This window comes from Phascolarctos cinereus, unplaced genomic scaffold (genome assembly GCF_003287225.1).
Source record: "Phascolarctos cinereus isolate Bilbo 61053 unplaced genomic scaffold, phaCin_HiC Scaffold_2;HRSCAF=192, whole genome shotgun sequence".
NCBI lineage: Eukaryota > Metazoa > Chordata > Mammalia > Diprotodontia > Phascolarctidae > Phascolarctos > Phascolarctos cinereus.
Window position 1 is genome coordinate 222,267,685 of NW_027555625.1, and position 121,896 is coordinate 222,389,580.

General features: G+C 41.8%; 1 protein-coding gene across 1 annotated transcript; it reads left to right on the forward strand.

Annotated features, from left to right (window-relative positions):
• The first annotated feature begins 37,636 nt into the window (after window positions 1–37,636).
• On the forward strand, window positions 37,637–98,709 carry KIF3C (kinesin family member 3C). Its single transcript, XM_020983925.2, has 8 exons — window positions 37,637–40,110; window positions 71,323–71,424; window positions 73,611–73,733; window positions 75,044–75,162; window positions 75,794–75,910; window positions 94,371–94,479; window positions 95,725–95,897; window positions 96,104–98,709. Exons 1-8 carry the CDS (start codon window positions 38,599–38,601, stop codon window positions 96,195–96,197), a joined length of 2,349 nt encoding a protein of 782 aa, XP_020839584.1. The 5' UTR covers window positions 37,637–38,598; the 3' UTR covers window positions 96,198–98,709.
• Window positions 98,710–121,896: the final 23,187 nt, after the last annotated feature.

Below are 121,896 nucleotides of genomic sequence, written 5' to 3' on the forward strand. Positions count from 1 at the left end.
AACTAAAATTAGATGGGTTTCCTATTGATTAAAATACATATTAAAAAGTAAAAATACAAGTCAGATGGGTAGAAAATAATGATCTTGCCTCCTTTGGTTCCCTTTCGTTCTTATTCTCCATTTCCTTGACAAGCCGGAGAAGGGAATTGGGAATTTCTAACCCTAAATCAGTTAGGTATATGGAACAAACACCTCTGATCTCAGCCCCAGACAGACCCTGAAGAATGAAGGGCTTAACCCTAGCATGGAGCATTCTTCCTGACTTCTGTTTGCTGGGTGTGGTCTGGCTATGAGACAGCCAGACAGCTAAAGAACTGTCAATTTTCCTTTAGCAGGGAGAGGCTTCTAGTCACTATACCCTAGCAACTCAGATGCTTGGAAGGACACCCTAAAGAAGGGAAATGCAGAAGTTGGTAGCAGGAAGAACTGCCCAGCAGAGACAATGAGACAAGTGGACTTATTACCTAGTAGGTGAACAGCAGAAACATGACAGGACACACAGACGCAGACCTAGCAGAGAACGACATCCATTAAAGATCTGGCCCAGAGCAACTTGGCAGGTCCAGAAGACATTGGCAGAGGGCAGCTAGGTGGCGAAGTGGATAGAACACTGGCCCTGGAGTCAGGAGGACCTGAGTTCAAATCTGGCCTCAGATACTTAATACTCACTAGCTGTGTGACCCTGGGTAAGTTACTTAACCCCGATTGCCTTGCCAAAAAACACAAAAAACCAAAAAAAACCCAAACAAACAAAAAAGCCTCCCCAAAAAACAGAAGACATTGGCAGCCATAAAACATCAAAGATATTAGTCACTCCTCCCCATGTATTCACTGGCTATACACATTACATTTACCTTTGGCTTTCCATACATGTGCCCTGGCCACATGTACTCCCTATGTATTTGCTCCTCCATATATGTTCTCTGGCTATACATGGTCCCTGTATATGTGACCTTCTAGGCATGTACCCTGGCTACACATTTTCCTTACAGGCTTATTCCTCATATGTCCCAAGTATTCCCAATGATGCTGTGTATATTTGTGGGACAGAATGATCTAGACTTATGGGGAGAAATATCCTACTGCTCCTTTGCTAACTATACTATTTCATTAATGCCTTTTCTCTGAAATAATATCATCCGCTGGCTAACTAGGTAAAAAAAAAACAGTTGCATCAGTGGGAGCTTATGAACTATGATATTGGATAAATATGGGCCTATAATGGCACTTTAAACCTAGGGCAGCTATTCCTGGGGTTCCCATGTGTGTGAGAGGAATGGCCCAAGGACCACATAACAAAGAAGGACATTTAAGCAAAGCCAGTAAATACAGTAGCCATGTCCGACATCATACACTACATTCTACATCCACAGTACCTCCTAAAATGAGAGGACAGAGGTGTGTTTCATCATCAGTTCTCTGGGGCTGAAATTGGTCATTGCAACCAATCAGTGTTCAGCTGCCTTTTTAATGTTGTTTTTGTTTACATGACTTCGCTATCAGGTTTATTTCTCCTTTGGCTCTATTCTCTTTACTCTGCTTCAGTTCCTATGGTCTTCCCAAGTTTCTGTGAACTCTTCATATTTATTTGTTATGATGTCTTTTCTCTTTTCTCCATACAGGTGAGAACATTTTCCATTTTACTTAATATTGCTTCTAAAATTCTTTTCCCTGTATAATTTAAATCCTCATGCTCTGTTTTCTGAGGAGAGAACCAAGCTTTTTTCTCATTCTCTGTGTGTTCTCTCTACTTGCTCTTTTCTTCTTCATTAAATATTAAGAAGTCTTCCACTGAGTTGCTCCTCCAGCACCTCCTCATGATATGAAGGTAACCCTGTATTCTGAAAGGCTATGTCAGTAGAATACAGGTTCTAACAGGTCCTGTCAAACTGGAATGACTTCAAGAACAATACCAATGATAAACTATGCCTGTCATCCAAGAATCAGCCCAGTTAACTTTGGAAAGACCAATTGACAGGTTCAGTGCAAAGTAATGAATGTTTTGTCCACAGCAATTCTTGAAGGCTGTCTCCTAGGGCACAGGGGTCATGTTCTGCTTTGGTATACAGAACACCCTCATGAAATACCTGATTATTAGAGTAGAGTATTAGGCTTCTCCTCTCCTCTTCTCTCCTCTCCTGTCCTCTCCGCAGTGGAACATAGAATGATTATAGATTACTGCCTTCGTGTGCCAAGTAATTCAATTCCGGGCCCTTCCTTTCCTCTCTTTTCTTGTACTTAAAAGATCCAGGAAATTGCAAGGGAGAAAACCCCAAGCCCTTTCAAAATATGGGTTATAGTTAGGTTGTTTTCAAATATACTTTACCCATTCTTTTGAGGAATTTAAATAGTAAAGCCTTTGTTGACTTTCAACCATTTTTTCTCCTCTTTTCAATCCCTTCAAGGGGTGTAAGGTGTTTGCATTGCGGTATTACCATTGCTCACTTTGGATGTGTGAAGGTGGGAAAATCATTTCAAACCTTTAAGTGCCACAGACAAGTCTATTCTAGGACAGTAAGTCATACAACAGCTGCCAATCTGCACTGGTAGAGGGAATTTTCCCCTTGGGAGTTCCTTTTACCAATGAAGTCACAGTTTCTAGGGCAAAAAGGACATTCTTACTACCACTTGGGAGCTGACATGGGCTGTACAGGGGCTTGTTAAGGTGACACGAGATGATGCCTATTCCCCTGCTTGTTAACAACAGGAGATGTCTGTTGTATGTATGTGCAACTCTCTAAGACTGTAAGTTTCAGAGAGGGCGCTGATATGTATTGGTAAATGAGTTCCTTGTACCAGTGAAATCCCAGGTCCAGGTCCTACCTCAATCCTTATCTCTATGCACACCTGTCTATGTGTATGCATATACATATACTTACATTAAGAGAAATGTACATATATCATCTATGAAAATACAATTTCTATACTCAAATATTCTAATGATCTGTGATCTCATCAATTCGGTTCCTTCCAATGACACAGATTGCCATCCATCCATGCCTGCCTATTCTCTGCAACTTGACTACAGCCTGTGTCCTCCCCAAAGTTCATTCAAGATGAGAGAGGTCTTCCCTAATTTCTCCTCCATTATAGGCTACTGGTAGAACACCGTGGGGGCAGCTAGGTTGTGCAGTGGATAAAGTGCCAGCCCTGGAGTTAGGAAGACCTGAATTCAAATCTGGCCTGAGACACTTACTAGCTGTGTGATCCTGGGCAACTCACTTAACCCTATTTGCCTCAGTTCCTCATCCATCAAATGAGCTAGAGAAGGAAATGGCAAACCACTCTAGTATCTTGGCCAAGAAAACCCCAAATGGGGTCAGGGAGAGTTGGATGTGACTAATTGTCTAAACTACAATAACGAGAAGGGCATGGCAGTTTGCTCTTGCCAAATGACCAGCCAATCTTCTCTTTCTTTCATACGATTCTTTGATGACATTTTTTATTCTTGTTCTTCTTTAAAGTTCCTCCTTGATCCTATGTTGTAGTTTGTTCACGTCCGACATTTATCACTCCGTTTCTCTCTGTAAAGTTTTTAGTTCTTCAGAGGAAATGGTGTTACATACTATACGACCGTACAGTAAAAAATGGTAAAATGTTGATATTGAAGAGATAGACTTTGCTTTTATGAGAAGCTTTGGGTCAATAAAAGAGCTTTGCAGTTTTCTGAAAACAATCCATCCCATTCTCCTCCTATTCATTCTGGGCACAACTCACTGTTTATCTGCACTGTCTGTCCTGGATATACATACTGTTGGATAAGTTCTAATCAGTAGTTTTTAACCTGGTGTTCTTTGGGATCTATAAATAGATCTCAGGAGGTTCATGAAATTAGATTGAAAAACATTGCATCTTTGTTTCAACGTAATTAGTGTTCTTTGCAATCCTATTTTATTATATTTTATCTTATACATTTAAAAACATTATTCTGAGAAGGAGCCCATAGTTTTCAACAGACTCCCTAAGTTCTCCATGACACAAACTAGGTTAAGAACTCCTGCTCTATAGGATGTTCAACCAAATGAATGTTGAAATCTGGTCAGCAGACGTATTTCATCTACTTGGTCTTTTCTGTGTGGATGAATATGCCAAACTCCTTTGAATAATTATGTTTCTCTTCTAGGAGACACTACAGTATTATCGGGTTTGATGTAAGCAGCACAATGTCATCCTCAAAAAAAAAAAAAAAGAGCATTTGGAGGACCTCACCACCCCCAGGGAATTTCTCTTCTGCTTTAACTCTGCACCGGATCTCCCAAATCAGAGTAGAGAATACATTGACAAACATAGATCTTTCTCTTTTGTGTTCTGGTTGATATTTATTGTCATAGGGTAATTGAAAAGGATTATTTCTATTGTGATATCTCCCAAGAAGTCTTGATGTATGAATTGGAGGCACCTTGCTATAAAAGCACTTGGAAAGTGGTGTTTTGTCCTTCCTTCAGACGTGCTTTATTTTAAAAACCTCTTCAAAATCAACAAGCAACAAACACAATGAGATCTTACAATTTTCATGCCTTTAGTTGATTTTGAAATAGTAGATACATAGTTCATTGTTGAATATCACAGAAACACAGAATGTGAGCCAGAAGAGACCTCAGTAGGCATCTAGCTCAACCTATATACCAAAGGAATTCCCATGAAGACACATCTGACAGGGGCAGCTAGGTGGTGAAGTAGAAAGAGCATCTGCCCTGGGGTTTAGGCGGACCTGAGTTCAAATCTAACCTCAGACACTTACTACCTATGTGCCCCTGGGCAAGTCACTTAACCCCAATTACCTCCAAAAACCAAAAAAAAGAAAACATACCTCACAAGGGGTTGTTCAGCCTCCTTGAAGACCTCCCAGGAGAGGGAATTCACCACCTCTCAAGCAACTCCATTTTTGGACTGCTGTAATCATTGGGAAGTTTTTCCTGACACAGAGGCCTAAATTAGCCTTTGAACTTCTCCTCGCTCTTCCTTCTAGTTTTGTCCTCTGGAGCCAGACAGAATGAGTATAATCCCTCCTTCACACGGGAGGCTGTTCTATCCCCCTAAGTCTTATCCTCTCCAAGCTAACCATACCCAGCTCCTACCGAACCTTCTATCATAAGCTCAAGGTCCCTTACAATCCTGGCTGCCCTCAGCTTATCAACGTCCTTCTATCAGATGAAGTCTGATAAGGACAGAGCACAGCAGGACCCCACCACCACCACCACCACCATCACACACACACACACACTCTGGAAGCTTACACCTTTTATTGCAGCCCAAGATCAAATTAGCTCTTTTTGGCTTTCTCATCACACTGCTGAATTATTGCAGCTTGCAGTTCACTAAAGCATGCATATCTTTTTCAGAACAAATGCTATCTATCCACGTGTCTCCCATCTTATACTTTTGAAGGTTTGGGTTTTTTGGTCCCCAAATGCAAGACTTTACATTTATTCTTATTGAAGTGCATCTCCTTGTGAAGTGAGCAGAACCAAGAGGACTTTGTACACAATAACAGCCGCATTATGCAATGACTAAGATTGTTAAACTGAACCCTTCTCAGCATTACAAGGATCTAAGACATCCCCAGAGGCCTCAGGATGGAAAATGCTGTCCACATCCAAAGAAAGAACTATGAAAGTCGAATCACTATCACTTATTTTTACCTTCTGTTGAGTTTTGTTTCATCTTTCTGATGGTTCCTCCTATTGGTTTTAATTTTTAATTATAACTTCATTAATGTGAAAATATGTTTAATGGGTATGTAAATGTAAAGCCTATATCAGATTGTGTGCAGTCTTGGGGAGGGTGGGGGAGAGGAAGGGGGAGAAAATTTTTCAACTCAAAAGCATATGGAAGTGATTGTTGATAAATCAAAATAAATTAATAAAAAAATAAAATAATAAAGTGCTCTGCAAACTTTAAAGCCATATAGAAATAACAGCTTATTATTATTGTTATTGTTATTTGTTTGCAAGGGAAGGTTCTATTGGGGAAGTCAATAGGAAATGACATTAAAAAAAGAATATTGCATCAATAAAACATTTAAAAAATGAAATTGAAAAAAAAAAAAAGAAATGCATCTCATTATATTCAGCCCTGTACTCTAGCATCTCAATATCCTTTCTTGTATCCTCTGTTAACCACTGTGTTGCTCTCTCTCCCAGCTTCATGTCATCTGCAAACTGGATGTCTTTATTCAAGTCACTGATAAAAAATGTTAAAGAACACAGGGCATGGAGCAGCTAGATGGCGCAGTGGCTTAAGCACTGGCTGTGGAGTCAGGAGGACCAGAGTTCAAATCTGGTCTCAGACACTTACTAGTTGTGTGACCTTGGGCAAGTCACTTAACCCCAATTGCTTGAAAGAAAGAAAATTAAAAAATAAACAACACAGGGCCAAGCACTGATCTCTAGAGCACCCCACTGGAGACCTGCCATTGTCATCAAACTATTAACAACTATTTTTTGAGTCTAGTCTTCCAACCAGTTCTGAATCCATCTGATTGTGTTATCTCCTACTCCTTATCTCTCTATCTTCTCCACAAAAAATAACCGGAGATACTTTTTCAAAAGTTTTGCTAAAATTTAGGTAAGCTATATGTCCAGCATTCCCCTCATCTATTAGTTTAATAATCTTGTCAAAACAGGAAATGAAATTAGTCTGGTTGTCTTTTTTTTGTTGAAGCTATGTAACCTCTGTTTCCTTTTTTCAGATGGTCACTCACCATTTCTTTAATGATCCTCTCCAGAATTTCTCCAGGAATTGGAATCAAGCCCACTGGACTAGAGTTCACAGACTCTATTCTCTTCTCTTTTTTTGAAAATTGGGACATTTGACCTTCTCCAATATTGCAGTACCTCCATAATCTTTAGGATATCACTGACAGTGGCTCAGTAATCATGTCTTCCAGTTCTTTCAAGACCCAAGGACAGTTCATCTCAAGCCAGGTGACTCTATCCCTTTGAAATTTGCTTTTTTCAAAATCTTGAGTACCGTCAGACTATAACCAGATTTCCTCTCCTCTGTTATAAAGTCTATGGCAGCTAGGTGGTACAGCGGATAGAGTACCAGGCCTGGAGTCAGGAAGACTCATCTTCCTAAGTCCAAATTTGGACTCAGATACTTACTAGCTGTGTGATCCTGGGCAAGTTACCTAATGCTGTTTACCTCAATTTCCTGACCTGTAAAATTAGCTGGAGAAGTAAATGGCAAACCACTCCAGTATCTTTGCCAAGAAAACCCCAAATGGGGTCACAGAGAGTCAGACACAACTGAAATGACTGAATAGCAATAACAACATTATAAACTCTAAGATGGTGTGGCCAGTTCACCCCCCACCCTATGGTTGTCATCACTTCCACCCCAGCAACTATTCCCTATTAGTAAAATTTATATCTACAATAGGATTTCCCCTCATTGGTTACTCCATCTTTTGAAGGATGAACTTGTAACTAAGACAAGTTAAGAAGTCCTTAGCTGGCTCACCTCCTGATAGAGAGGTGATGAACTACTCAGAGTACAGACTGAGACATGGTTTTTTTGGACATGGCCCATGTGGGAATTTGTTTTGCTTGACTATACATATTGGTAATAGAGGTGTTTTGTTTTGCTTCATTTTGTTTCGCTTCTGGGGGTGGGAAGTGGAAGGAGGAAAGATGGGAGGTTGGGAAGGCAAATCTTTATTTAAAAATAAGACAAAATTTAATTTAGAAAAGGTTATCAACTACTTTGCTTTTGTTACGGAAAGCTCTCTAGTAGGTGTCTGGATAATCAAATTCTTCCATTATTACTATATATAATATAGTGCCTCTGTGTCAGACTTGTGGTCTGTTTCATAAACTCCTCATCTCCTTCCTCTTTCTGTCCAGCTGGTATATAATATACTCAAATGACAAAAATTACTTCTCCATCACATTTTCCCTCTTTAGTTCCTGGATTTCTTCATACAAGTATACTTTCTTTAATGATGCACTTAGCTGATGGAAGGGAAAGGAAATAAGCATTTATATAATACCTACTGCATACCAGGCACTGTGCTAAGCACTTTGTAAACATCACATTTGATCCTCACAACAATCTTAAAAGGTAGGTGCTATTATTATCCCCATTTTACAGTTGATGATAGAGCACTGGGCCTGGAGTGAGAAAGATCTGAGTTCAAATCTAGCTTCAGATACGTATTAGCTATATGAGCCTGAGCAAGTCACTTCACCCCTATTTGCCTCAGTTTTCTCATCTCTAAAAATGGAGATAATAGCACCTTCCTCTCAGGGGTGTTGCAAAGGTCAAATGAGATAATATTTGTAAAGTTATTTACAAACTTAAAGCACTATTTAAATGCCAGCTATTATTACTGCTAATTAAATTATAATTATTATTATACACACTACTCCCCCAACCCATATTTTGCCATCCTGTTTCTTTTGAATAAGGTATACCTATCTAGGGCCATAGTGTAGTCATTGACTTCATTCCACCAAATCTCAGGGACTCCTATGAGGTCCCATTTGTCCCCTAGCTTTACGATCTCTAACTTCTTATTTGTGAACTTTGAGTATTATTGTACAGACATTTGAGACTGGATTTTACTAACAGCTCCTTTCTTGGATTTTTTTGTATCCTGTAAATATCTGAGTGTCTCCATTGTTATTCTTCTTCCTCCCTTCCTCGGCTATTCTTTATACTATCTGGCTTTGGAAATATGCATAGGCAAAAGAGGAAAGAGGAAAAGGACCCATCTGCACAAAAATATTTATAGCAGCATTTTTTTTTGTTATGGTAAAGAAAGAGAAATAAAATGAGCATACATTAATTGGGAAATGGCACCTTCAGTAATGCAGTGGATAGAGGACTAGACTTGAAGTCAGAAAGACATGAGCTCAAATGCTGCCTCAGACACATACCAGCTCTGTGACCTTGGACAAGTCATTTAACCAATGTCTGCCTCAGTTTCCTCAACTGTAAAATGAGAATCATAAAGCACCTACTTCGAAGGGTTGTTGTGAGGATGAATTGAATTAATGTCTGTAACGCACTTTGTGACCTTAGCGCTATGTAATTGTTAGCTATTGTTACTATTGATGTCTGGACAAATTATGGTATAGGAATAGATGGAATGGTACACAGTAAGAAATGACAAAAGGAATTAATTTAGAAAAATTTAAAAGAAGAATTAGCAGCAGAGCCCAGTACTCTTTACCCTCAGTCCAATGATACTTTCAGCATGCCATGGTGAAAACTCTTTACCACCAGAGTCACTTCCCGCTGCAGTAACATACATCCAGAGTTAGTTTGGGTTCATGGGTCATAGAGCTAGACTTGGAAAGGACCTTATCAGTCACTTAATTCAACAATATCATTTTATAGATAAAGAAACTAAAGTCTAGAGGTGGAAGTGGTTTTCTCCATGTTCATGCACTTTCCAAACCAGGATTGGAATTCAGGTCTGCTGTCAATAACAATTTTTCCACTGAACCGTGCTGCTCTCTCTCAAGGATAACATTGTTTTACAGGATTATTATCTGCCACTGTTTCCAAAGAACCCAAAGTGTGGTTACAATCCATGACATTGTAAGCTGCTTGAGGGCAAAGACTGTCTTTTGCCTCATTTTGTATCCCTAGCACTTAGCACAGTGCCTGGCACACAATAGATGTTTAATAAATGTTTATTAAATGAATGAATGGTTGCCTTAAGACAGTTACCTATAATATGCCATTTCAGCTCATCCCTATCATTTCCTCAGCTTGTTAGACTGGATGATCTTCCAGATGCCTGCTTAATACCTCAGGTTTTGGCTCAAGATAAATGTTTTACCGGCTAAAAACCAGGTCACTGTACAATTCTCTCTGTAGGCACCAGAGCAAGAAGCCTGGTCGACATTAGGATAAAAACAAAGGGCTAAGCCAAGGTGTGTCTAGCCCATCCAAACAGCTGGTAAGTACCCTGTGGTAGTATTACTCATAAAGCTGATGAATAGCTTTAGCCAGACTTGCCTTCCTTTTCTTTTTTGCTCCAGAAGAAAAATAAAGAGAGAGAGAGAGAAAGAGAGAGAGAGAGAAAGAGAGAGAAAGAGAGAGAGAGAGAGAGAGAGAGAGAGAGAGAGAGAGAGAGAGAGAGAGAGAGAGAGAGAGAGAAGGAAGAAGGAAGGAAGGAAGGAAGGAAGGAAGGAAGGAAGGAAGGAAGGAAGGAAGGAAGGAAGGAAGGAAGGAAGGAAGGAAGGAAGGAAGGAAGGAGAGGTCTGGGACCTTCCCTAGTCAGAGCTACTGGATACTGTTTGCCTTTTATGTTTCAGATAACTGGAGCTCTGTTTGAAAGCTCTGTTCTGGTTGAGTTTCCAAGCCAGGCAGAATATGGATTCCTGGGCAGTCTGTGCCCTGCTGTGACTGGCTACATCCTGCTGAACTTGGAGCTCTAGGGCTTCTTCTAGGGGTGCCGACCATGAGAACAGGGTGAGAATTCAGCAAAGGAGGCTTCAATCCAATTCAATTCAATTAAACTTTTATTAATTATCTACCATGGGCAAAGCACATAGGGAAAGGCAGTGTGGAAGAGTGGATAGAAAGTCAGCCTTGGAGTCAGGAAGACTTGGGTTCTGTTCTCTAAAACTATAAACTGTAGAAGAATAACCACTGACCTGAATTCCCTATCTCTCTGAAATCACAGGTCTGGGCCCAAACCAACCAACCAAAACTATGCAGAGCACTGTGCTGGATGTAAGATAGCAGAAGTCATGCAACCTACAAGACGAAGAACTAGATGGTTTTTCTGGTCCTCAATATTTTTCAAAACTCTCCAAAATAATAATCATGCAAAAAGAGATCAAGTCATTATAGTGGTCTCCACTAGCTAAGTTACGAAGAACCCTAACAAGGTAACAACCTAATTAATCAGGCTAATCCATGGTTCCTAATATGGTCACTCAATTCCTCTCCACCTCTAATAGCCCCCCATGCTTTGGCAAATCAGCACAATGGGACCCACAGGCTTATACCCTAGAATCTACTCAGCAATTCCCTTTTTGATTCCTCCGTCTTAGCCAGAACACCAACTGCCCTCACCCCTCCCTTCTGCGGCAATGGGGCAACAGAACTCAATTCTGTTGAGCAATATTGCAAAACAAAGGAAATTGAATCCACAGCAATGAAAATGCAGCACCATGTGAATCCCCAAGGAAGCATGGAAATACATGCTTCAGGATGGTTCACAAGAGAAATGAGAATCTTAAGAGAAGTTAGAAAGTTAGAAAGAAACAAATACTGCTAGACAAAATTTGTCATCTTCGCAGCAAAAATAATTAGCAGTCTAGAAAAACTTGAATTCACAGCAGTGAGTCTCCACAGAAGAGAGAACAACAGACTAGGAATTTGACAAATGCTACAAATCAAGACTAGATGTATTGTTTTATTGATTGTCTAGACTTAAAAAGGTGTTAATGATGTATATTATACTCAAAAGTATGTCTTATGTACATTTTTTTCCAGAGAGGCAATTGTTAAACATTGATTTGCATACCCCCACCTAATAGTAAATTAATTTTTTTTGGTGGGACTAAACTGCAGAATGTGAGTGTGCATTAAAAAAAAAAGGAGAGGGGTGGAAGATCTATGTGTGATATACTCTAATCAAGTCAATGATAAATAATGAAGGGAAACTAACTTCTGTGGTCTCTCAAGAAGAGAAGCTATAAGAAAATGGGCAAGGTAGCAAAAGGAGGGTCTGAGATGGAAAGAGAGGAAATCTTAATTTAGGGGTAGGAGGGTGTCCCAAAGAAGAGTACTTACTAGGGAGAAGGGGAAGAGAGATTCTGTAGCAGGATGTGGGGATATTAAGTGTTTATAATCTACAGGGATTTGTTGCTTACAGAGACCTCTACCCAATAGGTTGTTGTGCCTCCATGGACAGAATCTTGCCCAGAGAGATCTGGGGGCACCTGACATCCAGAAGGACTAGAGGACATGGACCTAGAGAGCAAATCTCATGACAAGTGAGGGGAGAAAATGATCAAAGCGATAGCAGGCTGTATTAGTGGATTGTACTATCAGGGACACGGGAAAACTCTGACCCTGGGGCAATAGTTGTATTCATTTGGGGCAGCTAGATGGTGCAGTGGATAGAGCACCGGCCCTGAAGTCAGGAGGACCTGAGTTCAAATCTGGCCTCAGGCCAAACACTTGACACTTACTAGCTGTGTGACCCTGGGCAAGTCACTTAACTCCAATTGCCTAAAAAAAACAACAACCAAAAACTTCTATCCTTTTTGTCTCCTGCAGGAATTGCTACTTATAAGAGAGAAGGCTCATAAGCTATGGTTTTAAGTGGATATAGATCCACAGAGAGGGGGTCAGTAAGTAGTTCATTTTGTCTGGGGCATCTCATACCACAGGAGAGAAGTAAAAGAGATAGACCCAGGAAAGGAAAGGGAATGCTAGATTGTGGGAAGTCTTCAATGCTAGGGCCAGGATTTTGGAGGACACAATAGGGCACCATTACAGAGTTGGGTCATGAATAGACCTATGCATAGGGGAGATTCATCTGGCCTTCTCATGTGCCCAACGGAGCCGTGTCTATCTCCTGTGTTATGAAGTTACTCACTTTAGCCTTGTGTGCCTGCTTCCCAAACCCATCATAAGAAGAGACTCAGCCTCCTGGGAACATACGGGGCAGGAGTGTGAGTCAGAGCTGGCAGCTTGTCCTCACTGCACGGCTGGTTGGCACACAGAATTAGACTAGGCCAGGAGGCAGCTCAACAGAGGGAGAGCTGCTTGCCTTGAGCGATGCCAGCCCAGCCCTGCTCCCTCCTCCTTTGGCTCTGGTCCTCAGAGCTGTAACTAGCTCAGGGAAAATAACAACAACTAATATTTATGTAGCACCTCCTCTGTGCCAAAGCACTGTGCTGAACACTCTACAGGGATTGTCTCATTTGGTCCTCACGACAACCCTGGGAGGTAGGTGCTATTATTATCCCCATTTTACAGATGAGGTAACTGAGGAAGGCTGAGCTTCCAGGGCCGTGTAGCTAGTAAGTCTTTGAGGTTGGATATGAACTCAGGTCTTCCTAAATCCAGGAAATAACTTTGTCCCAGGGTGCTGACATCCAAATGGGGAATGGGCAAAGAACTGTGCTTCCTTCTCAGGAAGGGGCCCCCTGTAGCAACCACTCGACCCAAACTTTGCCTTGAGGTTCTTGGGCACTTATTTCTGTGCAGCATGACCCCCAGTAGGCTACCAGAGCTAGAACTCCATCACGACTGAGCCAGTTGCTGGCCTCTTTCTCCCTCTTGTCTCAGCTTTTTCTCTTAATGATACTTTGACTTTATATAGCTCTTAAATTTTTTCAAAGTGCTTCTGCACACAGTATCTCATTTGATTTTGAAGCAACCAGAACAATTATTATTATCTCTATTTTGCAGATGACAAAACTGAGGCTCTGAAAGGTTAAGTGATCTACCTAAGGCCACATAGCTTCAGGATAGAAAGAGTCTTTCCACTATATCCTTGCCTTCCCTTTCAATTCAATTCTACAGCAATTTAATTCAATCAGTATTTATTAAGTTCCTACTCTATATGCAAGGTATTGTTGTTCAGTCATTTTACAGTGGTGTCTGACTCTTCATGACCCTATTTGGGGTTTCTTCGAAGAGATATTGGGAGTGGTTTGCCATTTCTTTCTCTAGCTCATTTTACAGATGAGGAAACTGAGGCAGAGTTAAGTGACTTGCCCAGGGTCACACAGTTAGTAAATGTCTGAGGCCAGATTTGAACTCAAGAAGATGTCTTCCTGACTCCAGGTCCAGAGCTCTGCCTAGCTAGGAAAGGCACTGGGGAAACAAAGGCAGAATTAAAACAGTCCCTGCCCTGGAGTAGCTTAAATTCTATTTGGTAAACAACAATGGTCTTCAGATAAGTAAATAAAAAACACCCAAAATAATTTCACGGGCAGAGATTGGGGTAGGGGAATGGAGCATAAAGTGGAGTGGGGTTAGAAAAGGCTTCTAGTTGGACCTTGAGCTTGAACTTGAACTAGATCTTGAAGAATTAGGCTCCAAGAGGTGAAAGTGAGAAGGAAGAGCATTCTAGACAATCCATGCCTCTCTTTGCCCGCCTTCCTCCATACTTTTCCTTATCAGTGTGTCAGTCCCCCACCCTCTTTGTACTGTAAATTCCTGGTAGTAAAGTCTGAGTTTTCTTTCTGGATTATTGACTAACTGGATGAGCTGTTCTGCCTTGCAGCCGGTCTTCAAAGAAGCTGGCTTGGCTTGCTTTGTGGACTACTGTGGTTAATAAGCAAGCTTTTATTGAGATCCAAATATGAGCAAGAGAACCGGATAGATGTTGTAATTAACAGCTGTACACGCATACAGTGCTTTGTAATTTACCACAGCTAGGGGAGGGGGGGGAGAGTACAAGTATTATCATCTCCATCTTACAGATGATGAAACTGAGGTTCAGAAAAGTGAGGTGATTTAGGGTCATAGGATTTAGAGCTGGTGGGAAACTTAGAAATCATCTATTCAAACCCTCTCATTTTGCACATGAGGAAACAGACGTGGAGCAGTTAACAAATTTATCTAAGGTCACACAATCAGTGGCAAACTGGGATTAAAACTCAGGTCTTCCTATTCCAAATCTAGTCTTCTTTCCACTAAACAATGGGTGCCAGGTTCACATTGCTTAAAAGGTCAGAGTTGGGGCTTATGCTGAGGTTTTCTGAGTTTACATTGAGTGCTCATGTATAAGGTATCCCAAAAGTCTTAGGGCATAAATTTTAACAGTTTACTGCCCTAAGACTTTTGAGACACTGTGTATATCCTACTCCTCCTCCCACATAGTGCCCTATGTGAGGTATAACCAACTGTGACAGTATTCTTAACATGTGAACACAATATATACTGTTTCATGAAACTAGTAACTTTTTTTTTGAGTACCTAACATATGGCCTACACTGTGGGTTAGCACAAATACATTTAAGATGCAATCTCTGCTTGTAAGAAGCTCGAAGGGTCAGGTAGGTGGCAAAGTGAATAGAGCCCTGGGCCTGGAATCAGAAAGATTCATTTTTATGAGTTCAAATCTAGCCTCAGAAACTTACTAGCTGTGTGACCCTGGGCAAGTCACCAAACCCCCTTTGCTTCAGTTTCAGTAAAATGAGCTGAAGAAGGCAATGGCTTCAGTATCTTTGCCAAGAAAACCCCAAATGGGGTCACGAAGAGTCAAATGTGACTGAAACGACTGAACAACAATGGAGATGCAGGCCTCAATGACCCTGGAATATGATTCAAAAAACAGAAATAAGTATTAGCTAGCTGGGGCTACTGTGTATTCCAAAGAGCTTGGTGGTTGGGGTGAAGAATCTAATTCTAAAGGAAAAGAATGCCCATTTCAACCAATCAAGGCTTAAAGAAAAAGAATTCTTATGGAAGGAAAAGTGTAAGAAACACTCTTTTTCTTTCATTCCTGGGTATGTTGGGCTTTTGTCTTTTTCTTTTTTGTCCAGAGGGAGCTCCAGATGAGGACTCCCTATTTGGCATCTCAGAGTGTTTCCTGGGACATGAAGAAGCAAGACAACCTGGTTAGCCATACAGCTATGACATAACAAATGGCGGGACTTGAATCCAGGTCAGCCTGACTCTGAAGCTAGCTCTCTATCTATAATGCCACACTCTTTCTAACAGAGGTATAGCCATAAGAGGTGAGAGAGACTGATATAGAGACAGGGAGACAGAGACACAGAGACAGAGATAGAGATGGAGAGACAAAGAGAAACAAAGAGACAGAGAGGCAGAGAGACAGAGACAGAGAGATCCACAGCCCACTCATTCTCCAATAAAAAGTGATAGCTTTTCCATTTCAGGATTTCAGTTGAAGCCAGAAGCTGGAAGTAGAGAGGACACATCCACAGTTATGTGCCTCCTGTAGCCATACCTGATAATAGTAAACAATGTCGATGAGGCAGGCAGAGTAATGCTAAGCAGCAGCCACAAAAAGCCAGCAAAGATTAAAGGCACCAGCAATTTGAGTCTCATAGAAAATACAGGTGGCAGCTAAGTGCTACAGCGGATAAGAGTGCCAGGTCTGAAGTCAGGAAGACTCATCTTCCTGAGTTCAAATCTGGTCTTAGATACTTACTAGCTGCGTGACCTTGGGCAAGTCACTTAACCCTGTTTGCCTCAGTTTCCTCATCTATAAAATGATCTTGAGAAGGAAATACAAACCATTCCAGTATCTCTACCAAGAAAACCCCAAACGGGGTCACAAAAAGTTGTACACAACTAAAAAATGACTAAAAAAAAATCATACAACATTAGAGACTGAAAGGGAGAAGGGCTAAAGGAGCAGCGCGATGGCATCACCAGGAGGCAGCAATAGCCCTCCAATTTCAGAGACGTAAGGTGCTCTTCCACCTCATTGTCCTAGACGTGTTTCCCCTGCCTGGGTGCCCCTCAACAAATGCTCCATATTCTTCCCCACTGATAATGTGTGTGTGTGTCTATGGGAAAGTGGGCCCCATTTTTTGAAGGGGGAGAAGGGAAATGTTTTATCACTACTTTTCTTACTATGCAATGTCATTAAATGATTTTGCTTTGAATTGTTTCATCTGGCTGCCTCGTAAAGGTGAAAAACATTGGTTGGGTCTCATCATAAAAGTTATAGTTTTGAGCAGCTGTAAGCCTGCAGAGTAATGTAAGACTGGAGTAGCCTTGTTTGGGGGATCCATGTATGAGCTGGGCAATGTCCCCAGGGACTGCACTTATCTAGATACATGCTGTATTCATCTAGTAGAATATAAGTTCCTGGAGGTCCAGGATGATTTTATTTTTTGTCTTTGTATCCTGTGCACAGTAGATACTTCATAAATGTTCGTTGAACTGAATTAAATTGTCTAGTTAACAGGAATAAGATACAGGCACAGGAAAAGCTAAAAAGCATTTTAAGACAATAGTGCATCAATATCACAAAGGGACCCACAATAAATTGTCAAAACAATGTTAATAGGCAATGGATTATGTTAGAAGAAGCAGTGAGCATTGGGGGTTGGATTGATCTAGGAATCAATGAACAAGCATTTATTAAGTCCTTTCTCTGTCGGGCACTGTGTTAAGACCCAGGGAAGGGGTAGAATGGACATAAGGATTTGGATGGGCAGGAGGAAGGCAGGAGAGCATTTCAAATGAAAGATGGTGTAAGCAAACACCTGGAGGCAGGAAAGTAAAAGGAATGTCCAGGGCATAGTGAATCACCTTGTCTAGAACAGAGAATAGGGTAGTGAAAGATATAACTATGCTGGACTTAGAGAAGACCACTAAATTTGTCAACTGGGAGGGTCCCAGTGACTTTTGAAAGTATTATTTCAGAAGAGCAGTTGGGAAAGAAACCGCATTGAACAAGGTTAAGGAGAAAGCGGGTGGTGAGAATGTGGGAGGAATAAGGGAAGCAGTTTGGTACAGTCGAAAGATTGTTGGATTTGGAGTCCATAGGACGTGGGCTGAAATCCCAGCTCTGACACCTGATACTCGTGTGACCTTAAGTAAGTCACTTAACCTCTCAGGGCCTCAGTTTCCTCATCTGTAAAATAAGGGGATTGGACTAGATGACCTCTAAGGTCCTTTCTATCTTTGAATTTATGATCAATGACCCTATGGTGGTATGAGGTATGTACAACATATCAGGGTCATGAAACTGTAACCACTGAATTGAAGAATGGAACACAAGTTCATGGAACAATTACAGGTGTGGATGTCAGTATGGATACACATCTTAGAGCCGTGAAAATGACCCTGAAGAACAGAGAGCCAGGGCAGCTAGGTGGTGCAGTGGATAGAGCACTGGCCCTGAAGTCAGGAGGACCTGAGTTTAAATCTGGCCTCAGACCAAACACTTGACACTTACTAGCTGTGTGACCCTGGGCAAGTCACTTAACTCCAATCGCCTAAAAAAAAGAAAAAAGAAAAAGAAAGAGCAAAGAGCCCATACAATTGGAAACACTGAGTATCCGAGGAAATAACATTCAGTACTGCATCCTCCCAGACAGCTTATCTCTGGATGCTCTACTTATGGATGTTGAAGCAGAGGTGAAATCTGAGAAAAGGGAAGCTGTCCCAGGAAGAGGCTGAGGTCGGGGTGGAGGACAAGGACGGCTGTGGCAGAGGAAGAGAGGGTCCCAGAGCATAACTTCTTCCAGAATATTGTTGTGCAATTCCACAAAAGTCAGAACATTTTTGTACAGGTTTTGTTTATGATGTCAGTTTTTAATAAACCCAAATGTGGGGGGGAGGGGTGGAATTCTGTGAAAAAGTTGAAGGAAAATAGTAAATAAAAAAGTAAAATGTAAATAAAAAATAGCAAATAAAATAGTCAATAAAATAGGTGGAGGGGGTAGGAAACAGGAAAGTGATGGTTAACCCAAACATATCAAAGATAAAGTGGTAAGAAGCCAGTGGAGAATGCTGGCTCGAAGATGTTAAAGAGAGAAAGGGTAATTAAAGAAGCCAGAGGAGGCAAGAGGGGTCAAAGGGTTTAGCTTTGAGAGAAGAGACACATCTTCTGTATCAGGAGGGAAGAAGAAAGGAAAGAAAGAAAGAAAGAAAGAAAGAAAGAAAGAAAGAAAGAAAGAAAGAAAGAAAGAAAGAAAGAAAGAAAGAAAGAAAGAAAGAAAGAAAGAAAGAAAGAAAGAAAGAAAGAGAAAGAGAGGAAGAGAGAGAGAAAGAGAGAGAGAGAGAGAAAGAGAGAAAGAAAGAGAGAGAGAGAAAGAAAGAGAGAAAGAGAGAAAGGAAGAAAAGAGAGAAGAGAGAAGAGAGAAAGAGAGAAAGAAAGAAAGGAAGAAGGAAGGAAGGAAGGAAGGAAGAAGGAAGGAAGGAAGGAAGGAAGGAAGGAAGGAAGGAAGGAAGGAAGAAGGAAGGAAGGAAATACTTATTAAGTACCTATTCTTTACAAAGCATGATCTCTGAGGACATAAAAAGTAGAACACAGTATCCCTCAAAGAACCCGAACCCAACTTTGCAGACTAATTTTACAATGCTCCCCCAATGCATACTATGTGAGCCTGTCTGCTTTTCACTGTACACAACATTCCATCTTCCATATTTGTGCCTTTGCCTAGACTCCATCCCATGCTTGGCATGCTCTCCCTCCTCATCTCCATCCCTGAGAATCCCTACCTCTCCTCAGTCTTGACTCAGGTGACACTTCAAGACTAGTTGTTAGTGTTCTCATCACTAAAAAAATATGTACTTTGTATGTGTTTTGCGTTTATTTAATCTCTGAATATGGTTTACTTCCCCAGTAGCAATGTAAGCTCTTTGAGGGCACGAACCACTTTGTGTTTTGGTGTTTGTACCTAGCATAGTCCCTGTCACATAGCAAGCACTTGGTAAATGCTTGTTGAAGTAAATAATACTGATTTTTAAAATATATGCTCTACATAAGGCATCTGTGGTACAGGAGTTATAGAACTGCCTTCACAGTCAGGAAGACTTGGATTCAAATTCCAACGATGATACATACTAGTTGTGTGATCCTGGGACTTACACTTGTCAGTGCCCCCAGGCAGCTCTCAAAGACTATAAACTGCAGAGAAGGTTTTGGTAGAGGTCCGGGTCTGGAGTCAGGAAGACTCATCTTCCCAAGTTCAAACCGTGGGCAAGTCGCTTGACCTTGTTTGCCTCAGTTCCTCAACTGTAAAATGAGCTGAAGAAGGAAATGGCAAATCATTCCAGTATCTTTGCCAAAAAAAACCCCAAATAGGGTCACGAAGAGTCAGACTCAACTGAAGAGTCAGACACAATTGAACAACAACTGAACTTATCAGCACTGAAAGAGGAAGTTCCTGACTAGGAGCTCCATGGACTGATGAAATTACAAATCCGCTCTCTATATAGCTATCTCTATATCTGTGCCTATGCCTGTGTCTACATGCATACATGAAACAGAAAGAGGTGCTGGTAAATGTTTAACAACTGGATCTCTGGGGGAAAACGTACACATGATATACTTTTAAGTTTACCCTGCATTGTTAACATTTTCTCCATCACTTTCTTAACTCTAAATTATCAACAAAAAGGTAGATTAAGCCCTGGTTTGTAATATTTGCCTATTTCCCAGGTATAAATGCTCCTACTGAAAGTTTAGCAGATAGCTCCTGTACAAGCAGGCTCCAGCACAATACAATGTATGGAAATACATATATGCGTGTGCATATCATTTCACTTGATCCTCACAACAACTCTATAAAGTATGTGTGTATGTTTATAAATATATGGACCCACACACATGTACATAATATGTACATGTACATAACACACACACATATGGATGTGTGTATAGAGGTAGTCATATACACATTTTTCTTTTTACTTGCTGCCTCAAATCCTCTTGTACCTGAAATGTATAGCTTTGTTAAAGGCATTGCAAAACTAAGAGAAGGGGCGAAAACGGAAATTTTTGCTGGCCACAATCCAGGAGACACTGAATTAGACAATTTTCTAGCCCTGTTAGTTTGCCTTAGTGATTCTAGGATAGGGTTATATCTCCCTCTCCTGACAAAAACTGGTATTGCAACATGAACAAATTTCATTCAGCTGATTTCTCTGCATCTGAAAATGGTGTAGGAACTCCTGGTTCGATCTATCAGCAGTCTGACATCCCTTCTTCCTCGGGCTTGCACTAACAAAGAAAGCTGATTTAGGAACCCTCTGTGCAAACCAGGCTTTTACAGTTAAAGAATTAAAGGCAAAGTCCTGCAAAGGGGCATTTTAATCAATCAAAAAGTTTTTAGTGCATTTAAACACTGGGCCAGGCACTGTGAGGGGTACAGGGGATCTACAGATAAAAAACAAAGCAGTTTCTGTCCTAGAGAAGCTCATATTCTTTATAAAGTTGGAGGCAACATGTGTGTATATCCAGACCTATCATCAGCAGGGTTGCTCTTCCCTTTTGCCCTCCCCACCCAGATCCTTTCTCCCTAACCCTAGGCCATATCAGAACTCATGGGCTGCTTGACTGCCACAAGTTTGGTTGAGACAGGAATCACCAGCTCTATTCATTCAGGCAAAATGTAGGCCCACCAGGTACTCTCTGCCCTGCATCTATGATCTGAAGACTACCATTTGACTTATTGATGCAGCCAAAGGACAGCTGGGCCCAGAAGTGTGCTGGGAAATATTTAACAACTAGCTCCCCCAAAAAAATGTACCCATGAAATACCTTTAAGTTTAATTGGCATTTAAAAATTTTTTCTCCATCACTTTCTTAGGTCTAGACATCAACAAAACGATAAATCAAACTCCGATTTGTAACATTTGATGATCTTCCAGTTGCAGATTTAACAATCTCGGGAGGCAATACAAGCTGGCTCCAGAACATCCCTGTCTGGGCCTTACCATCCACCCTACCGCTGAACCACTGGGACTTCTGTTTCTTCCATCCATCCTGTTACTAAAACTTCTTTTATATATTATCTTCTCCACCTTAAGATCAGAAATTACCCAAATTTTTCTACTTGTATCCTCGGTAGGGATTTCTTTGGGGGGGGGGTAAGGTTTAGTGAGGCACTAGTAGCTGTGGGGATCAGGAAAATCTTAATGTAAAAAGAGACAATGGGAGCTAAATTTGGAAAAAAATCTGAGAATTCTAAGAATTTGCCGTGAAGAGGGAATGTGTTCTAAGTAAGTAGGCAGTACAGTAGGTAGTAGACGGTCTTGGAACTAGAAAAACCTGAGATCAAATCCTACTTAAAATACTTAGTAGCTGGGTGACCCTGAGCAACTCACAGTCTCTCTGAGCTTTCATTTCTCCATCTGTAAAATGGGGATAATAATAACATCCATCTTACAAGTTTAACACTGCCCACCCTGGCCTCCCATTTCCTAAAGGCTAGGGATGTTATATTTCACCCTCCCCCAAGCTTCTCTGATGCCCTTAAGAGCGATTGGGGGATGTCTAGATTCTCTGATGCTGGCTCCAGCCTCAACCGATGATGCTCCCTCAGGTGTAGAGGGCGGTCCACTGAACTCCAGTTCCGTTTAATCATTAACAGTCAATTAGCTTTCACAAAACAAGATTTACTTCAAAAGGTATAACAACAAATATACAAACTTCCTTCCCCAACATGTGGGAGGTATAATCTTCTACTTCATACCACCTCAGTGTCTGGGGAGGTAAAGGGAATTGGGTTCATAGATTAGCTCAGTTCCTATACAGCAGAATCCTAAATTCCGAGTCCAAACCCCCCATAAGCTCAAGTCCCAGGCTTCCTGGACTCTAGAGGCTTCTCTGCCAGGCTGGCTGGCTGTAACATCCCAAGGTCATCATGGCTCAAACTCTTGGGTCTGGTGAGGTTCACTGAAATCAGGGAATCACCTGAAACTGAAAAGGCAAACAAAACAGAACAGAAACAGAAACACTCCAGGCCCATTTCTCAGGGCTCGGGTAAAAGGAGAAGGGTAAGGTATCGCCCCTTCCAGATTCCATTCATAGGGCCTGAGCTGTGGGTGAACCTTTAGACTCAACAGAAAAGAGAGCACAGGAAAGAGACTGTCCCAATCCCAGTTTTTAAAGACATAGCCTGCTCTTCACCCAATCAAAGGAAACAACTCTCATCTACATGGCAGGAGAATACAACATGTAGGAGAATTGCCTCCATGTTAGGTGATCTGGGCTTATTAAAAGCCTCATTCCACAGGTTTGTTGTGAAGATCCAAGGAAAAAACATGAGTAATGCACTATACACATCTAAAAGCACTATATAAATATTAACTACCAACATCATTCTAAGCATGGGGAATAGCCAGTGCAAAGCCATAGAGACTAGGAATAGCACATCCTTTGTGAGAAACATTAAGAAGACCAGTTTGGCTGGACCAAAGCACGTGTGAAGGAGAGTACTGTATGAGAAGGCTGGAAAGGCAGGTTGAAGCCAGGTGTTGAAGGGTTTTAAATGCCAAACAGAGGAGTTAGTGTAACAGGACCCAATGGCCCAATTGGACTACAGTGCCTTCTCTCCCTATGGGGCTGAAGCTCTGGGCTTCTGTAGATCAGGTTCAGTGCTAGAGGAGCCTGTTCTGTAAAGGGAGGGGTCAGGCTCTTTTCTCATTCTCTGACTCTAAATCAGGGCATATAGGGTGGGCTGGGAGGACCAGCACTTCTGGTGTGAGCCCTTTGCAGGGCTGCTCATCCACCTCATCACGTCCCCCACCACCCAACTCTCACCTGTGCTCGAAGCTGTCGCATGAACAGCAGCCACACCCCAGTAACACTGTCTCAGCAGACAGGCTAATTCAGGGTGAGGGTAACCCACAAGCCTCCAACCATCACTGAGTTAGGGGGGTGTCTACTGGAAGCATGCAATGACTCGCCCCTGTGAAACGGGGGGATGAGAATGATTTATTCCAACGGCCACGAGGGCTGCTGAAGCAGGTGCTGTGGAGTGCCTAGAGCCTGGTCAGACGCGGAAGACAGTAAGGTCATCCACTGCATTGTGGGCCATCACCAGGCATCCTGACTTTTATCTTGCCACCTGTCTTTAATGATTCTGGAAGAGAGAGGCTGCCTTTGTTCAACTCTGCCTCACTTAGATCTAATTCACAAGTAAGTCAAGACATCGTCCTCATGATTTCATTGGTCCTCTGAAAAAAATGAAGGAAGAACAAAAACAGCAATGACTCTGAGTCCCCACCCCAGACCTTGGGGTAAATTGGGTAAATTGCTTAAATCCAAGAACAGACTTATATCTAGGATCTCCCTAAAATGGATGATTAAGATATATCAAGTAGAATGGCACTCAGCGCAAAAGTAGATCAGGCATAGAGCACCTATTTATTTCTTTGCCCACAAAAGAAATACTTAAAACACAAAAGACTCCTAAGTGTGCTTTGAGAAAGTCTTAAAAGTGACAGAGCAACTATTAAGAGGCAACTGGTGGCAGAGCCAGGCCAGGAGTCAGGAAGATCTTGAGTTAAAATCCTCAAACGTTAACTAGCTGTGTGATCCTGGGCAAGTCACTCAACCTCTGCCTCAGTTTCCTCAACTATAAAATGGGGATAATAATAGCACCTCCCTCACAGAGTTGTCGTGAGGATGAAATGAGATAATATTTGCATCAGCACCTGGCACATAGCATGTACTACATAAAATGCTTTTCTCTTCCTCCCTGATAATTCCCATGACACTCTCCTAGGTGGTCGGTACTTAAAAGGTTAAACCACAAAATACTGTGAGACTGCTAAATAGCCACCTCCTCTTCACCTCAGCTTCGTGCTGAACAAACAATTCCCTCAAAGTCCATGGCTTCTGGGGAGCCTGGACGCTCAGGTCTCATCCAAAGCAGCTGCAGAGGACACCTTGCGAAGTGTAGTCAGCACCAACTGAGGGAACGAGGAGCTTCCAACTTGCTGAACTTCCAAGGCGGAAACTTCCATCTCAGGACTGCTCTTCAATCACCTAGCTCAGGGAAGAAGACTCCCAGCACTCAAGGTGCCAAAGTGCCAGCTTAGGCTCGCCCGAGCAGTTGCTGTTATTCAGTTGTTTCGGTCGAGTCTGCCCCTTCCTGCCCCCATTTGAGGTTTTCTTGACAAAGATACTGGAGGGGTTTGCCATTTCCTTCTCCAGCTCATTTTACAGATGAGAAGACTGAGGCAAACAGGGTTAAGCGACTTGCCCAGGGATTTGAACTCAGGTCTTTCTGATATCCAGGCCCAGTTTTCTATGCACTGCACCACTTCTTTGCCCTAAGCAGTACATATGCTAAAAGAATAAATTTCCAGTCTATCCCATCACAGGAAGTCAAGGAGAGTTATTTCTTTTTTATTGCTATTGTTTTTGTATTTATTTAATGTTTTATTTTCCCCAATTGCACATAAAAACAATTTTTAACATTTGATTTTTTAAATTTTGAGTTCTAAATTCCTTCCCTTCCTTCTTCCCTACCTTCCTCATTGAGAAGACAAGCAATTGGATATAGATTATAGATGTATAGTCATGCAAAACACTTCCATATTAGTCATGTGAAAGAAAAAGGATTTTTTTAAATGAAGTTTAGAAAAACGTATGGGAAAAAAAGGGGCAGCTAGGTGATGCAGTGGATAGCACACTGGCCCTGGAGTCAGGAGAACCTGAGTTCAAATCCAACCTCAGACACATAACACTTACTACCTGTGTGACCCTGGGCAAGTCACTTAACCCCATTGCTTAGCACCCCCCCCAAAAAAAAAGTATGAGAGAGCTATTTCAAAGAAGAAAAAACTTGAAGATACCTTTCCCTTTGAAGTCTCCCGATTAGGTGTCTCTTCCTGCCCCAGTGGCCAGTCCTTTTTGATGCCCCAATCTATCATGAGAGGGGCAGGCACGGGCAATTTTGCATGCTCTTTAGCAAGGACCCAACACCCTCGTCCCATCCTCCACCTGGCAGGAGCACATTCTCCAATGAGACCTCTACTTCAGGAGGAGGTGGCCTTTAAAAGGAACTTTGCTTTCCTTCTCATTTCTAGGAAAAAGAGGCCTTTAGTCTAAGCTGCTTTGATTCCCACCTGACTCAAACCCAAGTGGAAGGACTCAGGTTTATTCCCCCTGCCTCCTCTGTGCATATGCTTACCTAGTGCTGGCTATTCTGTGCATGTATCCCTGACTTTTCATACTTTTTCTTTCTTTGAAAGAAATATGGAGGTTTACTCTCCAAAGAGGGGCAGTGGCCATCTGCTACTGATCCTTGGTGAGGGTAGAAGGCAGCAGCTTTTTAGAGGCTGGGTCTGGACGCCAGTTAGGGAAGATAGGCAGGTTCAAACCTCAGTTTACAGTTTAGTCATACTTCCCAGTATAGATAGCATAGAGTAACCAAGTGAATATTAAAGCCAGAAGATGTGGGTTTAAGCCAGGGGTGTGCTGGTAAATTTTTAACAACCAGTTCTCAAAACCAAAAAGTACTCATAACACATTTTTTGAGTTTAATCTGTAGTATTAACATTATCACTACTTAAGTCTAGAAAATCAAGAAAGCAATAAATAAAGCCCTGCTTGGTATTTGCTGATTTTGAGGTATAAATGTTCACATTGAAAATTTAACAATCACCCTGCACCCCTGTCCCCACCCATTGAGAAAGCAAGAAATGTGATATCAATTATATAATTGAAATCAGGCAAAACATATTTCCTTATTAGCCATGTCACAAAAAAGCGAGAGAAATAAAAAAAAGCAAAAAAATTACGCTTCCATTTGCTCTCAGGCTCCACCCGTTTTTTTACTCTGGAGGTGAATAGTATTTTTCACCATAAGTCCTATTTTTTTTTCCAAATAGTTTGTGTAATATTGGCATTATTTGTTCACTGGATGTTTGGTAGAATTCAACAATAACAAAAAATTTAACAATTGGCTCTTGCCAGCTTGTATGAAGTATTAAATCCTAAGAAGGCTATTTAGTAACAGATAACTTTGAGCAAGTTACTTAATCTTGAGAGTCACAGTTCCCTCATCTATAAAATGGGGATAATAATGCCTACAGTACTTACTTTGTGAGGTTATTATGAGAATCAAATGAGTGATGCATGCGAAGCTCTCAAAAAGTCTTAAGTGCTCTTCCAGTATAAGCTATTTTTACAAATTAATGATTTGTACTTACATAGCAGGTTTAAAGTTTACACCTATACTTTCTGTATACACAGTACTTTCTGGATAATTCAGTAAAGTATTAAAAAAAGTGCTTATCTCTAGAAATGCTGACATAGCAAATGTGCATCTAGTCTATATAAGTCTTATATAAGGCTTGCTAGAGATATGTCTGTACAGTATTACAGGATGAACAAAATTCTGAACATACCAACTGCCTGTAATAGAGGGACATAATAATAACCGACATTTATATAGTACTTCTCATACATCATTTTCTGCCTGGCGCAATAGTAAATGCTTAATAAGTGCTTTTTCATTCATTCCTCACAACAACCCCATGCAGTAGGTACTACAGGTACTACTTCCATTTTACATATGAGGAAACTGAGACTCAGTGAGGTTAATTGACTTGCCCAGGATCACACAGCTAGTAAGTGTCAGAACCAGGATTTGGGCCCAGTTCCTGACTCTAAAACCAGAACTATCCATGAGTCAATCAGTGAGCAAACATTTAAGTACTTATTGTGTGTCTGGCATTTTGCTAATAGCAAAGGTTACAAAGAAAGGCAAAAGTATCATCCTGGACCTCAAGGAACTCACATTCCAATGGGGAGATGACAGCATCATCATCATAATATCAACATTTATATGGTGCTTACAGTATATCAAGCGCTTTATAATGATCACATTTTATCCTCACAACTATCCTGGGAAACAGGTGCTATTATTATTTCCATTTTGCAGATGAGGAAACTGAGGCAAATAGAGTTTAAGTAACTTGACCAGGGTCACACAGCTAGTGTGTCTGAGGTTGAATTTGAGCTCAAATCTTCCTAACTCCTGGCCCAGTGTACTGCAACATAATTAATTCATGTGACCTGAGTTCAACTCCTAGGTCTACTACTCTTTCCGCTTGTGACCTTGGAAGTCATCTCATCTATGTAGTCCTCAGCTTTCTCATATGCAAAATGATGGAGTTGGACTAGATGACCTCTAAAGTTGCTTCCAGCTCTAGACCTTTGATCCTGAGCTAGGGTCTGATATACACCTGTATGTCAAGAGATAAAGGACTTCCCCAAACTGCCTTCCCAGCAAAGCTATTTTTACTTCAGTTCCAAGGCCAAATGAGAAAGTCATGCTTTCTGCTTCTATCAGATATATTTCCTGGGGAAAAATATTGACTGACCTTGGTTTCCTGTTGAAAAATACAAGACACATTATTGCTTGCTAAGAATGCAAATTAAAGCAGAAGATACAAGTATTTTTTTTTCCTTAGTGACTTGAATTGAAAGCAGAAGTGTTAATAAGCCTTAATTAGTGAATGTGCTCATTTTTCTTCTAGGCTGGATTTCTGGGTTCTCTCTTTAACCTCTACTAAAACCAAACTCCAATGCTTTTTTGTGCTCTACAGGTGACTGTGCCTTTTTTATTTATTTTAATTAATTAATTAATTAATGTCCTAAAATGTTTATAGCAGCTCTCTTTGTGGTAGCAAACAACTGCAAATTGCAGGGATGCCCATCAAGTGAGGAATGGCTGAACAAGTTGTGGTATATGACTGTGATGGAATACTAGTGTGCTATAAGAAATGATGAGCTCAACAGTCTTCGGAAAACATGGAAAGACCATGCCTTCTTTTAAAAAAAATGAATATACATTTTCTTTTTTGTTATTGACTTATCAATCATTAACAAATAACCATTTTAATATACAAAGAACCAAAGGGAAGACTACACATGTGCCCATGAACTTTGGTTATGCGTGGTTCTTAAAAATGTATACTTACTTTAATATAGTAGTAACCAAATTGCCCTGTTTGCCTCACCTTCTGAATTTCTTTTGGTTTTCTCCTGTACATTTTTTTTCATTTTTTTCCCTGTATATCTTAAAATGTGTTATTAGTGAGCTTTTCATTCTTTCCCCCCTAATCATTAACTCATCCCTCTCCCCTACCCTAAATGGCTGTTTTTAATACATAAGAATAGTAAAGCAAAACAAATCAGAGGTCATTTCTGAGAATGTATGTCTCCTTCTGGAGCTCTAGGTCATCACCTCTCTGCCAAGAGGCTGAAGACATGCTTCATCATCAGTCTTATAAATTTATGATTTGGTTGTGCATTTTTTAAAAAGCTAAACCAAGGACACAAAGTCCTGGATGCAATCACTAAGCTAGAAGCACTTTGAGTATAGGCTCCATGTCAGACTGTGTTTCTGTCACCTGATGACCAGCCTTGGTGAGTGCAGGGAGACTCACAGACCAAGCGCTAGGCACCAGCTTTGGGGACTGTAATAACTCATGAAGAGTATGAATGGTTGGGATCTCCTTTGGTTACTGGAGTACCTGAATAGATGAAATCTCGGATCATTTGAAGAAGTAAAGAGGTATCTTTTTGGTTTGTTTTTTTTTCTTTTTTTAGGCAATTGGGATTAAGTGACTTGCCCAGGGTCACACAGCTAGTAAGTGTCAAGTGTTTGGTCTGAGGCTGGATTTGAACTCAGATCCTCCTGACTTCAGGGCCAGTGCTCTATCCACTGCACCACCTAGCTGCCCCAGTAAAGAGGGATCTTAAAGTGATATATAAACGCAGGCTATTATTATTGTTATAATGTTAGATAATGCTATTATCTAAAGATTAGCTCATCACAGGTACTTTATAGTGAACCTAGGGGAAGCCCAACTTCCCAGGGCCACTTTGGTCCCTCTGCAAAACAGACCTGAATCAACTTGGTCTATTCTGGGGATTCTTTGACTCGGTCAAGTAACAGTGGAGCTATTGGACCAGTACTGAAGTGGCACAGTAGACAGAGTGCTGGGCCTGGAGTCAGGAAGGCCCAAGTTCAAATTTGACTTTAGATACTTTAGACACTTAACCCTATTTGCCTCAGTTTCCTCAACTGTAAAATGAGCTGCAGAAGGAAATAGCAAACCACTCCAGCATCCTTACCAAGAAAACCCCGAATGGGGTCAGGAAGAGTCAGACATAACTAAACAAAAAGAAAAAAAAAAAGACCAGTAGGAATCATCATACCTAGCAGGGAGTTCAGATAATTTGTTAAAGAGTGTGACCTCTCACAGCAGAGAAAAGCTATGGATTCAAGAGAATTCACCCTGGCTGTCAGGAATAGAGCTGTGAAGAAAAGCAGGCCGAGGGAGTCCAGCTGAACAATCTGATGAGCAGAGATGATGCATGTAGGAGAAAATAAACACGAGGACACCAGGAGAACATAAAGAGCTACAGGATCATAAAATTAGAGCTGGAAGGGATTGTAGAGGCAACTCACTCATTGTATTAATGAAGAAACAGGCTGAGAAGTTAACATGACTCTCTCACATTCACACAGTTAACATCTGAGGTAGAAGTTTAATTCAGGTTTTCTTGAGTTTATGGAAGGGATATTTAGTTATTCTTGTTCCTATGAACTTCTCAGTAAATGCATTTGAAAAGTGCTGCCCCCCCTTTTTTGTGAATATTCTTTTATTAAAAGGGATAGAAAAGGACATTGCTGTGAGAAACCGAGAAAATCAGCTTGAGGCAAAATATAGGTGGGTTTTGGGGTTTTTTTTGACCTGTTGGGTTTTCTTTTTCATTTAAAATAATTTGAGTTCCAAATTCTTTCCTTCCCTCTACCCTCTCCTTCACTCATTGAGAAGGCAAGTAATATGATACCCATTATACATGTGCAGTCACACAAAATATATTTCTATATTAGCTATGTTGCAAAAAAAAATTTTTTAAGTGAAAAAATGCTTCAATCTGCACTCAGAGCTCATTGCTGTTCTCTTAGATAGCATTTTCATCATGAGTCCTCTGGAACAGTTGTAGATCATTGTATTGATAAAAGTAGCTAAGTCTTTCACAGTTGATTATCATTCCAATACTGCTGTTACTGTATAAAATGTTCCCTAGTTCTGCTCACTTCATTTTGTATCAGCTTATTAGGACTATTGTATAATCACTATTTATGTTATCTCTGACAGAAATGTGGATTTAGACTTTCTCAACCTAAATTAGAGATGGGTTACTACACTTAAGGAGGCCCTGATCTGAAGTATCAGAAGCCACTTGAGAAGCTAGCTGAACTCAAGCCAGTGAGAGAAGTTATTTACAAAAGACACCACAGAGAAGCCAAAGGAGCTCAGAAATCAGGAGAAGAGAAGCTGAGAGGCTACAGAAAGCAAAGGAGCTGGGATATTGATAGGAGCTGAGCACAGCTAATACCAGCTGAAGACAGGAAGGCTTTACAGGTGACGCAGGGAGCTGATCTGATTGGAGAAAAGCTTTGCTGCTAGCAGCTGACTGGCCAAAAGAAAAAGAGCAACATACCATACTGAGTGAAAATATGGCTGAGGAAAGGCTGACTTGCTCATTAGCATCATCTATAGCTTGAGAATAGGGAAACCCCTCAAATATTTGCCTATATTGACCTTGAGTGCCCTCTATGTCTTCAGAGACAAAAACCTTTCAAAGGCAATAGAAGAATAAAGGAAACTGCTTTTCACTGAAAGAATGTCACAGTCTCTTAGCATCTAGTCAAGGAAGAACATTTGGGGAGCTCTGAAGACCTCAGGCTTAAGGCTACTGTTAACCCTGCTTTAGTGGCCCAAGAGTAGCAAACAAAGGAGCTTTGTCTATCAGGAGAGCAAAGAGGTTCAGAAGAGAAACAGGTGAAGTATGGTTCAGCTTGGCTCCTCAAGAGATCATAGGCATGTAGACCTTCATTCCAACATCATGAGATTCCCTGAATACATGGGCTTCCCCAGTCATGTGCCACATTGCTAGGTTTCTGTAAGTTTGTACCTACTCTCCTCCCACCCACCCAAGGACATTGTGAATTGGTAGGACAATGTGACCTAGGTTTATGGATGGATTGTTATGTTTTGATAATTGTTGCTTTTGCCTTCTTATGAGTAAATGTTATGTTACAGCTATGAGTGCTTTTGGCTTTTCAGGTAGTAAATAATTCATGACTAAGTGTTAATAGGGAGTATCAGGGTACACTGACTAAAGGAGCTGAGATGCCATTACTAAACTAGGGCGCAAGAATCAAAGGCTTGGCTGCTTATTTTACTATAGGGATTCTTTTCTTGCCCCTGGGTACTTTTCTGTTATGGGTGCTTTGGAAAGGATTTATCCTTTTTGCAGCATTTTATGCCTCGTAGAACATTGCTTCACTCAAGAATATTCTTTCTTATGGGACCAATGAAGCAGCTGAAACGTATATTTAAGCCCACTTGACTGGTCTCCACACTGGGAAGCTGTTGCATCTCATATTCACTCTGTGCTCTGCCTTCTGGTGGCACAACAAGGGACTTGCCCTCATTTTCTGCATTTTGCAGTCTTTGGCCTTGATGTGGTACATGAAACCTTCCCTTTATATCACTTGCAAGGGATGCTGTGAAGAAATGTTTTGCTTGTGTGCCTGGCATAATAGGCAAAAAGGCACCTTTGAAAAGCCTAGGCAAGTACAAAAGACTGATTTTTGGTGATTTTATAAATGTTTTCCTAATTCTGTCTTACAAACTTATGCCTTTCTAGCTTGCAGCAAGGTGTTGCTTGCATTTTAAAAACTGATGGTTGTTTTAGTAAGCAACGATAAATATTCGCAAACCAAAGTGTTCATCCTACCATGTCAGTTTGTGTGTTCTGCTTAATAATGATATTAATAAAGGAGTGTAAATAGCAATTGTTTCTGTTCTGACCAGAAACTCTGAGAGTCTTCCCCTCCCATGTTGATTTTTTCATGAAGGCAAATTAGGCTTTCTTTTGCCTCAATTCTTACCTAGCCTTTCATTACTGAATAGGCGTTGCCTCAGACAAACTGAGACCTGGGAAAGACCACTGCATCCAGGGCCATCGTTAGTTATCTTGACCTATGTCTTGTCACTGGACTCTGATGACTCTGGAGGAGAGAGTGAAGCTGAAGATTCTGCACAGCCCTGCCTCACTTAAATCCAATTGACTTGCAAGTCAAGATATCACCCTGCTGATGTCACTGGCCCTCTTTGAGAACAAAGGATGAACAATAATAACAGCTAACATTTATATAGCACTTACTATGTGCTAGGCACTAATAAGCCCTTTATAATTATTATCTAATTTGATTCATGCAAATAGAATAGTAGTTGATGTTATTAACCCTATTTAACAGATGAGGAAACTAAGACAAATAAAATTTATGTGATTTGCCCAGGATTATACAACTAGTTAGCTCTAAGGCTGGATTTGAACTCAGGTCTTCCTGAGGACCTGAGTATGGCATTCTTTCCTCTGTACCACCTAGCTACTAAGGTTTTAAAGAGCAGAATGTTACTAATGCATGTTTGGTGGATATTTTTCAGGATTGTTCATGAATAAAAACCAAACTCTGCAGCTCTATAATTTCCCAAAATGGTACCAAACAACCCTAGAAGTAATCTCGGAGGGGATTTCTTACTTAGGTGTCCTAGTGTACACCTAGGATTTTGGATCTTCCTAGAAGGTCTAGGTCACTGTAAACGCTCTAATACTCAAGGCAGTGGAGAATATCACCACTATTTAAAATGTAGGGCAGCTAGGTAGTACAATGGATAGAGCATTGGCTCTGTAGGCAGGAGGACCTGAGTTCAAATCTGGCATCAGACACTTGACACTAGCTGTGTGACCCTTGGCAAGTCACTTAACCCCATTGCCCAGCCAAAAAATAAAATAAAATATAGTACAGATTTATTTAGTAGGGCATCAGCCATTTTTCCAGGTTCGGTAAAGTACAGAGTTGTTCCAGGATCCCACCAGAAGAATGAAATTAGAAACAAGCACCAGTCACCTTATTTATTCATTTATATGCAGAGCACATCATGCGAAATTCTAGGCTGGATGAATCAAAAGCCAGAATTAAAGTTGCCCAGAGAAATATCAACAATCTCAGATATGTAGACAATACCACTCTGATGGCAGAAAGTAAAGAAGAATTAATGAGCTTCTTGATGAGGGTGAAAGAAGAGAGTATAAAAGCTGGCTTGAAGCTTAATATAAAAAAAAAAACAATAAGTAAGATCTGTAACTGGTCCCAAGACTTCCGGCTAAGAGAGGGAGAAGAAACGGAAGCAATTTCAGATTTTATATTCTTAGGCTCAAAGATCATTGTAGACTATGACTGAAGCCACAAAATTAAAAGACAGTTGCTCCTTGGAAGGAAAGCTATGGCAAATCTGGACAACACACTGAAAAGCAGAGACATCACCTTGCTGACAAAGGTCTGCATAGTCAAAGCTATGGTTTTTCCAGGAGCAACATATGGCTGTGAGAATTGGACTATAAGGAATTGGACTATAAGGAGAATTGGATTATAAAGGAAAAAATTGACACTTTCAAATTATGGTGCTAGAGAAGACTTTTGAGAGTCCCTTGGACATCAAGGAGACCCAATCAGCCAATACTTAAAAAAAATAATTCATACTGTTCACTGGAGGGTCAAATACTGAAGCTGAAGCTTAAATAATTTGTTGACATAATGAAAAGATGGGACTCATTAGAAAAGACTGTGATGTTGGGGAAAATTGAAGGCAAAAGGAAAAGTGGATAGTAGAGGATGAGCTAGATAGAAAGTGCCAGGGAAACAACAAACTTGAACTTGGACAGACTTTGAGAGATAGTGGAGAATAGAAGGGCCTTGTGTGCTGTGGTCCATGGGGTGGGACACGAAGAGTTGGACAAGACTGAATGACTGAACAACTATTTTAAAAACAAAAATGATATGTGACTTTTTATCCCATAAGATAAGTCAACAAGCATTTATTAGGTGCTTACTTACTATGTGCCAGGCATGATGCTAAGTACTTTACAAATATTATCTCATTTGATCCTAACAACTACCCTAGGAGGTAGGTGCTATTATTGTCCCCATTTTACAGTTGAGGAAACTGAGGTAGACAGAGGCTAAGTGACTTACTCAGGGTCACAAAGATAGTAAATATCTGAGGTCAGATTTAAACTCAGGTCTTTCTGTAGCTTGTATCTGTATTCTTACAAATCCAAATGCCTCCCTTGAGCATACTTTTCATTTACAGGTACAGTAGCATTTCTTAGCCGCTCCTTTATCCTCTTTTGGTTTCCTACATAACTTTTGCCAAGGCTAAATTGAGGGAAAAAATGAATAAACAACTTAAGCAAAAAAAAAGCATTAATAATGTCTTTGTGACTACTTTGTATGAATGGGAAGCATACCAGTGGGGGCTCAAAAGAGACAGTTGCCATTTAGATGTGTATTTTCCCCACCCCAGGTTTATCTCTAGGACTCTGGGAATGAGTTGTAGCCACATGCGTGCCCCTTGTGGGGAACTACCCGACCTGCTAGAATAGATGCAGGTTGGTGGGGTGGTGGTGCTGGTGGTGGTATGAATAAGCCAGCCCTAGCCCAGGAAGAGAGAGAATAAGAAAGTAAAGAAGAGTGAAAATTAATGCCATGTTCTCTATACTTGCCATGAAAACACAAGTAAGAAACAAAAGGGAAAAAAAGACAAGCGCAAAGAAATGGCATCAATAGTTCTGACTGCTACAGAGGGGTAAGGGAGTATGGGAGCGGAATAAAACCATTGGCTTTTGCCAGAAATAAGTCAAGCCAGTGAGGGGCAGGGTCTTCATGTGGCAAAATTGTGAAGCAGACATATTTGTCTTTGATGGGCTCTTGGACCCCAATATTTCCTACTTTCCTTCTGAGTCCAGTCATCTCCTTGGAGTCTATCCCATATCCTGTTTCTTCCAGCCTATCACCTTTCCATACATCACACAGCTGCCAAATTGATATTCCTGCAGCATAGGTCTGGTGATTGTCACTCCCTTGCCAAAGAAGCACTAGTGACTCCTGGTTGTCAACTAGGATACAATCCAAACTTCTCTGTTTGGCATTTAATGCCCTTCACAACCTAATTCCAGCTTCCCTTTCCAGACTTCTTACACATTACTCTCTATCATGCACTCTTCCTATGCAACCAAATTGAACTGCTTGCTCCTTCTCAAACCTGACACTCCATCTCCTGACTTTTGCACAGATGCACTCTGTCCCTGGACTGCACTCCCTCCCCATGTCTGTCTCTTGGGATACAGAGTCTCCTTCAAAATCCTTCTCAAATTCCCCATTTCTTCCTGAGGCCTTTTCTGATTCCCCCCTGTTTCAGTTGCTACTTCTTTATATCCTTCCTAAAATATAAATTATATTTATGCTTTATACTCGTTCTGTCTACTCGTATGTACCTAAGTTGGAACCCTCAATAGAATGTTGGCTTCTTAAGGGCAGGGGCTGATTTGGTTTTGTCTTTGATTCCCCATCACCTAGCACAGAGCTTGGCATGCAGCAGCTGCTTAATAAGTGCTTGTTGAATGATTCATTGTCAATGGCAAGTCACTTCACCCTGTTTGCCTCAGTTTCCTCATCTGTCAAATGAGCTAGAGAAGGAAATGGCAAACTACTCCAGTATCTCTGCCAAGAAAACCCCAAATGGAGTCATGATGAGTGGTACAGGAATGAAAACAACTGAACGACAGCAAAGAATAGATTAAGTTGTTGGCTGGTGGTAGCCAAAGAATTATCACTGTTATGGTGTTTGCATTTTAATAAGGCAATCTTGACCATGGAAAAGTCTTTTAGACCTGAAAGCATGAATCTCTTGTGGTAGACTTTCAGCCACAAGTGGGGGAAGCTTTTGGAAGCACGGGATCCCTTCTTTGATCCTTTCAAATCTCACCATATAGGTTACCTGTTCTCCCTGCCTCTAAGACAGACCCTAGTGATAAGAAGCGAAGTCCAACTGCAGAGACCTGGTGAGGAAATGGAGGGAGTAGCCATGGATCATCTTGGCAAGGAATTTCACAGTGAAAGGAAAATGATAGCGAAGAAAAGCTAAACAGACTATATTTCTATAAGGTTTTATAATTTCACAAAGTACTTCTCTCACAAAAATCCTGTGAGGTAGGCAAGTGAGTAGTATTGACCCATTTTGCAGATGAGGCAATAAAAGCTCACAAAGATTGTGACTTACCTGGGGAGGCTGGGAGTCACACAACTACTCAGGTTTGAATCCAGATCTTCTGATTCTAGTTTTAGAACTCTTTCCATTATGCATCTCTTGAGGGACCAACTGGGTCAAAGGATCCTCAGACTAGAACTGGAAGATATCTCATAGGCTATCTAATTCAACTCTCTTATTTTACAGTTAAGGAAACTGAGGCTAAAAGAGGTGAAGTAATTTGCACAAGGGTCACTCAGGCAGTAAGCATCAGAGGCAGGATTTGAATCTGGTTCCTCTGAATCCTAAGCCAGTGGGACCAGACCACCACAGTTTTTTTTTCCCTATCCAGAGGATAGCTGAATATTTGGCAGAGGTGACGAAACCAATGGAGAGGGAGAGAGCCTAGATTTTTAGACCCAGAAGGGTCTTTAGAAATCTAGCCCAGAAGTTCTTGACCTTTCTTGTATCATGGACTTCTTTAGCAGGCTGATGAAGCCTATGGACTCCTCAGAATGTTTTCAAATGTATAAAATAAAATACATAGAATTACAACAAAAACCAATTATATGGAAATATAGCTATCAAGGTTTCTTTTATAAATAAGTCTAGACCCCAGATTAAGAACCCCTCATCTAAACCAGCTCCCTTATTTCACATATGAAAAAAACGAGGCCTTGACAGGTTAAAAGTCCCAGCCTACATTACACAGCAAATTAATAGCAGAAAGAATTAAACTCCAGGCGTCCTGATTTCTAACCCAACGCCCTTTCCACCTTACTATTTCTCTTGATAATTGAAGATGCTAGAGAGGGAGGGGTTACATGGGTGAGCTGAAGCCCTCAGGAGGCAGGAAAGAATGAGACAGACTCAGTGGATTAGCCTCCTTGGTCCCAAAGCCTCTAGTCCCACTGGAGACTGAACCCTGGAAATCCGGGGCCCTTCAGACTCCCCAGCGAGGCATCCAAGCCTGGAACTAGGACCCCTAACCTGCCCGAATTCGGTTAACAAAGGCAGGACTACAACTCCCAGCATTCCGCGAGCCCAGCCCTGCTGGGGTGAGGGTGGATAGTGTCAGGCTCTGGCGTGGAAATGATAGAAGCCACCGGGCAGGCAGGATTTCTGCAATGAGAGGTGCCCGTTGTTTATTTAGAAGAGCAGGGGGCCAGCAGTGGCGCCGGGAGGAGATGCTTGACCATTTATTTCTCCTCTAGCCAGTCCCAGACTGTCTCTGCTCCCCCTCCCCCATCCCTTTACCCCACCCCGAGCGAGTGGGAGAGCTACGGCAGCGGCGGCAGCATCACTCCCTCCAGCCGCCGCTGCTCCGCCCCATCCCTGTCTGTTTTTCTCTCTCATTCTCCGTTGGCGGCGGCGGCAGAGGCAGCGGCAGCGGCAGCAGCAGAAACGCTGCAATGAATGATCCTCCACCCTGGGGAGAGAACTGTAGGTGAGCGTCTCTGCACACAGAAGGGCCATGAAGGACCCAGGACCCCAGCTGTCCAGGACCCCCGACTCTCCCAGCCCACTGCCATAGAATATTGGAGAGGAGCAGGAGGAGGAGGAGACCAGATCCCTGCTGCCCACCCCCATCCTATTTTCCTCTTTCTTTATCTCATTGTTGCTGTTTACAACCCAGGGTCCCTTCTCCCCAGTATGGGCCGGGCTCTAGGGGCTGCCTCCTGGCAAGCGATGCGGCTCCTGTCGCTGTTACTGCTGCTCCTGCCACTGCCTGGTCATTCTGCCTAATCCTCGTCCCCAGCTCAGGGTGGTGCAAGCGAAGAGCAGAGAGCTTTGGAGGCCAGGACTGCAGCAGCCGGCGGCCAGGCGGGCGGAGCGGCAGCCACCACCCCAGCCAGCATCCCTCCCCTCACCTCTGGAAGCTGCATGCACGTTGAGGAGCAGCCCCACTGGGCCGGGACAGCCCAGTGGATCCAGACTTAAGGGCAGGCAGACAGCCCAGGCTGCTTGAGTGAGGGAGGATCAGGAGGTGAGGGTGGGATAGGGACCTGGGGTGGGGGGAAAGGGAGTACTGTGAGCTGCAGAATGGCCAATAAAGCCAAGCCCAGCGAGGCCCTGAAGGTGGTGGCCCGGTGCCGCCCCATGAGTAGGAAAGAAGAGGCTGCTGGCCATGAGCAGATTCTGGAGATGGATGTGAAGCTGGGCCAGGTGACCCTCAGGAACCCTCGGGCTACCCCAGGGGAGCTGCCCAAGACTTTTACCTTTGACGCTGTATACGATGCCAGCTCTAAGCAGGCTGACCTATACGATGAGACAGTGCGCCCACTCATAGACTCGGTGTTGCAGGGTTTCAATGGCACTGTTCTTGCTTATGGCCAGACCGGCACCGGCAAGACCTATACCATGCAGGGCACCTGGGCTGAGCCGGAGCAGCGAGGGGTCATCCCCAGCGCCTTTGAGCACATCTTCACTCACATCTCCCGTTCCCAGAACCAGCAGTACCTGGTTCGGGCCTCTTATCTGGAGATCTACCAGGAGGAGATCCGGGACCTGCTCTCCAAGGAGCCAGGCAAGAGACTGGAGCTGAAAGAGAACCCAGAGACTGGGGTCTACATCAAGGATCTCTCCTCCTTTGTCACCAAGAATGTCAAAGAAATAGAACACGTAATGAATCTGGGCAACCAGGCCAGGGCTGTGGGCAGTACCCACATGAACGAGGTCAGCTCCCGTTCCCATGCCATATTTGTCATTACAGTGGAGTGCAGTGAGCAGGGTTCTGATGGCCAAGAACACATCCGGGTGGGAAAGCTCAATCTGGTAGACCTGGCTGGCAGTGAGCGGCAGGGCAAAGCAGGCACCAACACATCTGGAGTGGCAGCTACCCAGCCTTCAGGGGGAGGGGGTGGCACCGGAGAAAGGCCCAAAGAAGCATCAAAAATCAATCTCTCCCTTTCTGCTCTGGGTAATGTGATCTCAGCTCTGGTGGACGGCAGAAGCACCCACATCCCCTACCGGGACTCCAAGCTGACTCGGCTGCTTCAGGACTCTCTTGGGGGCAATGCCAAGACCATCATGGTGGCCACCCTGGGCCCAGCCTCACACAGCTACGATGAGAGCCTGTCCACTCTACGCTTTGCCAACAGGGCTAAGAATATTAAGAACAAGCCTCGGGTGAATGAAGATCCCAAGGACACGCTCCTACGGGAGTTCCAGGAGGAGATTGCCCGCCTGAAGGCTCAGCTAGAGAAGCGTGGGCTGCTGGGTAAGCGCCGGAGAAGCAGCCGCAGGAAGAAGTCAGTGGCCATTGAGGGGTACCCAGAGGGTTCCGTAACTGAGGCCTGGGTTGCTGAAGAGGAAGATGACAACAACAATAACAACAGACCACCCCAGCCTACTCCAGAGGTCCCTCTGGAGAAGAATATGGAGAACTATCTGCAGGAACAGAAGGAAAGACTGGAGGAGGAAAAGGCAGCTATACAAGATGACCACAGCCTGGTCAATGAGGAGAAGCAGAAATTATTGGAGGAGAAGGAGAAGATGATTGAGGACCTGAGGCGGGAGCAGCAAGCCACAGAGCTCCTGGCCACCAAATACAAGGTAAGACATTGGGTGGGGGGCACCCTTAGGTTCTCCTATGAGCTCATAAGCTTACTGAGCCTTCTAATCTTAGACCTAAAAGGTACCTTAGAGACAAACTACTCCAGGGGTTCTTAACCCTTCTTGTGTCTTGGACACCTTTAGCAGTCCAGTAAAACCTATGGACTCCCTTTTAAGAATAATGTCTGTTGCCTCTATTCATAATTGAAGGAAATGCTAAATTTCAGTTAGAGGTTAGTGAAAATAAAGATGTATTCCCCGCCCCCCAGCCAAGCTCACAGACCCCCTGAAATCTATCCAGGGAACTCAGGTTAAAAACTGCTGATCTGGTCCAACCCTCTCATTTTACAGATGGAGAAACTGAGTCCCAGGGACCTAAAATGACTTGCCCAACATGACATAGCTAGTTAGTGACTGGGTCTGGACCCAAGACTCCCAACTCCCAGTTCTTTCGTCACCATTCTGTGACATCCACTTATGGAAAAATTACTCATGGAGGAATGGTCACTTCCTTTGGGACCATAGGATAGTGCTTATCAGTAGAATAGGTTGGAAACCCCTCACTTCTTTCTCCTTCCTCTCTCCCTCCCTCGCATGTACTGCTTACTTGGCAGATGCTCCATTAATATACAGATGTTTCCTTACAGGCCCATAAGCTAATGCACAGTTACCCCTAAGGGTTAATCTGACCCTGCTGCCCATGTAGTCAGACACTTTGAAAAGCTAGACAGGATCTTTGACCTCAGAGGGACCCTGATTTCTCTTTCCTGTATCACCTGCAGTGCCTCTCTTCCTTTCTATACAGCTCCAGACCTGATACCCTTTTCTTTCTGAGGAGTAAGCTTCCATGAGGAAAGAGGAATTCCTGAATGCTATGATATGAGGGAAGCCTCACTATGGACCCATGCACTCTGGGCTGGAATTCCAGGGTACAGTGGTCTGTGTCAGTGGGAGAAGGGTAAAGGAAGACCTTCAGGTGATGATGACCTGAGAAACAAACTGATTGCCCAAATCCTAAATCTAGCCACAAATATCCAGTTCCAAGCCCAGTAAGACCTGATCCCTGTGCCCTAGGGAGGTCATGGATCAGGCTATCAGCCAAGTGAGCAGTCCTCAGCAGGGTGTGTGAGCTTTAAGGTCACACAACAAGGGTCATCGATGAATGACACAGCCACAGCAGGCCCCAGACAGGGACGATAAAGAAAGGCAATGAGGGAATGAGAGGAAGAAGAGAAGAGTAAAAGAGGAGAAGTAAGGGGAGATGGACATGGGCATCTGCTGGGGAATAGTGGATAGTGGATCACCAAGAATTGGGCAGCTCATCAATGGAGGGGTTAGAGTGCTGGCCTTGCAGTCAGAATTATCTGATTCCAAATCCTGCCTTTGACACTTAGCCGCTGTGTGGATCTGGGCAACTCATTCACTCTCTCAGCCTCAGTTTCCTTATCTGTAAAATGGAGATAATAATAGCACCTGTATTAGAGGGTTGTGGTAAAGATCAAATGAGATAATATTTTTAAAATTCTTTGCAAACCTTAAAGCACTATATAAATGCTAGCTATTATTGTTGTCGTCGTTGGTACCACTTGGTGTGGCTAGTACCTTTGATTCCTGTGAGAGATGAAGGCAGGGGTGGGGCTGAGGGCCACCTTAGGAATCCGGAGGCCTTAAGAGCATTTGTTTTTAGGAGGCATCATGAAGATTGTCCCTGGACTGTCTTCAGGGTAGCAAGCTCCTGGTGAGGAACTTCCTTTATCAGCTCAGATTACCACCCCCTCTGTAATTAGTAGTCAAGAGAGATACTTTGAGACACGAGAGGTGAAGTTGTTTGCTCATGTGACAGTATAGTCACATAGCCAGCCTATATGTGTCCAAGATCAGACCTGAACCTAGGGCTTTCATATGTACCTCTAATTGGGAGGCTTCCTAGAGCTGCAAGAATAAGGGGAGCCTGGGATGTTGCACAGAGCAGATCCTGCCCTGGTCAGACCACATCTGGAGTTTTGTGTTAGGTGCTGGTTTCTAGGCCTGCTGTTAACACCACACACTCACTTAGAGGGTAAGAGGGAGCAAGAAAGTGGGGAGGGAAGCCAACCCCTAGCTGGTAGTGACCAATTTAAACTAATTATTTTTGCTAACTGGGTTAGCTTTGTAATTGTCAGGAGGCAAGGCCCTGGCTGCTCCCACCTTGGCTGTGGCTCTGCTGAGCACCGTATTTTAGGATGGACATTGCTAAACCGAAGAGGGAACCAGAATGGTGAAGGGCCTTGTGAAGATCCCTTGAAGGATTTGGGGATGAAGGATTTGGGCCTGCAGAGAAGACTTAGGGAAACACTATATTCACATATTTGAAAGCCTGTCATGTGGAAGAGGTATTAAATGTGCTCTTATTAGAGGACATTCCCAGAACAATGGGTGGAAGTTGCAGAGACAGATTTCGGCTCGATGTCAGACAAAACTTCCTGACACTTAGAGCTGGCTAAACATGAAATGGGCTCACTCTGGAGGTAGTGATATTCCCCTTACTGGAGGTCTTCGAGACAGGGCTGAATGCCCTGTGTTGCAGTGGCAAGTTTGGTCAGGTCTGAGTTAGACCGGATGGCCTCTGAAGGCCTTTCCAGCTGTGAGATTCTCTGACTCTGTGTTCCCTGACCCAAAGTTTTTCACTATTATCAATTCCATAATAGGAAACATCAGACAGGAATGAATTTCAACCTTGAAACCAATAAAACCCTCACTGATGGTGGTGTGGAATTGTGCTTCTTGGGTGTCTAGGTCTGGTGGTCTCTTAGAACCATCATTGTCATCATCATCGACTTCATCATCACATCATTATAAGATTTAGACTCTACTTTATTCTTATCCAGATGTAGTCAAGTAGTCTATAGTTACATCAAATCCCACTTACTCTTCATCTCTTTAGAATGAACCATTTGAAACAAATACACAAACAAAATTTTAAATAATTGAACATAAGTGCATTAAAATGTGTATAGTCCCTTTTCCAAATAATAACCAGGGATCCCTGTTTGTTTATATATCCCCCTCTGAAGTCTATTTCTGTATTTTTCCAGTTTTTGTCACTGTGGTTATTGTTATTTGCATAGCCATACACATTGTGTACATTGTTTTCCCATCTTGCTTTCTTTGAGCTATTGTGCTTTATATATGTCGTCTTGTACTTCCTAATAGCTTTTATATTTTATAATTCCTTAAGGGGTACTAATCTTCCATTTTCAGCTTGTACCACAATTTGGTCGGCCTTTCCCCAGTTTTCCTTATTTTTTTTTCTTTTTTGTTATTACAAATAAAGCTGTTGAACCAGAGTTTTTGAACCAGAGGGGACCTTAGACATCATCTAGTCTTATCTCCTCATTTTACAGGTGAGGAAAGTGAGGGAGGCCTAGAGAGAGGGAGTTGATTTGCTCAGTGTTGTCCAGCTTGTTTGTAACCAAGCTGGGATTAGAATGTAGGTCTCTTTAATTCTCATTGACTGTTGTAGCATCTCACCCTGCAGGGCAGAAGGGAGGGTACAAGAAGAGTTCCAGCCACTTATTTTGAAATTTGTGGAGACTCGTTCCTTCACTGAGGGTTTCTGGTCTTACACAGTTGAAAATAAAATGGGATAAAATAAAATGAAATGAAATAAAGTCATATATGGCACTGGGATACCTATTCTTGCCTGTCCTGGCACACTTGGAAACTCAACATGAGGTACCTTGTCAATCATTGGTGGAGAAGAAAGATGTATTTATGTTTATGTATTTGTATTTCTACAAAGAGCAGTTAGAGCTACCTGCTAGGTTGTTATGAGCAATGGCCTTGGAGAATCCTGTGCAGGGTATACAGTATACCTCTCACTATTAAAGAAAGGGAAGCCTTCATTAGCCATCTCCAAAACAGATAGGCCTTTCTAGGGAGGCCATAAGGACTGAGATAGCTGGGCTCTAAAGCACAGGTGCATCAAGAGCTGGGGGCAAGTTGAGCCTGTGTACAAGCAGCATTCATTTCTGCTTCGTAGACCTCTGTCCCTTCCTTCCAACCTTTCAAAGGAAGTCTTTGTATCCCCAGCACCTAGCGCAGTACCTTGTACACAGACCAGGAATCATGATGATATACCATTTCCATTGTTAGTAAATGACTGGACCCTTTCTGTATGGGATCGTGGAAAGCCAGGCAATTTGGGATAGAGTGGGGTATGAGAAAGCGGGTATGATTCCTGGAATCTTAGAACGGGAAGGAACCTTAGAGACCTCTGGGCCCAGTCTCTTCATTTTAGAGGTGAAAAAACTAAAATTTAAAGAGATTAAAGTGAATTGATCAATCACATGACATTGACTTTGCATGTATAATAGGTATCCTATTTGACTTTTCAATGGTTGGAGGAAGGGCAGGAAGGAGAAAGAGAATTTGAAACTGAAAATTAAAAATTTTTTTAAAAAAGATCCCATGATAAGTTAGTGGCAGAGCTAAGACTGAAGCATGGGGTACAGTGAAGGGGGAAAAAGCCTGAGTCAAGTTAGAAGACCTGGGTTCAAATCCTAACGATGACTCTACCTGTGAGACCTTGGACAAGTCCCTTCATTTATCTGGGTCTCAGTTTCCTCATGTATAAAATGAGAAGGTTGGACTAAATGGTCTCCACGGTCCCATCTAGCTCTATATCTATGACCCTATGGCTATAGAGCTCCCGTTGCCCCATCTAGGACTCTTTCCGTGGTGTGGGGTAAGTTTTCTTCTCATCCATTTTATTGATTCACTGGGTGCCTTCTCTTCTCCATGCTTCAGGCAATTGTCTGCTTAATGGAGAGGAGAGCTCTGACACAGCTCCCCAGGGATGGAGGTGACATCATTGTTATATCCAGGACTTTTAGGCCTACAGCAAAGATGGAGGTGCCCAGGAAGTTTCAGGATGAGAATAATTCTATGCACCGTGTCTGTGGCTCAAAACCTTCTCCACTTCTCGTCACCTCCTCCCAACTGCACAGAGCTAAGAATTGGACATAGCTTCGTCATTAGTGCATTATGAGAACTAGCTAAATGAGAACTAGAATTAGTGTTAATAGGCCTCCCATATCTCTATGACTTTCTACCTGTGGGTTTTTGTTGTTGAGTCATTTCAGTCATGCCTGACTCTTCCTGACCCCATTTGGGGTTTTCTTGGCAAAGATACTAAAGTGCTTTACCATTTCCTTCTCTGGCTCATTTTACAGATGAAGAAACTGAGGCAAACAGAGTTAAGTGACTTGCCCAGGGTCACACAGCTAGTAAGTGTCTGAAGCCAGATTTGAACTTGGGAAGATGAATCTTCCTCACTCCAGGTCCAGCACTCTATCCACTGTACCACCTACGTGTCCGAACTACCTGTGTGACCTTGGGGCAAATCACTTAACTGCTCTGAATCTCACTTTCACCATCTCTAAGTTGAAGGAATCACATTAGATGACTTGGAAGGCCATTTTATGGTATTACAAAACCAACTGTATAGCTTGGAGAGATCTGCAGAGAGTGGGGAGGAAGGGATGTGAACAAGAGAATGAGGATAGAGGTAATAATGATCTCAGTGTTGGATCTACCTTGTTAAATTTGAAATATTAAAACAAACAAACTAGACATGGTAGAGTTGGATGACTTCACATGCAGTCTTCTTTCTTTTCTCCTTTGTATAGAGAAATGCTCATGTTTGTTGACATCTGTGAAGTTTATCATCATTGCCATCATAATAGAAAGAAAAATTTCAAAATACCAGCCCTACCTACTTCCCAGGGGTCTTATAAGGATCAGATAAGATGATAAATGTGTTTATACTTTGAAGAAAGTTAAAAGCACCTCATGAATGGAAGGTATTATCAATAGTAGTAGTATCGTCACCATCTTGCCACCCAGGGCTCCCAGGATCCCCAGAATTATGACTTTGGTCTATCAGGTGTCATCTCAGTGCCCTAGGCTGCCCAATGCCTGTGTGTTTTTCAGAGTTCTGAGTCATTGCCACAGGCGTCTGAGACCCAGAGCTGGAGTTTCCTTCCAATCAGGGTTGGGGAACCTGCAGCCTCAAGGCCACATGTGGGAATCCAAAGTTGGATTCAGTCAAAGGGCCACACTGGAGGTCCTAGAGGGCCATATGTAGCCTCGAGGCCACAGGTTCCCCACCCTTGAGCTAAGCCCTCTCTCTACCCTCAGGCTTATCCTTTCTCTCCCCTCTCTCTTTTCTCTTCTTTCCCATCCCACCACAGCGTGTCTTGTGGAGGAGAAGTATGCTGGCTCTAAGTTCAGAGGAGCTGAGGTCAAATCCCACCTCTAACATTTACTTCTCATGTGTGACTTTCAGCACATTGTTTCATATCTCTGGGACTCAGTTTCCTCATCCATCAAATAAGAGAATTGGACTAGATGACCTTTGGTGACCCTTCCAGATCTAGATCCATGGTCCTGCCAGCAGCTAAGCTAACCTAGATTCTTTTCACTCTCTGGCTCCCTCATTTACCCTTACTCTGCTTGGGACAAGATTGGTCTTGCCAGATTCTCTCTGTGTTCCTCATAGTGCCCATGGTGACGTGTTTTTGTGTTTTTGTTTTTGTATCTATTTGTAACCTTGGATGCCCAGCTTTTGCCAGCAAGTATTTACTGAGTGTTCCTGGTGCTATACCTAGGATGGATTGGGAGGCTAATGTAGAATATAAGAATTTCTTCCTTGCAACCTTATGTTAGAGGTGGGGGTGTGCTGGAGGATTGTTAAATTTTCTGTATGAGCATTTAGACCTCAGAAATCAGCAAACCAGAGCTTGTTTTATTGATTTGCTGATTGGCTAGACTTAAGAAAGTGATGGATAAAATATTTATATTGCAGATTAAACTTAAACATATGCTTGTGTACATTTTTTTGGGGAGAGCCAGTTGTTAAACATAACCAGCGCACCATTGGTTAGAGCTCAGATTGTTGATTGAAGGGAAGTGGAGCAAGGATAAGAGATTATTGGTAGGTTGATTGGGACGAGCTGTTCAGTTAGAGAGAGGAAAAGGACATGTTTGTGAGAGGAGAATGCTGAAGATAGTGAAATATGTAGGCCTGAATGGAGGAAGGAGACAAAGGCACAGGAGGCAGAAATCACAGGCAGGATTAGGTCCCCAACGGATCAGTTTGGGAAAAGAGTAGGGAGTGCTGGATAGAGCCTCAGTCCTCCCACCACCGTGGCAAGTGGGAGGAAATGGAATATCTTGAAGAAGTAACCTAGGAAACAAAAGGAAAAATAAGATGAAAGCAATGCCTCAGAACCTTCAAGAGAAACAGGGTGGTAGACTATATTGACCTGTCTCTATTCCTATCAATGGCTCCTCTTCTTCCACCTTCATGAGAAAAGGGAGGATTACCCAAGGCTCAGTCCTTGTCTCTGTATCTTTGATCTCTCTTTACCTTCTCATCCTTTAAGTGGGCCATTTCCAAATTGTGCAGCTTCGGTCCTGACTTCTCTCCTGACCATGGAGGAAACAGTCCTGGATTTGGAGTTAGAGAGACTTAGTTCAATTCCTGGGCTTCTTTCTTATTACCTGGGATTACCTTTGACAAGTTATATAACAGCTCTGGACCTCAATATCCTCATTTGTGAAATAAAAGAGTTGAACTAGCTGGCCTTTAGCTCTACACAGCTCTTCTAGCACTAAATCAACGATGCTCTGATTTCTCATTCCCACCTGAGTTCCTAGGTGGCTCAGTGGATAGAGACAGCACTGTACCTGGAATCAAGAAGACCCGCGTTAAAATCTGGCCACAGATACTTACTAGCTGTGTGACCCTAGGCAAGTCATTTAAGCTCTTTTTGCCTCAACTTCCTCATCTGTAAAATGGGGATAATCATAGTATTTACCTCCCAGGAGTGTAGTGAGGATCAAATGAGATAATAATTGTAAGGTACTTAGCACAGTCCCTGGAACATAGTAAGCACTATAGAAATGTTAGCTATTATTATTATTATTACTACTACTGTTATTAGTGTTGCCTGCAACTCTATGTTTCAAGTTGAACTCATCATCTTCCCCCAATTAAATTAAAAAAACCTAACCCAAAAAACCCAACTCACTCCAAAAACCCTCCTCTCCTGATTTTCCTATTTCTATTGGCGATATCAGTTTTCCCTTTGTCATCCAGACTTAAAATGATTGAGTCATCTGTAATTCCTCCCTCTTCCTCCACACGTGAATTAATCACGAGGTTCCAATCTCTTGTTTCTTAACTCCCTTTCTGTTCCCACTGCTACCACCCTAGTCTAGGACCTCATCTAGTCCAGGCCGCTGAATGGCCCTTGCTGGTTATGGGGGAGTGTTGCTGTTTACAATAGATTTTTGTTGTTGTTGTTATTCAGTCGTTTCAGTCATGTATGACTCTCTGTGATCCTATTTGGGGTTTTCTTGGCAGAGATACTGGAGTAGTTTGCCATTTCCTTCTCCAGCTTATTTTAGAGATGAGGAAACTGAGGCAAATAGGGTTAAGTAACTTGCCCAAAGTGGCAGTGTGTGAGGCTGAATTGGAACTCAGGTCTTCCTGACTTCAGGCCTAGCACTCTGTCCACTGTGCTACCTTAACATCCTCCTCCTGTTTAGACTCCTAACCTCCAGCTTTGGCTCCCTCCAATCCATCCATCCTACAAGAAGGCATCAAACTGATCTTTCCAAAATGCTGTTTCTATTCTGCCGCTCCCCTGTTCAAAACCCTTCATTGCCTCTTCAGTTCAGTTCTACAGTACTGGTGAGAAGCAGCTAGGAAGCTCATTGGGTAGAGTACTAGTCTTGGAATCAGGAAGACAGGAGTTTAAATCCAGCTGTAGACACTTCCTAGCTGTGTGACCCTGGGCAAGTCGCTTAATCTCTGTTTGCCTCAGTGTGAGAAACTGTAAAATGAGGATAATAACAGCACTTACCTTCAAGGCTTGTTGTAAGGATTAAATGAGATAATATGTATGAAGTGCTTAATATAGTGCCTGGCATGTAGCAGTCACTATATATAAATGCTTATCCTCTTCCTTTCCCTGATTATTGTGTACTTAATTCAATTTAACAGACCTTTATTAAGCACCTATTGTGGGCAGAGGACAGCTAGGTGGCACAGGAGATAGAGTACTGGGCCAGAAGTCAAGAAGACTCATCTTCCTGAGTTCAAATCTAGTGTCAGACACTTACTAGCTTGTGTGACCCTGGGCAAATCACTTAATGTTTACCTTAGTTTCCTCTTCTTCAAAATGATCTGCAGAAGGAAGTGGCAAACCACTGCAGTGTCTTTGACAAGAAAACCCTCCGGGGGTCATCAGGTATCAGACATGACTGAAAAACAACATATTGTGGGCAGAAGCACTGTTTTAGGTGATAAAGGTGATAAAAAGATTTAACCAAAGGCATTTGGTCACCCATTTGTGGGAGCTGTAAAATTGAATGTTAACTACAAGTGTGAATAACACAACCTTCAAATGAACAGCTGACACTGTATTTTTCCAAACAGAACCAGGGTACTTCATCTTGTTTGTGCCATGGGCCCTTTAGTGGTGTGATAAAACCTATGGATCCCTTCTCAAAATAATGTGTTACTAAAGGAAATGCTAAATTTCAGTTGGAGGTCAGTGAAAATAAATATATAATTTTTACCCATCCAAGTTCCCGACCCCCTCCTTCCCTGAAATCTATTGATGGGGCTATTTGGGGGTCTCTGAGAAGCTACCACAAGATGGGAAATCATTAGGATATAAGGGGAGGAGAATTGGCTCTGCAGTCAAGAAATCTGATTCCTCTTTTGAATGTGAGCTCTGCCGCTTACCTTTATCATCTTGGAAAAGTCATTTTCCTTCTCTGAGGCTCTGTTGCTTCCTTTGCAAAATAAGGAGTGTTTGGTTTGGATGGTCTAGAGGTCTTTTCCAGCTCTGTATAATAATTAAAGGGGAACAGTAATCCACAGTGTACTTGGATGATGGGCTTAATTCTATCTGTTACTACCAAGGGAAAAAGATTAGGAGTCATTATATATGGTATTGTTCCCTGGAGACATTGGTCCATTGTGCTGGGTTAGCTTAAAGGGCAAAAAGGAAAAAAAAACCTGAATGTTTTGGAAACCAAAATAGATTAAGATTTTCCTCTCCTTTCTGTTAACCCTGGAATCCAGCATTTTGTCTGCAGCTCTTCTTGTACACCGCGCGCGCCCCCCCCCCGCCCCAAAAGACAAAATGAAAACCAACTAAAACAATCCAGGGCAGGGATTGTTAACCTTTTCTTGTGTTAGGACTCCTTTAGCAGTCTGGTGAGTGTTTTAAATAACTGAAGGAAATGTTCAATTTCAGTTAGGGGTCAATGAAAATAAGCATGTAGTTTTCGCTCAACTAAGTTTATGAACCCTTGATAAGGTGGCTCAATCAATAAATAAGCATTTATTAATAATAATTTATTAATAATAATTTTAATAATTAATTTAATGATTGATCATAATTTATTGATAATAATAGAGAAACAGTATGGTGTAGGGGCTCACATGTTGACATCTTGAACACCCGGGTTCAAATCCTGCCACAGACACTTATTAGCTGTTTGACCCAGGGCAAGTCATATAACCTCTTTTTTTTTTTCAGTTTTCTCATCTGTAAAATGCGGGGCTCAGACCTGGTGGCCTCAAAAGTCCCTTCTCTCTCCAAGTCTTTGATCTTGTAATTCTATGGGCCAGTGCTGGAGATACAGAGACAAAAATGAAATAGCCCTTGTTCTCAAGAAGCTTATAATAGGGGAGACAACCTGTACATATAAAAGCAAATACATGACATAATAGAAATCAAATGCAAAATTGCCTTGGAGAGGAAGCCACTAGCATTTCACTTACAAAGTGAAAGTTGGGAGGGGATCAGTCAATCAACAAGCATTTATTAAGTATCTACTACGTACTAGGTATCATGCTAAGTGCTAGAGAAACAAATGTAAAAATAAGATAGTCTTTTCCCTCAAGGAGCTTTTATTCTATTGAAGTCAATAGTATCATGATGGGCATGGGTAATGTATAGTTGCTAGTGCCGCCCCTTCCAAGGTTACCATGTATCTACTTTGTGTATATTTTGTATACACCCATATAAAGGATAGCTTTCCACCTTCCACATCCATTAACAAGATGCTCTATGTCCTGATACCTTTAATAGGTTGGAACACCTTTTTGAGTTATGGAATCAGTCAATGGACATAATATGTAAATGTTTATAACCTGAAGGGTGAACTTCTTTGATTGGGTCAAGAAGTGGAGCCAACACAACAAGTTATGCACATCTCTAGGAATTTTAACTAGCAGAAGAATTTTAGTAGTTCTTAAATCCAAGAGGTCCAACCCAGCAGTTAAAGACTTTAGTTTAAGGGTAGCTAGGTGTGGCAGTAGATAGAGCACCGGCCCTGAAGTCAGGAGGACCTGAGTTCAAATGGGGCCTCAGACCAAACACTTGACACTTATTAGCTGTTTGACCCTGGGCAAGTCACTTAACCCCAATTGCCTAAAAAAAAAAGACTTTAGTTTGTGAGAGGGAAACAACCTTGGTAAGGGGAGGAGTTGGAGAGTTTTTTTCTCTTCCCTTCTACTCCCCTCAATCCATTGACCATGATATTAGAGAGAATGGACTAGAAGTTGACAATATACCCATCGGGGAGCAGAGAAAGATAGATTGAGGGCAAACACTGATAAATAGAGATCCAGAATGGTAGCTCCCTTAGGGGGAAGCAGTTTCAAGGAGTGTGGTACCTTGTGGAAAGAATGGTGGCTACAGGCTCTAAAAAGGCACACGAACAAGTTATACCTTTGGAGAAGTTCATGAGGACTTCACAAAGAAAGGAAAGAGCTTCCAATGCTAGGATTTACAAGGTGCCCTTTGCCACATGTGTTCCCTAGGTGTGTGATTCACTATCTTCTAACTTCCTTTAAGCCCCTTTTCCCAGGAAATGTGTGGGGCAAGAGCATGCCCCAGGTTTGGGGGAGATATTTTGTTCCAACTGTTCTTACTATACCATCTAAGTGAATACATTAGCTAAAGCTAATTGAAGCTACTGTTTGATTGTCCCTGGAAGTAACCAGGTAGGGGCTCATGAGCAACAATACTAGAAACCTCAACATCTTAAAGTATTAAGCTACTCTTTGGGGACCCAGCCTACCAATTTTTTTTTTTAGGCAATTGGGGTTAAGTGACTTGCCCAGGGTCACACAGCTAATAAGTGTCAAGTGTTTGGTCTGAGGTCAATTTGAACTCAGGTCCTCCTGACTTCAGGGCTGGTGCTCTATCCATTGCGCCACCTGGCTGCCCCCCAGCCTACCAATTTGAGTGGGAATTAGGAACACAGCCTCAGGAAGGGTGCTATACCTCTACATAGTGCTCCATCATGTTGTCTCCCCCATTAAAATGTGATGTCCTTGAGGTGAGAACTGTTTTGCTTTTGTCTTTACATCTCCAGTGCTTAGCACAATGCCTGGAAGATAGTAGGCACTTAAATACTTAATGATGACTGCTTGATATCCTGGAGTGCTAGAAAGAGGAAACTTCTTACAGTTTAAAATGTGTGGTTTGGGGACAAATTTCAGCCATACCACTTTCGATAAACTTATCAAATTCATTATTCATAAGATGCAGCTTGGCATAGTGAAAGGAGTGTTAGATTTGAAAGTAGTTGACTTGCGTTTGAGTCCTGGCTGTACTCTCTACTCTCTACTAACTGCAGGGCAGTGGGCAAGTCACTTAGCCTTCTTTGAGCCTCAGTTTTGTAATCCGCAAAATAGGGAGCAAATATCCCACAGTAAATTAGTTACTAAGATGGGAAATTTTATACTCACGAATATTAATTCAGGAGATGGGAACAGAAACTAGGAAGAACGGAGGGGAGGGAAGTATACAAAGGTTTTAAGAAGTCAGGCCTTTAGGAGCAAAAATGTTATGGAGGGATCTTAGACATCGTTAAGACCAGCTGTTCTCACAGTGTGGTTTGTGGACCCTTGAAGCTGAAAACTATTTTCATAATAATATTAAGATGTTATTTGCCAAAATGCACCTCCCTTTTCTAATCATATATCTGTGTGAGACTGGATTCTCTTCACATCTTTCAACCAAACAACATATTACAACAGATTGAAGGGAGAAGCAGATATGAGAATCCAGTCATCTTCTATTAAGTCAGACATTGAAGAAATTTGCAAAAAGTACATAAAATAATGCCGCTCTTTCTCGCAAATGTTTTTTGTTTTGGAAAATATAGCAATTTTCCATAAAATATGTCATTTATGTTATTGTAATAGGTTTACTATTGATCTCTTATATGAATAAATAAATAGTAATATAAACAAAGTAAATAATTTTGTGGATATGGTAAATATCAATGCATACAATCCACAGAAACAAGAGCTCTTTGGGATCCTCAATAATTTTTAAGAGTATAAAAGGTTCTCAGACCAAAAATTTAGAGAACTGCTGACCAACCATCTCATTTTACAGATGCTGAGCCCTTGAGGCCCAGAGGAATTATAGGACTTGCCCACACACATAGAGCTTAGATTAGAGGTCCTCTGACTCCAGATGCAGCAAAACCTCCTAGGTCCATTGTTAGGAGGGCCCTAAACATACTTTCTTCTATTTCTCTCATTAGTTCTTCTGCTTCTATCCCCAGCCTAAAGTAGTGCTCTCCAGAAATCCTCCTAATTACTGAGATAAACAAATTCCTCGTCTCTGGTTCTTCTGATTAGCAGACTCATTTCAGACAGTATGGTGTCCCAGGTCTGGTTCTCCTAAGCTTCTGTCTCTTCTCTGGCTCCAGACTTCATGGAAGGCTCTGGCAGTCTCTTATATCTTATTCCCTGAGAGTTCGTCCCTCCAATTGAATCCAGTCCAACCCAACCCAACCCAACAAGCATTTACTAAGGGCCTGCTCTATGCCAGGCAGTCTGCTGAGCACTGAGGATTTAATGACACAAGTGAAATGGTCCCTACCTTTAAAGAATTTGCATTCTACATTTGTTGTTCAGTCATTTCTTCAGTTGTGTCTGACTCTTCATGACCCAGTTTGGGGTTTTCTTGGCAAAGATATTGGAATGGTTTGCCATTTTCTTATCTAGCTAATTTTACAAAGAAACTGAAGCAAAACAGGGTTAAGTGACTTGCCCAGGGTGACACAGCTTGTAAATGTGGGAGGCCAGACTTGAACCCAGGAAGATGACTCCTGGCCCAGTGCTCTATCTACTGTGCCACCTAGCTGCCCTTAAATTCTACTAGTAGAACTTATATCCCCATTCCTTTTACTCAATGTTTTCTCATCTCCAGACACACTGGGCTCAAAGCCTTTCTTTTCCCCTCTTGTTTAAGGGCTTTCCTGTCCTAAAGTCTGAGCACTATTTAGCCTTGCTTCCCCAGGATCCCTTTTCTTACTTAACACTCACCTCTAGGTAACTAACCCATACAAAGGTATTGATTTGCAGAGTATCTTCAGGCCAACAAGAACACAAACTACCAAAGAGGAATACGGTCATTAAGGCCCAGTTTCCAAATGCCGCATACCTCTGCCTACTGACCTCTCTGGCTTCCTTTAAGTCCCAACTAAAATCCCTTCTTTTACTGAAAGCCTTTTCCAGCCCAAGTCCAGCTCCTTCCCTCTGTTAATTATTTCCAATTTATCCTGTATATAGTTTGTACATATTTGCTTTCATGTTATTTCCCCCATTAGATTGTAAGCTTCTTGAGGGCAGAGACTATCTTTTGCCTCTTTTACATCCCCAGCACTTAGCAAAGTGCCTGGCACATATTAGGTGCTTAATAAATGTTTATTAATTGATTGATTATATTTGAGCAGTCAATTTTATAACAACTTACTCAGGATTCAGCATCAGGTTCTTCATCTGTAAAGCGGGAGTGATAATTGCATCCACCTCCCAGGGTTGTTGTGAGAATCAAATGAGATAATGGATGAAAAGTGCCTTAAAGGAAATTATATAAATGTGAACTGCTAATAGTGTTACTATCACCACCACCACCATCTTGTCCAAACCTCTCATATGCAGATGAGGATTAGGCTGCCAGACAGAGCCATAATGGATAAAGTGTTAGACTTGGAGTCAGGAAGACATGGATTCAAATCCTGCCCTAGATGTTTACTCACTACATGATCTTAGGCAAGTCATTTAACTTGTCTCAGCCTCAGTTTCTTCAACTGTAAAATTAAGATAGCAAGAGTACCCATCTCCCAGGGCAAGTCACTTAACCTCTCTTGGCCTCAATTTCCTCATCTGTAAAATGGGCATAATAAAAGTATTCATCTCTTTGGACTGTTGTGAGTTTCAAATGAGATAATCTGTAAAGCGTTTTGACACCTTAAAGAACTATGTAAATATGGGCTATTTTGAGGACACTGAAGCCCAGAAAGGGAAAGAGACTTATCCAAGGCCATATGACAGGGCTTGATCCACCTTTCATCTAGCAGCACAGTTCCTTTTTAATCCTTCATGTGATTCACTTGGTGTAATACGTGCATTATCTATCATATTGCTTTTAGTTATTTCCAGCTCCTGGCTATTCCAATAAGATGAATTGGCAATGATAATGCACTTACTGTACTCTGAGTGCAGGGACCGACGGGATCTGGCAGAGAGCCATGAATGGGTCGGTAGGTCTGTGGTCTAGCCAGCCAGGCCTGGTGAGCTTCGTGTGCCTGCGCCTGGAGCCAACAGGCCTTCGGGGCGGCAGAAGCAGGGTGGGAAATCATAGATCAGAGGAGAAATAGTGCTTCTTTACAGTGCCCAAAGCACTTGGTTTAGCAGAGGGAAGTACATCTCTCTGACGATGGGGCTAGCAGAGGACAATCTCTAGGCTAGAGCATTCCAAAAGCATCCTGGATTTATTCCAATCAGTGTAATTAGACTCTTTGATTTCCAGCAGAATCTGAATCCCTGAGCATTCACTGGATGTATCTATTCACCCAGAGAATCAATTTTCACCCACTGTTGTCCATTTTGTTCTCTCTCGCTGGAGTTGGGGTGGGGGTGGGGGTCCATCTTCTTTGTACTCAGCAGAACAGGATGATTTGCCCAGTAAAGATGTTTCTGCTTTCTTCTGCTCCAGATAACAGTCTACAGTCTCTCCCCCTTCCCAGCTTCCATGGCTAGAGAGCCAGAGACAGGACTGTGTAGGATGTGCTTGATTAATAGGCCTCACTGGGAGCTCTTCTCTCCTGAGATACTTAGCTCATTTCTGCCCTTCTGAAGTTGGAAAAGGATGATGCAAAATCCCAGCTTATGATGTCATCCCAGGCACCGCCTCCATTCAAACATATATTTATCAACATATTGGGTTCATGTGGCTAATGGAATGGGCCAGTGGATATAGTTTATTTAGAATTTCATTAAGGGGCAGCTAGGTGGCGCAGTGGATAGAGCACCAGCCCTGAAGTCAGGAGGACCTGAGTTCAAATCTGGCCTCAGACCAAACACTTGACACTTACTAGCTGTGTGACCCTGGGCACGTCACTTAACCCCAATTGCCTTAAAAAAAAAAAAAAGAATTTCATTAAATTCCATAAGTTAAGACGTTAAGAAAAGAAATTACTAGGGAGTTATTATGGCATTTAGAGGAAATTATTTCAAGACAAGAAATGAAAAATATAGACAAACAAACAGTTCTGTGGTTGAAGAAATATAAGAGCATTCTCCCCAAGCATTGTTATAAGAGTAAAGTTGGCAAATCACTTAATCTTTCTAAATCCTCATCTGTAGAATTAGGGGATTGGACTGGGATGCCTAAGATCATTTGAGGGTTAAAATTTGATGTGACTGGCTAGAGTCAAGAGAATCTAATTTCAAATCTGGCCTCAGATATTTATTGGCTGTATGAACCTGGGCAAGTCACTTGACCCTGATTGCCTCAAAAAAAAAGTTTTTTGATGTGACTATAATTCAATTAATTTTTTTTTGGGGGGGTGAGGCAATTGGGATTAAGTGACTTGCCCAGGGTCACACAGCTAGTGAGTGTTATGTGTCTGAGGCTGGATTGAAACTCAAGTCCTCCTGATTCCAGGGCCAGTGCTCTATCCACTGCGCCACCTAGCTGCCCCTATAATTCAATTTAGAAGCAGCACAGACGCCTCAAAAAATAGGCTAGAACTAGTGGGAAAACAGTGTAGTACAGTAAAAAGAGCATCTCATCTGGAAATCAGGAGAACTGAGGCCCAGCTCAGCCACTAACTAGCTGTGTGACTTTTGGGCAAGTCATTTACCTCTCTGGACCTCAGTTTCCTCATCTGTAAAATGAGAGAATTGGACTAGATCACCTCAAAGGTCCCTTCTGGCTCAAACCTTCTGTTGTCCTTCCGACTAATGTCTGTGACTCTGGCACTGGGGAAACGTTTTAAGATGGAACCATAAATGAAAAAAAAATGAAGTATGAGGCAGGAAGGTAAGGCTTACAAACCATTATCCACTAGGCTCTTACTTCTCCACTGGCAGGAAGAGAGGAGAGTTTTTCTTCCCATTTTGATCTGGAGGAAATTGAGGCGGGGTGAGGTATTGAGTCTTCTGGCAGTTCCAAGTATGTCAAAACTGGGACTTGAGCCCAGATCACCTGACTCTCGTTCTCATGTTTTCCTCACCCTGACAATATTTCTTCAACGGTGAGAGACATTTTTGTCTCATGGAATACAAAGTGATCCCTGCTGTGCTTTTAACCTGAGCCTTCAGAGAGAAGGCTAAATCTGATCCTAATTTATATTCCCCAGGGCCCAAGTTCATTGTTTTCCTGTGTATGTTTCTTTCTTTTCCTTTCCACCTCTCGAATCTCCAGTCTCAGAAAAGCTATGGAGGGAGAAATAATAATAACTGACATTTATTTGGCACTTTAAAGTTTGCAAATCACCTTGCACATATTATCTCATTTACTTCTCATAACCCACTGTGAAGCAGATACTGCTAAGCCCATTTTACAGATGAGGAAACTGAAGCTCAGAAAGGTTCAGTGACCTGCCCATGGCCATAAAGCTACTCTGGGGCTGGCATTCTAAGCTCTCACCCTGAGAGGGTGTGAGTAGCTGAGATTCCAAATAGAATGAACCAAGGCTGGAAATGAGCTAGACTTTATAAGGCTTTTGGATTTAGTACCTATTTGTTATTTGTTGTTTTGTTTTGTTTTTTTTGTTTTGTTTTGAATGAGTGAGGAGTGTCACACTATCACGCTTCCTTTTCCATCAGATCTTGGGGTTGGAGTTTAAGAACATTCAGGCTGAAAAACAAATCGCTGGTCTCTTGCTCCCTGTATCCCATTAGCTATTAGAGAATCAGACTTTTAGAATTCAAAAAAGGATCTTAGAGATCTACCCCCTCATGCTTTACAGATGAGGAAACTGAGGCGTGGGGAGAATTAAGCTCCATAACCCTCTTCATTCCAGATCCAGGTATTTTGTCACAGAGTCAATTCAGGCCCCTTGAGTTCCAATCCAATCATGGGATCTTGGGTCTAGAGCTGGGAGGGATTTTGGAGGATATCTAATCTCATTTTACAGGTAAAACTGAATTGAAGTGAAGTGAATTAAGCAAGGTCTTACAAGCAGTTAACATCTGAGGCAGAATTTTGAGAGATTTTCTCTTTATGTGATCTTACCTAATCTTAGTTTCTTGTTTCAGACTGCTCTCTGGTTGAGGCCTTTGAACTTGTGTCATTCTAGGAACCATCCTGACAGCCACCCAATAACCCTCAGCAATACCCTCCCTGTCTACTTTAGATTTTTAGATTTTTTTCCTAGAATTCTTCTACTCGTTGTTTTCTTTGTTTGTTTTTGCCAGACCGATGAGTTAATTGTCCGAGAACTTTCCATTCGGAAACTTCCTGTACCGTGAAGGTCAGCATCTCCTCTGCTCAGTATTAGAGAATTGTCAATTGCCTCTAGGATAAAACAAAACTTTTTCCTTTGGCATTTAAAGCTGTTCACCACCTGGCCCCATGCTATCTTTTCGGTCCTACTGTAAATCAGTCCCCTTCCAGTTGTACCTAATTCAGCCAAACTGGCCTCCTTACAGTTCTCCTCATACACAGCATTCCATCTCCCATTTTCATGCCTTGCTTTGGCTGTACCTCATGCCGCAAAGACACAGCCTTCTCACCTCAGCCTCATAGAATCCTTTGTTTCCTTGAGATTCCATTCAAGTACCATCTTGTCCATGAAGCCTTTCTTGAAGCCTTCTCTACCTCCCCATCCACAATCCCCCCTTTCCTTCCTCAAAACGCTGTATTTTTTTTAGATGTGTTCTGTATATACTTATATATGTACATATTATCTCCCATGAGAGAATGTAAGGTCTTTGAAAGCAGGAACTGTTTAATTTCTCTTTGTATCTCCAGCACTAGGGGATAGTGCTAGGTAGTGAACTGCTAAGTGAACTACTCCTGGTCGGAAAGGTAATATGAATGAGAAGTAGAGCTTGAATTCCCTGATTCCTATCCACTTTATCCACGATGCCATACTGTTCATATACGTTTTTCTCTCTTCCTTTTCTATCCACTTTATCCACTATGGCATACTGCTCATATATGTTTTTTATCTCTTCACTTCTCTCCCTTCTCTTCTGTTTTTTCTCTTCTCTCTTCTTGAATCTCCTTTTTTCTCTCCCTAATTCCCTTTCACCACCCCATTTTTTTTACTCTCTCTCCTTTCTCTCTCTTTCCACCCCCTTTCCTTCACTCTCTCTCCTTTTCTCCTTTCTTTACTCTCCCATTCTGTCCTTCTTCCCTTCCTCCCTCCATGCCTCTTTCCTCTCTCTTTCTAAATCTGTGTTATTTGTACAGAGTTAAATTCATTCTGGTGGAGATATGGCCGGCTTTCAATTCAGCACTGTTGATAAATGTGTTGATTTTTGCCAAATACCTTGGTTACTGGCATAGTTGATTAGGCAAACTAATTAGAATGCTAATCCCCCATAGCTAGAGCTGCAAGGTGTGAATCAATCTCAGATTCTGTAAGAATCCTAAATTTAGGGTTTTCATCTGTATCTACCAGAGTTTCTAATTCTGAAGGTTTGAAACCAATGTTTAGAGTAGCAGATGGGCATGTTAAGAATATTAATGATTTGTCCAAAGATGCCATCATCCCCAAAGTAATCCTAGCTACTCTGGCACTTTTTTTTTTTTTGCTTCAGGGGAAGTTGTTGGTGTCATGACTCTGGGCTCTGGCTAACCTGGGAAATTATTTCAGTGACTGCATAATTATTTGAGAAGCAGAAGGTCAAGAGTGGGGGGTAGTTTCCACCAGTTTTCTTACAGCTTCCCCAGGAGTGACCTCAGCACTGAGCTCTTACCTATTATTTATTTCTTCCCCACTTGAGGGACAGATGTAGAGTACCCCCAAACTTCACCATCTCTTTCTGTGCATACCCAGCAGCTCCCTGCAAGCTTTTTAATCATGCTGGAGTCCTTTAGAACCCTGTCATATCCATAGCCTCCTCCCACCTGTCCTCTTTTGCCAGTAGACAATGGGAGCATTGACTTAAAGAAATGAAGGCAGTGGATATCTTTTTCCAAGAAACTAAGCACTTAAGATTTCCAGCTCTCTCTCTCTGAACAATACTCTCCTCTAACTCCCACTCCTAACTCCCAAGCTGGAGGCATGGTCAGAACAGATGGCCTGTTGACCACCATCTTCCCTTTCTCCTGTGTATGCCATGGTTTAAGGATATAAACCTTTGAAGAGGAGAAGGAGGTCAAGTCATTTGCACATAATTAGTTATTAACGATGTGAAATAGTTTTGTGCAAGGGCAGGAAGATGTAAGAAATGTTATAATGGGTTAGTTTCATCTTCCCCCCAGCCCAATGTTCTGTCTGGTGGGGGCACAAAGGTTTAATCTGTGGAAGGGATGTTACCCTGGCCAAAGAATTAGTTGCTGAGTGACCACCCTCCTGGTAATGAGTGTCTTTGTGCTTAGCTAGGCTGATCCCCAGTTAGCAGTCCCAGAATATCTCCAGGATTACACTCATGATATTGTCTTAGAAGATTAGGTATTACCCTGTCCCTTTGACTCAGCATCCCAAACTTCCCTTACTAGCTTCAGGGTGAATTTCTTTAAATATTTATTTACTGAATGCGTTTCTATTATGACTGAACTCAGTGCTACCTCTTAGACTAACAAATCCCAGAAATTTGCTACCTGCCAAATAAAGTAGCATGTCCTTTTGTTTGTCCTGCAGTTCCTTCTTTAAAACTTCAAGGGGAGTCAGAAGGTGGTGTAGTAGATAGAGCACTAGGCCTGGAGTCAGACCAGAAAGACCAGAGTTTGAATTTGACCTTAGACACTTGCTAGCAGTGTGACCCTGGGCAAGTCGCTTAGGGGCAGCTAGGTGGCACAGTGGATAGACTACTGGCCCTGCAGTCAGGAGGACCTGATGTGGCCTCAGACACATGATACTCACTAGCTGTGTGACCCTGGGCAAGTCACTTAACCCCATTGCCTAGCCCAAAAAAACCCCAAAACCTTCAGGGGGACTTCCCCAATTTTCATGTTCAAAGATTTGATGAGAATGCCCATTTTTACCTTGCCCATGCCATGCATGATTCTATAGACTACAGTCCCTTTTAGTTTCCACACTGATGGAATCACAAATGTCCCTGACATGGTGATCCCCTTTTGGACCTTTCTTTCTAGACCAAAGAGGTCTACCATTTAAGGTCAGTCACCTGTGCTGCCACCTTGATCATTTTAGTTGCTCTTTCCATTTTGTATGTTTTAGTAATAACAGCTGACATTTATAGGGCATATTTAAGTTTATAAAGTACTTTACACATATGTGGTAGTCAAATGTGATAATATATGCACTTTGTAAAACTTAAAGCTCTATAGAAGTATATGAACTATTATTATCTCATTTAAACCTCACAACAAGTCTGTGAACTGTTATCTGCATTTTACATATGAGAAAACCGTTTCTCGCAGAGATTAGATGATTTGCCCACTGTTACAGAACTAGTAAATAGCAGAGGATTTTATATTTGATACTAGAGCTAAGGAGCCAATGGAGTTTATCAAGGAGGGAGATGACATGGGCAAAGCTATGCTTTAGGAAAACCATTTTGGTGACTTTGTGGAAAATGCATTGCAGTGAATAAAGACTTGAGGCAGGGAAGTGAATAGGAGGCTGTTGCAGTAGTCCAGGTCAGAGGTGATGAGGGCCATGTGAGTGGAGAGAAGGTGACATAGCAGAGAGATGTTGTGGAGATATAGAGAAAAAGATTGGACATGTGGGATGACTGAAAATAAGGAATCAAGGATGGCACCAAACTTGTGATCTTGGGTAATGAGGATAGTGGTGATCTCAATAGTAAAGAGAAATTCAAAAGAGGAGTAGGTTTGGGGGGAAAGATAATTAGTTCTGTTTCACACATGTTGACTTTGAGATGCTTAACCAGACATCCAGTATGAAATGGCCAATAGGCAGTTGGAGCTTAGGAGTGAGACTAGGGTAAAATATGTAGATCTGAGAATCATTTGCGTAGAGATGGCAATTGAACACATGGGAACTGATGAGATCACCAAGTGAGAGAGTGTAGGAAGCCTATGCTGATATCTAGCCTAAATTAGATTGATTCTTTGTAATTTCTATTTGTTGTTCCTGGTGCTTCCCTCTGAGGTCAAACAGAACTAATCTCATGTTTCAACATGACAGCCCTTCATATTCTTGAATGTGACTATTATGACTCTCCTGAGTTTTATCTTCTCCAGGCTAAGTTACCAATGGTTACTAGAACTGATACTCCACATGTGTTCTGATCAAGACCAAGGCTAAAGGGGCTATCACTTCCTTATTCCTGGAAGCCATGCCTCTTAATTAAGTCCAAGCCCACATTCCTTTACTTAGCTGCCACATCACATTGTTGGCTCATGCTGAACTCATGTTCCGCTAAACCTCCCTAGATATTTTTATTTTATTTTATTTTTATAGTTTTTTTGTTTTCAGTTCCAAATTCTCTCCCTCTCTCCACCCCACCCCCAACATTGAGGAGGAAATCGATATGATCCCATTATACATATAAAGTCATGTAAAACATATTTTCACATTACCCATATTGCAAAAGAAGGGAGGAAGAAAGGAAAGAAAAGAAAGAAAGAAAGGAAGGAAGGAAGGAAGGAAGGAAGGAAGGAAGGAAGGAAGGAAGGAAGAAAGAAGGAAAGAAAGAAAGAAAGAAAGAAAGAAAGAAAGAAAGAAAGAAAGAAAGAAAGAAAGAAAGAAAGAAAGAAAGAAAGAAAGAAAAGAAGGAAACAAACAAACAAACAAACAAAGAAAAAGAAAAAAATATGCTTTGATCTACACTCAGAGTTTATCAGTTTTCTCTCTGGATGTGGATATCATTTTTTCATCATGAATCCTTTGGAATTGTTGTGGATCATTGTATTGATAGCTAAGAGTAGATAAGTCTTTCACAATTGATCATTGTTACAGAATTGCTGTTACTGTGTATGGCTTCTTTCACTTTGTATCAGCTCATGTAAGTCATCCTAAGTTTTTCTGAAGCCGTCCCCTTCATCATTTCTCACGGCAAAATAGTATTCCATCACAATCATATACCACAACTTGTTCAGCCATTCCCCAATTGATGAGTATTCCCTCTGTTTCCAGTTCTTTGCCACCACAAAAACAGCTGCTAATCAATATTTTTGTACGTATGGGTCTTTTTCCTTTTCCTTTGATCTCTTTGAGATACCCAAATCTTTTTTTTAGACCAACTGCTACTATCTAGCCATGACACCCGCATTCTATACCTGCAAAGTTGATTTTCTAAATCCAAACATAGAACTTTGTTTATTGCTACTGAATTTCATCTTGTTAAATTCAGCCCAGTGTTTTAGCCTGTCAAGATCTCTTTGGATCCTGACTATGTATTATTTAATCCCTCCTAGCTTCGGGTCATCTGCATTTGTGTTATTTCATTTGATCCTCACAACTCTGTAAGGTAGGTGTTAGCTTGCAATTCCTAGACAGTAAATAACTTAAAAGCCCATCATTTTACATATAGTTTAACTTACTGTCTTCTGAATACTTTACCTAAAACTGATCAAGATTGCAGCTCATCTGTCACATTTTGTCCATCCATAGAGTCTTGTGAAATCCTTCATTTTAGTCTCTGGAAAGGATTAGTATCATTTTTGAATGTGAACATTTCCCTGTGTTCTCTTTCCCAGATAATTTATAAAAATTTTAAGACCAGTTCTCCTGCCTATCCTTGGATGTCCTTAACATTTATTATCCACAGAGAAATATACTTCCTAATCCAAAACGAAAGGTCCCCTCACTCCTAACCCAACCATGTTACATTTAAAAATTTTTAAATAACCTTTGGTGTAGAGTTTTGCCAGAGGCTTTTTAGAAATCTAAATGAGTTATTTCTATTGGTTATCCCACACATTTATTTACCCTTTTAAAAGAAATTTATCAGATAAAATTAATCAGGCCCAATTCCCCCTTGTTGAAAAAATATTGCTTCTTTCCCAGTGGATTTAAAAAACAAAACAAAACTGACTTTTTTTGGCATAGGAAACTCCTGATGAGCAAATTCCCTTTACCAATGTAGCTTGGCAACTACTCTGTGACTTATAGCCTCACCAAGTTGCCCAAGATGAGCAAATGAGATGTTAAGTGACTTGCCCAGGGTCACACAGCCAGTATGTATCAGAAGCAGGACTTGAATACAGGTCATTCTGATTCTGGATACAGCTTTCCATCCCCTATCGATGGTGTTAAACTTAAATAGAAAGAAAGGGAAAGGGATTGTTGCAGGATGCACATTGACTTAGAAAACCACAAATTAATATTATTAATATTGTATTATATTTTTACTTATTTTGTTAAATATTTCCCAAATATATTTTAATCTAGTCTCAAGTTTGACACCTCTGTATTCCATCACACTGTTTCTCTTGGCATAACCCAGGCCTGCACAACCTGCGGCCAGTTGGCTTATGGCCTGGGGTGGCACATCAAAGGATTTCAGGGACCGTAAAAAGTGTAAAGAATGTTTTCTTCTGCATTTTTCCCAGGCTGCCAGAAACCCTTAGGCAGGCCACAAGCAGCTTGCAGGCCATTCGGGTCACAGGTTTTGCAGGCCTGGCATAATCAATGGGTTTTATTTGTTTACACGTTTAGTGATCCTATCCTTTATTTTTTATTCTCCATTCTCCACTGTTCTCTTATTTTCCTGCCAGAATATCAACTCTGGTTGACACCTTTATTCTTTTTTACTAAATCCTTTCAAAAGCTTTTAGCTCAATAATTCACTTGATTGTTTGTAGAATTTATTTTTCATTGGAATGGTTAAGTTTAACTTGGAGTTTGATGTATAGGTTATTGGGTTTTTTCCCCCTGGAGATCTGTGGATTATTTCCATTCATGCTATATATTCTATATTCAGAAGTTCTGGGAAGTTTTCTTATATTATTTCCTGTATTGTGGTGTTCAATTTTTAAAAATTGTTATACCTGTGATCCTTAGGCTTTTCTTTATTCATCCTATCTTGAAGATCAATGACTTTTGCTTATAGAGAGATGATGTGCTCTTTTAACATTATTGTCCTTTTCCTCTCTTCTTCCAGATTATCTTTTACTTCAATATATTCGTATTGTTCTCTCTTTGGCTCCTGTGGAGAAACTCACCACTGTGAATTCAGGTTTTCTATTCTGCTAATTATTTCTGCTCTTCAGATACTAAATTCTTATATTTGTTCTTTCTAACATCTTCTCTCAAGAATTTCAATTCTCCTTTGAACATTTCTGGAGAATCCTGTTGTGATCCCATACTCTCTTGGGATTTCACAGGTTGCTGTTTTCATTGAATATTGATTCAGTTTCCTTTATCTTACAATGTTTATTTAGAGATGCTTATAATCTTTTAGATCCCTTAATACTAATCCTCTTCTCTAATTTAAATATTCTTTCTATTGACTTATTTGCTTGTTCTCTAGATTCTTAATTAAATTTTCTTCATCTTAAAATTTGTGGTGATTTTAGCCTTTTTCTCCTATATTCTTCTGTCACTGTCTGACTCCTCTTTCCTTATGACTAGGAATAGGAGGAGCTAGGCAAGCCTTCTACAATGCTGGGGAATTTAGTTGGTCCCTGACCCAAGTAGCTTCTGATGATACAGTCCTGGCCCTAGCTGGATTCCAATCCCCTTTCCTTTAGGGCTGTTATAGCTACTCACCTTGGCTTCCTGTTTCACTTCAATTCTGTCCTCTAACTCTCTAGCTGGGCTAACCTAACATCTGTCATTTTTTACAGAGTTGGGGGGCGGGGTGATAGGATGGGCAGTCTGGGTAGAGTTTCCAGAGTCTTGGGGGTCTCTAACCTAGGGACTACTCAAGTTAGAAAGAAACCCATTTCTCTCTTCTCATACTGCTCTCCCTCCTCCCTATGTGGCGGAGCACAGTTGATGTCTGCTACTTGTTATAATGGATGGTAGGGGAAAGTCAGGGAGGAGGTGCATCCTGGCAGAATCTCTTCAACAGGAAGAAGATCTCGGAGTGGGTGCCAAAGCACAGACTCGTAGGTTAGTTTATGTCTCCTGCCAGTGTATACCGGTAGGGGAGGGGTGCTGAGTGAATTCGGATTAATGTTCTCTACTACTAATTCTGAGGCAGTTACCTTACTGGGCTTTTTACTTTTCTTCTCCTGTGTATTCAGCTATAATTGCTGTGCCTATGTCACATAATGCCTCTTTGAGGATTTTTTGGTTTCATTTATTTATTTTTTTGAGAATTATTAGGACTGGAGAACATGTCTAGCCATCCATTTTGCTGGTTGTGCGACCTGGCTCCTCTGCTCAGTAAATTTCACTCAACGATGACAACAGCAATAATAGCTAGCATTTATATGATGCCTACTATGTACCAGGCACTGTGCTAAGTGCTTTTACAGATATTACCTCATCTGATCCTCCCAACAACCTTGGGATGTGGGTGCTATTCTTATCCCCATTTGACAGTTGAGGAAACTGAAACAAAGAAAAAAAAAGTTAAGTGACTTGTTCAAGGTTACATAGGCAGTAAGTTTCTAAGACTGGATTTGAACTCAGGTCTTCCTGACTCCCAGCTCAACATTCTATCTACTGCATCACTAGCTTCATCATTCTACTTTTTATAAGGTGGGGAGAGATGCTGAAAAATAAAGCAGTTATACAACTTAAAGGAGCACAATGTCTTTTTACATTTTTAAAAATTAAACATTTATTTTCTTCCTCTCCCATTAATCCACATTGAACAAAAAGAAGAAAAGAAAAAGAAAACCTCTGTAACAAGTCTGCATAGTCAAGCAAATCTCTGCATTAGCTATGTCTAAAAATTATATCTTATTCTGTATCTTGAGTCTATCACATTTGTCAGGAGGTAGATAGCATATTTCATCTTCATTCATCTGGAATTATTGTATATTAATTGCATTTATCAGATTTCTCAAGTCTTTCAAAACACTTATATCATATTGCTAATGTATAAATTGTTCTCCTAGGTCTGCTTGCTATACTCTGTATCAGTTCATATGAATCTTCCCAGTTTTCTCTAAAACTATTCATTTTTTCATTTCTTTGGTATAATAATATTCCATTATATTCATATACCATAATTTGTTTAGCCCAATAGGTGGGCAATCTCTCGGTTTTCAGCTTTTTGCTACTACAGAAAGAATGAACACAATATCTTAAATTGGATATTTTAACTTATATCCTATACCCTACACCCTCATCCAAGGTATCGGTCATATGTGCCAGGCACTGTGCCATACAAAGAATGAAGCAATCCCTACTCATGATGAGATCACATTCTAATGGGAAAGACAAGTACATATAAAAACACATGCAGCATAGGCATAAAGTTAATAAATAAATGTGTGTGTGTGTGTGTGTGTGTGTGTACATGTATATGTATGATACAAGTTAAATACAAGGTATTCTGGGAGGGAGGTCACTAGTAGTTGGTGAGATCAGTCAGGGTTCATTCAGAAGGTGATGCTTGAGTTGCTTCTCTTAGGTAAAAGTTAGCAATGGAGTGTGTTCTTGGCATGCAGGATGATTGGTGGTAAAGTATGGAGATAGGCAATAGAGTGTAGTGAGTGAGGAACAGATCAAAGGCCAATTTGGGGGGGATACTATGCACTGAGGCTGGGGCCATATTGCACAGGCTTTAAAAGTGAAATAGGGATGTTATAAGAAATGATGAACAGGCAGACTTCAGAAAAACCTGGAAAGACTTGTATGGTTTGGTGCTGAGTAAAGTGAGCAGAACCAAGAGAATGTTGTACACAGCAACAGCCACATTGTGCGATGACTAATATTGATAGACTTAACCCTTCCCAGCAATACAAGGATCTAAGACTCTCCAAAGGCCTTGTGATGGAAAATGCTATCCACATCCATAGAAAGAACTATGGAGTTTGAATGCAGATCGAAGCATACTATTTGCTGGGTTTTTTTTTTCTGTTGTGTTTTGTTTCCTCTTTCTGGTAGTTCCTCCTATTGGTTCTAATTCTTACTTACAATATCACTAATGTGAAAATGTGTTCAATAGGAATGTATATGTATAGCCTATATCAGATTGTGTGCCATTTTGGGGAGGGAGGTGGAGAGGGAGGGGGAGAAAAATTTAAAACTCAAAAGCTTATGGAAGTGATTGTTGATAAATCAGAATAAATTCATTAAAAAAGTGAAATAGGGGAGTTTATATTTCATTTCAGAAGCAATTGGAGTTGGTTGAATAGGAGAATCACATGGCCAGATCTTCATTTAAGGAAAATTAAATAGGCAACAGTGTGTAGGATGGGTTGGGGTGGTGAGAAGCATGAGGCTGGGGGACCAGTTGAAATTGTGTTAATAATCTAAGCAAGTGATGAGGGCCTGAACTAAGGCTATGTGAATGGAAAGAAGGGGTCAGATATAAGAGATATTGTGAAGGTAGAAGCAACAAGATTTAGCAACTGATTAGATAAGTGGGGTGAGAGTGAGAAAGTGCGGAATCAAGAACAATGCTGTGATTATGAACTGAGGCAATGAAAGGATGCTCATGCCTTCAACAACAATAGGAATATTTAGAAGAGGAGAGGGTCTGGGGAAAAGATAACAAATTCAGTTTTATATATGTGGAGTTTAAGATGTCTCTAGTATATCCTATTTGAAATGGGGGCGATATTGGGGCTAGATGTGTAGATGTTGGTGTCACCTGAACAGAGGTGAGAGTTAAAACCATGGGTACTGATGTGGTTGCTGAGAGAGAGAGAGAGAGAGAGAGAGAGAGAGAGAGAGAGAGAGACAGAGACAGAGACAGAGAGAGAATGAATGAATGAATTGAGTAGAGGGCCAATATCAGAACCTTGGAAACATCCACAGTTAAGGAGTGTGATATGGATAATGAGCAAGCAAAGGAGACTGACAAGGAGTGTTCATACTGCTAGGAATCAAATCAGGAGAAGGAGGATTGTGAAAACCCAGAGAAAAGAGGGTGTCTAGGAGGACAAAGTGGTCAGGAGTACCAAACATAGCAGAGAGGTTGAGAAAGATTAGTATTAAGAAAAGACCATCAGATTTAGCCATTAAGAGATCATTGCTAACTATGAAGAGTATAGTTTCAGTTGAGTGATTAGATCAAAGGCCAGAAGGAGGGTTGAGCTATGAATAAGAGGAGAGGAAAGTGGAGATGGCAATTATAACTTTTTTAATAGTATTTTATTTTTTCCTATTACATGTAAAAACAAATTTTGGCATTCATTTTTTATAAAATTTTGAGTTCCAAATTTCCTCCCTTCCTCCCTTCCTAAGACAAGAAGCAATTTGCTATAGGTTATCAATCATGTAAGACATATTTCCATATTGTTGTTTGTCCTTCATTCTCTAAGAGGATGATGACATCAGGAAGGTGATGTGACTTGCAAGTGAATTGGATTTAAGTGAGGGAGGACTGTGCAAAGTCACCAGCCTCACTCTGTCCTCCAGAGCCATCTGTGTCCAGTGACCAGAGACAGATCAGGATGACTGGACACGGCCCCGGATGCAGTGGGAGGCCTCAGCCTTTCTAACCTAACATTTTTCCCAGGTCTTAGTTCATGAGTTCAAATGCAACCTCAGATACATACTAGTTGTGTGACCCTGGGCAAGTCACGTAAACCCTGTTTGCCTTAGTTTCCTCACCTGTAAAGTGAGTTGGAGAAGGAAATCCAAACCACTCCAGTGTCTTTGCCAAGAAAACCTCAGAAGGGGTCACCATGAGTCGGACAGGACCAACATGACCGAACAACACAGAGTGTTGTTAGAAAGTGGGACAATCAGGAGAGGCCTCCTGCTCGGGGTGGCACTTGAGCTCATCACTGGTCTTTGGTCCTATTACTTCCTTTCTCTGTGTCTCAGTGTTCTCATCTGGACTAGATGAATTAAGTCCTCTTCTAACTCTGAATCTATGACCTGTGATCACATGACCGTAGAGTCTTTGCCCTTCACCTCAGCTCTTCTCTCTCCTCCCACATTATACACTGGAAGATAAACACTCTTCATTCTTTCCTAAGCCAAGAAGTCCCTTTCTGCCACTTCCAATCATTAAGCAAACTAGTTAGGAGCTGGATAATGATAATAATAGCTGCATTTATAGAGTGCTCTAAGGCTTGCAAAGTGCACTGCATTCATCAGCTCCTTTGAGCCAGATAGGAAGCCAAGAGGCCCCAGTGCTGGTCTCCTAATCGAGATTGTTATTTTCCCTAACTCCAGCCGGGACCATCAGCTTCAGAACAGAACGCTGTTGACAGCACTCCCCCTTTTCCTTCTTCTTATTCTACCTCCATCATCTGCCCTCTATGGTAGAGGTGCACTGGCCAGGCACCCTACTTTTGCTGTACAATGGGAGGTACACAGACCAGGTGCCCTGCCCTCCCCCAAGGGTCTCCTCTCAGCCTTACTTGGGGAACAAGGAGAACCTTTGTGAGAAGCAGAAGAGTCTAGGAAGAGATGAGGGAGGAGACAGATGTTGGATCCCACTGAGGAGCCAGAGGCACAAGGCCTAGGATGGGATTTGGTATAAGTGTTGCAGGGGCCATGCAGTAGAGGAAACAAGAAACCATCAGCTTATTGCCAAGGTCTTTTGGATTCTTACCCACTTCCTTCTCTCTCTCTCTCTCTCTCTCTCTCTCTCTCTCTCTCTCTCTCTCTCTCTCTCTCTCTCTCTCTCTCTCTCTTCCTCCCTCCTAGGCAATGGAGAGCAAGCTGTTGATTGGAGGCCGAAATATCATGGATCATACCAATGAGCAACAAAAAATGTTGGAGCTTAAAAGGCAGGAGATTGCTGAGCAGGTAAGGATGCTATCCTTCTGGGCCAATTGGCTGTGGCCAAAAGGTTTGGAGTGAGAGAACCTGGGTTTAAGTGATCAGACAGCTAGCTAGGTGGTGTAGTGGATAGAGCGCTGGTAGGGGAGATGTGAATTCAAATTCAGCCACAAACACTTCCTAGCTGTGTGACACTTGGGCAAGTCACTTAACATTTGTCTCCATAACTGTAAAATGGGGTCTTGAGTTGTTGTGAGGATCAAATGAGATAATACTTGTAAAGAGCTTACCACAGTGCCTGGCATATAGCAGGCGCTTAATAAATACTTGTTGCCTTCCTTCCTTCAAATCTCACTTCTGTTTCCTGTGCTACCTTAGTTCCTCATCTGTAAAATGAGGAAATTGGATTAGACAGCCTCTAAGGCCCTTTCCAACTCTAAATCTAAGATCCCAGGACATTAAATCAGGCTTCCCTGTGGAGAGTAAAATTATCTCTAAGGAAACCCTGCGAGCACCTAGAACCCCACCCCCTTTGCTCTCTCCCTTGGCAGGAGGGAATGAAGGTGAGGAGAGCATAAGAAATGTCATGCAGTCAGCCTGAGTCCTTCCAGTCCAACAGTCTGTCTCTGACAGCAGTGGATGGTGGGAAGGCAGGGTAATTGCTTTCCATGACATCAGCTTTGGAAGGTCAAGAACAATCCAGACTAGATTACCCATCCCTAAATCATAAAAGTTGAAATATATTTAGGTAGGAGAGATGACACTGAGATCATGCCTGTAATTTACCCCGGCTTTTCTCCATTCCTGCAGATCCATGTGGAGGCTGGGACTGGGATCTCAGCAGAGAGATGTGAAAAAGGGCTCAGTAACTGTGATAACAAACGACCTTGTCCCAGTAGGGGAAGCTGAGGAGGGGAAAGGTCACATTTGGGGTTAGGATGAATGGGAACATCAGGTCTATGAGGAAATCACAGAGGATACGAAGTAGCTGGGAGACAGATACTGTCTCTTGAGCTCAGGACCCTGCTCTTTTTCTTTCTGATAGCTATATATATTTTTTATAATTAGGCAGTTAGGGTTAAGTGACTTGCCCAAGGTCACACAGCTAGTGTCAAGTGCTTAGTCTGAGGCTGGATTTGAACTCAGGTCCTCCTGACTTCAGGGCTGGTGCTCTTTCCACTGCACCACCTAGCTGTCCCCTCCTTTTTTTCTTTCATTCATGCATTCTTTTAACAAGAATTTATTAAACACCTACTGTATTCTAGGTGGGAGGCAAAGTGACATAGTAGATACAGAGCTGGCCCCTAAATCAGAAAACCTTAAGTTCACATCCCACTTCTGACACATCCCAGCTGTCACTTCACCACCAAGTACCCCAGGAAACTCACCAAGACTATATATACGTTGCAGAGCAGGTACAGATCTTCACTGGTAAAGGTAGTTTTCTTATTAGAAGTGTCCCAGACCAATGAAATCACAGTTCCAACTTATTTTTAAAATGCACTTAGGGATACGGGAATGAAAGCATAATAGTCATTGTCCTCAAGGAGCTTGGAGGAGTAGGAAGAACAAGATGTGCATACAATTAAGTATAATGTAATGTCAGTAGGGAAGGACATCAGAAGGAGGGGGAATCAGAAGAGGCATCCTCTACGAGGAGACATGTGAACTGATTGTTGCTTATGAGGCCCTATGTCAGTCAATCCACCAGAAAACATCTATGCAGTGAAATAATAGCCACTCTCAAGGAGTTGATTTCCTATGAATCAGGAAATCTAGCTGGCTCCTGTGGTAGGAGCAATAGCTGAGCCTCTCCTCCCCTGCAAGTTTTCCAGAAAAGGTACTGAGCCCATCTTTACATCTTTGGTGGATTCAGACTGTTAACATCACTTTCTGGTCGCCCGAGTACAAAACATTCGTGGGAGTCTTCTGATGCTTGGCTGCCATACACGTCAGAGGAAAGGGAGCTCCCTCAGCTGAATTAACTTGAGATGTCCTCAAAGCCCATCCTTATTGAACATCCTTTTCTTGCTAAGTAAATCTCCTTTTGTTAACTGTGGATTGACATGTGAGCATCTCTTTTTGTTCCATTATCTAATCTATGCCACCAGGGGACCGGCTTGAGTCAAGCCCAGAACAACTCCTTAGATACCCACCCTCCTCCTCTTCATATACTTATTGTGCTAAATATCCTCTTCACTGTTTTGTCCTAGAAACGCAAAGAGCGTGAAATGCAACAGGAGATGTTGTTGAGGGATGAAGAGACCATGGAACTCCGGGGAACCTATACCTCTCTGCAACAGGAGGTTGAAGTCAAAACAAAAAAACTCAAGAAGGTGAGTCCCAAGGGTTGGTAAGGGGACTAGGGAAGCTTTGTGGTGCAGTAGGTAAGAGTGCTAGGCCTGCTGTGTGACCCTGGGCAAGTCACTTAACCTTGTTTGCCTCAATTTCCTTATCTGTAAAATGAACTAGAGAAGGAAATTGCAAACCTTCTCCAATATCTTTGCCAAGAAAACTCCAAATAGGGTCACAAAGAGTCCCACACTTAACTGAAAACAACTGAACAACAGCAAAGAGATTCTGAGAGGTAGAAGAAAGGAGAGAGTGCCTGGGACACTGGGCATGAGAGACAGCCTATACCAGGGGCCCTGTGACTGAATCCAAATCCAAATCCTCTAGGAATTTCTGTGAAGTTTGGATTCAGTCAAAGGGCAGTATTTGAGGACGTAGAGGGCCACAAGTTCCCCCCTCTGGCCTACACAAAGGTAGTTTGGCTGTCTAAAGGCCTCCCCTCCGCAGTTTTGTGTGAGTACATATATGTGGGTTTTTTTTCTCCTCTACACTTCTAATTAAGCTATTGGGGTCCAGGAGAGTGAAGTTTACCAGTCTATATAAGTAGGTGTTGTTCCCCTGAGCCAGCCAAGAGATGGGGAAGCTTTTTCATTCCTAATCTCAAAGTCTTGTCATTGTTCAATAGTGTCTGACCCTTTGTGACCCTGTGACCATAGCATGCCAATACTGTCCAAGTCTTAGATAAAGATAAATTCTCTTCTTTACTGTGTCATTCCCAAGTAATTACTTGGGTGTTGTCAGACTACACCTAGAGGGAGGGAGGGAAAGAGAAGTAACAGACCCAGGGTGGGTCTGGGGGTGGGGTGGGTTCCAGAAACTGGAAAAGGGAGAACAAGAGACTCTCTTCAATGATGGGAAGTTCACTCACATCAGCAAGACAGCAGGTGCTCTAACAGAGCTTGTGAGTGGGTGCAGAGCTTCTGTTAGGGCCTGGCCAGGATGTGAGGCTAGAGTCCAGCCATTGGGCAGATGAGCCTCCCAGAAGTTCCCAGGGTCCTGAACAAAGGTCTTCCACTGTGGTAGTTAACCATGCACACCCTTTCCTTAGCATCTGGACATCTTCTCTGAATGCTCTCCATTCTGTTGCTGATGAGAAAGGGGGAAACATGGTTAAAATACCTACTCACTAGGTGACACAGTAGGTAGAGCACCGGCCCTGAAGTCAGGAGGACCTGAGTTCAAATCCAGTCTCACACCAAATACTGGACACTTACTAACTGTGTGACCTTGGACAAGTCACTTAACCCCAATTGCCTAAAAACAAAACAAAATACAAAGTCTATCTCTTGTCTAGCTCTACGCTAAGCTGCAGGCAGTGAAGGCAGAAATCCAAGACCAGCACGATGAGTACATCCGTGTGCGGCAAGACCTGGAGGAAGCACAGAATGAACAGACCCGGGAACTCAAGCTCAAGTGAGAGGCATCTCTCCCCTTCCTACCTTGTCATTTCTGCCCACTTAGAAACTCTCTAGCCCCTCTCTCACTCCCTGTTCCTTTGCATTGAGGCTTTTTGTTACCGGGCTCCCTTGCCAGGATTTCCCCATTGCAGCACTGACCATTCCCGCATGTAGCACTGGATTGAGAGAACTCATGAAATTAAGCAGGGGCTCTTCTGATCACCTCTGCTACACTTAAGTCTCATCTTCCCTAAGACTAAGGCTGGAGAGTCAGGGCTTGGCATGGCATGGAGTAGAATGGTGTGTTCCCTAAGGACAGAATAGAGGTCAGATAGGCCTAAAGCTGAAAAGTCAGGAGACTTTGAGGATTTCTTCCTCCTAGTTACCAAAAACCCTACTATGCATTAGCCCACACTAGGTGCTTTCCAGTTTCAACTGCTAGACCTTGTTGTTTGGTTCTAGAGATGTTGAATTCAGCTGTTTTGTCTGGTTTTTACCAATGCCTACTTTCCTTCTGTTTTCCTCCACTAACCTCCCCATTTTGGCTTTTGGTATATGCCTATTATATATTCTCCAATCCATCCTTTATCACCTATACCATGCTCACTTTTTCTCTTGTCCCTCCTGCCTCCCATTCCCATTCCCAGATACCTGATCATTGAAAACTTCATCCCTCCCGAGGAGAAGAATAAGATCATGAATCGTCTTTACCTGGACTGTGAGGAGGAGCAATGGAAGTTCCAACCCCTGGTGCCAGCTGGAGTGTAAGTATACACTTACACAGGGAGCAGAGGTGGGGCTCTGGAGGCTCATCTACTAGGCAGGGTCAATCAAGAGGTCCGTGCTTATGATGGAAGACTGAAAGAAGAGATAGAGCTGTCTGTGGCCCGAATGCTGAGTAGAAGGTTGATTTTTTTCAAGTTCTGATATAGAGAATCTCTAGGAGGAGAGTAGATATCTAAAAGGAAAGAATTGGTGGGCAGTATGATATAGTAGATAGGGCTCTGGAAGACTTGGGTTCAAATCCTGTCTTGGACACTCAGTAGCTTTGTGAAGTTGAGTGAGTCACTTAACTCCCTGGGCCTCCCTTTCCTCAAATGGAAAATGAAGGGGTCTGATAGCCTCTAAGTTGTTTTTTTTTTTTCTTCTGGCTCTTATATCTATGATCCTATGAGTTCCAGAAAGATGAGATGGCTTAGAAAACCAGAAGTACTATTGGGGAAGGAGGGTGTCCTGTGAGTAGGTGAAAATACCAGCACTTCTGGTAGGTCCTTTCTTTGGTACAGCTTAGAGGAGAGATTTGACCATATCTCTCTCTTCATCCTTTAGGTATAGACTCTGTATTCCTGTGAGTTGAGTGTAGCACTCCCTCTGCTGGTACTTATGTAGAATACACCTCCCTATTTGTGCTAGACGGACCACACCCAGTCCTGTTATAATGCCAAGGAATTGCTAATTCACTTTCAAAATTCTGCTTAAAGAGGTCCAAAGGCCATAGCTCTGCCTCTATCCCAGAAAGAACCAGATCTAAGGGCAGGCAATGTAGGCGGTCACATAGAGTGGAACATGCAGAGGACATAATGAAGGACACATTTTAAAAAAATTATTTTGCTATCTTTTGTTTTTATATTGCCTTCATTTTTCAACATATCCTCCACCCAGAAAGCAAGCCCTCATGATAAAGAATAAAAAAGAGATTTTTAAAAAATCTGTTCAGCAAAAAATATTTTCCCCAAAAACCATATCAATTGAGTGTTCCACACCCAGTTTCTTACCTCCCTCTGGGGACGCTTTTAAATATTACTTAAGATCGTATGGTTATACCTGGAAGAAACATCAGAGGCCTTCTAGTCCAATGCCTTCATTTTATAGATGAGGAAATTGACGTCCAAAGATGACCAGCAACTTGCCCAAAGTCACACAGGTATGTCTGGGATTGGAATCCAGGTCTCTGAACACCAAATCCCATGTTTTTTTCTCTCTAGACCATGCTTTTTTGTGATGTTAGTTCTTCAGTATTTCAAGCATCCCTGTTTTCATTGGTGTATGTCTTCCATTGACACATCTCAGTCCCTTTCTGCCTTAGTTTTTTTTTTACAAACTCACATATTTTTAATGCCAGAAAATGCCATTGGCAGCAGCATGTAGGATGAGTCTATGGTGTGAATTCACACATGGTATGGTTAAAAATCAAAGCCTCCAATGGGCTCCAAGGGATGGCGTGTTGAGGAAAATCTTCACAGCTCACCCAAGGTACACAAATGCTTTGTCATCACTTTGCTAGGGAGGTACAACCACCAATGAGGTGCTCAGGAAATGAAACTGAATTGAGTCAGAGAACGTGGGTTTGACTCCCAGCTTAGCTGTATGACTTTGGGCAAATCATTTAACCTGGTCCTCTGTGGCTCATATGTTTGGGGCGGGGGGAGGGTGTAAAAAAAAAGGAGAGCTTTATATCTTCGATGATCTCCAGATCTGACATCAGAATCCCTGCAACTGGAATAGGAAGAGAGTGAGAGACATTGTCGCCTTCTCATGTAAAACTCAGGGAGTTCCTTTTTCCATCATTTAGGTTAAGAATAGTCACACCCTTCATTTACGTAATCTGAGATGGTGACCCTGACCTTGATCAGAGTTAAAGAGGTTGCCGCAAAGAGTCTTCATTTGTTTTTGTAAATTCAGTTTCCAAGGCAGTTAATTCCCTGAAATTTAGGTCTGCTGCCACCAGGTGGTGGTAGGATGCCTTGCTCATATGAGCTACAGTAGGTGGGGTGTTTTTCTTGAGATGCATATGGTAGTTCAGAATCAGCAATAAAAAGTTGAGGAGATCCTAGACGTCATCTGGTTCCCAGACTTATAACCAGCTTTATTAATGACAAGATTATTCATTTTAAAAAAGCTAGACTGAAAAACTAAACTCATCTTAAAACAGGTAGGACTTTTAGAACAGTTTTTGGAAAAAGGAAAGATTCGCTAGGATATAATTGGGAATCTTTACATATAATCTCTTAAATGTTACCATTCCTAGTACTTTTTCTCTTTTATTCATAGGATCATAGGTTTAGAGTGGGAAAGTACCTCAGAAAGCATCTACTCCAACTTTCTTATTGTATGATTCATGAAAGTAAAGCCCATAACCCGAGTTTGGGGGGCAGCTAGGTGGTGTAGTGGATAGAGCACCGGCCCTGGATTCGGGAGAACCTGAGTTCAAATCTGGCCTCAGACACATAACACTTACTAGCTGTGTGACCCTGGGCAAGTCACTTAACCACCATTGCCCCCCCCCCAAAAAAAAAGGAAGAAAAGAAAAAAGAAAGTGAGGCCCAGAGATGTTAAGTTACTTGCTCAGGTGGGATTCAAACCCAGGGCTTCCAATTCCAAATTCAGCACTTCTTCCTCTGCACCATACTGCTGCCTGCCTTTTGTTCTTACCTTGAATAAGATAACGTATCTGGAAAACTTTGCAAACCTCAAAGCACTGTATAAATGAATTATTATCATTATTATTGCTATTTTTGTTGTCCCTAACTTTAAAAAGATATTTAATGGCAATGGAAAGAGTCCTGGAAGAGGTGTCAGGAGACTTGGGTCTCCTTGGTTCTACCACTAACAAAGGTCACACAGACTTGGAGACAATGATTTCATTTCTCTGGACCTCAGTTTGCTCAACTGAAAAATGAGGCAGTTGAACTAGATGACCTACAAAGTTACTTCCAGTTGTGGCATTCTGTGATTCTACTTAACTTTCCGAACGTCCCTCAAAGAAACGTGCTAGTCAACTCCAGCTTTGTTTGGGTCCAATAGCTTGGAGAATCTCCGAGTTGGAAGGAAACTCTAAGATCGTTTCGTCTAGCCCATACCTGAATTGGAATCTCCTTTATGACTTCTCTAACAAATGGTTATCCAGGACATCTGGGGAATAGGAAGGGGAAGCACCTCCTAAGGTGCCCCTTCCATTTATGAATAATTGTAATTATATCAGACTGCCTGTCTGTAACTTCCAAGATAGAACCACTCCTGGTTCTGACTGTCATCTGGGGTCAACAGAATAAATCTGATCCCTCTTTCCTGTGTTTTCACATACCTGAAGATATCTAGTATATTCTCCCTAAGTTGTCTCTTCTCCAGGCTAAACATTCCCATTTTCTTCAACTAATTCTCATACCATAAGGTCCTCTTGCCATTGTGGTCACCTTCCTCTGCACATGCTCCTCTAGCTTATCAACTTTCTTCCTAAAAGGTGGTACCAAAGGTACAAAATTCCACATGGGGTCTGACTAGGACAGAGTAGGGTAGGAATATCACTTCCTGAGACCTTGCCTCTTGAATTCAAGTATAGGGCTTTACATTTATGCCTACTAAATTTATTCAATACCCATTTTCTTATATGCATACCATGATATATAATAGGTGCTGAGAATACAAAGATAAAAACGAAGTAGTTCTTGCCCTCAAGAAGCTTATAGTCTAGTATACAGACACACATGTATATATGTGTGTATATATATATATATATATATATAATATGCACATATGTGTGTGTATAAAATATGTAGATATAGATAAGCAAATGCTAAGTGTATACAAAAATAATACAAAGCAATTTCAAGGAGAGACTATTAGTGACTAGCAGGAGCCAGGAAAGGCTTGATATAGGAGATAGCACCAGAGCTAGGTCTTGAAGAAGCTTAGGGATTCCAGAAGATCAGCATTAAGAGGGATTGTGTTCCAGGCATGGGAGCACAGGGATGGGAAACTGAATATAATGTATATAGTATTTTACTTTTTCCAATTACATGCACAGATAATTCTCAATATTCTTTTTTTAATAAGATTTTGGGCTCCAAATTTTTCTCTCTCCTTCCCTCCCTCCTCAAGATGGCAAGCAATCTGATATGTTATATTTGTCCAATCATGTAAAACACATTTCCACCTTAGTCATGTTGTGCAAGAAGAAACAGAACAAAAGGAAAAAACCATGAAAAAAAATAAAGTGAAAATAGTATGCTTTGATCTGCATTCAGACTCCATTGTTCTTTCTCTGGATGTGGATAGCATTTTCTATCATGAGTCTTTTAGAGTTGTCTTAGATCAGGAAATTGAATATCATGTATAGGGAACAGCTAGGAGGCTAGTTTAACTAGAATAGAGAGTGTGTTAAAGGGAAAAATATGTAGTAGGATTCGAAAGGTGAGTTGGAAGGAGCTAGATAGTGGACAAATTTCATGGAAGACTATGGATGATGGATTTTATCCTAGATGTAATAGAGAGTCAATGAAGATTTTTGATCAGGGGAGTGAAGTGGTCAGATCTGTGTTTTTGAAATATCAATTTGTGGAGGAAAAACTAGAGAAAGGACAAACAGGAAGCAGGAAATCTGGTCCAGCTGCAGTAGTCCAGTCAAGAAGGAAGAAAGGCTTGACCTAGAGCAGAGGCTATGTGAATGGAGAGAAGAGGACGGATGCAAGAGATGATTCAGAGATAGATTCTAAATTTGGCAACTGATTAGATATGGATGTAGAAGAAGGAGGAGGAGGAGCAGGAGGAGGAGGAAGGTATTATTTGAAGGTTAGGAACTTGGTTGACTGGAAGCATGATGGTACCATTAACATAAAGAGGGAAGTTTGGAGGAGAATTGGATATGAGGAAAAATTTAATGGATTCACTTTTGTGTGTGTTGAGTGTAAGATGTTTATGGGACATCCAAGTGGAGATGCCCAGCAGACAGTTGGTAATGCAGGACTAAAGTTCAGGAAAAAATATTAGAACTGCATGTAGATTTGGGAGTCATTTGCAAGGAGATGATAATTAAATCCCATGGGAACTAATGAGATCACCAAGGAAGAGAAGAAGACTCAAGATGGAGACTTGGGTGATGCCCACGTTTTATGGGCAAGAAAAGGACGAGATTGGAGGCCCTTGATAAATGCTTGTTTATTGATAGATTGATCAGCAAAGAAGACAGAGAAGAATCAGTCAAATATTCAGGAGGAGAAGCAAGAGAGAGAAGCACCACAGAAGCCAAAGGAGAGAACATTCAAAGGGATGCAGTGGTTGACAGTGTCAGGAGAGAGTTAGGGGCTGTTGGTATAGAATTTTCCATACAAATTCAGGCACCAAATTAGTTGGTTTTGCACAATTGTTCTTTCTTGCCTAGCCTTTAATAGGTTTTGCCATAGACGAACTGAGACCTGGGAAAGACCTTAGCTTAAAAAGGCCAAGGTCTCCCACTGCATCCTGGACCATTGCCAGTTGTCCTGATTTATGTCTTTCTACTAGATCCCAATGACTCTGGAGGAGAGAGTAATGACTCTGCACAGCTCTGCCTCACTTAAATCAATTCACTTGCAAGTCAAGACTTCACCCTCCTGATGTCATTGGTTCTTTCTGAGAGCGAAGGATGAACAACAACAATCTTTGTTACAAGGGAGGACTCGATGCTGATGTGAATATGGAGAGTGGAAGGAGGGGACAAATCCAGAAATGATCACGATGTAAAAACAAAACCTTGGATTGTTGGAAGGAACTTAATGGAGGGGGAGAAAAGGGCTGCGGAGAGGTCAGATAGAATGAGGACTGAGGAAAGGTCACTGGAGTTGGCAGTTAAGAGCCTGCCTGTTACCTTGGAGAAAGCAGTTTCAGCAAAGGCTGAGCTCAGAAGGCAGATTGCTAAGGGTTGAGAAATGAGTGGAGGTAAGGAACTGTAAGCTGGGAGAAAGGGAAAACACCCTTTCTAGGAGTTTGGCTGTGAAAAAGAGAAGAGCTATAGGACAATAGATTAGACACAACCAGTCCTTCTTGCCTGTTAAGACCTTTGGGGACGCTGACTGTCTCTCATGTGTAAGATGCTATCTTCCACAGCCTGCTTCGAAAAGTTAATTTGTCAGAGATTTCAACTGTGCTTAAGTAGTATCACCTTTTCTCCAGATGTGCAACATATTCCTGCTGGGAGCCAGAAACCCCTAGGCATCTCCCTGACCAATCGTTAGAGGCCTCTGTACCTTACATTACCTCTTTTGTTTGTTTGGGGTTTTTCCATATCTTAAAGAAGCCACTCCTGAGCTTCCAGCATCCAACTTAAATTAGAGGCTATGCTAACATTTACTCTCCAATTCATGTTACATTTCTTGCCTTCAGTTTCCTTCTCTTTATAATAAAAGAGTTAGGCTATATTTTCTGTAAGGCCCCTTCCAACTTGACATTATTGTGAATTACATGCCACGTTAAGGAGGAAAGTATTAGTCTTTCCTGCTATTTTTTTTTCATTACTTAAGTAATTCACATTTACAACATTTACAAACATTTACTGTTTTACTGATCTCTCTTAGCAAACCCCACCCCCACTCCCACCCCCAGCAAGGGCTTGGCCCCAGAAAAATTCTGTCCTCCAACAAGCTATTTTACTAATTTTGGAATCTGTCCCCTTCAATAACCTTGCATTATATTTGGTGTGTCCTTAGGCATACCTGGTTTAGTGTGGTTACAGATTAATGTGTAACAATATGTCTATGAACAGAAACTATGCAAGATAAAAGCGTTGGGGTAAAAGATATCAAAATAAATAGGATGAATCAATAGGGGAAATACTTCTCTTTATTACATTTGGCTTTAAGGCAATTAAAAAAGTATTTATTAAGTACCTACTGTATGCAAGGCATTGGGGATAGAAAGACTAAAATGAAATAGTCCCTGCTGTTAATGAGTTTAAATTTTACTGAAGGAATACAACATGTACTCAAATAATTAAACGCTCAGTCAATAAGCATTTATTAACTGTCTGTCACATGCCAGACACCATGCTAGGCACAGAGACTAAAATTAAACAGTTTTGGCTTTGAAGGACATTACATTACACATGCTTTTCTTGGGGAAAGGGGGCAGGGCATGTGATTTCATTGGTATAAGGAGTTCTAAAGAAAAGCTACCTCTGCAAAGACAGATTTGTCACGTATAGTCTTGAAATTTTTCCTGGTCCCTGAGAGTGAAGTGATTTGCCCAGGATCACATAGACAATATGTGTCAGAGAAGGGGTGGGGAATCTGAGGCCTCGAGGCCACATGTAGCCCTCTAGGTCCTCAAGTGCCATCCTTTGAGTGAATCCAAGCAAAGTTTGTGTCAGAGGCAGGCCTTGAACCCAGCTCTTGGGGCCTACAAGGGCTGCTCTCTATTCCTTACACTACACTATCTCTCTGTATATGATAAATACAAGGTAATTTGATAAGGAAAGCATAAGCAAATTCAAGAAGGAAAGAATGGTAAGAAATAGGGGACTCAGGAAGGGCCCAATATGGGAGGTGGCAAATTTTGTTTGTCAAAACAAGGTGTCAAAAACCTATGGAGAAAAAAAAATTCACCTTAAAAATGGGAATATTGAGAAACAGTTGACTTTAACAAGGCTTACTAATAAATCCAAGCAAAATAATTATATAGTGGGAAAAGCTGTGAACTAGGAGTCAGAAGGCTTGATTTCTAACTAGTTGTATGATTGTGGAAAATTCATGTTACGTTTCTTGCCCTCAGTCTCCTTCTTTATAAAATAAAAGAGTTAGGCTACATTTTCTGCAAGGCCCCTTCCAACTTGACCTTATTGTGAATTACATGCCATATTAAGGAGGAAAGTATTAGTCTTTCCTAATATTTTTTTCATTACTTAAGTAATTGACAAGTATTTAATAAATAGCAAGGGCCCTTTTGGCTTCTAAAATACATCAGGTATCTATGATTCCATCCATGTTGGTTGTTCTTCAATTCCCATGCAGATTACAATTATCCCCTGTAGCAGTAGAAGTTTTAATCACTTGTTAGTTAATGAGTTGCTGTCCTCAAAAAAAAATCAACTCCCAGTGATGGCCACATACTGACTTAGAAAACACATTTGTGTATTTATTTTTTATGAATATATCAACATATTAAAATCAGATGGGAACTCCATTTTAATCTGGTTTGGGCCACACCCTGATGATGAGTCTTTCTGAACTTGGGCTGGTGGTGAGATGTCAGACTCTTGGTCTGGCCCTGTTATAACCTGCTACAGTTTGTTCTTTGCTGATGTAATTTTGGGTAATAATCTATAGCTGACACGTATATATAGCAAAGGGCTTTACATAGAATCAGAGATCTAAAAGTGGAAGGGACCCCCTAAGACTACCTAGTCTGCCTTTCATTTTACAGCTAAGGAAATTGAGGCCCGAAGAAAGTATGTGACTTCCCCAAGGTCACAAAGGTAGTCATTTTCAGAGGCTAAATCTTAACCCAGGGCTTTTGACTCCAGAGCTGGTGCTTTTTTGGGTACAGTACATAAATTATCCCTTTTGCTCCTGATGACATCCGTATTAGATAGTTGCTTTTATTATCCCCATTTTACAGATGAAGAAACTGACACTCAGAGAGAATGGAAGTTAGAAAAAGTTACCTGAGGTAGAAGTTGACAACTAGTAAGTACAAGAGAAAAGATCTGAAACCCAGATCTTCCTCATTCCTAGTCTAGCAGTCTAACCACTAAAAAATTTTTCTGTCCACAGAAGGGCTTCAAGCTGCAGAATTATTACATGTTGTTAGTGCAAATGTTGGAGATTTCAGTTTGTATTGGGCCACTGTATTATGCCAACAAGAACAGTGCAGATCATTTAAAGGTGAAAAAAAAAAGATAGCATTTGGAAATATGTGCCCTCTTGTTTAAATAGGGTTTTCTCAGTTAGGAAATGGTTTCATATTCACTTGGTTCTCAAAATAACCCTGTGAGGTACTTAGTGCAAGTATTATTGTTCCCATTTTATAGATGAGACAACCAGTTTGCTGGAGATCATAAAAGTAGTAGGGAGTCAGGGTGCAGATCCAGTTCTGCTTACTCTAAGTTTTCTCTCTTTGTGCCCCTGTACTTCATACATATTAAGAGCTTTATGTTCCTCTTAATAGAATAATAGGATTATTATTAATATATAATTAATATAACATATTGCATATTATATAATATATTTATATATAATATAATATAGGATCATGGAATATTACATGTAAATAAAGTTTGCATTGAGAGGCAACAAAACTTTTTTGTAACCTCATGGTTAATGATATCATCATATGATCAAATGTAAAGGACACATTCCTCCTCTCTTTCAGAGGAAAATATAAAAATGGCATAGGATAATTTTCTTTTTTTGGAGGGTTGGGGGAATTTGGGTGTTCTGGAAGGGATGAGGCTCAGAGACTTGCCCACAGTCACATACAGCTTAGTCAAGTGTCTGAGACAGGACTTGAACCCAGATCTTCCTGAACCCAAGTTCAGCACTTTATATTCACTACCCCTTGCTGCCTCTTACAACTAATTTGGGTTTGGGTTTTTTTGGTTTGTTTTTTGGGGGGCTTGGGGGAGGCAATTAAGGTTAAGTGACTTGCTCAGGGTTATACAGCTAGTAATTGTCTGAGACCAGATTTGAACTCAGGTCCTCCTGACTCCAAAACCCATGCTTCATCCCTGTGCCACTTAGCTGCCCCCTCACAATTATTTTTAAAGAACTTTATATGTGTCATATCATTTGATCCCCACAATTTTAGAAATGAGGAAACCAAAGCCAGCAGAAGTTAATTGGTTTGTCCAGTACTGTTTGTTTTCTAGTATGTCAGCTCCCTAGAATTGCCCTCCTACCTTCTGCCCCATCACACGCAGTAAACCTGATATGTGCTGACAGCAGATGCTTTTCCAAGTACTTCTGCTTATTGTTATTCAGTCGTGTCTGACTCTCAGTGACCCCATTTGGGGTTTCCTTGGCAGAGATACTGGAGCGGTTTGCCATTTCCTTCTCCAGCTCATTTGACAGATGAGGAAATTGAGGCAAACAGGGTTAAGTGACTTGCCCAGGGTCACACAGCTAGTGGTTGAGGCCAGTTTTGAACTCAGGAAGATGAGTCTTCCTGACTTTGGGCCTGATGCTCCATCTACTGCACCACCTAGCTGTCTTTGCAGTAGCTCCTTTTCTTCAAAGCGTCCACTCTAACCTCACTGTCAGGCGCTTACCATTGCACCACAATGATCTCATTATATTATTATTGTATGCTCAAGAATTCCATTTAAAACCATCTCCAGCCATGACTTGATGTAATATAAAGAGTCCTGGCCTTCTCAAAGAGTCAGATGGGCAGGGTTCGAATCTCTGCTCTTCTTTCTTGTGTAGCTTTGGGCGGGGCATTAATCTCCTTAGGGCACAGTTTTCTCATTTGTAAAATAGGGGGCGGGACAAACTAGAGGAACCACTCAACATATAAAAGGATGCCTGTGGACCACATATTGACTTAGAGAACCATGCAGTTTATGTATTTCCCTTTTTATTATTATTATTATTATTATTATTATATAATAATAATAATAATAATAATAATAATAATAATAATAATAATAATAATACAGCAACACATTAACATCCGCTAGGAACTACCTTTTAATCTGGCCTGGAACTAAGAATGTGAAATAATGATGGAAAGGCAAATTGGATCTGGATTGTGCAGGGCTTTAAATGCCAGGATGAGGAATTTGTATTCTATTTGGAGGGGAATAGGGAGCCACTGGAAATTTGGGGGTGGGGGGGTGAATGCTCAAAGCCTGTGTGTAGTTTTCAAACCTTGCCTGAGGTATGCAAATGTCTTGTCCTGCCACTGGATTAGACATTTGGATAGATGGAATAAATTGAATAATGGTGCTTGGCACCTGGATGGTACTTAATGAATGCTAGAAGTAACAAATATGAGCAAAGGCAAACCAGGAAGAAGTCTGAATTTGTGGTGCTGGGTACAAGTGACTGGAGGAGAACTCTGTTTAAAACCATCTCTAGCCATGATTTGATATAATGGAAAGAGTGCTGGTCCTCTGAAGGGGTCACATGAGCTGGGTTCAAATCTCTGCTCTTCCTCCTTTTGTGACTTTGGGCAAGTCACTTAACCTTTGTTAGGTCACAGTTTTCTTATTTGTAAAATAGGGGTTGGAATAAACTTTACACTTTCAAATAGAGATTAGGGCCACTACATAAGGATCCCTGTGGGCCACATATTGACTTAGAAAATGACATATATTTATATATAAGTTTTTTTAATTAACACATTAAAATCAGATAGGAACCCCATTTTAATCTGGTTCTGGGTCACACTCCAGAGTATTGCGGGCTACATGCAGCCCCAGGCCTTGTGTTTGACATCTCTGAATTAGGAGAAAAATGACACAGTGCTGAGAGCTGAATGGCAGCTTGGATGGTAAACATCCAGAGACAGGTGAAGGGGAAGACGCAGCAATGGTGAGATATAGCCTATAATAGGACAGCCTTCAGCCATTGAGATGGAGCATAAAAGATGGATTTAAGTGTTAGTAAAGATTACAGGATCGTAGATTTAGAGCTAGAAAGTACCTTAGATGCCTGTTCCAACCCTCTTCTTTGACAAGTAAGGAAACTGAGGCTCATAGGTAAAGTGACTTGGGCTGATCACAGAACTTCTAAGGGTGAGAAATATGATTTGCACATAGGTCTTCCTGATTCCAGCTCCACCACTCTAACTGTTATACCACACAGCTGTCAAGATATGGTCATTTGGGCCCTTGGGATTCCCTGCAGATGTGGATATAGCCGGAGCAATCTAGCCTCTATAGGGAGGATGACCTCTGTTCTGGGCAATCAGCCATAAGTCATACTTCTTGCTTAGATAAAGACCGAGGAGAACAGAACCCAGGTAGGAGAGATTGGCTGTCACAAAGGTCTTGTGTACTCTTTGCAAGGCAGAATTCTCTGAACTCTCCTAGAATATCCGTGGCACCTTTCATTGGCTCATTCTGCCAGCAGACACTTGACCTGCAGCACTGTTTACCAGATCGGATGATGTCATGAGACAGAAAAAACATAACACATTCCCTGCCCCCCCACCCCCCTGCTGCCAAGAGCCTTGTGTCAATTTGCATGCCCTGTAGTTGACATTCACACAACCATCCTGCCTGGCAGCTGTTAGGGTCTCTCTATATTATCCTTAATTGCCTCAAAATTGCCTTGAACCTTATAAAGGATGGGTGACTGCCTGGTCCTAACCGGGTCTCCCTGACCCATCAAAGACCACACTGACCCTTTGTCCCCCTTTTCTATAATCTTTAGTAACCCAGTACATTATACCAGCCAGCTACTAATTATGATTCATGTTCTAAGGAGAGCTCCACCAGTCAGACGTTTTTATCATTACCACCTGTGTTATTTATAATGTTAACAATAATACTTGGCATTTGTATTGTATCCTTTTTTTAACTAGTGGGGCTTGGAGTCAGGAAGACCCCAGTTTGAATTCTTCCTCAGGCATTCTGACACTAGCTTTGTGACCCTGGGCAAGTCACCCTTATTTTCCTTGTCTGTAATCTGGAGATAATAATAGTGACTACCCCACGAGGCTGTTAGGAGGATAAAATGAGATACCACATGTGAGGTGCTTTGCAAGCCCTAAAACACTCTAGAAATGGGTTGTTGTTGTTGTTGAGCTGTTCCAGTCATGTCCAACTCTTCATGACCCGATTTGGGGTTTTCTTGGCAAAGATACCAGAGTGGTTTGCCATTTCCTTCTCCAGGTCATTTAACAGACAAAAAAACGAGAGGCAAACAGGGTTAAGTAACTTGCCCAGGGTCACACAGCTGGTAAGTGTCTGAGGTCAAATTTGAATTCAAGTCTTCCTGACCCCAGGGCCAGCATGCTATCCACTGCCCCATATTAATGTGAGCTACTATTATCTTATTCTTTTCAGAACATCATCATATCTTTTATTATATTCTCTCTTCAGAAAAATCCTATGGGTTGTGTAGGGCAGATATCACAGCCCCCATTCTTCAGATGAGGAAACAGAGGCCCAGAGAGGTCATAATTTAACTTGAAGTCACACAGCTAGTTAGTGCACCAGATGACTTATCAGGCTCCAACTTGGGCTATAAATCTTATTACTGATGTTTAATGGTTTTTCTCCTTCACTATCAATAAAACATAAATAGTACCTATGTATCACTTTATAGTTTATTAAACATTTTCACACACATTGTCTCATTTGATTCTCTTGACAGCTCTGTGTGGATACATAGTGAGGGTAGAATTTTCCCATTTTACATAGGGGAAAACTGAGGCACACAGAAGATAAAGGGCTTGCTCAAGACTATAAGACTAATAAGTAGTAAAATCAGGAACTGAATCGAGGTCTTCTGACTTGAAGACCACCATGACTCTACCACACAACATTCAGGAAATGATGGATGCAAATGAATAATTTTTCCCTCAACAAATATTTATCAAGCACCTCTTATATATAAGGTATAATGCAATTTACAGAGTGTACAAAGTTTGAAAATGGCACAGACCCTTCCCTTGAGGAGTTTCCATTGTAGTGGGAAGTGTGAAATGTACAAAGATAAATGTAGTGCCTGAGGCATCCCCCCAACTCATTGGATGGGTCCCCCAAAGAAGGCCACCTCAGATTCAATGCACTCTGTGGATCTATGTATCCACTAAAACCATGGCTCATTAGCCCCCATTGATGTGTTTATCTTTAATCATCAACCAGAGAGCACAATTAGTTCAAAGCAAAGGCATTTAATGAAAGGGTATAGTAGAAAAATATAAATAAAATATTTTCCTCATATAGCTCAGGTATCCTTCCACAGATATACAAATCAGCAGTAGGAAGGACGGACATACAGAACACACAAGTAGAGAGGTGTACACATAGGAAATACTTGGCTAGAAATGTGGGTGGACATGCACACACACACACACACACACACACACACACACACGAGGGCATGTGTTTGGCCAGGATGTACGCTTAGATGGACACAGAGGGAACACAAGTGGTCAAGGGCACACACGTATGGAGGAACAACCCATGCCTCCCAGGTCGTGGGACCTTTGACGTCTTCTAGTAATGTTCTCGTGCTGCTTCTGCTGGACTTGTTCCCAGATGGTCGGTCTCTGCTGGAGGTGCTGGCTCCTTCCTAATAGTCATGTGTTATCAGGGCTTCTCTCTGCTTCTGGCTTCTGTTTTCTGACTTCAGCTGAAAATCCTTAACTATAGTACTCTCTCTTCTTCATGAGACAAGTGGGTTCTGCCATGTTTTTAGTTACAAGCTAGAAGCATTTTATATAGCCATTTCAGAAAAGCTGCTGCCTTCACTTCAGCCATACAGCCAGCCTAGAAAAAGCCTTTCTCAGCAATTTTCCCTTAGGAGTTGTTTATCTGTTCTCTTTCAGATTCTTGGCTAGAAGACCTCTGTGTCCTCAGCAAGCCATTTCCCCCTCACACACCAAGTCCATTAATTGGTGGGGTTTGGGGGGTTTTTTGTCTTGGTTATTGTTTTTAGCTCCAAATCCATTTCCCTCTTGCATGTAGGTGAGAGAAAGATTGAACCCAGTGAGTAGGGCTTTTGTCTCTCCAATCTGCCCAGCTACATTCTGAAGCTTTCATATGTAGATATAATCAGTCAAAGTCTGAGAGCTCTTTCTCTCTCTCATAAATATGATACCAGGTAGGAAGTGCTGGGGGCAGAGGAAGAGATCCAGACGAAGTGCTCTAGGAAAATTTGAGGTAGGAACAAACTTTCAAATGGGTGCAGGGTAGAGTTCCCAAAAGAGGTAGCACCAGAATTGAGACTGTTTTGTCTTTTCACCTGACTCCTCCTTTCTGTTTTTTTCCCTTTTTCTTCCCTATTTTCGTGCTTTTTTTTTTGCTTCTTCCTGTTACTTTCCCTTCTTCTGCCTTTGTCTTTCAATCCCTTTCTCTCCTCCAATATTGCCCCTTTCTAAGGCAGCATAGAAAATTTACTCCCCTCCTGCAAAGGAAACAGATGCATGCTTTCTCCACCCCTTAAGGGATTGTTATTCTTTGTCTTTCTAGCCAGTTTTCCTCAGAATGAATGTAAATAGCAATTGTTTCTATTTTGGCTAGAAACCCTGAGGGTCTTCTCCTCCCAGATGGATTTTATTTTTTTTGACCAAAGAGGCCTTTCTCTACTTCATTTCTCATTAAGCCTTAATCACTGAACGGGCGTTGCCTCAGTCAAACTGAGACTTGTTAGAGACCTTAGCTTAAAAAGGTCGAGGTCCTCCACTGTATCCCCGGCCATCTCCAGTTGTCCTGATCTGTATCTGGCCACTGGATCGAGATGGCTCCAGAGGAGAAAGTGAGGCTGGTGACTTTGCACAGCCTTACCTCACTTAAATCCAATTCACTTGCATGTCATGGCATCACCTCCCTGATCATGGTCTTCTTCAAGAATGAAGGACAAACAACAACATTTCTCTAGTAAAGTAGAATGGTAGGTAGAAATTTGGGCTTGAAGTCAGAGAGATCTGAATTCAAATTCTCTCTCAAATACTCCCTAACCTGTGTGGCTAAAAGCAAGTCATTTAACCTCCCTGAATTTCCAGTTCCTCCCTAGGACTTAAATCAAAGTTATCAATGGGCTGTCATCTGCACTGGTAAAGAGCACTCCAACACCAGACACTTCCTACACTGATGAAAAAGGTAGAGCCTTCACATGCTTGAGTACTAGCACAGTGCTTCCAGGGAGTAGGCGTTTAATAATTGCTTGTTGGATTAAAGCAGGACTCAGAGAGATCTTTTACTTCTGTTTCATTCCTTTCACTTCAAGTGAAAGTGCCCTTTAACTTCAAGATGGCACTGACTGCATTTTTTCCCCTCTGTGCCAGCTAAAGAAGCAAAAATACTTTCCCCAGTTGCTTCCGCTATTCACTCTTCCTGTCACTGCCCCAAATCCTTCAGAGGGAGAAGCCAAAGTCATCCATTACCCAAGTCCATACTCCATGACATAGCTCAGTCAATGCCAAGGGAATCACTGGGAACCGCCCTATTGGTGGAGACCAGAGCTCCTAGCACATGATTGGCTGGTTGATAGTTGCATAATTTTCCATTACTTTCCCACTGCAGAAATAGAAGCATTGTTGATGCCTTCCAGGGCTGCCTATTCAGTTACTTAAGGACTGCGTAGCCAGTGAGTGAATAATCCAGGCCATTGCTTCTGGGTCTTCTTCCAGATGCCAACCTTTTGACTATTTCATTGCTAACTGGTATCATCTTTTAAAGGTAAACAAAGGTCATAGGATATAGGGCAATGCCAGACTTTAGAGTCACTATCACAGAGCTAGGCCATAGAGGCCATTTACTCCAACTCTGTCATTTTTCAGATGAAGAAAGTAAAGCCAAGGAGGTTAAGTGACAGTCCTAAGGTCACATAGGTAGTAAGTCGTGTTTGTAGTCTAACCACCTTGTTTTACCACTCAGAGACCTGAGTGGTAAAGGGACTTGGCCAAGATCACAAAAGTATTAGGTAGTAGAACCAGGATTGTTTGACCCTAAATCCAATGCCCTTGCCATAGGCCGCAAAGTGGTACAGTGGCTGAAAGGCCAGACCTGGAGTTTAGGTAGACCTGAGTTCAACTCCGGACCTGGACACTAACTAGTTGCATGACCCTGGGCAAGTTACTTCTGTCAACTTCAGTTTCCTTATCTATACAATGGGGAGAATAATAGCTTTACCTCCCAGGATCATTGTGAGGCCAAATGAGATATTTGTAAAGTGCTTTGCAAACCTAAAAGTGTTATATAAATGCTAGATATTATTATTATTATTATTACTAAATATTGCTATTTAATGATTTCATATGTCTTCCCAATAAAACTGTAAATTCGTTCAGGGAAGGGACCATATGTATTTCTGTGTCCCCACTGTTCTTATTTTCCATAGCTGTTTAGTCATTTTTCAGTTGTGTCTGACCCTTTGTGACCTCATTTGGGGCTTTCTTCGCAAAGACACCAGATGCCATTTCTTCTCCAGCTTATTTTGTGGATGAAGAAACTGACGCAAACAGGGTTAAAGTGACTTGCCCGAGGTGACACAGCTAGTGTCTGAGGCCAGATTTGAACTCAGAAAGAGGCCTCCTCTTGACCTGGCACCACCTAGCTGCCCCCTTTACACATAGTGGGCCCTTAAATACTTTTTGAATTGGATTGAAGCCAGCTTCCTGTCAAAAGAGGCATGGAAGTTGGAAGTTCCATTTTCAGTGCCAAAGGATTCATCAAACCTCTCTTTGTCTATAATGTTAGCAATATTAACTTTATGACCATTTAAAAATGTAGAGTGTCAGCTCCTGGGGGGCAGTAACTCTCTCCTTTTTGTCTATTTTTTTTGGGGGGTTAGGCAATGAGTTTAAGTGACTTGCCCAGGGTCACACAGCTAGTAAATGTCAAGTTTCTGAGGTCAAATTTGAACTCAGGTCCTCCTGACTCCAAGGCTGGTGTGCTATCCACTGCTCCATCTCGCTGCCCTATCTCCTTTCTGTATCTGTAACCCTAATGCTTAGGAGAATACTTGGCACCCACCTGGTGGGTGATTATTAATAAATGCTTGTCGATTGACTGACAGCAGTGAGACCCCTCCCTGGGCTTCAAACCCACGCCCTCCAGATCCCAGTCCTGTGCCCTTTCTCCTCTACCATAAAAAGGCAGATTTACCAATACCATTACCCATTAGTTATCTTGCTGAAGGTCGGTAGGAGGAAGAGGGGGAAGGATGTGGAGCTGTTTAAAGAGGAGAAAACTGAGGAGACATGTTAAGTGTCTTAAAATATTTGAAGAACTGTCATGAGTAAGAGGTTTCAGACTTGTTCCATTTGGCACCAGAAAGTAGAACTAGGAGCATTTATAAAGAGATAAAAGTAAGCTTGATGTTGGGAAAAAATTCCTAACAATGAGAAAAGTCCCTAGATGGAATGGACTACCTCAAGAGGTGAAGGGGTCCCTCCTTGCAGGTCTTCAAACGAAGGCTAGACTCCTTGTCCCGTGTGTTGTAAGGGGTAGAATTTTGGGATGGGGGTTGAATGAGCTAGCTGCTGAAGTAAGTCTCTTACCCCTAGATACTAAAATTTTATAAATCTCTTGACCCATATGATATTGAATTTCAGTCACCTATGCTATCCTTGTTCCCCTTTAGCTAGGAAAATTGGGAACAGATGATACATATGAAACCGGCTGGGCCAAGTTCAGGTTAGTTTGAATGGACAGATAGCAGCAAAATGAGAAAGAGGAAATAACCGAGCCTGCAGGGCTGGAGGCCTGCTAGGCACATTAATGGCCACTTAATCCCTCGTGATGTCACCATTCCTTTGTGCACACAGGAAACTCATCCTGATACTATCTCTCCCTTACAGTAATAACAGCCAAATGAAGAAGCGGCCAACCTCAGCAGTGGGCTACAAGAGACCCATCAGCCAGTATGCCCGGGTTGCCATGGCAATGGGGTCCCACCCCAGATACAGGGTAAGAGATTAGGAGATGGAGGGGAAAGAAAAGATTTCCTAGGGAGGTATGATACTCAGACATCATTGACTACTTTATCCTACTCATCACTAGAGCAAGCTAGGGGCAGGGTACAACAAAGAGGATTTTGAGCAGGTGGGGGACCTTAGAGTTCATCTAGCCCAGCTCCCAGGGAGCTGAAGCTCAAAGAAGGGAAAGGATAGGTAGCAGAACTAGGATTTGAACCCAGGTCCTAAGATTCCAAATCCAGAGCTATTTCCATTTTAGGAAGAGGGACATTTATCAAGCCCAGTTCTCACAGATGTTCATTTAAAAAAAACACTTTTAAAAAACATTTTAGGGTCTTACTGAGTTGACAAGAGCACTCAGAGACTATAAAATTTGCCCAAAGTCATGTAGCTAGTATGTGGCAGGATACCACATACTAGGACTACAACCCAAGGCTTCCTGACTCTGAAGCTGGCTTTCTATCAACTATGCAATGCTGACTCTTATACACATTTTCATGTTAGGGAATTCTACCCTTCATGGCACAGAGGAATTTATTTTATGATATGCTTCACATACGACCATGAAGGCTTCAGGCTTCAGGCTTCAGCTGAGCAGTAACATATGGGTGTACATTTTTTAAAAATTCAATAAATATCTGGGCATGATGGCATATGCCTATAACTCCTGCTACCTGGGTGGTGGATCTCTTGGGCTCAGGAATTCTGAGCTGTAATGGGCTAATTCAGTTGGGGGTCCAGTCTGGCATCAGTAGGGTGAGCCCCTGGGAGCAGGGGGTCACCAGGTTGCCTAAGGAGGGGCAAACCAGCCTAGGTCAGAAACGAAACAAGTCAAAGTTCCCATACCAATCAGAGGAAGATCCAGCCTGCTAATGGTCCCTGCATTTCCATCCTAGGATAGAAGACCCAGTCTCAAAAATTAAAAAATAAATTCAATACATATTTTATTAATGCATTTTTATATCATCTGTAAATGATTTCCCAATGACTCCTTCCCAGCCCACTAGAACCCTCTCTTAACAATAAGAAAGTACAACTAAGGAAAATGTATCAATGCATTGGCCATGCTGACAATGTAGGGTCTGGCTTTAGACTCAAGGGAACGTAATTTCCAGACCTTGCTGCGGCAGCACAGCTGCCTTGTCCCAGATCTGTTGTCAGTATCAGCTGTGGGCAGAGAAGGCAATGGTGCCACGCACATCTGTACCCATGTCTGGTTTTACTTTCCCTGGGACAGGCAGAGAACATCCTCTTCTTGGAACTGGATGTGTCCCCTCCAGCTGTCTTTGAGGTTGAATTCTCTCATGACCAAGAACAGGATCCCCGAGCACTGCACATGGAGAGACTTATGCGTCTGGACAGCTTCCTTGAAAGACCTTCCACTGCTAAAGTCCGAAAGTCCAGGTCCTGGTCAGTATACCCAAAGGCCAGTCGGGGATGAATCTGATCTAGGGACTAGGAGGACCCAGTGGTCCATTGGGAGGTACAGATTCTGAGTATATTAGGCAAGGGACACATTGATGGGGAGTAAAGTAAAGGAGAATTAGGGATAGGCTAGACCTACTGACATGTTGCCTGTGCTCTTTTTCCACCTTCCCACCCACTTCTCCCACCAGGTGCCAGAGTCCTCAGCTGCTGCCCTCTTCCACCTCGCATGTCCCACTGGCCTCCAGTTCTCTGCGTCCCTCTACGATGCTGGCCCACGAGTGACAGCCTCCAAGGACCATGCGGCCTGGCCCCACAGACTCTGGGGATATGGGCAGTCAGCCTCAAATCATCTCATCTGCGGCTTTGTGTGTGTGCATGTGTGTGTGTGTGTGTGTGTGTGTGTGTATGTGTGTACACGTGTGTATGTGAGGGGGTGAGAATCTAGCACCGTCCCCCTGCCCTCAATTGTTAGCCTCCTTTATTTATTTAATGTTATTTATTCATGGAGCTCAGCTGGTATGGGGGAAATGACCTTCACTGAGGCCTCTGGGGCTGGCAGCAGTCACTGGGCAGCTTCCTTTCCCTCTTGCCAGTACCTCTCAGATGGGCCTCAGGCCAGTGCCCATATTGGCTGTCTCTTGAAGGGAAGGTGGCCGGTGTCTGAGAAAAAGTGTTCTTCACTACGCATCCCATGCTATGATTTCCATCTCCTTCTCATCCCGTGTGGCACTTAGAGACACCACCAGGCAACTTCTGATGGTGAAGACTGTTGGCTGTCCAGAGAGGAAAAGTTGCTTCCCAGCAATGGTGGTTCCAGAAGGCATAACCAGGGAGCCCTGAGGTGTTGCTGAGCTGCAAGGGCTGAAGCTTGAATTCTCTGGGGCCCAGGCAGCCCCTCTCAGCTTTTCTCTAGGACACTTCCAAGGACTCAAATAACCTCATTGCATCAGGTCACAACCTTCAGTTTTGATGCAGAGCCCTGGCTCTCTACAAACTGTTTCCTTCCTTCTCTCTCAACCCTTCACCTGGATTCTAGGGCCAGGGCTGGGGAAGGCAGTTGCTGCCATTTGCAAGCTCAAGTTGAAGATGCTTGCGGGGAGGGGACAGCGCTTGGTTCTCCATGTCTAAGAGGCAGTGTCTTGCCACAGCCGCCGAGGGGACCCAAGCTCTAAGCGGCAGGAGGGATCTGCACCAACCTGACTTTGAAAAAAAAAGCCAGCTCTTCATTCCCAGTGCTTCCCTCCATGTTTCAGCACAGGGATAGAGGTCCCAGGCACTCTCTTAATAGCATCACTTAATACTACTTATTGCTTCTGAATCCAAGTTCTTGGGGACATTGCCTTCTTGAAAATGAACCAATTCCTTTGCAGCTATTATGTGAATCAGCCCCTAGAATAGTAATTCCCAAAATTTGTTATATTGGTCGATGGTGTCTCATTTCAGAAGATGTACAGAATTCTAAAAAACAAAAAAACCTTTTAATTTTAATTGAATTTAATTTTTTAAAAAATACACACTTGAGGAGGAGGGGCAGAAATCATGAACTCAAATAAATGGTCATGACTTCCAAAAGGTTGGGAATCACTAGTTTAGGGATTTCCTTATATCTGCCTCCATTCTCATCCTCATCTAATTTCATGTGACTTCTTTTCATAAAAGCTTTCAGATTCTCTTGGTCACTCCACCCACAGAATGGAGATCCCCATCTATTGGAGGAAACCTGAGGCCCACAATACCAGATAGCCCTTGGTATGTTCAGGGGTGACACTGTTCCCTCACATAGCCCTCCTCCCCAGCCCCCAGAGAAATAGTACCTATCCACAATTCCTGTTCTTTTAGCTCTGAACTTTGCCTCTCTTCTTTGGCTCTGAGGTATTTTCCCTTCAAGCTTCCTTAAGGGACCCAGCCCTTGTGGACCTTCTACCTAGCTTGTTTCTGGTCACAAGCCCCTCTCCTTCAAGGGAAACAGTTACATATTGGAGCAGGAAAGGACTTGAATCAGAAAACTAAGCAAGAAGGTTTGACTTGGGCTGAGAAGGCAGCTGGCTGGAAGCTTCCCAGGTGTCATGGGAGGTAAGGGCTTATCTTGCTGACTACATCTCCCACTCTGCGAATAAAAGTCGGGAAAGCCTTCCCTCTCTTACTCAAGCCTTTGAAGGTGGAAGAAACAGAGCTATTGTCATCTTTTCACATTTGCTCAAGGGTGGGGACCTTATTTCTTCAGTTGCCTTCAATTGTTCACTCTCTGGTCATTTGGTCACTCAGTCTTATAGCACAATCCCTGACTTCCCCACCCCGCAGGTCTGAGGTTCTGGACCTGAGGTCATGAGAGGAGCTTCCCATCTGCCTGTCACCTATGTGTGTGTGCGTGTATGTGGATGTATGTGTTTACCTCACTAAGGGGACTCTTCACACTCAGTGTAAAATATCCTGGGGATAGGGCTAATGGGGGTGGCAAGGTCTCAGTCTCTCTCTTTTCCTTCTAATGGATCAGACATTGGATTAACAAAGTGCAGGCCTTGATTAGGACCAAATTTCTGTGCCTGTTGCTATGGTATTTATTTAGAACTCCAGCGTTAACCGTACGATGGCCCTCTTGTCACTCTATACATATGAATATACAGGACGTATTATAAATATATATATATAAATATTATCCTCTGTCTCCCCTGGCTTAGGATGGAGGCCTCTCTGTTGAGCTGTTGGGCACCTACCATTTGGTGCTGCCAGCAAGCCATCAGCCCTAGCCCTGTTCAGATGAACAAAGTCAACAATAAAGGAATGAGTATCGTTACTGAGGCTGCTGCTTGTCTTCCTTCCTGCTTTGTTTCTTTTATTTTCTCTCTCTTTTCTTCTTTCCTTCCCCTCCCTCTCCGTTCTCTTCTCTTCCCATATAGCAACTTGGAAATCCAACTCTGGTTCAGCACTAGTAAGGTAAAACACTCCCTGCTTGACCATGGAATCTTAGATGGGAAGAGGTCAAGAAGGCATCTTGACCACAGGGCATCTGCTCAACCCTCTGTGAGCAGCCTGTTGCCAGTCTCTTCATGGTCTGGGACACTGCCCTCAGTGTAGGTGCTGATGCTCATATCTACGGGGAGCTCTTAGACCCTGAAATGGGAGGTCTCCAGTCTAATGTTGCCACCAGACTTCTGCCATGTGCCCCCTTTCCGTGGTGTCCACACTTGTGGGTGTGGGGGTCGAGCAAGGTACATAGCTCTAAGTCCCATCTCTTCTTCAGCTCCAAGCAAATTTTCTGTCAGGGCCCAACTAGGGACTAGACTAGAGGTTCTTAACCTTTTTTGTGTTATGGGTGCCTTTGGCAGTCTGGTGAAGCCCATGGACCCCTTCTCAGAATGTTTTTAAATTCCAAAGACAAAATATGGAATTAGAAAGGAAACATATACTGAAATACAGTTTTCTAAAAGGCAAGGTCACAGACCCCATGTTAAGAACTCATGGATTAGACCATTGATACATAGAATCTGAGGGAGTGAAAAGAACATGGCTGTGGAGGCAGAGGCTCTGGGTTCAAATCCTACCATTGCCACTTACTACTTATATGACCTTCAGCAAGTCAGTTAACCTTTTTAGGCCTCATCTGTAAAATTGAATGGGCTGGACTAGATGTCCTCTTGGGTCCTTTCCAACTCTAGACCTATGGTCCTAGGTTCTACAGCCCCACTGATACCTGAACAAGAATCCTGTCAACAACATCCCAATTGGCCATTCAACTTTTGCCTAAAGTCCACTCTAGCATTAAAGAAAGCCACTCTTTCCTAAGGCAGCCCAGTCTATATTAGATAACTGTCAACAAAGAGTTTTTCTCCACATCAAGTAAAAATCTACTTGGCAACTCCTGCCTGGAGCTCCCCAGTTCTACACTTTGGGGCCCACAGGTGGGGAACCTGCAGTCTCGAGGCCATTATGTCCTCAAGTGTGGCCCTTTGAATCCAAACTTCACAGAACAAATCCCCTTAATAAAAGGATTTGCTCTGTAAAACTTGGACAAAAGGCCACACCCAAGGACCTGGAAGGCCACATGTGGCCTCAAGGCCTCAGGTTCTCCACCCCTGTGTCTGCGCCAAGCATAGCCAAGTTAAGTCTCTCTTTCACATAACAGTCCAAAGTGAGTAAGAATCAAAAGGCAAATGAAAAGTAGGTTCTCGTAAAAAAGGTTGGAGACTTTCCGCTCCAAGTGTAGCTTTGGGAGTGGGGTAGGCATGGAAGAGAGGTGGGGGGAGGTTGCTATTGAAGGTAGCTTTATAGCAAACCAGCTATTTGGATACCTGTCTATTTTCCTGGAGGGCTTGACCTGACCTTCCACCTCCCAACCTCCCTTTCCATCCTTAGCTCCCGGATCCAGGAGGAATCCTGAAACTGATCTGAAGAATGAGGCTGTGCTCTTGAAACAACTTGGGGAGGAGATGCTTAGAGACATCATTCTATCCAATCCCAATCCTGTGTTCTGTCGACTCAGCCTCACTTAAATCCAATTCATGTGCAGCACAAGACATGATGTCATCGGTTCTCTTCAAAAAAAACAGGACAAGCAGCTACAACAGCAACTCAGCCCAGATCCTCCCTTGCCCTCTCTCATCTTCCCTTCACTGCACCCTCTGCTCTCCTTGCACATTTTGCTTCTCTCCTTATTCATTGTGTATCAGTGCTTAAACCAGGAGGTTTAACTGTCTGCCCCTTGCACTCAGCATCTTTTGTCCCAAATTCTTGTTGTTGTTTGTCGTTTGTTCTCAAAGAGAACCAATGATATCAGGAGAGCAATGCCTTGACTTGCAAGTGAGTTGGATTTAAGTGAGGCAGAGGTACACAGTCATCAGCCTCACTCTCTTCTCCAGAGTCATCGGAGTCCAACAGCAAGACATAGGTCAAATGGCCCCAGATGTCCACATCATAATGCTGGGCACCAAAGACACTAGTGTTTCCACATGCTCCTTCTAGAAGTTCCATCCTTTTTGCTCACAATTTCCCTTTGTCTCACTACCAAAAAGCATTATTTTCCATGTGAGAAGAAATCAAGGTGTTAAAGGGAAAGTGACTTATTCCAACTTCCTTACTAAGCTAGTGGCAAAGTCAAGATAAAAAAAATCCAAGGCTTTTAGACACCCCCAAGACAGAAATCCAATTACAGCAAAATTTCTCTTCCATTCAAAGGGTATAGGTGATATTGGTGAATTCCTGGGGCTTTATGATAGCTGGGATTGTGTACAAAGGGGCTGAGAATTCAATGAAGAGTTCAGCAAACATTGATTAATCACCTACTTTGTGAAAGACACTATAGCTAATCACCTTGCCTGTGTTTTCTTAGTTTATAGAGCTATTTCCTATTTCCAGATTTAGTCCCAGCCAGGATCCTGACCTGTCACTTCTTTTAGTTTCTGAAAATGATAGGGTCTAGAACATCTATAAAACTATAGGTCTAGAACTGAAGGGGATCTCAGAGGCCTCACAACAACCCTGAAAGGTATTGTATATTCATTTTAAAGATGAGGAAACAGGCAGATGGATTCAATGACTTCCCAGGCATCACACATGTAATAAAGGGCTAAGGCTAGCTTTGAACTCAGATCTTCTAGATTCCAGCTGCAGGGTTCTAGCTACCGTGTTCTATCCTAGCTGTCTTCCAGGTGCTAGCCATTTGTGGCTTAAGTCAGGTTGCTACAGTAAATTTACTCATATTCATTACCAGTGTACAAATGTTATTCTAATGATTAGCTTCAAACAGATGTGGAAAAGCATGGAGGGAGCCTACCCAGGGTCTGGAGTTCACTATGCTGTAATAAATTGCTCATCTCCTAAAATCAGAACTCCCCCTGCCCCAGACTGCAATCTTTTTCTATTCTACCATGCCACGCATTTACCATACCTTCTGTCACGTAAACCTGTTCTATTAGAAGTCACAGGACTAAGGAGGCATGATATGGAAAGAGCCTTTCTTTAAGAGTCAGCAAACCTCACATTTTAATCCTGATAACTAGCTGTGTGTATCTCTTAGGAAGTAACTTCATCTCTGTGGACTTCATTTGCCTTATCTATAAAATGGGAGTAATAATACTGCCCCTATTTACCTCATAAGGATATTCAATCATGTAGTCAGTCAACAACCACTAAGTGCCTACAAGATATCTGGTTGAACAACGGATAAAGCACTGAGCTTGGCATCAGGAAGACCTGGCTTCAAATCCAGCCTCAGACAGTTATTAGTTGTGTGATGCCCAGGCAAGTCACTTAACCTCTGCCTCAGTTTCCTCAACTACAGAAATGGAGATAATAATCATACCTATCTTGCAGGGTTATCGTGAGGATCAGATGAGATAATATTCATAAAAAGCTCTTAGCACAGTGCTTAATAAATGTGTATTCCCTTTTCTTATTTCCCAATTATGTTCCAGGCACTATGGGAAGTTCTGGAGATGCAAAGACAAAAATTGTACAATTCTTCTCCTCAAGTAGCTTACATTCTATTGAATGAGACAACAAGGTCAGAGATGGAATGCCATGTGGGAGGAGCAGAAAGAAGGCTGGCCTGGCTGGGGTGGAGAGCATGGGGAGGGGCAATGTAGTAATGAAAATAGAAAAGATAAGTTGGGGCCAGATAGTGAACAACTTTCAAAGCCTAACAGAGGAGTTTATATTTGATCCTACCAGCAAAAGGGAGCCCCTGGACTTCATGGAGAAAAGGAGTGATGTGAATTCAGAGGGCAGTGACGCTCAATGTCAAAGAGACTTTCTTCTGAGGTCGGCAGAGCTTCTTATGTCCATGCAGATAACTAGGTGGGAGCTAGACTTTGCTCAGCCCACCATCTCTTTAAGCACTTTCTTCTTCATTCAGTTATGGATCCTTCCTATTTGATACAATATTCAGCACTCTCCAAAGAGTGCCTTATATTGGGGTTTCCACATATTCTCTTTATAAAGATGCCAAGCTTATGAGGTATTCCCTTCTTAGAGCAGCAACAATCCTGAGGTGGATGGGATTAAAGATAATATAAGTTAAAAATATTTACCTGGCTTTGCGCAGTTCATTTATTAAGACAGTTTTCTCTTTAGAGAAGGGATAGAGAACCTTTTTTTCTATTGCAAGTCATTGACTTCAGCTGGAGGGATGGAGCTCAGAGAATCAATTGGAAGACACATGTGAAAGATATGTTTTTGCTTTTGTTTTTCAGAGAGATATGTAAAATACTTTCTTCATCTTTTAAGCTAAAAGCAGAGAAAAAGCAACTTCATTCAATAAATACACTTCAATATGTGACTAATTAAGAGAGGCGGAGAGGAAGAATGAGAGATAAAAAGGAAGAAGGGAATGTGTGTGTATGTGTGTGTATACACACGTACATATGGAAGAGAGTGAGGGAATGGAGGAGGGAGAGAAATATTAAATACTTTAGTCATGGTTTAATAAGAACAGAGAAAACCACTCCATTCAATAAATACATCAGTTATAATGTTTATTGACTGAGTATAAAGTATATTTCAAGTCTACAGTTAAGAAAGAAAGAGGAAGAATGAGAGATGAAAAGGAAGAGTTATGTGTGTGTGTGTGTGTGTGTGTGTGTGTGTGTGTGTGTGTGCATTCATGCATACATATTTTGGTCAGTTTTATTTTAGTCGTGTCTGACTCTTCATCACCCTGTTTGGAATTTTCTGGGCAAAGATACTGGAGTGGTTTGCCATTTCCTTCTCCAGCTCGTTTTACAGATGAGGAAACTGAGACAAACAGGGTTAAGTGACTTGCCCAGGGTCACACAGCTAGTAAGTGTCTGAGGTCATATTTGAACTCAAGTCGTCTTGACTCCAGGACTGTCATGCTATCCACTGAGCCATATAGCTGCCCCCATGCATACATATACATACATGCATATTCACATATGGATAAAGAGAGAGGGAGATAGATCCAGTGACACACAGCTGAGAGGACACACACACTGCATAGAAAAATGCACAGGCATAGATAGACTCAAGTAGAAAGAGAATGTCTCTCTTGGAGAGAGACACTGAGAAGGCACATTGGGCTTTGTAGGAAGTGTGCTCACGTCTCACACAGCTGTTCACTGGGGCTGTGGTAATCAGTTCTCATTCCCTGCTACCATTCACTATGAAATGCCGAGGAGCTGTCCAGCCACTTCAAAGATTTCTTTCCACATTGATCAACAGCTTTTCTTGCTTTTATTTTCGAACTTCAAAGCTTGCTTTTGAAACAGATTTATTTACTCAGGGGATTCTAGAAGTTTTGCATAGATATTAAGGAATGATTCAGATTTTAGAAATGTATTTTTGTCCCCCAGTGGTTTCATACTTTAGACATAGGACTAAAAATCCATGAAGTAAAAGCCCAGTGGATGGAGAACACAGATCTGCGTACACACACACACAGACACACACACACACACACACACACACACACACACAAACACACGGATTAGTCCATCAGTACAAAGATCTTGGACATGCACTACAATTGGACAGACAGGTGAGTCTAGAATTGAATAGGAGGAGGAGAGTAAGCTAAATTGCATTTGGAAAATTGAATAGTCCTTTTAACGACTCTAAGCTGCTCCTTGCCACCACAGTCCATTTATGTAACATCAGTATAATCCTGGCAGTGCTAAATGGCTGAGAATAGTGGAAACCCAAGATCTCTGAAGAATCAAAATTACAAATGACTCAGATGGCTGTAAAAAGACCCATGTGGGTGTGGGAGGGTTGCAGAACATTCTCTACAATGACAATGTGGGGATGGGAAATCACATAAAAGACCACTCATTTCTTATCTTTGGGAACTTGGAAAAGTCATATAACTTCTCAGAAGACTCCATTTCCTCATCTATAAAATAAAGGTGTTGGACTAGATGGCCTGTAAGGTCCCTCCCAGCTCCAAATCTGGCATATAATAAGCACTTAACAAATGTTCTTTTTTCTTCCTTCCTCCCTCCATCTCCTTCTCTTTTTTCTTTTTCTCTTTTTGTTCCTTCCTTTTCACCTTCCCTCCTTTCCTCCTTCCCTTTATTCCTTCCCTCCTTCTTCCTTCCTTCTCTCTCTTCCCTCCCTCCCTCTTCTTTCCTTCCTTCCTTCTTTCTTTCCTTCCTTCCTTTCTTCTTCATTCCTGCCTCCCTTCCTATCATGTAGGGAGTCAGGGATAATAGTTAGAGTGGTATTAATAAAACTTAAAGAGATGCATCCCATGTAACGGTTTGATCTCTACAAATGATTTATGCAAGACCATGGAGGAGAATCACAGCAGACAAAAAGGTGTGGCCAGGTTGTGATCTGAATAGGTGCACAGAGTAACCACACTGATGAGCTCAGGGATTCATTGGTGTACTAGAATTAAACTTAGAGGAAGGGGTGTGTTGGTAAATGTTTTAACTGACTCCTACTCCCCCCCCCAAAAAATGTACTCAACATAATTTAAGTTTAAGCTGTATTATTAACATTTCCCCAACTGTTTCTTAAGTCTAGAAAATCAGCAGAATGATAAGTCAGTCTCTGATTTGTAGCATGTGCGGGTTTCTGATGTAAACGTTCACATTGAAAATTTAACAACTGGTTCTTGTAAGCTGCTTGGAGCTGGCTCCAGCACACCACAGCTTAGCTGAATTAGTTAGAGTGATAACAATGAACTATTGTACCTAGGCAAATTTAGTTGGAGCAGTAGGGTGGCAAGCAGTGGCACAGAGAAAATGATTGCAGATATAGTTGAATGAGGGCAGGGGGCTAGAGAGTCTAGCTCTCTGGAGGTTGTGAAATGCAGCAAGGGAGAGGCAGGCCCTGAGAGTGGGGCATCACAGTGATGGCACTGCGATGGGATTGTGATGGGATTGTGACCTAGGCACAGTGGGACAATGCAGCAGCTCAGGCCAGAGAAAGCCTATGAGTTGAAGTGTGGAGACAGAAATCATTACCAGGTGGAAGTGGGCCACTGCTAGATGAAAGCTCCCATTACTCTAGCTACAGCTCTGACTGAAAGGACCTTTTCCTTGCAAAAGTGGCCCCATACCTTTGTTCCCTGAGAGGGAGGAGCTGCCTCGTTCCTTTTTTTTTTTGTCGGCAATGGGGTTAAGTGACTTGCCCAGGGTCTCACAGCTAGTAAATGTCAAGTGTCTGAGGTAAATTTGAACTCAGGTCCTCCTGACTCTGGGGACGATGCTCTATCCACCATGCCACCTAGTTGCCCCCCCCTTTTTATCATTATTTCTTTTTTTTAGTTGCCTCATTTTGAAACCAGTAGTCTCTTCATTCCCCCACCCCTCAAATAAAATTCTATTTTAAAAAAAATCTGGGGGCAGCTACATGGTGCAGTGGATAGAATACTGGCCCTGGAGTCAGAAGGACCTGAGTTCAAATCCAGCCTCAAACACTTGATATTTACTAGCTATGTGACCCTGGGCAAGTCACTTAACCCCATTGCTTAGCCGCCTCCCCCCAAAAAAATCTGAGTGGGTCCTAGTGGAGATAATAGAAGAGAGGCAGTGTGGAGTAATGGACAGAGAGCTAGTTTCTAACCAAGAAGCCCTACCTCTGGCACAACACTGGTCGTATTTAATCTCTGTGTCTCAAGCACCTTTCTAAGACTACACATTGCAGAGAAAAACGTGCCAATCTGCTGATCCACATTGCTGGGGGCAGAGATCTTTGCCAGGAGCTTCCTATACTAATGAAAGGAGTATGGAGATAATAGACAGTAGGAACATTAAACAACTCCTAGGGGAAAAATAAAGCCCTCAGGAACAAAGAGGTGGGGAGCTGCATTGTACCAGAGAGGAGCAGCTCATTGTTCAAAGCACTTTCTCTCTTCACCTTTTCCCAGCAGTAAGAGCCCCCCCCTGAGACCCATCCCTGACTCCCAGAGAGAACTGGCTCCACCCCTAGTTAGCTGCAAGAGGGAAGTGGTACTCAGCCTAAACTGTTAAGATGCTTTAGACAATATGGGGGTGAGAGTGGAGAGTGGGAACAAGGTAGGGAGCAGGGACAGGCAGAAAAGAGCAATATAAGCTGAGGAACTGAAAGAGTTATCCAAAAATTCAAGGACAGACAGACACATGCACATGTGTGTACACACACATGCACATACATACACACACACACGCAAAGCCCTTTTCCCATAAATATCAAGATGATGGTAATAATAACCCACATTCACATATCTGCTTGTGATCTACAAAGCACTTTCTTTGCAACAACCCTGGGAGGAAGAAGATAATACAAATATTATTATCACCATTTTATGGGCAAATGGATCCTAACTGAGGATAAGAATTAGTCCTCATGTTTCAGTCATTTGTAGAGATCTGGCAAAATTAGAATCATATGATCATATAATGCATTAGCTAGAAGGGATTTTAGAGATCATCCACTAGTCCCACCCAGATACACTATAGGACTAGAGATGGGAAGGCACTGAGATATAGAGGAAAGAACTCTGAGCATGGAGTCATAAGACCTGTATTTGAATCCTTACTCTGCTATTTGCAATCTGTATGACCTTGGGCAAATCACTTAGCCTCCCTGGGTCTCAGTTTCCTCATTTATAAGATGAAGGGGGTGGGTGGGTTGGACTAGAGGACCTCTAACACCTCTTCCAGCTTTGAATCTATGATCCTTTAACCTGAAAAATGAAGGGGTTGGACTTAATAACCCTCAGGGCCCTTTTTCCCTATAGCTCTATGAGACGAGGATATAGCAAATGTATTCCAGGGTACATATCTAAGGGCTAGAAAACTCATAATTTTAGATTGTGCCTGCTTAGAGGTTGAAGATTATGCCTTTTAAATCTAAATTTTGTAGAGTTTTTAGTACAGCATTGCTCACAAAGAAGGTTGCTGCCTGATTGAGTAATTGTCTCTTCCCTCATCCCTTCTGCATTATCTCAATTTTAGAATTTTAATAAAGCCCTAAAGAAATTATTCTCTCTTCTGGGGGTTTCTAAAAGCTTTTAGATTGAATACATCAGGCCTGCTCCCAGCCTAATTCCCAGATCAGCACTAAACACACACGCATGCAGACACAGAACAAAACAACCTCCCACTCTTCAATCTTTCCTTCTGCCTCACTCCCACTAAACCAATTCTTTGTCCTTGCTATGACCTCCAGCTCCTCTCCCTGTTCTCCCCCCTTTTCTTTCCTTGAGTCCATTACCCCAATTCTGGTTTCATTTCCCTCACTATCTTGATGCTATTGTTAACAATTTCAACACATATATTATCAGTTTTCCTTGAATCCTTTGCCCCTGGGCCCGCCTTGACAAACCCCATCCTTGGTTATCCCCACCATTCTCCTTCTCCACTCCTACTCACAGGCTGCTGTAAAAAGTCAGGCAACTACATGACTGAGTTCACTGTAAATTTGTCATCTAATCTGGGCTTCTCAAGAGGCAGTATGTCATAATGGCCGGCTTCAGAGAAACAAAGAAGTGTTCAAAACCTTCCTCTGCCATATACTGTCTATATGACCCTGAGTAAGTTATTTAAATTCTCAGGACAGGACCCCCAGCAACTAATACTATGAGTTGCAGAGCAGACACAGATATGCCTTGGTGGAGGTAGTTTCCCCATGGGAGCCCAGTAGATTAATGAAATCACTGGTCTGGTTTAAAAAAAAAATCATACCTAGGCTCTCAACACTGCCCGGCAATCTTCTCTTCCTCCCCACCTTGGTACTCCTCAAATTCCCCCAACTTCTTCTTTCCCTTCCCTCTTTGCAGAGGAAATCACCACCTATTTTTCTTAGAAAATAGAAACCATATACTGTGGGCTTATCTTTCCTATTCTATGTCTCAAAATCTATCTTCATCATCATTCCTCATTCTCTCTTCCTTTGCTCCAGTCTCTGTTGAAGAGATGTCCCTTCTCCTTACCAAGAGCAACCTGTCCACTTATGCTCTTCTCCTACAGGAGCTTGTCCCATATATCATTCCCTCTCTGTCTCTCATGTTTAGCTTTTTGTTTTTATGCATTGGCTCTTTCCCCACCACCTACAGACATGCTCAGATCTCTTGTTTTCTTAAAAACAACTTTGAACCTGCTATTCTTTCAAGCTATCATAACTCTTCTCCTTTTTAGAGAAAAAAAATTCTAAGAAATGTCTGTCTCCACTTACTGCTGCATTGTCTCCTTCCCTTTTCAAGTCTCAAGCCTTTGCAATTTGGTTTCTGAAACCAGAATCCACATGACTGAAACTGCTTTCTGCAAGGTTACCACCACCACCATTCTATTCAGCTTCTTTGTGGATTTTGACACTGTTGACCACCCTTCCATTGTGGATACTCTGCCCACTTGCTTTGTATGACAGTATTCTCTCCCGGTTGTCCTTCTGCCTGTCTAAGCATTCCTTCTCAGTCTCCTTTGCAGAATCATCATCCTTTTCCTACCCACTGAGCATAAGCATTTACCAAGGCTCTATCCTGCACAGCCTTTTCATTTTTCTCTATATTCTCTCTCATCAACTCCAAGAGATTCCACTATCATCTCTATACAGATTATTCCAAAATCAATCAGTCTATCTATCTATCTATCTCTAATCTCCCTCCTGAACTCCAATTCCATATTAACAACTGCCTGCTGGACATCTTTGGCTGGATATCCCATAGGCATTTCAAACTCAATATGTCTGAAATAAAACTTGGTTCCTACTTAAACACACCCCTCCTCCAAACTTCCTATTTCTATTGATGGTACCACAATCATTTCAGTCATCTAGGTTCCCAGCCTTGAATTCCCACTCCTCCAGCCCTCATATCTAACCAGTAGTTAAGACTTTTCAGTTCTACCTCTACAATATTCTTTACTTCTGTCCCCTTCTTTCTACTAGAACAGCATCTATCTTAGTTTAGGTTCTTATCTCTTTTTCCTGTTAATAGCCTTCTAATTGGCTTTCTCATTTCCAGTCTCTCATCTCTCCAATCAATCCTCCTTCCATCTTCCAAATTAATATTCTTAAAACAGCACTGACCATGTCACCCCTACCCTACCGTGCACAAACTATGCACCCTAGGCTTTGACACCATTTAAATCATTCAGGAATATCTGTTCCACAGGAAGGTGCTTTTCTGCTGAACCTCACCATTCTCCAACTGGGCAAATCCTCTTTTCTTCTATTTTCAAACCAGTAAAACATTTACAAGTTCTTTTAACTTACAATTACCCTTAAAAGGACTTTGGAAATATGCTACATTCTTGATTTGAATAGTAGTTCCATTTAAACAAGAGAATTGCAAAGTTCATCAAGCTTGTTCTCCTTGGTGATTACAAGTTCAGCCAGTTCTTTACACATTGGGATGTGGTGCCATCCAATTATATCTTTAGTAAACAGAGCTTAGGGACCATCACCAGTCATCCTAACCTATTTCTTGCCACTGGACTCTGATGACTCTGGAGGAAAATGTGAGGCTGATGACTTTGCACAGCCCTGCCTTGCTTAAATCCAATTCATTTACAAGTCAAGATATCCTCTTGATGTCATTGGTCCCCTTCAAGAACAAAGGACAAACAACAAGTAAAGAGAACCTGAAATAATTCAGGTTGACTCTCTAGGTAAGGTAAATGAGCCTAGACAGTTCTTTACTCACCAGGATTCTAAGTTGTCCAATTAGATCTTAGCATCTCTTCCTATACAGCAAAGCAGCTACAAAACCTATCTTTCCCCTTTCTGCATTTTCCTCTCAACCTGGAATATGTGTATATATTGCAGACAACAGAGAGGAGGGTACACAAAAAGCAACAGACATTTATGAGAGACTTTGCCCCTCTTAAGGTCTAGATAGTGCTGAAGGACAATAACTAGGACTGAAGCCATCTTCCAATGAGATTTAGTCTTTACTCTGCCAATCAGGAACTAGCAGCTAAAGCCTTTTTGTCAATTGATTGCTTCTTCTTCTGGTTTCTTCTGGTTCCTTCAATTTTCTCATACAAAGCTGCATTTCAGGACCCTACTTAATCTTCCTCTCCTATCTCATCTTCAATCTCTTCAGCCTCAGTCTCAGCTTCCTATATCCCTCAGTGGTTTAAATCAGAGTCTTTTGGAACTCAGTGATTCCCCTTTTATTTACAAAGTAACAACTCACCAAAATTTCCCCTGTGAAATCCATAGTTATTATTTGGTCATTTCTTAGTCTCCAAATAGTTATGATTTTTCAATTTTTGAGTTTTGCCATCTTAAGTCTTAAAACAGTTACATGCAAATGAGCCATGAGATCACAATGCTCTGCAGCAATAAATCCTCAAAATGGTGAGTCCTCCATTTCAATCCATGTCCTTGAAACCATGTTTCTTCAAACTCATATATAAGGGTTTTTTTTTCTAAATAAAAGTTTCTCTTTAAATCATCAAACTATTCATGTACAAATAAGATATTGCCAGTTAACCCAGGATGAGCTCTAAGCTGAGAAGTGATTCCTCTGGACCAAAATGTCCCCAATTGAATTTGCCCCAGAACCAGAATTCATACTTAAGGCTCTCACTACACAGCTAGTGAAACCCAATGTAATTACAGAAATCAAGAAATTAATAGTGTAGTATAACTAATTTAGAGAATGGAGCTGCCAGAGCTCACATCTCAGGTTTCATTCCCATATGGATCAATTAACTTTACTCAGCTTCTGGCTGCAGACTACACCCTGGGACCCAGATTGTCATCTAAAAATTGCATTCCTTGCTCACAAGGAGAACTACTTAAGAGATTTTAGATGAATTTAACTTAAACGTTGAGTCTCTTCCTAGATTGTAAGCTCCTGAAGAGCAGAAAACACATCACTTTTTGTTAAACCAAAGTTCTTTTCTGCACTTTCTAAGCACATGTTCATTTATGAAAAATGCAATATCTTACATCCTTTACCAGTTGATGTAATTCTTTTTCTTTACACAAAAATAGTTTTTCTGGACCTTTCAACACTAAACTGTTCCATAGGAAGGGACAGTTTCTTATACTAACCTTATTCTATATTTCTCCCTTTCACACACTCTTCATTTCAGTCAAACTGACCTGATGGCTGCTCTCTGTACATAATATTCCATTTCTTCCCTTCATGTCTTTGACATTTGGTACCCCACATTTGCAATGAGCATTCTTCTGGACCACTGTTCTATCTTCTTTCCTCACTGTCAGTTCATAGAATCCCTACCTTCCTCCAAAACGCAATTCAAATGCTATTTCCTATACATGGCCATAAATCCAATATGAAAAGCCATGCCCATTTTTCTATCCATTCTCATGCAATTCAATTCAGTAAACATTTTTTAAGTCCCTACTATATACAAAACACTGTGCTGTACCAGGGGAAATATAAAGTTTGGATAAGATTCTCTGCTTCCTTTCATGTACTTTTTCAGATGGGGATCAAAAGGCAGTTAGGTGGTATAGTGGATAGAGGACTGGGTCTGGAAATAGGAAGACATGAATTCAAATCCAGCCTCAGATACTCACCAGGTATGTGAACCTTGGCAAGTTGCTTAACCTTTGTCTGCCTCAGTTTCCTCAACTATAAAATAGGGATTTTAATGACACCTACCATTGCTGGAGGATCAAATGAGATAATATTTGACACATAGTAGGCACTTAATAAACACATTCTCTTCTTCATCACTCCATGTAAAATCATTGCTACATTTACTTACATGAAACTTTAAGCTACCTGAAATAGCACAGGTTTCTTGGTAAATTCTTCTAAGAAAATCTCCTTCAGCCCCCAAATCCTCTTCCCTTGCCTACATTTCTGTGATATGTCACTGCTATCCTAGTTTTTAGGTAGACAAAGTGTTGTTGCATAGCAGAAAAACAATACTATTCTAGAATTCATGCTCTGAGATCTTTAGGAGGAAAGAGGAAGAGCAAAGGGATTTTATTTCTACCTTTTCTTCAGGTCAGGTAGTATTTTCAAATAGGAAAGACACATATTATATCCCATAATTAGAAGAAGTTACTGACCCATTGTCTGAACATCTTTGATTGTTTATTTATTTGTTTGCTTCTTTCTCTCCTTCCTTCATACTCTTCCCTTTCTCTCTTTATCCTTTTCATGTTTCTTTTCTTCCACCCTTTATTCTTTTCATTATGAACAATCCACTTCTCTAGGCACTTGGGGAAATTGATACAAAGACAGATGACATAGTTCCTGCCCTCCAGAAGCTTTCAATCTAGGAAGAGATTCAATGTTTAAGTTAAATCCATCTAAAAATCTCTGAAATAGTCCTTTATGAAGGTCTACAATTTTTAGATGACAATCTGGATCTCAGGGTGTAGTCTGCAGCTGGAAGCTAAGCTAAGTTAACTGGTCTATATGAAAATTAAACCTAAGACAAGGGCTCTAACAGCTCCATTCTCTAAATTAGTTATACTACACTATTAATTTCTTGACTCTTGTAATTACAATGGATTTCATTAGCTATGTAGTGAGAGCCTTAACTAGGAATTCTGGCCCTAGGGCAAATTCAGTTGGGGACATTTTGGCCCAGAGGAATCACTTCCCAGTCTAGAGCTCATCCTGCGCTAACTGGTAGCCATATTATCCCTCCTCCTGGACAGAATGTGGTACAGGGAAGCACATGCCCTGTCTACCTTTCCTGTCCAGCCTTGGAGGGCCCTCAGTTCTCCCCAGCAGAATGTATTGAAAGGCTTCTAAACAGCTCCCTTTCTGAGAGAACTCCTTTGTCTAGGGAAGAACTACCCCTATGTCCCCTACCTCAGGAATTTGACCCTTGTTTCTGAATGTCCCAGGGTCTCTAAGGGCCCTTCTTCTATGGATACATTATGATCAAGGGACTACTTCCCAGCCTGAAATTTGAATCTAGTCTACATAGAAGCTGTGTCAATCAATCAATAAACATTTGTTAAACACCTACTATGTGACAGGGATTGTACTAGAGGATACAAAAAGAAGAAAGAAACAATCCTTGCCCTCAAGAAGTCTACAATCCAGTGGGGGAGGCAACATGCAAACAAATCATGTACAAATAAACTATATACAGGATAGATAGGAAATAATTAACAGAGGGAAGGTGCTGAAATCAAGAGGAGATAAGGAAGCCTTCCTGTAGAAGGTGGGATTTTAGTTGGGGATAAAGGAAGCCAGGGAGATCAGTAGTTAGAGCAGAGGAGAGAAAGTGTTCAAGGCATGGAGGACAGCTAGAGAAAATGCCAGGAACCAAGAGATGGAGTGTCTAGTTCATGGAACAGCCAGGAGGCCAGTGTCACTGGATCAAAGGGAACGTGTTGGGGAGCAAGGTGTTGGAAGACTGGAAAGATGGATTATGAAGGGCTTTGATTGCCAAGCAGAGAATTTTTTACTTAATCTGGGAGGCAAAGGGGAGCCACTGGACTTCATTGAGTGTGTGTGACAGAGACAGAGGCAGACAGAGAGAGAGAGAGAGAGAGAGAGAGAGAGAGAGAGAGAGAGACAGAGAGAGGGAGATGGTTAGACTTATGCTTCAAGAAATTCACTTTGGGGGCAGCTAGGTGGCACAGTGGATAGAGCACCAGCCTTGGAGTCAGGAGGACCCGAGTTCAAATCTGATCTCAGACACGTAACACTTACTAGCTGTGTGACCCTGGGCAAGTCACTTAACCCCACTGCCTAACCAAAAAAAAAATTCACTTTGGTGGCTGAATGAAGGATGGTTTGGAATGGAGAAAGACTTGAGGAAGATAGAGCCTCCAGCAGGCTACTGCAATAGTCCAGATGTGAGGCAATGAGGGCCTGCACAAGAGTGGTGGCAGTGTCAGAGGAGATAAGGGGACATATATGAGAGATGTAGCAGAGGTGAAATTGACAGGCCTCGGCAACAGGCTGAATATGGGGGTAGGAGAAAGATAGTGAGGAGTCCAAGATAACTCCTTGGTTGCCAACCTAAGGGACTGGGAGGATGTTGTTGGATGTTCCTAGAGGAACAGTGTAAAAGCCAGCTTGAAGCTTGGCAGCAAAAAAACCCAAGATCTTGGCAACTGGTCCCATCACTTCCTAGAAAATAGAGGGAGAAGAAACAGTAGCAGCCTCAGATTTTACATTCCTGGGCTCAAAGATCATTGCAGATAGCAATTGCAGGCATGAGATTTAAAAAATGCTTGCTTCTTGGAAGGACAAATCTGGACAGCTTACTAAAAAGCAGAGGTATCCCCTTGCTAACAAAGATGGGTATAGTTAAAAGCTATGGTTTTTCCATTAGCAATGCATGGCTGTGAGAGTTGGACTTTAAGGAAAACTGAGAGCTGCAGAATCAATACTTTTGAATTATGGTGCTGGAGAAGACTTTTGAGAGTCCCTTGGACAGCAAAGATATTACATCAGTCAATACTTAAAGAAACTAATTCAGACCATTCACTGGAAGATCAAATACTGGAGCTGAAATTTAAATACTTTGGCCACATGATGAGAAGATGGGCCTTTTTGGAAAAGACCCTGATGTTGGGAAAGATTAAAGGTAGAAGGAAAGGGGAATGGCAGAGGATGAGATGGATAGATAATATTATGGAAGCAATGAACATGAATTTGGAGAGACTTTGGTAGGTAGTGGAGAATATAAAAGCCTGGCATGCTATGGTCCATGGGGTCACAAAAAATTAGACACAACTGAACAACAACAACAAAACTGGTCACACCTTCTGAGCCTATATAAAACCACTGAGCTAAATGGAATAGCAGAGTTGAATGCCTAGTAGGTAAGAAGGGGGAGTGTTCCAGTGAAACCCTTGAGAAAGAATCATTTGGGGAGGGGGAGGGGAAAAGGAGAAGAGGAAGGGGAGAGCTCAGCTCAGAACATTTCATTTTTCACTTGGCTGCACTACTCTGGGACTTGTTGGACTTTCTACCAAGCCCCAAGAAGCCTATACATCATTTTGTGAGATCCCATCAGCCTCGGTCCTCTACTTCTGATTGGAGGATGGAGCCTTGAACTACAAAATGTTCATTTAAGGAGAGAGCTCAGCTCAGAAGATCTCATTTCTCACCTGGCTACACTACTTTGGGACTTCTCTGCCTTCTCCACCTTGCCCCCAAGGCCAATATTTTCCCCTTCCCTTCCTCCCCTCCCCCCAGACAGCTTTTAAGCTTCTCTTTGTGTGTTGTCTTCCCCCCTTTAGAGTGAAAGCTCCTTGAGGGCATGGACTGTCCTTTTTTCATATTTGTATCTTTAGCACTTAACATGGTACCTGGCACATAATAGGCACTTAATAAATGTTTATTGACTGACAGAGCCTTGAATCTAGCCCTCAGTCTTGGTCTCCTTACCCCACCTTGGCCAGAGGAGCTTCATGAACTTTGAATGGTCTAGAAACTTTAAATTTTTTCAACAATACCCTACTAGCATGACAGGATAGTAACAGCTGGAGGGCATCATGAATAAAAAAGTAGATATAGGTTCCATAAGGAGCCCATTAGAAAAGTTCCACCATACTTAAGGGGACATCTTGACATTTCTATCAAAAGAACCTCCAGGGACTGTGAAGGATCCCTTTACCATGTGAGCTTTCTAAGTGCAAACCTGCTTTTCCTGGACTCTTTATATACTGGTGAGACAATGTGTCACAGACTTTTGGTGGGATGTTTTGCATCAACTCTTCCATCTATATCACTTTTGTAAATATCCCATTTTAAAATCTAATTAAGTCTGGCTCACTGATTTATATTAATTGTTGATCATGACATAAAAACACCAGTTCACGAACATTTAGAAAGATACACCCCCCCCAACTCCTTAGGGCTACACTTATAGAACCTTGCAGGGAGATGTAATAGTCACCTCCTTTGGACGCAATAGGCCAGTGTCAGGTTGGAAGACTAGCTTAAGAGAATGTACTATATTTAGGGCAGTCGCAATCCAAGAGCAGAAGACTTCTCTGGGATTTCCTACAGTCCCCTTCACCGGATACAGTAGGAGTCATATAGATAGCAGAAGTCATTCTAGGAAGGAAAGAAAAGCAAATGTCTCCCTATCCCTGTTCCTCAGCTAGAGGTCTAACTCAGGGGTAGTTTACCTGTGGGCCTAGTCCTGACCCTCAGGAGAATGAACAACACAGCATCCACCATCCCAGTGGGAGGGCAGCCCCGCCAGCTCAACCACAAATGAATAATGAATGAATGAGGTATTTATTAAACACTTACTGTGTGCAAAGCACTCTGCTAAGGCCTAGGGATTTCAAATGAAAAAGCAAAACAAACTCTTCTCTCAAGCTTTCTAATGGGGGAAGAAAACACACATGGAAAGTTTCAGCTGCAAGTCAGATGGCAAGGTCCCATGATCCTCATGGTACAGCAGCAAAGCAGATGGTAGTGATTCTTCTGCAAAGTCAATTGCACTGATCAAATCACATCTGTTCCTGGCAGTGCCAAAGACTTTGATAACAAGAACTTTCTTTCCTGGGTCTTTAATAGATGTGGCTGTAGCACCTGCAGAAGCATTTGCCATGTTGCATCATGTCAGGAATTGCTCCCCAGAATGATGGCTGTGAGCACTTGGATGGAAGAATTGCTTTTCCAATGACTCTTGAGTTCAGGGTCCTGGATTGTTTCCAGCAGGGTCTGAGGGAAGGTGGTGGTCAGGTGGTAGGAGTGGTTTGACTTGCCTGCCACATGTTGCCTCCTATCTCTTCCCCAGGGTGCCTTGCTGCTTTAGCTAGGCTTGTTTGCCTGCCCTGTGGGTGGCAGTTGATTGACAGTTGGCAAGGATAACTGGCCCCTTCTCCACAGTACTCACCTCCTCAGATTATGGCTGTGAGGGCTGGGATGGAAGCACTGTCTTGGAGGTGCTGCCACTCCCAGGGCTCCTCTGCTTATTTGACTGTTGATACCTCTTATCCATATACATAATGCTTACCAGTTTTTCTGACCCCATAATACTGCTGTTATCAATTCAACTAGCAGCTCAGGGTCCCAACACTCAAAGTAATCCTATTTTTCTTCCTTTTTTATTTTTAATAGTCATTTCAAAATATCAAGACACCTTGAACTCTAAGTTTACTGAATATTAAAAATACTTTGTGGAACTATCATACACCATGGAGATCACAGACAGAAATAAAGGTGTCATATATACCAAAATGTTCATAGCAATTCCTTTTATGGGGCAGAGATCTGGAAATAAAACATATGTCAATCAACTGGGGAACTACTTAAACATATGATGTATATTATTGTGCTATAAGAAAGAACGAATATGAAGAATTCAGAGAAATCTGAGAGGGCTTACATGTATGGATGTAGAGTGAAAAACAATATACATGATAAACACATTAAATGGAAAGGAAAAAGAAAATTAAAACTGAAGGTTTTAGCATGAGGTAGGTATGCTGGCTATTCCATGTGAGCCAATGCAAGACATGTAATCATAATGACCAAGAAGCATGGCACTGGAGAACAGTTGGGAAAATAATGCTTTCTTCCCTTCTTTAGATATGAGGGACTACAGGTATGGGATGTTGTTCATGCTATTAAACAAAAAACTTCTTTTTCTTTCTTTCTTTTTTTATTCCTTGTTGCATGGGATGTCTCACTGTGTAGGGAAGGGAAGAGAGATATATTCAGAAATAAAAGTTATGTGAAAACAAATGATACTACTGAAGTTGTTTTTAAAGAAAAAAACATTATGTATAGTATAGAGATGAAAGGTAAAGGTTAGAACTTGCTCACTTACTATACTACACTAAACTAAAGTTGATAGAATCAGTTTGCTCACTAATAATACAAGCAAAACTGAGACTTCTAATTTCATGATGAATTGGGAAAGCATAATAGATTTGGAAAACATAATATATTCAATTCTGAAACAAACAATTCAATCTTTAATAACCAAGAACTTTGCATATTTGGTTTAATCCAATTCAACATTAAACAAGATATCTTTTGATTTATATCACTTTATTTTCCCAATATATCCCTGTTTATTTTAATAAGTTATAAAGGAAATAGCCCAGATATCTTAGAATCAGAAGGCAAAGTAGAAATTAAAAGAATTCACTGGTCACTTGCTGAAAGAAACCCCAAAATAAAAACTCCTAGCAATATTATAGGCAAAATCCAGAACTCTCAGGTCAAGGAAAAAGTGCTGCAAGTAGCCAGGAAGAAATTATTCAAGTACTGAGGAGTCATACTCAGGATCACATAAGATTTAGTAGAGGGCTTGCAATATGATATTTGACAAAGCAAGGGGTCTAAGATTACATCCAAGAATAAACTATCCAGCAAAACTGAGTATAATCCTACAGGTGAAAAAAAATGGATATTTAAAGAAACAGAAGACTTTTAAACATTCCTGATGAAAATATCAGAAGTGAATAAAAAATCTGTCATTTGAACACAAGACTCAAGAGAAGCATAAAAAGGTAAACATGAGGAGAAATCATAAGGGACCAAACAAGGTTATTCTGTTTACATTCTTATATGGGAAAGGATACCATTACTAGGGCTCTTGGAGAGAATTTAATTAGACAGAAGACCTGGGTATGATTCTATTATGTTGGGATGATGACAAAAGAACGACAGAGTAGGGAAGAAAGGTGAACTAGGAGAGGGGGGAAAGGGTGAGGAAGAATGGTGAAAATTACCTCACACAAATGGGGCACACAAGGAAGAGTTTATACAATGGAGTGGGCAATGGGGAACAGTGGGCACCACTTGAACCTCACTTTCATCTAAACTGGTTCAAAGAAGGAAGAATATACATACACAGCTGGGTGGAGAAATCCATCTTACCCAACAATAAAATAGCAAGGAGAGCAGTTAAGAGAAAGGGGGTGGGGTAGAATAAGAAGGAGAGTAGATTAAGGGAGGGAATGGTCAGAATCAAGACAGGAAGGGTGCAAGGTGAAAAAAGAGGATAAGTATAAGAAAATAGGATGTAAGGAAATATACCAGAATCATAACTGTGAATATAAATGGGAAGAACTCACCCCCTAAATGGAGAGAATAGTAGAATGGATTAGAAATGGATTAGAAACCAGAATCCGACAATATGTTGCTTTAAGGAAACATACATAAAACAGAATAATACATATGGAGTTAAAATAAGGAGCTGGAGCAGAATGTATTCTGCTTCAGCTGAAGTAGATACAGAAAGGACCAAATAGTACTATAAAATAGTGAAATTTACTCCATTTTAAAAGACAAGAAAAGATTTGTTACTGATAGGAGTGTTATCTTTCAGTTAGCTGTATGTGCCAAGTCAAACAATCAATTTTAATATCAGGAGGAGAAAGCGAAAGAGGAGAAGGAGGAAGAAGAGAAGAAGGAAGGAAAGAAGGAAGAGGAGGAAGAAAAGGAGGAGGAGGGGAGATGATGATGATGAAGATGAAGAAGAGATATGGCATACAACTAAAAAAAATTTAGCCCTTAATTATTTAAAGTTATTGAAAATCAAAATGGAAAATGGACAACAGAAATTACGTCAATATCAACTGTAATAATTTCATCCAGAAATTTAACCAATGTAAATGAGCCTGCATCTCAGCCACTGCTGGGCTAGATTCATGAAAATCACTCCCAAAAGTCTTTGGTTGTTCCTTAGAGCTTCAATGTTACAGGGGCTGATTTGTAAAACTTGGACTCTGGAATGATAGAATACCAAAGGAGTTTCCACCCTTATACTTTGGAGTATCAATTCTGTTTTGACTGTAAACCCAAGCTCTGGAACGACAAGATGCATGGAACTCTCTGGATCTTTTGAACACACTCCCTTCACTGCTAGTTAACTAAGCTTCTGCTAGAGTACTGCGTCATCCTCTTTATAGGGGAGGGTGAAGCTGACAGGCCTTTTTGAATGATTCTGTAGCTAATCAAAGAGCCTCCTCTTTATCACATGGTAGCAACTGTACCTAGTTACAGAATGTCCAGGTGTGTTCTAGCCTTTTGAAGGCACTACTGTTACATGTCATCATGATTCTCCTGGAAGCAGTTCCTTAATGTCCTCCACATGGAGAAATAACATCTCAGGTAGTCTGGCCATGTGCCTGACCCCATTTTTTCCAACACTTGATAAGGCATAAAAAAGGGAAATGTATGTTTGCCAAAGTTATCTGCCACTGTGATGGAGGAGATCCAGCATGAGTTCAGGTTGAGGAGGATTTCCTTGTAGATAGTGATGTTTTCCCAGATGTTCCTGTTTGTGGATGATATTGTCCAGATTGTATCAAGCCCAGAACACTGTAGAATCTCCTAGAAGAGATCTGTAATTACTTAAATTAGTCAGACCTATTCATGTACAATAGAAAGACCAAGAGGATGAAGAATGTATACTGCCCAGATTTCAGAATGCATTAGAATTTCAGAATGCATAGGCTCTACCCTATGGATCTTGTCCAGCAGTGTAGTTATCTGGGACAGAGAGTACAGATGGAAAGTAAGCCAAGACTGAGTTGAAAAGGAAGAGTGAAAAGGACTGGATTGCTTTATGGAAATTTATTTATTTTTAGTTTTCAACATTTACTTCCACAAAATTTTGAGTTTCAAATTTTCATCTTGCTTCTCCCCCCACCCCAAGAAGATATGCATTCTGAATATCCCTTCCCCTAGTCTGCCCTTCCTTCTCTCTCCCCCCTTCTCTTATCCTCTTCCCCTTCTACTTTCCTGTAGGGCAGGATAGATTTCTGTATCCCATTTCCTGTATTTCTTATTTCCCAGTTGCATGTGAAAACATTTTTTTTTAACATGTGTTTTTAAAACTTTAGGTTCCAAATTTTCTCCCTTACTCCCTCCCCACCTAACCTCATTGAAAAAGCAAGCAACTCAATATAGGTTATATATGTGCAGTTATGCAAAACACTTCCATAGTAGTTATGTTCTGAAAAACTAACAATATTTCCCTTAATCCTATCCTGCCCTCCCATTTATTCTATTCTTTCTTTTGACCCTGTCCCTCCTCAGAAGTATTTACTTCTGATTACCCCTTTCCCAATCTGCCTCCTCTCTATCATCCCCCTGCTCTCTTGTCCCCTTCTCCCCCTATTTTCCTGTAGGGTAAGACAGATTTCCATACCCAATTGAATG

Bases quoted from the DNA above. Each gene is read 5' to 3' on its own strand.
- KIF3C (XM_020983925.2), top strand. From the start codon at position 38,599: ATGGCCAATAAAGCCAAGCCCAGCGAGGCCCTGAAGGTGGTGGCCCGG. The intron at 71,425-73,610 runs GTAAGGATGCTA...GTTTTGTCCTAG, and splicing joins GGCAGGAGATTGCTGAGCAG to AAACGCAAAGAGCGTGAAAT. The intron at 95,898-96,103 runs GTCAGTATACCC...TTCTCCCACCAG, and splicing joins GTCCGAAAGTCCAGGTCCTG to GTGCCAGAGTCCTCAGCTGC.